General features: G+C 51.1%; 8 protein-coding genes across 12 annotated transcripts in view; 3 read left to right on the top strand and 5 right to left on the bottom strand.

Annotated features, from left to right (window-relative positions):
• Positions 1–2,435: 2,435 nt before the first annotated feature.
• On the top strand, positions 2,436–18,542 carry LOC122386542 (WD repeat-containing protein 48-like). 2 transcript variants are annotated; one of them, XR_006257398.1, is made up of 15 exons: positions 2,474–2,550; positions 8,694–8,881; positions 9,146–9,246; positions 9,662–9,874; positions 10,101–10,241; positions 10,393–10,544; positions 11,345–11,527; positions 11,866–12,051; positions 12,305–12,412; positions 12,744–12,846; positions 13,213–13,372; positions 13,630–13,824; positions 14,143–14,347; positions 14,520–14,682; positions 17,588–17,667. XR_006257398.1 is itself a non-coding variant. In XM_043375827.1 (14 exons), the coding sequence occupies exons 2-14, from the start codon at positions 8,715–8,717 to the stop codon at positions 17,678–17,680; spliced, it is 2,007 nt and encodes a 668-aa protein (XP_043231762.1). In that variant the 5' UTR covers positions 2,436–2,550; positions 8,694–8,714; the 3' UTR covers positions 17,681–18,542. The 2 variants fall into 2 exon arrangements, 1 of the variants encoding a protein (XP_043231762.1); XM_043375827.1 differs by lacking the exon at positions 14,520–14,682 and having other exon boundaries at positions 2,436–2,550; positions 17,588–18,542.
• Positions 18,543–18,790: 248 nt separating this feature from the next.
• LOC122386543 (pre-mRNA 3'-end-processing factor FIP1-like) lies at positions 18,791–25,575 on the bottom strand. Of its 2 annotated transcripts, none has more exons than XM_043375830.1 (10): positions 25,478–25,575; positions 23,407–23,575; positions 23,020–23,191; positions 22,581–22,717; positions 22,202–22,328; positions 21,949–22,058; positions 21,538–21,699; positions 20,538–20,714; positions 19,888–20,174; positions 18,791–19,172 (listed from the first exon to the last, which is right to left on the bottom strand). In XM_043375830.1, the coding sequence occupies exons 2-10, from the start codon at positions 23,551–23,553 to the stop codon at positions 19,034–19,036; spliced, it is 1,458 nt and encodes a 485-aa protein (XP_043231765.1). In that variant the 5' UTR covers positions 23,554–23,575; positions 25,478–25,575; the 3' UTR covers positions 18,791–19,033. The 2 variants fall into 2 exon arrangements, with proteins under 2 accessions (XP_043231765.1, XP_043231764.1); XM_043375829.1 differs by having other exon boundaries at positions 18,792–19,175.
• Positions 25,576–26,476: 901 nt separating this feature from the next.
• Positions 26,477–30,946, bottom strand: LOC122386544 (WD repeat-containing protein 5). The gene is made up of 9 exons (XM_043375831.1): positions 30,915–30,946; positions 30,016–30,141; positions 29,669–29,765; positions 29,305–29,468; positions 28,687–28,776; positions 28,190–28,329; positions 27,613–27,844; positions 27,314–27,401; positions 26,477–27,116 (listed from the first exon to the last, which is right to left on the bottom strand). The coding sequence occupies exons 2-9, from the start codon at positions 30,130–30,132 to the stop codon at positions 27,016–27,018; spliced, it is 1,029 nt and encodes a 342-aa protein (XP_043231766.1). The 5' UTR covers positions 30,133–30,141; positions 30,915–30,946; the 3' UTR covers positions 26,477–27,015.
• Positions 30,947–31,946: 1,000 nt separating this feature from the next.
• LOC122386545 lies at positions 31,947–38,180 on the bottom strand. The gene is made up of 6 exons (XM_043375832.1): positions 37,975–38,180; positions 37,306–37,512; positions 35,919–36,041; positions 35,490–35,639; positions 35,030–35,134; positions 31,947–32,682 (listed from the first exon to the last, which is right to left on the bottom strand). The coding sequence occupies exons 2-6, from the start codon at positions 37,448–37,450 to the stop codon at positions 32,552–32,554; spliced, it is 654 nt and encodes a 217-aa protein (XP_043231767.1). The 5' UTR covers positions 37,451–37,512; positions 37,975–38,180; the 3' UTR covers positions 31,947–32,551.
• Positions 38,181–38,675: 495 nt separating this feature from the next.
• Positions 38,676–89,250, top strand: LOC122386535 (histone-lysine N-methyltransferase EHMT1-like). Of its 2 annotated transcripts, XM_043375817.1 has the most exons (17): positions 38,693–38,716; positions 77,903–77,985; positions 79,581–79,739; positions 80,170–80,975; positions 81,343–81,584; positions 81,803–81,957; positions 82,242–82,350; positions 82,526–82,713; positions 83,109–83,267; positions 83,581–83,714; positions 84,098–84,327; positions 84,516–84,688; positions 85,124–85,640; positions 85,963–86,074; positions 86,331–86,502; positions 87,769–88,023; positions 88,397–89,250. In XM_043375817.1, coding segments are annotated over exons 2-17 (3,570 nt in total). In that variant the 5' UTR covers positions 38,693–38,716; positions 77,903–77,983; the 3' UTR covers positions 88,554–89,250. The 2 variants fall into 2 exon arrangements, with proteins under 2 accessions (XP_043231753.1, XP_043231752.1); XM_043375818.1 differs by lacking the exon at positions 79,581–79,739 and having other exon boundaries at positions 38,676–38,716.
• On the bottom strand, positions 89,238–92,576 carry LOC122386536. The gene is made up of 4 exons (XM_043375819.1): positions 92,215–92,576; positions 91,381–91,533; positions 90,612–90,731; positions 89,238–89,867 (listed from the first exon to the last, which is right to left on the bottom strand). Exons 1-4 carry the CDS (start codon positions 92,279–92,281, stop codon positions 89,719–89,721), a joined length of 489 nt encoding a protein of 162 aa, XP_043231754.1. The 5' UTR covers positions 92,282–92,576; the 3' UTR covers positions 89,238–89,718.
• Positions 92,577–105,005: 12,429 nt separating this feature from the next.
• LOC122386531 (trichohyalin-like) lies at positions 105,006–126,980 on the top strand. Its single transcript, XM_043375810.1, has 6 exons — positions 105,006–105,361; positions 106,579–106,765; positions 107,097–107,279; positions 123,589–123,941; positions 124,149–124,347; positions 126,086–126,980. The coding sequence occupies exons 1-6, from the start codon at positions 105,048–105,050 to the stop codon at positions 126,218–126,220; spliced, it is 1,371 nt and encodes a 456-aa protein (XP_043231745.1). The 5' UTR covers positions 105,006–105,047; the 3' UTR covers positions 126,221–126,980.
• Positions 126,981–127,508: 528 nt separating this feature from the next.
• LOC122386530 (formin-binding protein 1-like) overlaps positions 127,509–140,865 on the bottom strand; it is a 27,030-nt gene continuing 13,673 nt past the window's right edge. The window contains exons 4-13 of one of the 2 annotated variants that reach the window (XM_043375809.1): positions 140,541–140,688; positions 139,988–140,092; positions 139,255–139,407; positions 138,417–138,602; positions 136,753–136,989; positions 133,057–133,154; positions 131,698–131,832; positions 131,164–131,337; positions 130,625–130,821; positions 127,509–129,059 (exon numbers count right to left, since the gene is read on the bottom strand). In XM_043375809.1, coding sequence (XP_043231744.1) covers positions 128,905–129,059; positions 130,625–130,821; positions 131,164–131,337; positions 131,698–131,832; positions 133,057–133,154; positions 136,753–136,989; positions 138,417–138,602; positions 139,255–139,407; positions 139,988–140,092; positions 140,541–140,688 — 1,588 coding nt within the window. In that variant the 3' untranslated portion in view covers positions 127,509–128,904. Of the gene's footprint in view, positions 129,060–130,624; positions 130,822–131,163; positions 131,338–131,697; positions 131,833–133,056; positions 133,194–136,752; positions 136,990–138,416; positions 138,603–139,254; positions 139,408–139,987; positions 140,093–140,540; positions 140,689–140,865 lie in introns of both variants that reach the window. The other variant, XM_043375808.1, reaches the window with a different exon arrangement.

Raw genomic sequence — 140,865 nt, forward strand, 5'->3', positions numbered from 1 at the left:
CAAGCAGGTGCAGTGCATGACGTTGAGCCACGCAGCGTTAACTCCGACTCCAGAGTCGGAGTCGGTAAGATTTTGGCGACTCCGACTCCGACTCCGACTCCAACTACCGACTCCGCAGCCCTGGTCACAACAAACACCGAATTTATCCGGTGGATTGGTTAGCCGGGTCATGTAGAGAGCGACAACTACCCACGTATAATCTGGACGACGGTACTGATCAGAACCATGGAACTGCTCAGCACTCTGAACGCTGAACGACGAGCCCATCCTACACACACACACAGCACAATTTGGTGCGAAAACAGCGTGACTTCCGGGCACCACCCGTTCGGACCGGACTGGATGCCCACTTCTTCGAGTGTCGTTGGAATGTCACTCTTTATCCCGTCTATAGAATCACGGTATATAGAGAACTGTATAGAATGAGTTCAAAGATCGGGTCCGCAGGGGCGCGAGGCCATCGCACGACTGACCGATAGGAGCCTCGCCATTTCCACTCACTTCGACAACAAACCGAACAACACGGATTATCGACACGCAGGCCACGGTCATGCAGCACGAGCCCTATTGGCAGAAAAGTGTATGCATGAGGTCACAAATCGCCGCCAGGGAATAGGGATCGCCGAAACCGAAAGCGTCGGGTCATAGAAAAAAAAAACACAGGAAAATCGCCCTCTGTTACAATGCATGGACATGACAGGAGACTTCAGACTCCAGACACTTCATCAAGCAGGAACAACAAACAGAAATAAATGACAATTGATTCCACAAACACCTGGCAGCAGTCCAGATCCAATTGATATCTCATGATCAGTGACATAGTGTGAGACCATGATTAGATAGTCTGGGACATTATTTCGTTGTGAATACAAATGCATGCACATTGCATGAAAGTATAATGAAATAAATGAGAGAAATGAAAGAATTGAAAGAAATGAGAGAAATGAAAGTATGTAGGTAGATATTTAAGGTGCTCTGATGTTCATATCAGTCTTTTCAAGTGGATAATCACTGCTAATAAAATAAATAGTTTAACTTTAAGCAAATGAGGTGAACTCAAACCATTGTATTGTATTGTATCAATTAATGTAGGTATTGTGTTGTAACCATCATGGACTATCCACATGTGGTGTGGTAATTTCTGCCCAGAACCATGTTGATGTTCAGGCATGTGGGCAGGGACACTTAACATGAGCATATTCATACACCTGTTAACCCATACTTTCCAAAGCAGTGCTGATATCACATGTAGAGCCTGCACAGCATATAAAAGCCCTGATTGTAATCAGTGAGGGTTCTTGAATGGTTTATCTGTCTATTCAACATTCAAAGTGAAAAAATGGTTCAGGCTTTCCTTGGGCCTGTTTTATATGTACCTACCTGCATTGTATGCCCTCTAGGATGGTGTCTGATACCTACCAAATTCCTGATTGATCACATGCACTACTCATGAGAATGGGACCATCAGGCCAAGCGGCCATCAAAATTCCCATATACCAATGCTAGGCATGCCACATAGGCGAGGGCACGGGGGCACTGTGCCCCCCTTTGATTGACATTTTAACCTTACCTAGCCCTATGGGCATTGCATGGAAAGAATGGGACCAAAAGTCGGCAGTCCCCCTTCATTGAAGGTGTTCTGCCGCTACTGGCATGCCATGCTATGCTGGGCAGCAGGCATGCTGCGCCAAGCTTGAGCTGGCAGCCCAGCCAGTGCGCCGACTTGGGACTGCAGCAGACAGCGGAGGTCAAGGTCACCCAAGCTGGGGCAGCTGTTTGCAGATTTGTCCAAACACCCACAGTTCCTTACAATTCTCCATATATATATCACCTTATCTTTTTACCTGTTTGAAAGGAAGGTTGGTTGAAGTCCTTAATTTCCACGTGGACGTGCTCATCTGCAGTTCAATTACAATTCAAATTAGGCTCCTCCCTTGGCAAAAAAGACTTACCTTATGTGATAGAGGATACCATAACATAAGCTAAGCTGACGATATATATCTTCTTAAATGCCCAATCTCAATTTAAAATTAATGAAAAAATGACAATCCAAATAAATCTAAGATTTTCAGAAGCGCGTCGCAGCATCATACAACATTGGTGTGAGACATGATTGACATGTAACTTGAAGAAGAAAATGCAAAAATTGACGTCATGAGTAAAGATCTTTTTCATTCATTTGAGGTGGCATTTTTGTGATTTCTACTGCTTTTCAAGCAAACATTTCGGTCACCAGTTTCATTTTGAATCTTTTTGCTGAAAAAAAATTGGGGAAAACGTTTTTTTAAAGAGGTTGGTGTGAATAACAGCATTTCAAATAAAGTAGTTTTGAAACGTCATAAGATTTAATTTCACTGATTCTATGTCATTCAAACGACATAGCTTGTCTGCTACATATCTGGCTAGCCTGCTACAAAATAGAAAATTGCAATGGCGCTGCTTGTCCGGCGAAATTAGCTTTGAATTTGTTCCTTCTAATTGAGTTTCAGTTACAAAGTAAAAATAAACGAAAAATAAGCAGCTAGCCGAACTTGTGGGACGATCAGAGCAGTAAGTTCCTATTATAGTGTGGGGGCGACGAGCCTTGAGCGAGATAATTCAAGTGACTCCTGAAAATGCGTCCAAAACTGGCTTGTGTAATGTTTGGGCCATCTTTTCAATCCAAAACAATGCGCTTTTATGTTAAACTGATTCATAAATTCAATTCCCTATTGTTGCAACCTTTCTACTGACTGAGCGGTTCCCATAGCTCGATCGTTAGAGCATTGGACGGACATGGTGAGAGCATGTGTCGCGTCGCCAGTCGCGGTTTTTGAAGTCTGGGGTTCAAAGCCTGTCAGCAGGCAGGTGCTTGATGTTAATGGGCCTCCTGATGGGTATTGGCTGTGGTTGGTGGCAGGCCAGCGGAAATCAGTGAGGGAGACCAACCTTATGCTGCTATATATGCCCTCAGGCCTCAGGGGCCAGGCCCGCAGGGCCAAAGCAAAGCAACAAGCTCTCCTTAGTAGGGGCTCTGCCTCTGTCCTTGTGAATCCTTTCATTTGAAAGGTTCAGACTAAATTTATAATAAGCATTGCTGTTATCAGTCCACCTACTGTTGATAGGTATGTGGACAGTGGAAGTGGCCCTTCCACATGCCTAGTATAAAGTCAAACCTCAACTTGAACTGATACGTAGCTGATGATTCTGTGGCCTGCAGGCCATCCTAACTTGAACTGGTCTCGAGCAGTCTATCTCATCTGTGTGCAATTGCTTCACCCATACTTGGGGTGTAGACAGTAGAAGTGTTACCTTGTACATGTGTACAACTATATTTCTATAAATACAATACAATACTATGCAAAGTGAGACCCCAATTGACTTGTGCAGGCCTTCTTTTTAACCCAGACTAGACAGCATGCCAAGTTGGAGTTAAATCAGCATAGCCATTTGTGAGATGACGAAGACTTATAAACCTTGGACGAAACCAGCACCCTGCAGCCTAGTGTGCCCTGTAGTCCACACATTTACCTATCTGACTGCAAGTGCTTTCATGGTTTGACCTTTTAACAGGCATGTATGATGTAACAGGCTGCCAAATTTGAGTGCAGTTAGCAGTAGGTCAATAGGTCTACATTCTTGGGATGTAGAAGAAGCAGAGGGCTTCTGCCTGCAATATTTGACCTGTTTTACAGGTTGAAGAAGTTGTATGTTATGGAACATTGATGTATTTGTGTGTGTTTGTACTTCTTGCTAGCATATTTAGTCCTACCAACTACAAACTTTTATTATTTGGCCATAGGCTGAAGTCATTATAGCCACAGCTGTTCTGATGGACATCCCACAGATGTAGACATACAAGTGGCCCCTGCACCTGTTCACATGAAAAAACATGATGCACCCTAGCCATTGCACATAAAATGCATCAGCTGATGGTTGACCACCTACACACCAAGTTTCAGTGTTCCAATATTACGCCCCTGCACCTGTTCAGTGAATGCCAATATTTTGCAATCAGAATAATTTTGACACTCCTCATCCTGACTTGGCACACAGGCACATAGCAACTAGTTGCTCACCTGTGTGCATCAAAAGCAGTTGGGTTCATGCTTATAGCAATGGGGCTATCTGATACAGAAAATCGTTTGTCCATCAACAATTGGTAGAGCAGTGATTACCATTACCGAGACAAGATTGAAAACACGTCACAGGAGGAGGTCGAGTTGAGCCGCTCACATGGAGCTATTTTTCCGTGAAACTAGAGCTCTGTTCGGTCACTGTTTTTATATCAGCGTGCTGTCGGTTTCCCCATATAAGGAAGTTATTGCTAGCGCTTCTTGGCCTGTCATTGGTCGAATGAATAGACCACATGAATTCGACCAATGGGGAGCCAAGAAACAGCAGCATGCTCGCAGCCTGCTGATAAAAAACTGCGACCGAACAGCGCCCGAGGTTAACTTACTCGCTCGCTCCTTGATAACTTGTGTATGAAATAATGGTTTTATTTTCTTATGTGAGCATCTATAAGCGAAATGAACTGTACAGTTTTTTTTTTTTTTTTTTTTCTAAGCCGCCGCCCATGAATAGACGACCAGGAGTGTCCACCCACTGACCCGCGCGACACATAGAACCTTACGTTAACACCACCCCGAAACATAATACATCAAGTCGCGACACTCCCTGCTAGGAGAATGAAGAAAACAAAATCAAAGCTGGAATAAGCGCGGTAAGGCCCTTGTTAGTATGGTATATGGCTTAAAAGAGAAGCAAAGAAGTCAAGGCTAAATGTAGCTTGACTGACCACTACACCTTCCCATTTAAGAATAAGCCAAAGGATCAGTCATTCCATCGGTTAGTTAGGTTAATCGTGCAGCGCATTCACACATTTTAGCGGGGTGGGGGGGACAGTATCTGGTCTGGGTTCGGCAGAGTCAAATGCCCACTGAAAAGAGCCGCCGAGCTAAGCAAGCTTGTTGCTCAGCGAACTCAAATCAGCGGGCAAACGTCAGGGCGTTATTTGAAGTGTTACGTATTGTTACGTAGTTTATAAGCGGTCGAAATATATCATGTTGTTACAAACATGAATTCGTTTAATGAGAATGCGAACACAACACATACATGAGTGACTCCACGAAAAAGATATAAGGAAAAAACACGGTGGCGTAACTAAAGAAAAAAAAAATGGAAAGCACAAATACATTAAGGAGGTCAAAATTCAATGATGACATAGTGAGATAGATAACGATTCATCGAAGTAGACCACCTCTCGCTCTGTTTTAGGTATATATGCATAATACCTATGCTATTGTAAACACGCAGTGGCATTATGGGTCTCCTTCATTATATCACATTGTATACGAATATACAGACAAAAACAGTGCGGGGGTGAACTGTGACAGCATGAAAACGTATAAAGTTATTGTAATATAAAATGCGTGGTCAATTGTGTCAGTTCAGTAAGAATCAAGGAAAATTTGTTTTAAGAGACCTTTGATATGTCTCTTGGAGGTTGGAACATCTCGTAGGTTTGGGAACTTTGGCCCCATAACTTGGTTCCAAAGCCTGGGTCCAGCCCAACGTACTGTGTGCGTACAGTATAATTTGTGTGTAAATGTTTCCTGGAAGTGATGAAGTGAACGGGTGGTTCGGAGCGGTTCAAAAACAGTAAAAAGTTCGTCAAGAGGCGCGGGCAAAGTACCATTCAACTTTTTATGCATCAATAGCATCATTTGTAGTTTGCCCATGTCTCTCAGACGAAGGATCTTCAGCTTCTTAAAAATGGGTGCAGTGTGGGCAAATCTGTCTTGTCCATCAATCATTCTTACTACACGCTTTTGTAGTTTTTCAAGCTTCTCAATATAAGTTACATGTGTATTGCTAAAAAGCATACAACAGTAGTTAATATATGGTTGGAACAGTGCATTGTACAAAAGTATGAGCTGCTTAGGCAAAAGAAAATGCCTAACTCGACTTATCAAACCTACGTTACGACCTAACGTATGAGTTAGATAAGTAATATGGGATTTCCATCTCATATCATCATCCACATACATACCCAAATATTTCACAGTTTTAACGAACTTGATATTAACACCAGAGAGAGAAACAGATACACTTATATCACTTTTAGAAATATTATACAATTGGCAAACTGTTTTGTCAGTGTTTAGTGAAAGTCTGTTTGATTTAAACCAGTCTGTGATTTTAGGCATGGTGACATTGATGATGCTTTGAAGATGGTTTTCATCTTTGCCTTCTATAAAAATTGCCGTGTCATCTGCGTAAAGATACGCAGCAAAATCGTCAGATATAGTGGGAAAGTCATTAATGTATATAAGAAAAAGGAGAGGTCCTAAAATGGAGCCCTGTGGCACGCCTATGTCTACTGGGAGGAAGCTAGATCGGACATGATCTATTTGTGTGCATTGGGCACGATCCTGCAAATACGAAGTCATCATTTTATGCGCATCTCCACGTATACCATAAGCATATAGTTTTTTTAGTAAAACATTTTGGTCCACCGTGTCAAACGCTTTTCGTAGATCAAGATATAGGCCACAGACAACATTGCCTGCCTCAAAAGCTTGGCTTACCTTCTCCTGAACCAAAATTAGAGGCATATAAGTGCTTCTATTACTCCTAAAACCGAACTGATACTTAGATAACGTATCGTTGAAGTTAAAAAAAGTATCGAGCCGATTAAAGACCAGTTTTTCCAGTATCTTAGAGATAAAAGGCAGTATACTTATAGGTCTATAATTGTTAAAGCTCTGTTTGTCTCCGGATTTATAAATCGGCTTTATAACAGCTCTTTTCAGGGACAGAGGGAATACATTTTGTCGTAAACAAAGATTCATAAGATATACAAGGTGTCTAAGTATTACACGAAAAGTTGCTTTAAATATGCGTGCATTGATACCGTCGATCCCAGCGCCAACATTTTTCGTACCTTTTACGATTTCTTCCAGTTCTAGTTCATTTGTATCTGTGAAAGATGATAGTGTATTTCCTATTTCACTAGGAAAGCTTCCCAATGGGTCGATATGACTAGGGGGAATCAGTTCCTCCAGTTGTTTTCCAACCTGAGAGAAGTACGAGTTGAAAGATTTAGCAATCTTTTCTGGATCTTTGACAATATCATTGTCAATCTTAAAAGCGGTAGATATTTTTCCTTCAGGCGCGTTGCCTTTAGTCATTTCATTAAGTATTCGCCAGGTTTCTTTAGGACCACAGTCATGCAGTGCAGTTTGGTAGTAAATCTTTTTAGCATTCCGTAAAACTTTAGTGAACATGTTCTTGTATTTCTTATAACTGCTTATGTTATAAGTAGTAGGATGTTTGCACTTGATACGAAACAGCTCATTTTTCTTATTAATTGAAGCGAGTAGGCCAGGAGTGATCCATGGCTTAATTGGCGTACTTTTGCGGGAAGGTGTATAGGTACTACTGTACCTAGCAATCCCGGACGTATACGCATCAATTAAAATTTTACACGCATTCTCTGCATTTGTTTCCTGAAAGAAGTCTGTCAGTTCCGTCTGCAAGTAAGATCGTAAATCATGTATCTTGTGATAATTAAATGAGGTAACAGTCTGTTTTGTAAGATTATGTCTGTCATTTTTAAGAGTGAGACCAACAAGGATAGGAAAGTGATCGGATATATCACTTATGATAATACCTGATCTTTCTATTATGTCAAGATTGTTGGAAAAGAAATTATCAAGGAGAGAAGCACTTTCAGCAGCCAGTCTCGTAGTTCTTGAGATACAAGGGAAATAGCCGTGAGAAGTAAACATGTTAAAAAAGCTCTCAACAGAGGATTCTGTTGATGTGTGAAAAAGGTCAAAGTTAAAATCCCCTGCAATTATAACATTTTTTGAGGTATGACCAACTTCTTCTAATACCTCTGTCATTTTTTCTATAAATAGTGTTGAATTAACTCTTGGTGGTCTATACACAACCCCAATTATGAACTTAATGGACTGCAGAGTACATTCAACAAATGTAGCTTCAGCCCCAGCTATGTTGATATGCTGCATGAGAGATGTTGAATTTATGCATTCATTGCATACATATAGTGCTACTCCTCCACCAGTTCTATCTTGGCGACTGTTGAATATAGATGTGTAGCCATCTAGATGTCTATATTGTTCGGTGCTTGAGTCCAGCCAAGTTTCTGATAAGCAAATGATGCTCCAATGTTTACCTGTAGTGTAGAGGAAAGTTTGGAATTCCTCGAACTTATCATTAGTTAAGATAGATCTGGTGTTAACATGTAAGATGAGGAGTTCAGTGCTGTGCTTATGTAAGAATGGTCCAGGACTGGAGGATACAAAATGTTTACAATCATTTCTGAGCTGCTCAAACCTCTGATGTTGAAACGAGAGCCCTGATGGGCCGATATTTTTAAATGGATCAATGACTTTGTCATTAAGGAGAGGTGGAATATGTTCATATGGATCTATTTGCATATGACACTATGCAAACTAGCAGTGATCCACACAAAAGGTGGGAAAAACAAAAGACACACTGATTGGGAATGGATGTCAGTAAGTTTAACACAAGGACTATTACAGTGTACACGTGTAGTATTTTTTGTGGCTATTATCCGACTCACTGTTGTTTTAGCTGATGTTTCCATTTGTTTTCACTGTTACTGATGACTAAAGCCGCTATCTGACCATCTTGTTCTCGACTTCTTACCACCACTGCAGGTGGCGGCCATCTGAGCGGTGATGGGCACCATGCAGCGTCCGGCGGCTCTGGCTGGCCGGAAGCGGTTTCAGGTGACGTTTGTGGTCCGTGACGAGGTGGAGCGGTGCCACCGAGCGGGCGTCAACTCGCTCCAGTATGACGCCCACCTGCAGCGGCTCTTCACCGCCGGACGAGATGGCGTCATAAGGTGAGATGATGACATTGCCAGTGCGCGGGGCTCAATTGGTGCCCAGGTTGAGTGGTGTCCTTCCTCAGAGATCTTCCATCCAGTAATAGATAAAGGTGTCATGGCATTGCAGCCTGCTGAAATTAGGCTAATCCTGCCATGAATGTTAGGCAATGTATGTTGCAGTTTATTGCGGCCATCAGCTGGACGTTTACAGACATTTGTCGGTTTTATAATGTTGTTCATTGGGATGTGTCTGACTGATCCAACACGATGCGATTGCAGGATGTGGAACTGTAAGAACACAAAGGAGCCGTACATCCAGTCTATGGAGCACCACACCGACTGGGTCAATGACATTGTCCTCTGCTGCGGCGGCAGGAACCGTGAGTCACGAAACGTCTAATAGGCACGCTTTGGAGGTGCTATGAGTGTTTGAAGGAAGCGTGTGAAATACGACACCGTCACGTGGATGATTTTGTTTACCGTGCTATAATTGTGCTGAAGCGGTCATTCGATAGCTAGGAAAACTGCAGTACCAGCCAGGGCGAGGAACCGATGGCCAAGGACCCTTGTCACTTATTTAAACATGCTAAAAATTAGCCCAGCGGTACGCCGGTATGGTAGCTGATGTTAATTTTGCCAAGCCGCTGGCGTCGCGAATTTCTGGGATCACTGTTTTCCGGTGCTGCTCCTCCCATTCCCGGCCAGCGTTACATTATCTGAACGTGTCATCTCGAAACGATTTTTGTATTGAATTCGTAAGTGCGTCGACAATAACCCTTTTCCGACGTCCGGCAGTAATTTCGGCCAGCTCGGACACAACCGTGAAGGTTTGGAGCGCCCACAAGGGCCTCTGTATGTCCACACTGCGCACACACAAGGACTATGTCAAGGCACTTGCTTACGCCAAGGAGAAGGAGCACGTGGCGTCAGCGGGTCTGGACAAGTCCATCTTCCTCTGGGACGTCAACACACTGACCGCCCTCACCACCAGCAACAACATAGTCACCAGTGAGTACCTTGACTATGTACTGGTGGTGTGCTATCCATCGGCATTCAGCGCGGTCCTTAGTCATAAGCACTGCACTAGCGTGCTGCTTTTACGTTCAAAAAAGCCTTAGTACGTTAATAGTTGCGGGTTCCAACTTCCATTGTCGTCTGTCCTTGCCTTCTCGGTGTGTTTTAGCCGTTTTAGCATGGTATAATTGAGGGTGTGACCTGTTCCCGCCTCCGGCAGCCTCATCACTGAACGGCAGCAAGTTCAGCATCTACAGCCTGGGCATGAACGAGCTCGGCACGGTGGTAATTGCCGGCAGCACGGAGAAACTGCTGCGCGTCTGGGACCCGCGCACCTGCGACCGGCTCATGAAGCTCAGAGGTACGGCTACGGTAGCTTAGAGGCATGGTGTGGGACAGACCCGCCAATCCCAATTCCGTCCCGTCAGACCAGGACGCGGTCGATTTGGTCACAGTCTGACCAGCACCCGGTCTGACCCCTTCTGACCGTCCCCTCGCCCCGCTTCCCTCAGGTCACGCGGATAACGTGCGCGCCGTGCTGGTCAGCCGCGACGGCACCCAGTGTCTGTCGGGCTCCTCAGACGGCACCGTCAAACTGTGGTCGCTCGGTCAGCAGCGATGCATCACCACGCTGCAGCTGCACGACTCCGTCTGGGCGCTGCAGGTTAGTCGGAGGCCGGATGGGCCGGGGTTAAGGCCGCCCCACACTGGACCTCGCATGCGGGTTGCGGGTTTGCGGGTTTTCAGTTTGCGGGCATAATATTAATTCATAGAGTGATTAGACCGTTCCCTTATGGTAACTTCATGAATGCAGTGAAGCCGGTACACCTTCAGAAACTTACATATAGTCGTAATACCAGCGCAAAGAACCAATATTCGACTCCAACGAAAAACCCGCAAACCTCGCAGAACTCGCAGACCTCGCAGCGAGGGAAATCGAAAGTTGACTCAAAATCAACTTTTGGAATGCGATGCAAGGTCGTTCGCAAGTTAAAACATGCAGACTCGCTTGTTAGATGGTAGTGTGTGTCACTCAGCTTAGATTGTATTATTTGATTTTTGAAGAAACCCGAAAACCCAAAAACTCGCAACCCGCATGCGAGTTCCAGTGTGGGCCGGGTTTAGTTCAGAGACCGGCCCGCTGCGGGTCTGCCTGGGCACCGCTGGTGATTTGGAGATTGTTGCGCGACTGCATGGTCGTCTGGGCTCACTGCCGACTATAGCTGCGGTCGGGAAAAAACATGAGGGGCATGGCGTATTCACGGTTGTTTTTATGGACGTTGACGCCTATGGGCTATGATTGACGTTGTGGCGGTTTTGCGAATTCCTGTGACTATGTGACTTGTAACAGGTCAGGCCACTGGCATTTTGTTAGTGGTGCCTGTTCTCAGTGTCGATTTAAACCCGTCGTATGTGCTTATCAGGCTGTTCTCAGTACTGGTTCACACTGCGTGTTTCCGCCAGGTGAGCCCCGACTTCAGCCGAGTGTACTCGGGCGGCCGGGACCGGCGGCTGCTGGTGACCAACCTGCGTCAGCCCGACTCCAGTCTGCTACTGGCCGAAGAGACGGCGCCCATCCTCCGCATGGCGCTGGTCGGGGACGAGTCCATCTGGGTCTCCACCGCCGAGAGCTCCGTCAAAAACTGGGTACGTGGGAGCTCCGTCAAAACTGGGTACGTTGGAGTTCCGTCAAAAACTGAGTACGGATGAGCTTCGTCAAAAATTTGTACGTGGGGCTCCGTCAAAACTGGATACGTGGTCCTATTTTAGCAGCCGTGGAACCCTCAGCTAGCGCTGGCAGGGACTGTGACTTCGGCAGGATGTGCACAATGTTATGCACTTCACCTCAGTCACTCATCTATTCTTTTTCACTGTCACTGACGGGACTTCGCCATATTGTGTGACATAGTTAATTTGGTCATGTTTCATTCTCAGAAAACATGAGCTAATGTGCGGTGTACCCCACGTTTTCGGTCATGTTTCAGTCTCTGAAGAACGTGGACCGTCTGCTGGATGACGCACAGGCGGACTTCCTGACACCAGTGGCCAGCCAGCCGACTCGGGTTATCGAGGGCGCTCCCAGCATCAAACAGTACAAGGTGCTTAACGACAAGCGGCACGTGCTGACTCGAGACAGTGATGGACAGGTGGCACTCTACGACGTCCTCTATGTGAGTGGAGCACGCGACCGGTGCTAATGGTCTGCCCCTGTTGGTTATAGTATTGCTCAGGTATTTGGTTGGATGTTGAAGACTTTTAGGGCTGTCCAAGTGGGTTCAACGTCAGTTTAAATGTGGACTCTCTTCGCCAAAGGCAGTCTGTATCCGGACTGCGGGAGTTTAGTTCGTACTAAAGTCGGAATCGTTTGGGGTTGCCGGCTACTGATCCACGATTCTGACCCGTCACGTTGTGCTGCTCCAACAGGCTAAGAAGGTGGAGGACCTGGGTCAGATAGACCTGGAAGCCGAAGCCGAGCGCCGCTTTAAGATGGTGTACGTGCCCAACTGGTTCAGCATCGACCTGAAGACCGGGGTGAGTAGTGAGCGACTTGGTTCACCGAACACAGCAGCTGGCGCTGATACTGAAAAATTACGCGGGATGGACTGAAAACGTGATGTGCGTTATTGATCGTGTTGTATGTAGCCTGTGGGGATGGGCTAGCTCCGCATGGACCCGCTCAAAATAATGAATCGTTGTAGGTCCTGTGAACTCCTCTGAACTCTGTTTTGACCTATGTTAGCATAGCGGCGTATGAACCCGTCCGAAACAGCGGACCGCTCTTAGCGCTGTATGGACCTGCCTGAAACTATCTGAAGCGGTGATGGCTCTATTTGACCTGTCTCCCTCCCGCTGCTGATTGCAGTACCTCTCTGTGCACCTGAGCCAGGACGAGGTGGACTGTTTCTCGGCCTGGGTCAGCGCCAAGGAGGCCGGACTGCAGACCTCCGATGGCGTCGATCAAAAAGGTGACCGACACAGCCAACCAGTAGAAACATTGGCTTCTAGGGCAATATTTACTATCAATTCTCAATTACGTGACAACCGAGTCACGCGAGCCATGATGGCTATAATAGGGATGTCTGATGATAGTCAGGTAGTCATGGTGTATAGTCATGCTGACGACACATCGGACTGTGCTCGGATTATCAGTATGATGAGCTGATGTTTTCCACGCAGTCTGGGCGCGTGTCTGTCGCTGGACGCCACTCGTTGGGCCTGCATACCCGACGATGCATGTATGCGGGGACGCCGGAAAGAGAAGCCGATGCACTTGTCCCACCGTATGTGACAGCGTCTGACGGCAGCCGTCACCCCTCATCTCTCTCCGGCAGTGAACTACGGCCGGCTGCTGCTGCAGGCGCTGCTCGAACACTGGCCGCGCACCTTCCAACTGGAGCCCGGAGCCGAGAACGGCTCAGACGCACAGGCGCTGGCCAAGCCCGTCGGCAACGAGTACTTCTCCGTACCGCCGCACACGCCCGTCATTTTCAGGTAACGTGCGCTTTACTGTGTGCCCATTCGCAGCCAGCGATTTGTCCAGAATCTGGCAAGAGCTAGTAAACTTAGAGAACGTTATAAGGTTATGGCGTTGCGCACCACGCTTTGCCCGGTTCCACAGTGCTTTGCTGCCACACCGCCATACGCTATAATTTAGCAAGACGGGCGGCAGGTTCTACCAGATTCTACCGGTGTGTGGTCAACCGCTGGTATCAGTTGCCGTTCTGACCTCGCTGTTGATGTGTTTACAGCGAGGCGGGCGGCAGGTTTTTCTACCGGCTCCTATGTCGGGACGCCGTCGGAGAGTCCGAAGGGACGCTGAACGAAATGGTGCCCGACTGGGTGGTCGACTGCGTCGTCGAAAGAAACACACCCAAATTCATCAAGGTGCCCTTCTACCTACAGCCGCACGCGTCAGCATCAAACAGCATCAAACACCAGAAAAAGTGAGTGGTCCTCGATGCCTTGGCTGAATCTGTCGTTCAAGGAACGCGTTCCAAGAAGTTGGTTCTTTGGTGGAAAGTTGTATGGTGTTGTGCGCGATATATTGCCATTGAAGCGCTTTTTACGTCGACGTCATAAAATCGTAGCTGGCTGTGGACGTCTTTCCCAAGTTGCTTTCGTGTATTAATATCATAGATCGTTTGACGGATTCCACCGTCCGTTCATGAGCCTGTGTTTTAATTATTTTGATTTATTTGTTTATTAAAATTTAACTATGTATCCGAGTATTTAACCGAGATCGTGTTTTTGTCCGTCCCCAGGGACCGGCTGATTGCCAACGACTTCATCCAGGTGCGGAAGGTAGTGGAGCACGTCTACGAGAAGGTGCTGGGCACAAACTCGGAGGCGATGGGCGGCGGACCGGCCCAGCCGCCCCCGCCGGCCGCCGGCGCAGAGGCCGATGATAGGACGGAGGGGTCAGCCACACTGGCGGAGGATAAGGTCGAGCTGCTCTGTAATGAACAGGTGGGTCGATTGGTGGCTTGAAAGGTCTGCACTGTGAAGTGGAAGCGGGTTGTCAGCTCAACGTTCAATCATTGAAACCAAAAATACCGGACCTGCGCAGTGATTTGAGTGATGTGTATGGTTTCGATGTGCTGGCTGTTTGTGAAACATGGCTTTCGCCCAATGTGCCCAGCAGGCTACTCACGATTGGCGGTTATCGGCTGTACAGGAGTGATCGCCAGAGTGACCGCGGACTGGCTCGGGGACACGGTGGGGTGGCGTTGCTGGTCCGCGAGGCGCACAGAGTAGAGGTGCTACCGACGCCCGTGACCGGAGTCGCGAACTCGAATGTAGAGGTGATTTGGGCAAAAGTGTTCGTGGGGAAATGCCGCGGTTTATTGTTCGCGAGTGTTTACCGAGTGCCCAAGAACACGTCAGCCCAGATCACCGCCGATCTCGAGGACCTGGAGTCACAGCTGCAGCATATGCTGGCGAGTCACCTCGGTGCAACGGTGGTACTGGCGGGTGACCTGAACTGCTGTCTGCTGAAGCCCGCCACCGACTCGCCCGGCCAGCGGCTGGTCCGTCTGCTGTCGACCTACGGTCTGCGGATCGTCAACACTGAGCGGCCGACCTACCGACCAACGAACTCGCTGCTGGATATTGTGGCGACCAATCAGCCAGACGTCGTGACACGTGCTGGGGTGACCCGGTGCCATTACGGCACACCACATGATATCACCCGCGTGAGACTGCGGTTTGGCGGCGCGAGGCGACAGGTCGGTCCGACTATTCAGCGCCGGTGCCTGCGACGCATCGATCCCGACCAGTTTAACCGACAACTCTCTGACACGGACTGGAGTCCCGTATTCCGGCGGCAGAGACCTGAGGAGAAGTGGGAGGAATTTCGCACGATTTTCCTCTCGGAGCTGGACACGGTGGCCCCGCTGACCAGGGTGCGGCTGCGGCCGCCCGGGGTGCCGCCGCTGACAGATGACACCCGCCGGCTGCTGTCGGACCGGAGACGGGCGCTCCGCCTTGGCGGACAGCGCGACCACTACAAGGAACTGAACCGGCAGTGTCGTGCAGCTGTACGGAGAGACCAGGCCGCTCACCTGCAGAGAGAGTTGGACAGAGCCGGCCCGGGTGGCGTCTGGCGCGTGCTACGGCCTGTCATTGGCAGCAAGAAGGACGCGGCAGTGCCCAGCGCCACGCCGGACGCGCTTAATGATTATTACGTGAGCGTTGGTCCCGTCACGGCCGCCAGCGTACCGAGACCAGCGACACCGGTACCGGTACGACTGCCACGGGTGACGACCGCCGGCTTCAAGCCGAACTCCATCGATTTTGACACGCTGTGCCTGATTCTGTCGGCGATGAAGCCATCTACCGCCACCGGAATCGATGGGATTAGCGTTGATATGTTTCGTAAATTCTTCTGGGGCATCGGACATGTGCTCCTGGACATTGTCAACGCCAGCCTAACTACATCACAAGTACCCGGTGCCTGGAAGCATGCGCTCGTGACTCCGATCCCCAAGGGCAAGGGACCGTCTGACCCAGCCAACACGCGTCCGATCTCCATCTTACCAGGAATGATGAAGGTCGTCGAGCGTGTGGTCCAGCTCCAGCTTGTTCAACATCTGGAAACCAATGGTCTGCTCTCCAACACACAGCACGGCTACAGGAAGGGACACAGCACCGAGACCGCACTCAGTGTAATTACCGAACATGTTCTAGGTGCGATGGACTCCGGCCAGATATCCATACTGGTACTGTTAGATCTGTCAAAGTGTTTCGATGTGGTGCCGCACCAGATTCTGCTGGATAAGCTGGCGCTGTACGGCGTGGACACGGCGTGGTTCGCCGACTATTTACGTGGCCACACCCAGCAGGTCCAGATCGTCGGTAGCAGCGGTGTGCCTGTGCGCTCCGCGGCGAGGCCGAACTCGATCGGCGTCTTTCAGGGCGGCTCACTCAGCTGCATCCTGTACACGGTGTTTACGAACGAGCTGAGTCTGTTTGTGCCGGACGGAGTCCGAGTGGTGCAGTTTGCGGACGATACACAACTGCTCGTCAGCGGCCAGAAAAGCGACCTGCCGCGCATAACCGCTCTCATGGAACGCGCACTCGAGTGTGTATACACGTGGTTTTGCTCTCACGGCATGAAGCTGAACGCAGCCAAAACGCAGGCACTGGTAATGGGGACCCCTGGAATGCTGAGGGGCTTACCGCCGGTCGCGATGAACTTCTTGGGTACCGTCGTGCCAGATTCCCGGGTGGTACGAAACTTAGGAGTGATCATGGACTGCCATTTAAATTTCCAGCCACATGTCGACCATGTTACAGCGAAGTGTACGGGCATTCTCGTAGGTTTAATGCACGCCAAACACACCATACCAAAAAGTACTCTTGTAACCATCGTGCAAGGCCTTGTCACGTCTGTTGTCAGATATTGCATCTCAGTGTACGGCACGTGTAACGCGATGCAGCTCCATAGAGTGCAAAAGCTGTTGAACTTTGGAGCTCGAGTCGTCAGCGGCAGGCGGAAACATGACCACATATCTGATGTGTTTCGACAACTTAACTGGCTAGACGCGCCAAGCCTTGTCATGTACCACCGGCTGTGCCTGGTTCACACTGCGATAACCACGGGGAGACCTGAGAGCGTAGCTGGTTGCATCGGTGGAGTCGCTGAGCACCAATACCAGACACGAGGCTCCTCGCAGCGCGCCCTAACGAGAATACGGACGGAGCTGGGTCGCCGCCGTCTGTGCTACAGTGGCGTGCAGGAATATAACCGGCTGCCATTTGACGCGAACGCTCGGGGCTTCAGGTCCCGGCTGAGACGCCATCTGTTGCGCGTCCAGCACGGCGGTGTTCGAGCGCCGTGATCTGCGCGTTGTGCAATAGTCATTTGGACGTGACGATATGTGATTGTAGATGCATGCACTGTACTGGTACTGTAGCGCCTACCTACCTGTACATACGTTTTAATAATATGACGTGTGACGACGAAAACCCATGATTTAATGGATTTGTTACGAAATACATTCTGATTCTGATTCTGATTCTGATTCTGATTCAGCTAATGACAGTTTGCTAATATGACAGGGAGTAGGCAGAGTACATTTAGGCCGGGAGCTAGCCCCTTCATTCCTTTGATCTTAACAGTCTTGAGCTGTAGAAGCATTTATTCTTGAACACTCGGCGTACCTGTTCGAAAACCGCTCGTCATCTGACCGTGACTTGTATCCACAGGTGCTGGACCTCAACATGGACCTGCGCACAGTGCGTCACTTCATCTGGAAAAACTCTGCCGACCTTCAGCTGCACTACCGACAGATAAAGTAGCCTGACGAACGCTCAGCGGGCTGTTCCGTGGTGCGACTGTTTCGTCAGGGAGCTGAGGACGGCCGACTGACATAATTCGCGCAGGGACTGCCAGCAATGATGAGGTGTGGACCGGGGGCGCTCGGCTATTACAGACCCTCGGACTCGTCGCCGGCCGTGTGGCGCTGTGCAATGCCCGGAGCCGCAGCTTCCCAGAGGCGCGGCGGAAGGCCCGGAGGGTATGATACCGGAGTCCGGGCCGCCACAGCGGACGGTCGGGCTCGTCACGACAGCGCATTCATCCAACTCGCCAGCGACTGCCAGTGTTGGGGATAGGCGGGTACCAATCAGAGTAGCGCATTGGTAGTCCGCTGCCCATGTCAGGAAGGGTGTGGTGCTCGACTCGTACTGATCTGGTGACGACTCGTACGTGACGCATTTGTTGGCCGCCTGTTCTCGGACGGCCGGGAGAGCCGCTGACGATCACACCTTCGGTCGTGCCGAGAAGACCGGAGCGACTCGCCCTGCGACCGTCGTGGGACTGCTGCCGGCCTATCACCGTTCCACGAACGGTGGGGGCCGTCATGACGCGGTCCTTCCAGAGAACGGCCGATCAATAAGAACACATCCAGATTGAAATAATGGGCGGAACGCCGCTCTCGTTAGCTGAATGTTTCAGCCAGCCAATCGGTCGCAGCAAGATCTCTCCTATTAATGCTGCTGACTGATCTGACCTGCGCATGTTGTGTATTATATTACGTGCGTGTCTCTTGGGAGAGCCACGCTGGATCGTGGCCGTTTCGCTCGTACTGTGCAATGATTGTGCTATTTCCGTTGTTGATTGTATGTAAATGACTTTGCGGGATAGAGGGCGATATTGATTGTCATCAGCTGTGATGGCGGGAGCAGAAAACACTATATGATGATAGGCGATGAGCTGCTGATCGCGCCAAAAGAGAATATTTTATATTAAACTTTGTTTTATCTCCTTATTCAGGTCCCCTCTAAGTCCTCGTCTTACCTTGCCGTCACGGGTTCTTCCGTCCCTTTGGCCATGAACACTTGCACAGCTGAATGGCTAGTGCTTTGGAAATTCCACCAAGTCCTGCACACGAAACTGCGACTGAACACCCTGGGAATGTCGACCAGTGTAATGAGCGTCGGATGCAACACAGTAATGTGAGACCGGTGACAGCGCGGGACGGCGGATCGGCGCGCCCGCTTCCCGCCACCGCGCGCTTTCTGACACACCACCGCCCGTCTCTCTCACGCGCACACGCAAAGTGTCTGTCCCGGCGAGGCGAAAACCGACCGGACGCAAAGGAACGCGTCCACATTACAGCGAGGTGGCGGCGCCGGCACTCGGCGGCGCGGCTACTCCGGGTCGTTCTTGTCCTTTTTCTTGCTCTTCTTGCTGTTGCGCGTGTGTCGGTGAGAGGGGCTGCGCGAGCGGCTCCGGTGCCGACGGGATCGCTCGCGACTGCGACTCCGGGAGCGCCGGCGGTGGTGGCGACTGCTGTCGACAGAAGAAGGAAGACCGTGTCACTGAGGTCACCGTATCGGAGGACACGGGTTAGTTCACAACGGGTCTCTGGTGTCACCTTATCGGGGGACACATCGGGAGTAAAGGGACACGTTCCTGGCTGATTGCTGTTCGTCAGATATCGGGCTGTCCGATATTTATGTTCGTTACCGCAAGATTGCTGACCAGGCTTGCAACCTGTTAGGGAACTGTTTCAACGTGAACGAGCTATTACGATTCCGTGTTCGTGCCTGCTTAACGACCACTAATTATTCCACCCAGGCAGTTTTCAATTAAAAAGTCTTCAACCGTCCTGAGGCCAGACCCAAGATGCGTGTTCGCTTGAGGCATTAGTCATAGGCATTCACTGCAGGGCTTCTGCGTCGGGAAAGTTCCGTCACAGCCGGCGCGAGACCATCAATTGACCAGCGACTATACGCGATCGCGATATAAACATGTGTATTTTAACAACGCGGATAAATGCCATCGTAACAACAAGAGTACGCAGATATATAAGTAGCGTAGGAAAACGGATATAATATTAATATAACAGCCTATTACACATGCAAAAACGTCAACATTTGTTCGGCATAAAGATCATATTAACTTTCACGAAAGACAACAATAATCTAGCGCAGTCGCTGCCATTGAAGGCCTCGGCTGGCTGTGACGCGTCCGCGGCCGGCCGGCCGGCCGGCGGACCTACCTGTCCCGCTCTCGGTCGCGGTCGCGCTCTCTCTCCCTCTCGCGCTCTCGCTCGCGCTCCCGGTCGCGCTCTCGGTCCCGCTCTCTGTCTCGGTCTCTGTCGCGCGGCGGTCCCTGTTCGGGACTCCAGGCCTCGCTGCGACTGCCGCTCGGTGTGTACTGCTCCCGCTCGCGGTCCAGGCTCTCCTGGGACGGTGTCATGGTGCCCGGCGGCAGCAGCGGCTCAGGTACTGGCAGCGGAGCGGGCACCGGCGGCGGCGGCAGGCCCGGCGCGCCCGCCGGCCACGCCTGCGGCGGAGAGACAGCACGGGTCAGATACGGCCACGAAAATCGAGGGACCAGACAGGAGACTGTACCTAAGACGCAGCGCCAGAGCGCTGTACCACAGGGATAGTGATTATAGGACACATACTAGGTCGGGGAACAGCTGCACTTAAGGGACAACCATAATGGTGGTGTTCGAACGCGAACAGAAACATCTTGACAGAATCTTGGTTGCTACAATAATGTCACATTTGCACCTAGTCTAAATAATTTACCATCGAACATGATATATAGCGTGACGCGTGCCATAAAACGCGCCCTCTCCCTGTCTTCCTCTCAAAGGAAAGCCCTCGTCCTTCCCCTCTGTTACTGCGCTCCCATGCTCACCTGAGGATGCGGTGGCGGCGCGCCGCCCCATGCCGGAGCGCTGCGTCCGTAGCCGGGTGGATCATAGAAGGGCGGCGGCGGCGCAGGAGGCTGGCTGAACCCGAAGCCAGGTGGCGGCGCCGCGTACCCGGGTACCGGCGGCGCCATGGGCGGGGGCAGCGAGTAATTGGCCGCCGGCTGTCGGCACGGAACACACCGGGTTAGTGGGGGAGAGCGGGAAGCACCGAAGCAGTTCGATCAGCGTAAACAAAGAATGAGCAGAGAAACTAGCGTCGATGAAAATGAAACGTCAACGAAAAATGACACGACGATATATTGTGAGCTCGGTCATCAAAATTGTCTCAAAGTACGCTCAAAATGCATCGCTGTACAACAGCTGTTGTCGCACTTCGACTAATGACAGCGGCGATACCTAACGCAGTCAGGGCGCCTGTAGATCCCAAACATTACCAAGTCTGGCACGACTCGTGCTGGAAATGAGGCGTCTTTCTGGTCCCTGCGTTTCATTCTCCGAGTAGGTTAACCCCGTATAGCGCTTAGCCTTTCGGGACCCGCAAAAAGCCGCGGTTGTTTTCGCCACTCGGCCCATTCGAGATGCAAAGTTGATAGTCACACGAAGTTTATTTGGGGCCTCTGAATTTGCTACTTCGAAATTAATCGATTCTACAAAACCTTTTCAGTTAATCTATATGCATACACTTAACAGTAACTCCGGACTAGGCTGATTTGGCTGGCCCTAAATAAGCTTCGTGTGATCTCTTTGCATCTCGACTATGGCGAGCTGCGCAAACAACCGCAACCCTGAGTGGGTCTTGAAAGGCTAAACACTGAACAGGGTTAACCCACCCGGAGAATAAAACGCCGGGACCAGAAAAAGGCATTATTTCCAACGCTGCCCGCACGAGTCTCCTTAGAACCTGTCGTGCTCAGCCTAGCCCCTTCCCATTCAGCCACGCACTAAACTAAGGCCCCGGCCGACCGCTGAGGCCACCCCACTGACCGCCGGCGCGGCCGGGTCGCCGCCGGCCGCCCCCTCGAAGCCCCGCCGGCTCGGTGCCGAGGCGCCGATCACATCGATGGTCCCAGAGTTGTTGAACCGACGCGCTGACTGCGGGGCCGCCTTGGAGGTGTGACGCTCCACGTTGACAGATGTCTGGAACGGCTGCGGGTGGACGGGCGACGGACGGTTAGGCAGGGTTGGGGAGCGGAGAAACATGATGGCCTCGCCCACGCGTCCAAATGGGACTGGCAGCGCAGCTGACGGAAACTGACGCTATGAAAACCACGAGAGACAAGCGAGTCACCATTTAGTTGTGCTGTTTGTCCATCAACTTCCACTCAATGCATAAAACTAAGAAAACATTAAAACAGCAAACATTAAAACTCAAATCTCTGGGGGACAGGGACTCACCTTCACGGGAAGGTTAGCGATACCGACGCCCGACTCGTTGAGTCGCATCCGTTTCTGGCGCTCACAATAAGCTCGCCATGTGTCCTCCGTAAACCCGTAGTTGAAATAATCTGAGACAAGACGGGGGCGGCGGATACGAGTCAAGTACAAATGTGAAAAACGTCAATATCGCGATCAAATTCGATAAAATAACAGAAACAACACTCATACTCACACACACACTCACACGCTCAGGCACTTCAGTCACGCCTACCTGTGATGTCAGCTCCTGGCTTTCGCCATGGCTTGTCCTCCAGTGAGTCTAAGTTGAACTCCTGGGCCGGCACGCCGTTTATCGTTCCCACAGACTCAAACTCGTTGATGGCAAAGTTACCCTGGTTCTGCGGATACAGTGGAAGGGCCAATCAGAAGCCCTGGTTGGACACGTAAACATATCAGCACTAGGATGTCATCCAGGCAACGAGGAGCTGCCGCCCAAACCTTCATCCTACATTACAGACGCCAGCTCAGCTGTGGATCAATGGCGTCCGCCGTCCATCTCTTATTTGTATCTGCTGAGTAAAGGTACATGACTAGGACCCTGGCCAGCAGGCACCGCAGGGCGTCCCGACCGCCCAGGCGGGTCCGCTCACCTTGGCCTTATCGGCGCTGGCGGGCGTGCCGAACTGAGACGAGCCCTTGCCGATCTTGAAGCCGGAGTAGGTCGAAGGCGCCGCGATGTCGCGAATCACCACATTGACATCATCGTCGCTGTCGTCGTCAATGTCCTCTGTCGAGCGGGACGGAACAGTCACAGCCACAGACGCAAGAGCACTGCAGCGGCGGCAGAGATGGACCAGAGCGACCTGCCTGTAGCTTATACAGGACATAATATGGAGTATGGATCTTATTTTATAATGCAAGATGTAACAAATGATAGAGCATGAAAGGTTCATGCAGAACAGCACAGACATCGTCATGAAAGCTGCCCCTAACAAATAGCTGGACCGTTCCTGACTATATTAGATGCTGTCCCTTGCACCACGTCCCAACAGCCCCGCCCTTGCGCCCTGCAGCGGCGCGTCTCCGTACCTAGCATGGCGTCAGCCGCGTCGCCGTCCTTGCCGCCGGCGCCGTCCCCGGCCGCCGGCCGCTCTCCGTCGGCTCCGGCCGGCCCGTCGCCGTCCTCGTGGATCTCGAGCTTGCCCTCCTCGCCGTCTGTGTTGATCGAGTCGTCCAGGCCGCTCTGGCCGGCCTCCTTACTCTGGAACAGGGGAGGCACAGTAAACGGTGTCAAACAACCCACAGCACAGCCGGCCGGGAATTACATACAGCTCACTCACATGGCAAACAATGTGCAGCGAAATGGTACAATCCAGCAATAAGCATCAACCACAATCCCATCTATTCCCACAGCACATAATGTCGATCGTCGACCCTGCATCCCCAAACCATTCAAACTTTGAAAGACATAGGTACCTGGCTGATAGACTCAAAGTCACTGAACTTGTCATCAGTGTCATCTGCTGGTGCGTCAGTCATGGTAGCATCTTCCGGCGGAGGTGGGTTGGTGCTGCTGTACAGCCACTGGTCCTCACTGTCCTCGGCCGACATGGTGGCTGCCATGACAGCAGGCTCCGCTCAAAGCCTGGTTGTAAAAATGCATCAGAAAACTACTTCAACACTACCAAAGACAAAACAATAAAATGCATGACTGGCTTTCAGTGATAACATACATAACATACATGTATAACACCAGGGCTGCGGAGTCGATGGATTTACGGCGACTCCGACTCCGACTCCGACTCCGGCTTTCAAAAACCAACTCCGACTCCGACTCCGGGCAGAAAAGTCGACTCCGATCGACTCCAACTCCCGACTCCGACTCCGCACAGCTGGCAGGGCTGCGGAGTCGACAGATTTTCGGTGACTCCGACTCCGACTCCGGTTTCCAATATCGACTCCGACTCCGACTCCGGTCACAACTGTCGACTCCGACCGACTCCGACTCCGACTCCGACTCCGCAGCCCTGTATAACACTGTTCTAAACCCTAAAATATATCATCCAAAAAGTACTAAGTATTATTAGTATTCTTATAATATATGACAATTGCAAGTAAAAGATTCCCCAAACCCGGCCACAGCTTGTATATATAAATAGGTTGGAAGGTTTTGGGTATGTAGGTTCTAGGTTGAACTTGTAGGCTAGTAAGTAGGTAAGGTTAGGTCAGGTGAGATAATACTAAATGTTTTTTACCGGCTTCACCAAACGGACTTTATCTACACATATATCATTGGTTTCTCAGCCTATATTGATATGATAAAAATATCATGGCAATGCATCCTAATATATATCGAAGGCAGTTGCACAGATGACATGAATAACATGATTTGTGTTATCTATGCCAGTTGCAATTAACTCCAACAAGCTTCTGATCTGAATGATTTCATTCTCCGAGACCAGGCTGAAAATGAGAGCTTTAACATTTGTGAAGGAAGAAAATGTCTTAAAAAGGATTAGGAGAATCAGGCAATATGCGTTGTATTTCATGACTTCATTGAAATTCAGCATATTAAGAATAAAAAGTAACAAAAGTGCTCTTAGGGTTAGGTGAAGCAAAAATTCAACATGAAAATCCTTGGAAATGACTTGTACTGGACTTCGACTGCATGTTATTAAAGGGACCCTCCCACCTTAACATTAGATTTGAGTTGAGATAGCCAAAATGGGGTCCCTGGCTCACAATTACCGGTTTCGGCACTCACAACATCGAGAAATGCCTTAAATCGGAAATATTGAATTTCAAAATTGCAGCATTTTGATTCAGAGGGGCTAATGCATAGGAATACCCCTCTGAATGTGTGACGTCAGCGCAGATATCTAACGATTTTTAAATGTTTGACTAAAACGTTTTGTAGCACGCGGTGGTATATGCTGCTTTGCGCGCAACAAGTGCCGCACTTTCAGCTGCCAAACTATTGCTTCCAAATAAAGTCGCTAGGAACAGCGGAGATCCCAAAAAGTAAACAAAAGTAAAAGTCTAATATCTTGAAAACCGGTGAATATTTTTCGGTGAAATTTGGTAGATATTCGTTTTCGCTCTTTCTGAACCGAGCGACATCACTTTCATGCCAATTCATAAACCTTTTTGAAGGTGGGAGGGTCCCTTTAATGTGTTGCATTAATGTGCTATTAATGTGTTATTATTAAAGCGTGTTATTAATGTGTTGTATAGTGTATTGTATTATTATATTGTGACTAACTTGCCTGTAATGGTAATGAAATGAAAAGCATGCATATGCGATCAGTGGCGGATCCAGGGGGGGGGGGGGGGCAAAATGGGCATTAGCCCCTCCCAAACGGCATAATTTTAACATTACGCCTATGGACGAGGCATGGAAAGAATCGATAAATTGTTATGGTTCCCCCCCCCCAAAAAAAAAACTCTGAGCTGGATCCGCCACTGGCTATGGATATTGCCATGATCGGTGGTCAGAACAATTGCTCATTTTTTGAAAACATGATATGGACACTGCTAGTTAATTTACCCAAAATCTAACGCTGGTTTATACTATTTTTCTCGATTAAATTAATTTTTAATGTTGAACCCGGCAACGCCAACGTGAAATGATCACTGCGTTAGAAACGCCGCGTCTTTCAAGGATACGACAATGCATTCAATATTTTCCCTAAACTACAGCCATTGTTGATAGTTACGTATATGCACATATGAAACGAATTATTTATCAAACATTATACCACTGAACTCTATAATGCATTATACATACAATGGCCGAAACACGAGAATGAAAATCCCGTGAATTAAAATCCCATCATGCATAATCTACCAATGGGGCTGCAGCCGCCCGCCGGTCCTTTCGACACTCGGTCCACACATGTCCCTGCTCTTTCCACCCCGTTGGGTCAGCTTGAGCTTGGCATGTGATCGCTCGAGGCAGTGGGTCATCGGAGGAGAGAGGCCGTTGTCAGCTAAAGAGGCGGCGCGGGCACGGAACGCCCGGAACGATACGCACAGGTCACGTGCAGAGGTTTTCTGTTTTACCCAAGCTCTGAACTTTTAGCAATAGCTCCCTAGAACGTGTTTTGGTTTCCCCAATCCCCCCCCCCCCCCGCGTTCGATGTCTCTCGGACGACGAAGATTCTACGTCGTCCGGCCAATCACGTTCAAGGTCAGCGGGGGCTCGGCTGCGGTTATGAAACGTGATTGGCCGGGCGGCGTAGAATCTTCTTCGTCCGAGGCCCGAGGGACATCGAACGCAGGGTTCATATGTGCCAGGGCACTGAAGATGTGTGCAACTGACACCAGCAAGCTACAGTTATGATACGAATTTGGCTGGTTGGCAAAACGTGCCAGCTAGCACAAAACGACTCCTGCCTAATGTAGTTACCTACGTGTATTGGCAGTAATAAAAAACATTGGCTATTTTCATCCGCACCATCCGACGCCAAAAACAAGAAAACTTGTCTCGTCCGTACTACTCTAAAGATAAAGTACTCGCTGATGCATGGTCGTCACAAAACACAGCTTTCAGTTATTACAAGTATTATTTATTTTAATGTGACAGAAGATGAAATGAAATATGACGAGGGCTTTCTGGGAAAAAAAATCACTAACGAGACTGAAACCTCGTTCGCACATTTTACATCTTCAGTTGCACAAACACAATGGTCATATATGGATTGATGAATGCAATCTACGCAGATGAGTGTCACCGTTTTCTGTAGAGCATGGCGCAGCTAAGCTGCAGACGGGGGATCAACAAGCCAGCAGCAGCGTGCGGCGGCAGCTCCGGCCGCACGCAGCCGCGTCCCGTCCTCCCCCAGACTAATCAGTCAATGACGAAACCCATCGGCACCCCACCTCCCACCAGGTCCTATGAGGTACACCCAACAGGCGACGGGCACATTCGATGAGCCGCTATGGTACACTCCAAAGTCCACGAGATCAAAGACCCGTGGATCACCCAGCTCTCCGCGTGTGTCGGAAGGTCACGAATCCCTATGATGCCGCAATAGTTCTGCGTTCCCAGCCCTGACGCCGCGCCAACATGCTCCAGTAGACAGGTCACGTGTCGGAGCGCCATAGTTTGATGGTCTTGTCGTTCTCCAGCGCGGCCGACGCGATGATGTTTTCGGTGGGGTGGCAGGCGGTGCAGAGAACCACGTCTGAAACGAAGCCCGTGATAGTCAGAGCGGACGAGATACTCAGCACAAAGATATCCACGCAACGTCGGGGGAAAAAGGTGACGACATCGACTTGCCCTAAACGCTGTTGACGGGAGATGACTGCCTAAACCTGGCGTCATTTGCGTGTGTTTATTGTGAATCTGTCCTTCCGTAGGAAACTCGTGAGCTGCACGTACCGTTGTGTCCCTGCAGTTTCTGGACGACCTCCTTGGTCTGCAGGTTCCAGAGGTAGACCATGTTGTCCTCGGAGCCCGACACGATCCACTGCCCGGGACGGGAGGAGAGTGGCGAGCGTGAGTCTGCGTCCCGCGACCGTCAGCGCCACAACTTGACGGTTTTGGTATGTTAATCACACATTGTCTTGTCCACATGGACAACGAAATTTAGCATACAAATAAAGAAGCTTAATTAACGTAAAAGTTTTATCGTTTACGATTACACGCTTGTTCTACTTTTAACGCCGCATATCACCTACCTTTCCTCCTGTGACGGAGAAGTTGGCGAAAATGCAGTACTTCTCGTTCTTATGGCCGGTGTAGGTCTTCAGGCACTTGCACTTGGCGTAGTCCCATAGTTTGAGCGTGTTGTCCAGCGTGGCGGCCAGGATGTACTTGCCGTTGGGGGAGAACTTGACGAACGATACCGGCGGGTTGTCGTCGTCGATCAGCGTCTTGAGGCACTGGCCAGAGGCCGTGTCCCAGATACGGCTGAGTTCAGAGGCCCGGTAATCAACAGTCAGTTCGTGTGGTCAGACATGGTCAGACAGTCGGCTGATGCTTCAACACGACCAAAGAAACTACGTTAAATTAAACATGAGCTTGAGTGTTGTTTATATTCCTGTGGAATAAAAAGCAAGTCAGAACCAAAGTCTCATCTCTACACCTTGAACATCCCATTGAAAGGAAACCTTGCTGAATGCTGCAGGGGGTTGTTAGCGTACCACCCTCGCAATAACCATGCAAATTTGTGTCGTTCTATAAGTAAGGCGCGACACACGGGATATTGCTATGACATTTGAATAGAAGACACCGGGACGCCCACTCTCGACTGACCAGAGTCCGTCGTAGCTGCTGGAGACGATGAGCGATCCGTCCCGGTTGAAGTGCACGGCCGACACGGGGTCCGAGTGGGCCGGCAGCGTGCGCAGACACTTGCCCGTCTTCACGTCCCAGATCCGCACCGACTCGTCAAACTGGCCGCCAAACCAACTCGTCAAACGGGCGACACAGACGGCACGGGGCGGGCCAGGCAGGCCGAGCAGGCGGTAAAAGACGAGTCGGGGGCCGGATCAACAGATTCCCGAGCGGGGCAGGACGGCGGTTTACGTCGGCCGTGACATAACAGACACACGGTGTAAAGTGGAGGCCAGGTAAATATCATTAAGTGTATGGATGGTAATCAAGATAGTAGTTAAGGGGAATGATGTTTGTGATCGTAATGAACGATCTATAAGTCAGCCTTCATAATTCCCCATCTATATTTGCCGTCAGCCGATCTTACAGCCAGCCGATGCATACATTCGCGTAGTGTATGCTCACTATATACTTACCGAGCCAGATACGATGAGGTTCGACTGCGGGTTGAAGTTGCAACAGAACACGTAGTTGCTGTGACCCTTGAGAGTCTTGAGACACTTGCCCTGGAAACAATGCTAATTCAGAAACGGATGCTCAAAGGGACACGCGCCATACAATATCATTATTTGAGTATGATTGTTTCAGAAGAAAGCTATGAAAATGATGTTTAAGGTTCATGGTTCAGCAAGGACAAAACAACTACTTTGCCAATGCTTGCCCTCTAAACATTGAGTTATCATGTCCTCACATCCTCCACAATCCAACCTTGTCCCTCTTTCTGACCCTGCGAATCGTTCGATTCGAAATGTCCGGCGGTACGACGCTCAGTCATTCTCCTAACAAGCCTCTATGGACCTTTATTGGGCCTCTATGGGCCTTCAACACTTCCCGCTCCCTCCTGTATTTACTGAGCTGAGCTCTCAGGTTTTGAGCTTCTCTTTGAGCGGGTCACGTCATCCCGTGACCCGTGCAGTCGGCGTCTAGCCAACCTAGAATCCGTTGCTTGTCTTCCCACCCTTTTTCTTAACAAAGCACTCTGGCCATGCAGCTTTTACCAATAGTAAAAGCTGTTGTTTACCCTCCCCGTTTACCGAGCTGAGCTCCCAGATTTTGAGCGTCTTGTCGTCGGAGGCGGAGACGAGCAGGCGGCTGTCGACGGCCCAGGCAACGTCCGAGACGCCCAGCTTGTGGCCGGCGATCGTCTTCTCGAACTTGCCGTCGTACGCGCCCCACACCTTGATCAGCTTGTCCGCCGCTGCGCCGCCCCAAATGTACACAGGTCAACAGGTGAAGACCAAACGTTTCATTATCATTCAGCAAAGAAAGTAAGAGCAGAGCAGGTTGGCATTCAAATGAACAAAGCACATGGCTCGCAAGTGAATACTGGTCAATCAAAACAGCAGAGTTTGTTGCTCCAATTGCACATGCACAACTCTTGCATCCCATTCAACATACAGGAGCTGGCCAGCCAGTTGCCATCTGGACTGAACTTGACGGACGAGACTGCCTTGGTGTGACCGGCTAGGGTGAACTTCAAGACATAGTTAGGTTTCTGAAAAACAGGCACCATGAGTTTCAGAACATGATAAGGTTACAAAAGGAATTGTCAGCCACTAGCTGAAAAGAAACTAATGGAACTGCACAATTACACTTCTGCAAGCTAACATCATTGTCATTGTACTTGCATCAAGACAGGGATATATGATCAAAATGTTTCCAATGCTACACTCCAGATGGGCCTGATCAAATAATACAATGTTTTCTAGCTCAGTAATCTGATTTGTCTACCAGCCATGTCTTACCACAGGTTTGGCAGCTGTGCCAGCTGGTGTTGCCGAGGCATTGCTGCCCTGGGATGACGGACCGGCAGGCGTCTTGTTCTCTCCATCTGGTCGCTTGTCCCCACTAGCTTCTGACATGTCTGCCTCCTGATAAACAGAGACTAGTGACAACTGACATCAATAATCACTGAACCATTAACTTCTCAGTGATCATCGACTGCTCCATAAAAAACAAAAGTTAGTTAGGAGCATAAGCTAAATAAAATATTTAGAAGAACAGCGTAACAGCATAATTGATACTATTGCTGAATTTATAAATTAGTGGTAAAGGTGTTGTTCATTTCATATTTGTGATTTTATCAGTGTGCTAGGAAGCTTGCCAGCATTTCTTGATGACAATGGTGAGTTGGGGTTTTAGGGCGCCCAGACTGTGGTTTCGACACGCCCATCCCACATTTCTTGCCTTCTAGTTTTGACTGATGATATTTGCATGGTATGTGCACTTCAAAAATTAGAGGCCAAGAAGTGACAAGTAGCACCAATATCAGTATAAAAAGACAGCAGGATAGGTACTGATAAAAACTGACACAGAACAAGTCTGTCGAACAGTGCCCGAGTTCTATGCATACACGCACTATAAATGGCGGCTCAGCCTGGAAGAGTGCCTGATCAAGACAGGAATCAAGTGGGCCCTGGGCCGCCTTCAATTTGAAATTTTCATCGGCAACTGATCGGTACGTGTTTGATCTCTAATAAAAGGTTTCAAAATAAATACCTAATGAGCACAAACGGCCACAACTACTGCCATAGTGCTTACGCGGCGAACTCTTCAACTTAGCAAGTTGATAGCTGTCAAAATATCCAATAAATGTTTCAAATACTTTTGCAAAAGGAAATAATTATTATATATTATTAATCACCACCTATCCCGCCATCATACACACCGAACTTCAAAAATGCGGACGCCGGTGAAAACAGGGCGCCGGAGGGCATATTAGTCACGTGACATTTGGAGCTTCTCCTGCTCCATGGGCCTTCTATATCCCAAACGTCACGTGTAAATTTAACGAACCTTGATCAAATCGCCCCAGGCGCCCTGTTTTCACCGTCGTCCAAAAATGCGCTCTCCCCCGCAACAAACACAAAATATAAAAAATAAATAAGAATGAAACGCGCCGTAAATGCCGCTGCGCGGTGTGCTACCATATTGCTACCATATGAAGGGGATAGTCTCGAATGGTCGCGTACGCCAATTTCCTGTTACCTGGCGTTGAAGTTCTCTTAAATTTTCTTGAATTTCCCGCAGCTTGCATCGAGATGCCTGTGAACACCAGGCCAAGGCCATCTATTGCACCAGGCCACCCAGACGCAGGCCTGCATAGTGCATAGCTCACAAATACGTTTGCTCTTTTGGTTATAAAGACGGAAGAAAAAACCAAGATTCCTTTACTACTCGAAAAAACCACCGAAGCATCAAACAAATGTTTTTACTTTTTACTGTATTTCAAAAGATACATCATCGGGAACGATGAGCGAAACGTTAGGCGGTTTCAGTGATATGACGTAATGTGCGTATCTACCGATTAACAGATCCATCAGGAGATCCAAAGATGCAGATTCGAAAGGACACAGATTCGCTGTCAATCTGAGCTTGGAATGTGCGTCTATGCATTGTGCTACCATCTAACGACTTAGTGGAAATCCGCTGCAAACACGTATGAACAACGAATGGCCCACTACTATGCAGCATACCTGACAGCACGCACATCCGATAAAAATACACGAGCTCGTTCGCTCTTGATGTGCTGGACAATGCCATGAAACAGGCGTATAAAAATACGATGCTGATCAAACACTCCCCCATTCAGCCTAAACTCCGGCTGCACACGGACAAAACTGGTTACAAAGCCTTGTGGCACAGTCGACGAATGACGGACGAACGGACGGATGTACGGACGGACGAAAAGCGTTACCGAGCGCACTGGCTCCAGCATCTCCGTGGCTACATGTCCTCTGTTATTATACGCGACGGAAAAAGCGGGTAAAAATGCACCAAGAGACACGTTCAATTATGAACTTAAACTACATACCGTGCAACATCATTCGCCAAAAAGCAATAACGGAAGCAATCGATCAAAAAATAAAACAGCGCGAGTAAAACACACAACAAACCTTCTGCTCGCATGATTGTAAGAGAGTAATATAAACACTGCTGCGATCTTCAATCAAACGGGAATGTCAAAGCAGATGTTTACACTGGTGCAAATGCCTAACACTAATCAGAAAGTAAATGTCTAGACAGATCAAGCAGAGATTTCTCGTCACGAAAATAAAATCCACTCGTTCACTCATGGCCGGCTTGCCGAGCCGGTGCCTCTCAAAGGCAGTGTTTGTTGGAGCTCAGTAAGACGCCGAGTCCACTGCGCCGGGGAGCGGCAGACGCGGCCTCCGACCCTGGTCCGCCAGCAGTGACCGAGACGGGGTACGCCCAGTCCGAGTCCAGTCGGCTCGACCCTGGGCCGAGCCTGAGACAGCACACATCATCCACTCGGGCCGCTTACACCTGCGACGACGACTCGTAGGCCACCGGCGGCGCCGAGAAGCCAAAGTCGGAGTTTTTGGTCTCGCGCCGCGCCTCCACCCAGTAGAGGATGCCGGCAAAATAAAGCAGAACCGAGCCGACCGCGCCTGCCGCAGGACAACACACAGTGTCAGGACACGCACGCCAGAGTCGGAAAACGAGACACAGTGCCACAGTGGGCAAGTCCATCTACCACAGAACAGCCGTAAACACTAATATTTGACGGTGTACTTCTTTACAGCATAATATTTACAAGAACAGATTAATTCTCACATCACATTATACAACCTTGGACAAAAGTCAATTCAATTTTAAGACCGCTATCCTTGAAAGCAGCAAGAAGCATAAAAGAATGGCATGGCCAACGAACAGAAACAAATAAGCGCGGTCACAGAGAGTTCAGTGCGGTGACTGATTGATATCAGACAACAGTCAAAGACGCGAGGTGACTCCTGACGGTCGGCGATATCAGGTGACAGGTGTACCAAGTGACGATATCAGGTGAAGGTCGGCGATATCGACAGGTGACAGTCAGTATCACAAGACAATAGTCAAAGCTGAAAAGTGACGGCGTGAGTGATACCAAGTGGCAGATGACAGGCGACGGTAAATGACAACAGGCACAGTCAGCATAACCAGATGACAGTGATAACAGGCAAAAGTCAATGATGAGATGTGACAGTTATGACAGGTGACAGTGGATGACAGCCCGACAGAGCGGTTAGCGACGGCAGGCAGTACGTCTCTCATGCGGCGAGGTGAGGTGGGCACAGCGGCAGGCGTGTGCCGCTAGATTCACGTGCAGTGGGTGTACCACAAAGTCACAGTGCAGAGTGGTCAGCCGGGACCCGAGTCGGTGGAAAGGGTACGCTGTGCCGACGGTCGGTGTTGAAGGTGCGTTGTCGTCTCCCAACCATCCGCCGTTTACCACCGACGCGGCAGGGACATGAACAGAAGTGTGCGGCACGACCACGGACCAACGGTTCCCTGCGCTGGAGGACACCGCGTCACGTTCATGCAGGTGTGGGGGTCGCGGGCTGTGCTGAGGGTAACGGGCGGGATAACCGCCAGACCGCAAGGGTACCCCGCTCAGATGGTAGAGGTGACGGCCGCCGGCCCTTTGGCCACTGGACGCCTCAGTCGCAGCAGCCGCAGCTGGACGCGAGACTCGACCCAGAGCAGGATGGCGCCCAGCGCGGCCAGCACCGAGCCCACGGCGCCTGCCGAGCCATCCCACAGCGTCCCTCAGACCAGCCGACACAGCTACACACACACAGCGGGCGCTCCGACACCCAGTGGTTGGCAAACACTGCTGAATGGAGCTCAACTACTCTAAAACATAAACCGGGGAGTGAAGCCGGCCAAACCGGCCCTGCATGGACTGAGGAAGTAGTGCGCATGGAAAGGGAGTTGATGGATGGGGAGGGGGGGGGGGGGGTACAAAGCATAGCCAGCAGCGTTAAAGGGACCCTCCCACCTTCAAAAAAGTTAATGAATTGGCATGAAAGTGATGTCGCTCGGTTCAGAAAGAGCGAAAACGAATATCTACCAAATTTCACCGAAAAATACTCACCGGTTTTCAAGATATTAGACTTTTACTTTTGTTTACTTTTTTGGGATCTCCGCTGTTCCTAGCGACTTTATTTGGAAGCAATAATTTGGCAGCTGAAAGTGCGGCACCTGTTGCGCGCAAAGCAGCATATACCACCGCGTGCTACAAAACGTTTTAGTCAAACATTTAAAAATCGTTAGATATCTGCGCTGACGTCACACATCCAGAGGGGTATTCCTATGCATTAGCCCCTCTGAATCAAAATGCTGCAATTTTGAAATTCAATATTTCCGATTTAAGGCATTTCTCGATGTTGTGAGTGCCGAAACCGGTAATTGTGAGCCAGTGACCCCATTTTGGCTATCTCAACTCAAATCTAATGTTAAGGTGGGAGGGTCCCTTTAAGGCCAGCCCGCCACCAGCTATAGCCGCTGATACTGTCAGATACGTCCTGCCACGAAATATGAGCGGGGTCACAGGAAAATAAACCGGTAACCAAAGCACGACGTTGAGATACGATTAACCAACAGGAAAAGACAAACAAAACAGAGATATGGAGGTGCAATTTATCTACAATCGTTACCTTGGAATAGGCGGACTTCTAATAACTAATCAACATTAGCAGGGACTTCATGCAAAATATGCACAGTCGATGACAAAGAGTTAATGGTGACAAAAATACTTGCAAGTAAGATTTACCCTTATCTCGGAGAAATATACAACAAAGGAGTCAAAACTGGGACCTGTCTACAAACTAGGATGCATGCACTACAAACCGCCCATAATTATTGGTCAGTTTCCCCGTGAGCTGCAGTTCTATTCCGCGAACGGCTCGCCTCTACCCGACCCCACCGTCTGTCCCTGGCAATGACAAAGCGAAGGGCCGGCCCTGCGCCACTCACCGAGCCCGAAGCTCCAGGAGAGGTTGTTGTGGTCGTAGTCGGGCATCCAGTCCCTCTCGTCACCGAGCGCGCCGAACGTGATGACCGCTATGGTGCCCGTAACGGCTGTCGGAGAGACCAGAGGGTGTCAGGAACGCAACTTTGGCTCGATAGAACGTAACAGAGGAAGCAGGGGCGACAGGGACGTTTACCGGGCCGGTGGCGAGTGACTGGGGGAGAAGGATGACAGGGACGCGTCGTATACAGGACTGTTGGCAGTTGACAGAGGGACAAAGGGACCAGGACACTACGAGGTCAGTGACTGCTGAGCAGGTAACGACCGTTCTCGTACAGAAATCCCATCACGTACAGACGCCCCATCCTATGTAAACTTAGCACTGGTGAATATTGCACCCCCGTGCACACATCCCCATATCCATCATCCAACTGCAAACGACCACTGACAAACAGCCACACCTACCTGCGAATCCCAGCACGAACGAGGTGGCCTTGAGGAAACTGCCCTCCCGTTCGTGTTCCATGCAGCAGACGGCCGCCATCACCATCACACCGGCCAACAGGCAAGCCAGGAAGCAGAGCGTGAAAAACAGCTGCACCGCCACGAAAAACGCTGAAAACACAAACATACGGACGTGACTACGGGAATTACTGCGATCATATTGTGCAAGCTATAACAGATTTAGACGTTTGTTCTTAGACAGTTATTCTTAGCAGAGATGATGAGCTGAACGTTTTTAGCTAAATAGCTAAATTAATCTTACATTACCCCGTTTGAGACTTAACTAGCTCCGACGGGCTCACAGTGTCATTTGGGAAACCTGTCCTAAGCCCGATCAGTCCGTACGCAGCGTTCACGTTCTGCGAGTGTCGCCAGCCCGGTGTTACGCACGTGGCCGGACCAGGTAGTCGATGATCTGGTACTCCTCGTCCAGAACCCAGCGGCAGCCGGAGAACTCGGTGTCATACAGGCGCAGCCGCTCCTGGAACTTGTCGAAACAAACCGTCCACAGCCCTGCAACACAGCAGAACAGACGTGCGCCAACAATCAATGATACGAGAGTCATATCAAAACAAATATATCCGCTATAATCTAATAGCGCGGGTCAATAAAACGAAAGAACAAAGATTTTCAGTTACATAGCATGGCGGATGATGGAAGACGGACGTCAGACGTGGCACGATTGTAAGAAGCATAGATTAACATGAATCATCTTATCCGTATGCACAAAGATATATTTAGAGGCGGCGGAGCCACATCCTTTATTAGGCTGCAACTACAGTGTTGTTGCAACAATTCTTCCCGAGAAATGTAGCACTCAGAGGACCGAAAAAAGGAAGTCTGACAGAGCCAGTTCATAATGCCAGCTGAATGTCTACATTTCTTTTGTCCAATAACGGCTCGGACCTTGCGGATCGTTTAGTGTAATGATGAAACGTTGACTTAGCTTTGGGTGTAAGGCTTGAGAAAATGGAAACATTCCATTAGAACCTAACAGAAGACTACAAACAAATTTTGGAAGCCAGTTCAGATAGGCAGGCACATAGGTAGGTGCTGAGCATAGGAAGGCACGGTCCGTTTCTCTGTTCCGGAAAGTCGTCAATCATTGTAAGTTTCAAGAACGGCGGAACAGGTTCCTTACATTTCGAGAAGTATAACGAGCAACGTAACCGTTACGTTGCCCGTTGATACCATTACGTTGCGTGTTACGTCGCAACGTGTACTGTGTCTAACATTACAAATGAGTTCGTTCCTCTGCCATTCATTGCCCAATTACATTTGATCATCCAAGACTGTTGGCTTAGCAATTGATCTCCAGCTTTTGTTATGTGGGCAGAAGAATGCTATTTTCTGGGTTTTAACCGAGCAACATGTGACTCACGCAACACAACTGGCCTTCGATCGACGGTCCAGCCAGTCAGTCCCGGGAGATGTCCAGCATCTCAACTACTTGTTTTATTGCCCCATCTCTGCCAGTTGTTTGTCCCAACCAGCTGGTCTCTGATTCCAGCCTGCCTGCCTTGACCCCCAGGTCACTCATCTTGGCCCATGGGTTGTGAGATAAGCCTGCCATCCCAGCCCAACAAGTGCCTGGGCCTTATTGGGTTTCTCCACTAATGCAAGTTGCCTCTGTAGGATCAGTTAGTGGATTGCTTGCATTTCAAAGAAAGGAAGAGGGAGTAACAAAGTTAGAACTTTGAAAAACAGTGCCCACCTATACTGAACAGTGAACCTCTTTTTCTCTAACCAAAGAAGAACGCACCCCAGTATCACTGACCTAATTTGACAAACTTGGGCTCATCCAGTGATCCATCTGTTTCAAGCCAGTGTGGTGTGGCAAAGGCAATGACCACAGCCAGCAGGCTGATGAGCGTCAGCCATGAGGCAGTGATGAGCGTGTTGGAGAGCCGTCCATCAGCCATTGTGGAATCACCCAGCTGTTACTGCACAGGCCAAGCTGTATCACTGCTGCAGATACAGCAGACTGAAAACAACAGGACAACATTCACAAACAGAGACATGCACACAGGTACAAATTCAAAAGAGGTGACGGCATGACTTTGTGTTATAAATATGGGCATTGGTATACAGTAGCGGCGGAACACCTTCAATTAAGGGGGGGGTACTGCAGACTTTTGGTCCCATTCTTTCCATGCAACGCCCATAGGGCTAATGTTACAATGCCGAAATCAAAGGGGGGCACGGTGCCCCGGTGCCCTCCCCGTTCCGCCGCCTATGTTGGTAAAGCAGACGATGCAGGGGCTCATCTGATCTTTTCTGCCACCGCAGCAGAAAGTATCAGCACGAAACCCATGGAAGTGGAAGTGGTCACTTTGAAGCCTTACACACAGCGCAAAGATAAGCCAATGAAAATGAAGAATCACATGAAAATAAAGGTGAAACTTATTTCTCATATAACTGAGGCTGTGGTGTTGCCTATACTTACTAAGGTAGGTGCCTAGTCAATGTGTTAATTGGTGAAGGTGCGTACTGGCAAGCCTACAAACGAGAGACTCAAAAAGGAAATTTTAATTAATCAGCGAAGGCTTGTTTAAGCACTTATTAGGCAGTACTTTGTACGTCAAAAACCCGTTCAGCTGCCAGGAAATAAAATAATCAAAACCACACCCAACCATACCAAATTCAACGCATGACAAGGGACGACGGTGAAAACAGGGCGCCTGGGGCGATTTGATCAAGGTTCGTGAAATTTACACGTGACGTTTGGCATACAGAAGGCCCATGGAGGGGGAGAAGTTCCAAATGTCACGTGACTAATATGCCCTCCGGCGCCCTGTTTTCACCGGCGTCCATGACAAGCGGCGTAGGAGGGGGCGCATTACCACGGCCACTTCAAAGACGATTTCAATTCTACATTGCTACCATATTATCTGTTTGCACAAATGTTGATAAGTTTCGTTGCAAATCAATGATTCTACATGATGTTTAATATCATTGTTTTTTAACTTTTCAAATACATGGTACATTTTGATTTTGATAAAGTTTGCAAAGTGAAAAAAATCGTTTATTTCCAATTTTATTCCCAACATAGCTTCCATATATGCAAAAATTTAAATATCAGCTGACGTAATCCATGTAACGTCGCATCTGCGCCAGAGAGTTATTTTATTTTTGTTTGTGTGTGTTGAGCGCTCGAAGGACGCAGACGCTGGCGGATTTTTGGCGGTGATGATGGAATGTAACGGAAGTTGGCACAGATTCAGCACAGATTCAGCACAGCACAGATTCGGTAGGGGGAAAAAAGGCCCCGGTAGAGGGAAACCTTTATGACCCATTTTTCCCTAGAAATGACGTCACAAACGGGTAAAAAACCACACCAATCGAAAGCTCTCGTTTACCCAGACCCAGTCCTGCAGTAAAATTTCACTTTTTCCCCATAGGGAAGTTTTTACGGGAAAATCAAAATTTTGGGTCAATGGGGGGTCCCCTCCGATTTCGTTCAAAATCGGCACACGGGTGCCCCACCACCAGACGAGAAACTTTCCCCAAAACGGTCCCCGTTGCATTGACGTTTAAGGCCCGTAAAACCCCCTAGACTCGTAAAGTATCCGTAAAATCGCCTTTGTACGGACCAAAAAGTGGTGCTATGGTAAAAATGTGTATCAATCGAAAGCTCTCGTTTACCCAGACACAGTCCTGCAGGAAAATTTCACTTTTTCCCCATAGAAAAGTTTTCACGGGAAAATCAAAATTTTGGGTCAATGGGGGGGTCCCCTCCGATTTCGTTCAAAATCGGCACACGGGTGCCCCACCACCAGACGAGAAACTTTCTAAAAAACGGTCCCCGTTGCATTGACGTTTAAGGCCCGTAAAGCCCCCTAGACTCGTAAAATATCCGTAAAATCGCCTTTGTACGGACGAAAAAGTGGTGCTATGGTTAAAATGGGTATCAATCGAAAGCTCTCGTTTACCCAGACCCAGTCCTGCAGGAAAATTTCACTTTTTCCCCATAGAAAATTTTTCACGGGAAAATCAAAATTTTGGGTCAATGGGGGGTCCCCTCCGATTTCGTTCAAAATCGGCACACGGGTGCCCCACCACCAGACGAGAAACTTTCCCCAAAACGGTCCCCGTTGCATTGACGTTTAGGGCCCGTAAAACCCCCTAGACTCGTAAAATATCCGTAAAATCGCCTTTGTACGGACCAAAAAGTGGTGTCATGGTAAAAATGGGTATCAATCGAAAGCTCTCGTTTACCCAGACACAGTCCTGCAGGAAAATTTCACTTTTTTCCCATAGAAAAGTTTTTACGGGAAAATCAAAATTTTGGGTCAATGGGGGGTCCCCTCCGATTTCGTTCAAAATCGGCACACGGGTGCCCCACCACCAGACGAGAAACTTTCCTCAAAACGGTCCCCGTTGCATTGACGTTTAAGGCCCGTAAAGCCCCCTAGACTCGTAAAATATCCGTAAAATCGCCTTTGTACGGACGAAAAAGTGGTGCTATGGTTAAAATGGGTATCAATCGAAAGCTCTCGTTTACCCAGACCCATTCCTGCAGGAAAATTTCACTTTTTCCCCATAGAAAAGTTTTTACGGGAAAATCAAAATTTTGGGTCAATGGGGGGTCCCCTCCGATTTCGTTCAAAATCGGCACACGGGTGCCCCACCACCAGACGAGAAACTTTCCCCAAAACGGTCCCCGTTGCATTGACGTTTAAGGCCCGTAAAGCCCCCTAGACTGATAAAATATCCGTAAAATCGCCTTTGTACGGACGAAAAAGTGGTGCTATGGTTAAAATGGGTATCAATCGAAAGCTCTGGTTTACCCAGACCCAGTCCTGCAGGAAAATTTCACTTTTTCCCATAGGAAAGTTTTTACGGGAAAATCAAAATTTTGGGTCAATGGGGGGTCCCCTCCGATTTCGTTCAAAATCGGAACACGGGTGCCCCACCACCAGACGAGAAACTTTCCTCAAAACGGTCCCCGTTGCATTGACGTTTAAGGCCCGTAAAGCCCCCTAGACTCGTAAAATATCCGTAAAATCGCCTTTGTACGGACGAAAAAGTGGTGCTATGGTTAAAATGGGTATCAATCGAAAGCTCTCGTTTACCCAGACCCAGTCCTGCAGGAAAATTTCACTTTTTCCCCATAGGAAAGTTTTTACGGGAAAATCAAAATTTTGGGTCAATGGGGGGTCCCCTCCGATTTCGTTCAAAATCGGCACACGGGTGCCCCACCACCAGACGAGAAACTTTCCCTAAAACGGTCCCCGTTGCATTGACGTTTAAGGCCCGTAAAAACCCCTAGACTCGTAAAATATCCGTAAAATCGCCTTTGTACGGACCAAAAAAAGGTGCTATGGTAAAAATGGGTATCAATCGAAAGCTCTCGTTTACCCAGACACAGTCCTGCAGGAAAATTTCACTTTTTCCCATAGGGAAGTTTTTACGGGAAAATCAAAATTTTGGGTCAATGGGGGGTCCCCTCCGATTTCGTTCAAAATCGGCACACGGGTGCCCCACCACCAGACGAGAAACTTTCCCCAAAACGGTCCCCGTTGCATTGACGTTTAAGGCCCGTAAAGCCCCTAGACTCGTAAAGTATCCGTAAAATCGCCTTTGTACGGACCAAAAAGTGGTGCTATGGTAAAAATGGGTATCAATCGAAAGCTCTCGTTTACCCAGACACAGTCCTGCAGGAAAATTTCACTTTTTCCCCATAGAAAAGTTTTCACGGGAAAATCAAAATTTTGGGTCAATGGGGGGTCCCCTCCGATTTCGTTCAAAATCGGCACACGGGTGCCCCACCACCAGACGAGAAACTTTCCCCAAAACGGTCCCCGTTGCATTGACGTTTAAGGCCCGTAAAGCCCCCTAGACTCATAAAATATCCGTAAAATCGCCTTTGTACGGACGAAAAAGTGGTGCTATGGTTAAAATGGGTATCAATCGAAAGCTCTGGTTTACCCAGACCCAGTCCTGCAGGAAAATTTCACTTTTTCCCATAGGAAAGTTTTTACGGGAAAATCAAAATTTTGGGTCAATGGGGGGTCCCCTCCGATTTCGTTCAAAATCGGCACACGGGTGCCTCACCACCAGACGAGAAACTTTCCCCAAAACGGTCCCCGTTGCATTGACGTTTAAGGAACGTAAAACCCCCTAGACTCGTAAAATATCCGTAAAATCGCCTTTGTACGGACCAAAAAGTGGTGCTATGGTAAAAATGGGTATCAATCGAAAGCTCTCGTTTACCCAGACACAGTCCCGCAGGAAAATTTCACTTTTTCCCCATAGGGAAGTTTTTACGGGAAAATCAAAATTTTGGGTCAATGGGGGGTCCCCTCCGATTTCGTTCAAAATCGGCACACGGGTGCCTCACCACCAGACGAGAAACTTTCCTCAAAACGGTCCCCGTTGCATTGACATTTAAGGCCCGTAAAGCCCCCTAGACTCGTAAAATATCCGTAAAATCGCCTTTGTACGGACCAAAAAGTGGTGCTATGGTTAAAATGGGTATCAATCGAAAGCTCTCGTTTACCCAGACCCAGTCCTGCTGGAAAATTTCACTTTTTCCCCATAGGAAAGTTTTTACGGGAAAATCAAAATTTTGGGTCAATGGGGGGTCCCCTCCAATTTCGTTCAAAATCGGCACACGGGTGCCCCACCACCAGACGAGAAACTTTCCCCAAAACGGACCCCGTTGCATTGACGTTTAAGGCCCGTAAAACCCCCTAGACTCGTAAAATATCCGTAAAATCGCCTTTGTACGGACCAAAAAGTGGTGCTATGGTAAAAATGGGTATCAATCGAAAGCTCTCGTTTACCCAGACACAGTCCTGCAGGAAAATTCCACTTTTTCACCATAGGGAAGTTTTTAGGGGAAAATCAAAATTTTGGGTCAATAGGGGGTCCCCTCCGATTTCGTTCAAAATCGGCACACGGGTGCCCCACCACCAGACGAGAAACTTTCCCCAAAACGGTCCCCGTTGCATTGACGTTTAAGGCCCGTAAAACCCCTACACTCGTAAAATATCCGTAAAATCGCCTTTGTACGGACCAAAAAGTGGTGCTATGAGAAAAATGGGTATCAATCGAAAGCTCTCGTTTACCCAGACACAGTCCCGCAGGAAAATTTCACTTTTTCCCCATAGGGAAGTTTTTACGGGAAAATCAAAATTTTGGGTCAATGGGGGGTCCCCTCCGATTTCGTTCAAAATCGGCACACGGGTGCCCCACCACCAGACGAGAAACTTTCCCCAAAAAGGTCCCCGTTGCATTGACGTTTAAGGCCCGTAGAGCCCCCTAGACTCGTAAAATATCCGTAAAATCGCCTTTGTACGGACCAAAAAGTGGTGCTATGGTTAAAATGGGTATCAATCGAAAGCTCTCGTTTACCCAGACCCAGTCCTGCAGGAAAATTTCACTTTTTCCCCATAGGAAAGTTTTTACGGGAAAATCAAAATTTTGGGTCAATGGGGGGTCCCCTCCAATTTCGTTCAAAATCGGCACACGGGTGCCCCACCACCAGACGAGAAACTTTCCCCAAAACGGACCCCGTTGCATTGACGTTTAAGGCCCGTAAAACCCCCTAGACTCGTAAAATATCCGTAAAATCGCCTTTGTACGGACCAAAAAGTGGTGCTATGGTAAAAATGGGTATCAATCGAAAGCTCTCGTTTACCCAGACACAGTCCTGCAGGAAAATTCCACTTTTTCACCATAGGGAAGTTTTTAGGGGAAAATCAAAATTTTGGGTCAATAGGGGGTCCCCTCCGATTTCGTTCAAAATCGGCACACGGGTGCCCCACCACCAGACGAGAAACTTTCCCTAAAACGGTCCCCGTTGCATTGACGTTTAAGGCCCGTAAAACCCCTACACTCGTAAAATATCCGTAAAATCGCCTTTGTACGGACCAAAAAGTGGTGCTATGAGAAAAATGGGTATCAATCGAAAGCTCTCGTTTACCCAGACACAGTCCCGCAGGAAAATTTCACTTTTTCCCCATAGGGAAGTTTTTACGGGAAAATCAAAATTTTGGGTCAATGGGGGGTCCCCTCCGATTTCGTTCAAAATCGGCACACGGGTGCCCCACCACCAGACGAGAAACTTTCCCCAAAAAGGTCCCCGTTGCATTGACGTTTAAGGCCCGTAGAGCCCCCTAGACTCGGAAAGTATCCGTAAAATCGCCTTTGTACGGACCAAAAAGTGGTGCTATGGTAAAAATGGGTATCAATCGAAAGCTCTCGTTTACCCAGACACAGTCCTGCAGGAAAATTTCACTTTTCCCCAATAGAAAAGTTTTTACGGGAAAATCAAAATTTTGGGTCAATGGGGGGTCCCCTCCGAATTCGTTCAAAATCGGCACACGGGTGCCCCACCACCAGACGAGAAACTTTCCCTAAAACGGTCCCCGTTGCATTGACGTTTAAGGAACGTAAAACCCCCTAGACTCGTAAAATATCCGTAAAATCACCTTTGTACGGACGAAAAAGTGGTGCTATGGTTAAAATGGGTATCAATCGAAAGCTCTCGTTTACCCAGACCCAGTCCTGCAGGAAAATTTTACTTTTTTCCCATAGGAAAGTTTTTACGGGAAAATCAAAATTTTGGGTCAATGGGGGGGTCCCCTCCGATTTCGTTCAAAATCGGCACACGGGTGCCCCACCACCAGACGAGAAACTTTCCCCAAAACGGTCCCCGTTGCATTGACGTTTAAGGCCCGTAAAGCCCCCTAGACTCGTAAAATATCCGTAAAATCGCCTTTGTACGGACCAAAAAGTGGTGCTATGGTAAAAATGGGTATCAATCGAAAGCTCTCGTTTACCCAGACCCAGTCCTGCAGGAAAATTTCACTTTTTCCCCATAGAAAAGTTTTTACGGGAAAATCAAAATTTTGGGTCAATTGGGGGTCCCCTCCGATTTTGTTCCCAATCGGCACACGGGTGCCCCACCACCAGACGAGAAACTTTCCCCAAAACGGTCCCCGTTGCATTGACGTTTAGGGCCCGTAAAGCCCCCTAGACTCGTAAAATATCCGTAAAATCGCCTTTGTACGGACCAAAAAGTGGTGTCATGGTAAAAATGGGTATCAATCGAAAGCTCTCGTTTACCCAGACACAGTCCTGCAGGAAAATTTCACTTTTTCCCCATAGAAAAGTTTTTACGGGAAAATCAAAATTTTGGGTCAATTGGGGGTCTCCTCCGATTTCTTTCAAAATCGGCACACGGGTGCCCCACCACCAGACGAGAAACTTTCCCCAAAACGGTCCCCATTTTTACCACAGCACCACTTTTTGTCCGTACAAAGGCGATTTTACGGATATTTTACGAGTCTAGGGGGCTTTACGGGCAATGCAACGGGGACCGTTTTGGGGAAAGTTTCTCGTCTGGTGGTGGGGCAACCGTGTGCCGATTTTGAACGAAATCGGAGGGGACCCCTATTGACCCCAAAATTTTGATTTTCCTGTAAAAACTTTTCTATGGGGAAAAAGTGAAATTTTCCTGCAAGACTGTGTCTGGGTAAACGAGAGCTTTCGATTGATACTCATTTTTACCATAGCACCACTTTTTGGTCCGTACAAAGGCGATTTTACGGATATTTTACGAGTCTAGGGGGCTTTACGGGCCTTAAACGTCAATGCAACGGGACCGTTTTTTAGAAAGTTTCTCGTCTGGTGGTGGGGCACCCGTGTGCCGATTTTGAACGAAATCGGAGGGGACCCCCTATTGACCCAAAATTTTGATTTTCCCGTAAAAACTTTTCTATGGGGAAAAAGTGAAATTTTCCTGCAGGACTGTGTCTGGGTAAACGAGAGCTTTCGATTGGTACCCATTCTTACCATAGCACCACTTTTTGGTCCGTACAAAGGCGATTTTACGGATATTTTACGAGTCCAGGGGGCTTTACGGGCCTTAAACGTCAATGCAACGGGACCATTTTTTAGAAAGTTTCTCGTCTGGTGGTGGGGCACCCGTGTGCTGATTTTGAACGAAATCGGAGGGGAGCCCCATTGACCCAAAATTTTGATTTTCCCGTAAAAACTTTCCTATGGGGAAAAAGTGAAATTTTCCTGCAGGACTGTGTCTGGGTAAACGAGAGCTTTCGATTGATACCCATTTTAACCATAGCACCACTTTTTGGTCCGTACAAAGGCGATTTTACGGATATTTTACGAGTTTAGGGGGCTTTACGGGCCTTAAATGTCAATGCAACGGGGACCGTTTTTGGGAAAGTTTCTCGTCTGGTGGTGGGGCACCCGTGTGCCGATTTTGAACGAAATCGGAGGGGACCCCTCATTGACCCAAAATTTTGATATTCCCGTAAAAACTTTTCTATGGGGAAAAAGTGAAATTTTCCTGCAGGACTGTGTCTGGGTAAACGAGAGCTTTCGATTGAAACCCATTTTTACCATAGCACCACTTTTTGGTCCGTACAAAGACGATTTTACGGATATTTTACGAGTCTAGGGGGCTTTACGGGCCTTAAACGTCAATGCAACGGGGACCGTTTTGGGGAAAGTTTCTCGTCTGGTGGTGGGGCACCCGTGTGCCGATTTTGAACGAAATCGGAGGGGTTCCCCCATTGACCCAAAATTTTGATTTTCCCGTAAAAACTTTCCTATGAAAAAAAGTGAAATTTTCCTGCAGGACTGTGTCTGGGTAAACGAGAGCTTTCGATTGATACCCATTTTAACCATAGCACCACTTTTTGGTCCGTATAAAGGCGATTTTACGGATATTTTACGAGTCTAGGGGGCTTTACGGGCCTTAAACGTCAATGCAACGGGGACCGTTTTGGGGAAAGTTTCTCGTCTGGTGGTGGGGCACCCGTGTGCCGATTTTGAACGAAATCGGAGGGGACCCCCATTGACCCAAAATTTTGATTTTCCCGTAACAACTTTTCTATGGGGAAGAAGTGAAATTTTCCTGCAGGACTGTGTCTGGGTAAACGAGAGCTTTCGATTGATACCCATTTTTACCATAGCACCACTTTTTGGTCCGTACAAAGGCGATTTTACGGATATTTTACGAGTCTAGGGGGTTTTACGGGCCTTAAACGTCAATGCAACGGGGACCATTTTGGGGAAAGTTTCTCGTCTGGTGGTGGGGCACCCGTGTGCCGATTTTGAACGAAATCGGAGGGGACCCCCCATTGACCCAACATTTTGATTTCCCCCTAAAAACTTGTCAATGGGGAAAAAGTGAAATTTTCCTGCAGGACTGTGTCTGGGTAAACGAGAGCTTTCGATTGATACCCATTTTTACCATAGCACCACTTTTTGGTCCGTACAAAGGCGATTTTACGGATATTTTACGAGTCTAGGGGGTTTTACGGGCCTTAAACGTCAATGCAACGGGGACCGTTTTGGGGAAAGTTTCTCGTCTGGTGGTGGGGCACCCGTGTGCCGATTTTGAACGAAATCGGAGGGGACCCCCCATTGACCCAAAATTTTGATTTTCCCGTAAAAACTTTCCTATGGGGAAAAAGTGAAATTTTCCTGCAGGACTGGGTCTGGGTAAACGAGAGATTTCGATTGATACCCATTTTAACCATAGCACCACTTTTTCGTCCGTACAAAGGCGATTTTACGGATATTTTACGAGTCTAGGGGGCTTTACGGGCCTTAAACGTCAATGCAACGGGGACCGTTTTGGGGAAAGTTTCTCGTCTGGTGGTGGGGCACCCGTGTGCCGATTTTGAACGAAATCGGAGGGGACCCCCCATTGACCCAAAATTTTGATTTTCCCGTAAAAACTTTTCTATAGGGAAAAAGTGAAATTTTCCTGCAGGACTGTGTCTGGGTAAACGAGAGCTTTCGATTGATACCCATTTTTACCATAGCACCACTTTTTGGTCCGTACAAAGGCGATTTTACGGATACTTTACGAGTCTAGGGGGCTTTACGGGCCTTAAACGTCAATGCAACGGGGACCGTTTAAGGGAAAGTTTCTCGTCTGGTGGTGGGGCACCCGTGTGCCGATTTTGAACGAAATCGGAGGGGACCCCCCATTGACCCAAAATTTTGATTTTCCCGTAAAAACTTCCCTATGGGGAAAAAGTGAAATTTTCCTGCAGGACTGTGTCTGGGTAAACGAGAGCTTTCGATTGATACCCATTTTTACCATAGCACAACTTTTTGGTCCATACAAACGCGATTTTACGGATATTTTACGAGTCTAGGGGGTTTTACGGGCCTTAAACGTCAATGCAACGGGGACCGTTTTGGGGAAAGTTTCTCGTCTGGTAGTGGGGCACCCGTGTGCCGATTTTGAACGAAATCGGAGGGGACACCCCATTGACCCAAAATTTTGATTTTCCCCTAAAAACTTTTCTATGGGGAAAAAGTGAAATTTTCCTGCAGGACTGTGTCTGGGTAAACGAGAGCTTTCGATTGATACCCATTTTTACCATAGCACCACTTTTTGGTCCGTACAAAGGCGATTTTACAGATATTTTACGAGTCTAGGGGGTTTTACAGGCCTTAAACGTCAATGCAACGGGGACCGTTTTGGGGAAAGTTTTTCGTCTGGTGGTGGGGCACCCGTGTGCCGATTTTGAACGAAATCGGAGGGGACACCCCATTGACCCAAAATTTTGATTTTCCCGTAAAAACTTTCCTATGGGGAAAAAGTGAAATTTTCCTGCAGGACTGGGTCTGGGTAAACGAGAGCTTTCGATTGATTCCCATTTTAACCATAGCACCACTTTTTCGTCCGTACAAAGGCGATTTTACGGATATTTTACGAGTCTAGGGGGCTTTACGGGCCTTAAACGTCAATGCAACGGGGACCGTTTTGAGGAAAGTTTCTCGTCTGGTGGTGGGGCACCCGTGTTCCGATTTTGAACGAAATCGGAGGGGACCCCCCATTGACCCAAAATTTTGATCTTCCCCTAAAAACTTTTCTATGGGGAAAAAGTGAAATTTTCCTGCAGGACTGTGTCTGGGTAAACGAGAGCTTTCGATTGATACCCATTTTTACCATAGCACCACTTTTTGGTCCGTACAAAGGCGATTTTACGGATATTTTACGAGTCTAGGGGGTTTTACGAGCCTTAAACGTCAATGCAACGGGGACCGTTTCGGGGAAAGTTTCTCGTCTGGTGGTGGGGCACCCGTGTGCCGATTTTGAACGAAATCGGAGGGGACCCCCCATTGACCCAAAATTTTTATTTTCCCGTAAAAACTTTCCTATGGGGAAAAAGTGAAATTTTCCTGCAGGACTGGGTCTGGGTAAACGAGAGCTTTCGATTGATACCCATTTTAACCATAGCACCACTTTTTCGTCCGTACAAAGGCGATTTTACGGATATTTTACGAGTCTAGGGGGCTTTACGGGCCTTAAACGTCAATGCAACGGGGACCGTTTTGAGGAAAGTTTCTCGTCTGGTGGTGGGGCACCCGTGTGCCGATTTTGAACGAAATCGGAGGGGACCCCTCATTGACCCAAAATTTTGATTTTCCCGTAAAAACTTTTCTATGGGGAAAAAGTGAAATTTTCCTGCAGGACTGGGTCTGGGTAAACGAGAGCTTTCGATTGATACCCATTTTTACCATAGCACCACTTTTTGGTCCGTACAAAGGCGATTTTACGGATATTTTACGAGTCTAGGGGGCTTTACGGGCCTTAAACGTCAATGCAACGGGGACCGTTTTGGGGAAAGTTTCTCGTCTGGTGGTGGGGCACCCGTGTGCCGATTTTGAACGAAATCGGAGGGGACCCCCCATTGACCCAAAATTTTGATTTTCCCGTAAAAACTTTCCTATGGGAAAAAAGTGAAATTTTCCTGCAGGACTGGGTCTGGGTAAACGAGAGCTTTCGATTGATACCCATTTTAACCATAGCACCACTTTTTCGTCCGTACAAAGGCGAGTTTACGGATATTTTACGAGTCTAGGGGGTTTTACGGGCCTTAAACGTCAATGCAACGGGGACCGTTTTGGGGAAAGTTTCTCGTCTGGTGGTGGGGCACCCGTGTGCCGATTTTGAACGAAATCGGAGGGGACACCCCATTGACCCAAAATTTTGATTTTCCCGTAAAAACTTTTCTATGGGGAAAAAGTGAAATTTTCCTGCAGGACTGTGTCTGGGTAAACGAGAGCTTTCGATTGATACCCATTTTTACCATAGCACCACTTTTTGGTCCGTACAAAGGCGATTTTACGGATACTTTACGAGTCTAGGGGGCTTTACGGGCCTTAAACGTCAATGCAACGGGGACCGTTTTGGGGAAAGTTTCTCGTCTGGTGGTGGGGCACCCGTGTGCCGATTTTGAACGAAATCGGAGGGGACCCCCCATTGACCCAAAATTTTGATTTTCCCGTAAAAACTTCCCTATGAGGAAAAAGTGAAATTTCACTGCAGGACTGGGTCTGGGTAAACGAGAGCTTTCGATTGGTGTGGTTTTTTACCCGTTTGTGACGTCATTTCTAGGGGAAAATGGGTCATAAAGGTTTCCCTCTACCGGGGCCTTTTTTCCCCCTACCGAATCTGTGCTGTGCTGAATCTGTGCTGAATCTGTGCCAACTTCCGTTACATGATGGCATATTTACGTCTGGACAACGAGTTGCGTTGGAGAGGCCGGAAATAGTGGCGATTTCAGGACCGCAAGAATGGACCGTCATTGGAATGATTCTTTTTCAAACCGTGCACTGTTTTCGGCCGGAATTTAATAGTTACTACAAAATATTTTGTAATTACGTTTCCACCAAGAATGAATGCCATCAGGGCTTAATTTTTAATGCTATTGTATTTTGCCAAGAAGCATATAGTGCTGTTATATTGCAGTTTTAGCGCGTTTGTTACAAAATATGAAGCGAATAAGCGTCAGTGTAATTCAAATTTGAATTCATCAACAGTGCCAGAAGTTGAAGTTAATTAATAATTTGAGGGAAGGCTATGCTAATTGCTCTTGTCCATCCACTAAAACTTATTAAATATTTTGCTTTGTGTATTCCAAAAGGAGAGGGAGCTATTTCATTTGTGCCTTCATGTCAGAATTGAAGGTGGATCATTGAATTTTCAACGCAGTTTACAAACAAGCATTTGGTCTTTCTCGTTTATAAGCAGTGGCTAAGAAAAGGTTGATCAATCCTGAAGTTCAGTCATCGTACCTCAACTTGGCAGCAAGATCCCCCAAGGACAGAGGATATATTGTATACATGGCCTGTAAATCAAAACAAACAAACATTTGGTCTTTCTTGTATATAAGCAGTGGCTAAGAAAAGGTTGATCAATCCTGAAGTTCAGTCATCATACCTCAACTTGGCAGCAAGATCCCCTAAGGACAGAGGATATATTGTAAACCTGTCCTGTTAATCAAAACATTTTTGTGCCTTCAAAGGCTTAAGTTATCTGTGGTGTGTTCGGAGTTAGGCTATGGCCGTTTTTGTTGTATGTTTATGTGGAGATTGAATATAACTGTGACCCTGTGCTTGTTTGTATACTTACGGTTGAACAGGGAACAGCACATTCACATAACATACTCACCTAGCACCTAACTCATAGCTGTACCCTGCAGGATCTGGATCTGTACTTGTTCATGTCTCGAGCATTAACAAAGCACTCAAGTAGCTTAGTAAGCAATCATTTCCCACATTTTCTGAGCATCTAACATGACATACAGCAGTGCAGAGCAGCTTCAGAGAAGAAACACTTTAAATCCACAGACTCACACCAGCCACCCAATGAGCCAGTTCCTCAGTTGACTGTTTCCCTGGACACAGCTTGGCAATGTGAGCTAACTTTTGGCAAGTTGAAGGTTAGCAGGTAAGATTGAGTTAGGGTGAGTACCTACCTATAACTGGGTGCTAATGCCATCGCCATGCAGGTCTTGGGTAGGCTGCAAATATGTGTGATGATTGAGGTTAGGTCAGCTGTCAGGTTAGTCAGGTTCAGGTATGCTCATTGCTCAGGTCACATTTTTATGAACATTTGGCAAATTAAAAAACTAACAATCTGATCTAAGCTAACCCGACTAAACATACACAACTACTGAACTGAGCACCTACCTACTTGTGCCTACATCTCATACCATGTCAAAGTAGAGTTCCTTGGTGGAAGATTAGCCTCAGTACTTTTTATCCCAGTCCTGTGAAGAAAACTAATACTTCTAAGCTCTGAGTCACTGCTGGCCATCCACAGGAAGAAATTCTGAGACTGAGAGCTTTGCCATTGTATATTGGACCAATAATGACTATCAAGAATGACTATGAACACATAATATGATCACATCGTTGCATGGATTGTCACATTGACAATTTTACTACAATTCTTTTTTCAAGAAATACAGTGATGATGATTAACATCAAAATCAACATAAAGTGGATTTAGTGATCCAAGCTTTCTCCTCCAGTAGCAATGGAATGATCGCATGTTTCATTTGCCAGACACTGAGTACCTGATGCACATTACAATCTGCATAGCATCTAAGCATAGTAAAACTGCCCAAGTCCATTCATTCTAGATTTTAACTTCATAGTTAGCACTAATTTATCTTGCTGTTGTAAGTTATCATTCAATATTCATACCAATACATCAATATGCGCTCATCGAGTCAACATTTTCTGGCATGATCCTGCTCAGCGTGCTCTTCAGTATTGCTCCAAGGTCTGCAATATTATAGCTTGTTTTTGGACAATAAGCTCTTTTAATTTTACTTTTTCTTGCTGATATATGAGCCCGATCAACCTGCGTTTATCAACCAAAATTTCATAACTTGTTCAACTTGATATTGATATTGCTCAGTAGTCCCTCTGTCAGCCTCCTGGATACTTCAGATTGTTTTCAGTCAACATACTTCTTAAATATGATATAAGTCAATCTTAAGGGATTCAAAACATCCAACAAAACGACGTACAAGAGGAAGAAAACCACCAGATAAACTAAAAAATGGCCTTGGAACAGAGCCAAGTGGTGCTCCATTTGTTTGTTTACAATGATTGTAGTGCTGATGTATTTTCAGGACTCTGAACGTCGGCTTATAAAAAATGAAACGTTTTTACAAAAGTTGTAAGGCAAGTAATATTTATCTGAAAGAACTAAAATATTCAAAAGCCAAACACTATGAAATACATGAATCGGAACGAAAAAGTAACCCCAAAATCCAGCCTAATCACCGGCTCCTAAAACTGCAACACAATCAGCACTTTTCCCCGCAACTCGTTGTCCAGACGTAAATATGCTACATGATGATGGGGGTGAGTATTGAAGCATCCAAGAGCGCAGCATCCAAGGGACGCAACATCCAAAACCTTAGCATCCAGCAATCAAAACGTCCAAATAACATCCAAAACCGACCCCTTAGGGATGATTCAGAGCATCCAAGAGCGAAACATCCAAAAATGCAGCATCCAGGACCACAGCATCCAAAATCGTATCATCCAAATTGGCAGCAACCAAGGACGAGGAATTGCAGCATCCAAGAGTGAAACATCCAAGGGTGCAGCATCCAAAACCGTATCATCCAACAAACATCTCTGGCACCGCAGCATCCAAGACCATATCATCCAAAATAGTGACATCTGTTGTACAAGCTGTAAACTATTAGTTCAATGGCTGTCCGATAGGTGGTGGCACGTACGGTTCCTAAGTGACGGAATTGTATGACATCACTGAGTCTCTATACAGTGGCATCCCTATAATGACCTTACATCCTCAAGACGGAGGTGCGTAGCTGCTGGTAGCGACATCGCTGCGATACCACTACACACCTGACAGATGACATGAAGACGCATTGCAGCGTATCCAAGCGCGGCACGTATGAAGGTAGGCTGAAGTGTCGATAATGGAGACCGATACCGAAAGTGGGTTTATTAATTGCCCTTTCAGTTTTCACACCAGAAGTGCCTAATAAGTCGTGTAGTGTCCACTATCCCCGTAACCAAGCCTCCGCAAGGATCTTCATCTCACCGTCAGATCGCGCTTATCATCGTCAGCTCCTCCCGTTCCTTCACAGTTAACCTTTTTCCTGTCCTATGTGATATATTCCATGTTCCAGAGGGCAAAAAAATATTGTTAAGATTGGTTCAGAAACCTGGCCGTGATAAACAGCCTAAAATGTATCTGCAATTTGCCCGTTTTTACCCCCCTCTACCCCCCCTATTGACATTTTTTAATTTTTATTTTTTAGAAATGTAGATCACGTTGAGCGAAATCGAATGCCGTTTGAATTTTGAAAATCGGCCCGTTAGATCTCGAGATATCAGGGGGGGGGGTCGTAAACAGCCCCCCCCCTGCCACTAATAGGGGTAGCCAGGAGCCTGCCACTAATAGGGTTAAAGGGACAGTATCATCGAAAAAAAATCCATGTATGGAGCTGATTTTTTTTTTTTACTAGCATTTCTTATTTTTCTGAATCAGAAAAAAACATAGTTTGAGGACCGAACTCGGTGAAAAATATTGCAACCACATTTCATTTTCATGATTCATTTTCATGAGCGAACCACCACTATACAAGCATGGCCGCCAGTTTGGAAGCATGCAAAATTACTACAGAACTGGCGCAGATAATACATTATTGACGCTACGCTTACGCGGTCGTTCTTCTGATTGAGTTGTCCTTAGGGAGAGGTAGCCTTAGGTATTGCCTATAAAAATATAACGTGACAATTGGAGGGAGTGACAATTGGACGTGACAATTGACAATGGGAGAAAATATCACGTGACAATCACGTGATAAACGTCATACATTGGAGGGAGATTGTGATTCAAGCTGGAGGAATTCCTTTGTTGAGCCGCTAGAATCCGAAGGAAACAGCGGAAATTGCCTACGACTATTTAATGAATTTAACGGTGATGAATAAGTGCGAAAAACGTTTTGGCTTTATAAAATTTGATGAAATGACCAGGGTAAAAGTTTTATTACTGGCGGTCAATTCAAAACGGCGCAAACATTTAAACAGTGAAGATAGTGAAGCACGATTCAAAGTGTGGTACACCTTTCGTACTTTGAGCGGCGATAGCGGGATAACGGTGTGGAGCTTCGAGGATCGGTCTTCAGTTCCCGGACCAGAAAGGTGGGGCCTATGCAATGTCAAATTTCATCAAAATGGTGATACTGTCCCTTTAAGAGGAAAAAATTATTGAACTAGTTCGGTTTGACAGTACAAGGCCATGTGGTATTCACTATTCAAATTAGCCTTGTTATGCAAATACAGAGGCAACGTGTACCAATCCAATTTCAATCGCCCTTTCTCTTCCACCCGTAGGTATTTAATTAATCGCATAGGGGATGTACTGAGAAGGAGCCGGAGCCGCCGGAGCCGGACCATTTTACTCGGAGCCGGAGCCGGAGCCGGACCGTCTGAAATTTCCACGGCTCCGCATCCCTGGTTTATACGAAAAAAAAAGTTTTAGGTAACAGATTTTGACTGAAGGGAGCCACGACATTACTTTTGCCAGCAACGTGTTCCCCTCGTCGAGTCGCGTCGAATGAAATTCGGACTTTTAAGGTCATTTGGAAAATTTGACCTCGGGTCAGGGCATGGCCTGACCGGAAAGGGTCATGCTGCATATCAGTCGATCCGTATCGCCGAGTTGAACACATCTGACATGTTTTTACCGCTCTAGCACGTCTGTCGTCTCTTATATCAATTCAAAAGAAATAGTTAAAAAACTGCTGGTGACCCTTCATGACCTGAGATAACCTCAGGGTCACACAGAGGGGTAACGGGTGCAATATTCGAGTGTGTCATGTTTTCCAATAAACCGATGTTTGAGAGTGTTTATAGATAGCATGGGCGTCGAAAGCGGGGGGACGGGGGATGCGCCCCCCCCCCCCGCCGGCAGTCGAGGAATCCGGGGGGACGTCCCCTCCAAAAAATCGGCCATAAAGGATTTCAAAAGTGACTATTTGCAACGGTCATTCAATATGGAGTCATGTAAACAGAAATAAACCATTTTTAAAAGAATACTGATGCTGGTCAGTTCGACGGTACAACTGAGAACTCAGACACTTCAGTGGCTCAGGTACAGCCCACCGCTAAATAATGTAGGGTTTTACCAATATCAACGGTTGGCTTTGACTGGCGATTGTTTAATGCGGAGTGAATTCAGAATTCAGATTTATTCAAAAGAAGTCCACTCACCATGGCTTTTCACTCTTTCACGTCAGTTACAAGTACAAAAAGGACGAATTTAGGCCACATTCACGTTCCACACGCATACCACTCATACATCAACTCACTCCGATCATCACTGAGGATCGACAGATCTGACGACCGCTCTGACAGCTCTACGGAACCCGGGCTCACGGGGATCTGCCCCTATACCGTTGAGCAGTGTCACGCCACGGTAACACATTCTCCGCCTACCGGATTCAGTGCGTATGTTGGGGCGGCTGAATAGATCGGCTTGCCTCGTTCTGTAGGTGTGCCTTTGGCTCGATCTCGGTCCAATAGTTCCACATAGGTACTCAGGCTGCTGAGTCACGATAACTAACACTCGCCAGCGCACACACGGTGTGGTAGTCGATCAGCTGCTCTACCTTGAGCCAACGGAGCCGCTGTATCTCACCGCTAATATGGTCGAAACCACGGGTGGAGAATGTTTGAAAAAGTTACCCGGCCGGCGACCGAAAGTCAGAAAGACGATGATGCTCAAAAATTTGTCAACGGTTATCAACAAACCCCTATTCTGTGGCATAGAATAATGGATGTCTGCCGTTTGTACGTTTTTAGGGAAAACTGCTGCACGCAGGCGCGGAAGATTTCGTAAATGTAACAACAATTTTACAACACGCCTTAAAATTTCGGACGCAAGTCACCTAGTGCTAGGTCAGGTCATCTGGTCAAATTTGCTGGATGATCGTGCTAAAAATGTCATCATGCCCTTTAAAAAGCTTATTCCGTCGAAGTTGCAACTTTCCCACACAAAGCAAAATGTCAAATTTGACCGTTTTGACCCTCTTATTGATTTGAGCTCGCACCTGAAATATTATTCGCGACCGAGCCTAAAACGAGTAATCGAATGTTTTGTTTGCAGTGTTTAAGCTCCGTTATGTTCATGAACTGTGAGAAAAGTTGTCGGAGAACGCTAAAATAAGAGAAATTTGGCTTTTGATGATCTATGGTGATTTTATTATTGAGCTTGCCTAAAACATGACCAGATTTCTCTGATCACGTTTGTCGCTCTTTCAAACGTCGTTTCGCTTCTCGCCTCGTAGCCCAGTAGCCGAGTTAGAAGGAGCGTGAAAAGCCCACCTCTCGACTCAACGTGTTACGATAGGGCCACCACCCTGGCGCGGGTTAAGTTGGGGGAGCCTTGAGCCCCAGCAGCTCGTCCTTTTATCTCACTGATATTACCCTCGTCCTGTCTTGTGATGTTATTACAGTGCCATCTTACGATAACGGCCCTTAAATATGATTTACTTCTGTTTGATGAAACATGTCGGGCTCCGCGATGAAAAGACTTAAAAACATAGAAGCTCCAAAATGAAAATAAAGTAAATTTTCAAGAACTTTTCAAGGTAGATAAGAATAATGAGACGCTTTTATAGATGGCAGTTTTTTCGTATGGAGACAGCTTTTAGGATTTACAAAAGTGGAAAAAGTTACCCCGGCCGCGCCGGGGTCGGCTGAAAGTTACCCCGGCCACGGCCGGGGTGGCCGGGGCAGGTTCTCCACCCATGGTCGAAACGGCGCTTCCCTGTCAGTACACGGGCACAGAAGTTGACTATCTTCTGTACACGGTCGCGCTGGGTGACTCCGCATGAGCCGTAGACGGATAGGCAGTATCGAACCACGGACAGGACGAGTGCCTCAACAATCACCTTCAGCGTCTGTTTTGGCATGACATGGGGCGCATGAGATAACCCTATCAATATGCCTGTACACTTCCTTGTGATGTATGTCACATGTGTCTCAAAGCTGAGGTGGCGATCAATGAACACACCGAGGTTTTTAACCTCTCTCGAGTCGGCTATAACATTGCCACAGAAGCGGACAACAACAGGCGGCAGCGTACGGAGCATCGCTGGTGTTCCCAGCACAACCATCTGTGTCTTCTTGGTGTTCAACTTCATCCCGTTGTGACAGAACCAGTTGTACACATAGCTGAGTGCGTGTTCCATGCTGCTGATGATTCGCTGGATGTCACGCTTGCTGCCGGATACTAATAGCTGCGTATCGTCGGCATATTGTACAGAGTGGTCGAAAAGAAGATGTCAATAGCTTAAGTTGCAGCTGCAAGGGTGACGATACATATAAGCTACATTCAAAGTTTCATTGTAGTCTGGCTAATCGTTCCTAAGCTTCATAAGCAGAACATACCCATGACTGAAACCCCACATAACTTCTGCTGTGGACTGTACACCCACCAAAGGCTGAAGTTCGGTCCTCTGGGTGGGGTGACAGCTGCATAAGCCACACATTCGAGTAGGGGAGAGTGGGGCAAAGCGGCCGCCCGGGGCAAAGCGGCCACCCATCGTTTTAGCCCTTCATAGCTGGCGTCAGTTCCAATTTATGGTTTCCAATTATACTTCTCTTCACGGTCGTTCGAATGAGCCAGACCGGGGTTTCAGGCCTATCACCATTGTTCTGTGAAACACGGAAAAGCATTTCTTGCCAGGGTACCAACTATGTTTACAATTTTTAAATGTTATGTTATTCCATAACCGTTTGGAATTTTTATAAGCGTTCTTCTCCATGCATTGCATGGTTATCGTACATGTATTCTACCAATTTTAATGTTTTTTTTTACCCCACTAATATCTAAGCTGAAATATTTTTGTCTCGGACGGTATGCGCGGGGCAAAGTGGCCGGGGCAAAGTGGCCACCCCCCAATTGGCCATAAGTTGCTTCCATCTGGATAAAAAACATTATTTATATTCAAATGTGTCGTCATGCATTCATCTTGGCCACTTTTCAGTTGCATGAGTTACCAAATAATGCAATTAAATGTTTTATTCATGAAAATCCTTTCTTTGTTTACCTACAGGTGGAAGATGATTAAGTAAACATCCGTCCTCGCCTAACCTTGTCACCATCAAATACCCTAGTCGTACACGAGGCAACTATTTTGTTTCTCATATCGGGACTTGAGAAGACGCCGGTGGCCGCTTTGCCCCAGGGTATGGGGCAAAGTGGCCAATATGCATAGGTTTAAAGTTTTGTCAATATCTTTCATATGTGAACGCCTTTGAAAATAAAACGCAGTTGAAATAAAAGGCAACTTAATAGGGATCACATTGGTATAGAAAGAATCTTTCCAAGTTTAAAAATCAAGCGTTGGCATCGTGAGAAGCGTTAGGGTGGCCGCTTTGCCCCACTCTCCCCTATTCACAATCTCAAGCAAGACCCCCACTTCTAAACGGCCATCCTCCCGTGCTAGGCAAAACGACAGCCGAAGGGGCTCACCAGTTCACCATGACCTTAGAGTACCTGATGCTGGTGTGAGAGGTCAGAGGACCTCGCCACGGTCTGGGATTTTTATTGGGTTAGGACTTTTCGGTCTGACGAGACCATTTCAGAGCCGGAAGGAGATGGGAATTAGGGGGAGGGGGAGGGGGGACATTTGGTCTGGGCGAGCACCCTGGTGAGTCGACGAGGCTGAGCCCGTCCAGAGGGCAGGCCGACCAGCACCCCAAGCACACACCAGTCACCGCACCCGGTTACGGGCGTGCTCTTATCGGGGGTTCCCGCATGGGATAAAGTTGCACGTCCAGCCCGGAACAAGGAGTTGAGGCGTGGAGGAGAGGGATTTGACTGTCCTGAGGATAGAAATGACGGAACGGTGTGTGGTATGAGAGGGTCCAGGAGGTTTGAATACTCAGTGTGGGCCTATATTGGTCTGACCTCTTTACTGATACAACCACCGTCCACCAGTCACAACGGTCAACAGAACCTACAGCTCTTATCCCACCTGCCCACGATCGGCTAAAGCGGCTTCATAAATTTCGACTAACCAGTTAAGAGCAATGAGCATGACTTCAAGCCAGAGAATGTCGACTCTGACTTCGGAGTCGAAGTACAAACGACTTCGGTGACTCCAGCTCCGACTCTGGCCAGAGCTGTCAAGTCAAGCTGACGAGCTGTCAAGCTCCGGCTCCGATCCCGCAGTCCTGCACTTGCACTACACAAAATTTCAAACTTCTAGGAAATAAGTTATACGGTTAAAGGACCACATTTTTTTTAGAGGGCTACTTAACTTTGTGACCAGACCTTAGTTAAGTGTTAAGGAGCGGACCTTAGTTAAGGAGCGGGTTGGATGCCACATTTCGAGTCGTGAGACGTCACTACTGCAGACTTCGAAACTCCAAAGTGACTTTATTAAGCGGAGTGCGTGGATTTATTAAGCGGATTAATAAACTATGGATATCTTTGGAGAAAATCCGGGAACAGCTCAAGCCAGTAGCGGCGGAACACCTTCAATTAAGGGGGGGGGGTGGGCACTGCCGACTTTTGGTCCCATTCTTTCCATGCATCGCCCATAGGGCTAATGTTAAAATGCCAAAATCAAAAGGGGGCACGGTGCCCCGGTGCCCTCCCCGTTCCGCCGCCTATGGCTCAAGCGGCCACAATAAGCGACTGGATTTATTATTCAAGGATTTATTAAGCAGATTCCACTGTACAGCATTAAAAATAAGTCCACTGCAGGCCTACGTTGCTAATGGGTATAGGTACATCGAATAGTGACTATTTGCTTAGTTTTGATATGGCCCGAATTTTGATATGGCCGTGAGGAAAACAGTGGGTTCTAATACCGCCCGGTCGGTATTAGAACTGCCCTACCGGCCGATTACCTATTGACCGGCCCGAATTTATACGGGCCGGCCATACGGTCATTATTGATACGGGCCGGGCAGCATTAATACGGGCCGAGTTTTCGAACGGACCGTAACGTTAAACATACCTAAGTGTTTAGTGTTCTATAAAAAGCAAGACTGTAGAGGTTTTGCGTGTAGATGTTTTGCGCTGATGTTGATATTTTATTATACAGAATAATTATATTTTTAAAAACACTTTGGATTATGGGGCTGCGGATTCCGGCGAAGGGGGGGGGAGGCAGGGCATGTGCAATTGCAGACGGTGAAAATCCCAAGGTGTGCAAACTGCAAACACTAATTTTTGCACATCCACATTTCATTGCGGGGCTCATGCGGGCTAATAAGGGCTCTCACAGGCGCTTGCTTGTCTCAGCCCGATGCTCGAGGGCCCCAGCCCGAGCCTGATGGCCCCGCACCGGAACTTTAAGTCCTAAACAGGTACAGTCCACAGCAGAAGTAATGTGTGGCTTCAGTCATGGGTATGTTCTGCTTCTGAAGCCTAGGAACGATTAGCCAGACTGCAACGAGACTTTAAATGTAGCTTACATGTATCTTCACCCTTGCAGCTACAACTTTATCTATTGACGTCTTCTTTTCAATCAGTCCGCATTTAAAAATCGTCGGTCAGAGCCATCCGTTGAGATTGGTAAAACCACACATTACTTTAGCGGTGGGCTGTACGTGCGGGTGTTATCTTGCAGGTTATCTCAGGGCTCCATGGGCCAGTATCGAAAGACTCTCGCCGGCTCTTAAGGGCCCCAGCCCCCTTAGGTCTCTTGGGGCCGAAGTCTGAGGGCCCCGCACCGGTACCTAAAAGCCCAGTTATCCCAGCTGGCCCCACGCCAGTTTCTAAGGGCCCTCACCGGCTCTGGAGTGGTGAGGATGACCCGGATACCATTTACTGAAATGGATAGGTCATCTGAGGTCAAATATGGTAAAAAGTAGTTTTTCCACGATATAATGGTGCTTAAAACTAGTTAATAGTGTGGTACCAAACTGTCATGACATGTCGATCGCTAGGTGCAAAAAGACCTGCTTGGGTCAAGACAAGACCTGACCTTGACCACGGTCGAATAGTGAAAGTGACCTACCGACTACCGAGGTCTATCAAATACATATTTCGAACCATCTCGACGGAAAAAGGATGGTACAAATTTTATGTCTAACGAGTTCAAAACGATTAAGCTAAAACGGTCGGAGCTTGGGCGGGGAAGCTACCCCGCCTGCCCCCCCCCCCCCATTCCCGTGGCGACGATAATGATTGAAGCCCAGAGGCTTTGCCTGTAACCGTACCAAGTTGAATTATCGGGCTGCAAATGTAGGTACAGGTAATCGGTCGGCTGCCATTAACCCGCGCTGGGGGTGGGGAGGGGGGGGGGACTCTACAGAGAACTCCCCTCGCTTTTCTGCAACATCTTCTAAACCACTGGGCGTATCCATCCACACGAAACTTGCAGTACCTTGAACCTTCGGCTCCATCACTTTGACACCTCGTGTTCCAATGAAAATTTCTTCGCTTCTCATAGGTCAACCGGAAATAACGTCAGAGTGACGTCATGTTCGGCCAATTTCGATGCAAAACATTCAGCTACGGTAATCGCTCCCAAGAGCTTAGTTTCTTAACTAAATCATTTTTCTTAGATGAGAGAACTCAGAATACATACGGATCCGTAGGGTAAGGTGCCTAATTAGCGACCCCCTTAATTTGAACCGTCATTGCTCACGCTCTATGGGTGCCACTGTATTACTGGCTTGATCTTCGAAGAGATCGTACATTTTGCTATTAAAATCCATTTATTTTCTGCACCAATATCCACTAATTTATTTGCACTGAGCATTTTGGCAAAACATTGCAAAAACATTAATAGGGAACTCGTCCCGATTAGCGACCACGGTGAGGGTCGCTAATAAGTCTGTGGGTTTTCCCATAATAAAAATGGCAAAAAAAAGTGCGACGCATGAAAATTTGCAATATGGTTCCAAACAGGCAACTTATGTAAGCGTGGGCCGGGGCGGCGACGACGTCGGCGTCGGCTCTCGAGCACGCGGGCCAACACAGCAGTCGGTCATCTTCTAATTTATTAGAACCATAGTCTGGCCAACAAAGCCCGCGTCCTTCAAACCGCGTCCTTCAAACCGCGTCTTTCAAACCGCGTCTTTCAAACCGCGTCCTGTAAAGCGGCCCAAGTAACGTTTAAACATAATTTGAACGTTTTATGACACAGAACACGCTATAATAAATTAGACAAAATTAATTAGACAGTACTAAAGCAAACAAAGGGTATCGGTAAAATCAAACAAATCAACAACTCAGCGCTTACCGTTCGAGATCAGACGCACTCAATCACCATGTGCACTTCACAGCGGTCGGGCACGGAAATAGCCCACCTGCGCGGACACGCCCCGACCCCCGGCCGGCAGGGCCGGACGGCACGCGATTGGTCGGCGCCGGGCGGTCACGTGACAGGTCGCGCAGGACGTCACATCCGCCGGACAAAAGGAAAGCGACAACTAAATAATAATAATGCGTTAAACAGTGCACCACTTACACTCTCCCCCCTAATGAAAAAAAAGACACGCGAGTAAACGTACTTCGGTAGCCGGAACACCAACACTCACAGAGACGCAGCAAAGCACACCGCGTCATCAGTAATGTCACCAATGATTCTTCAGATGACCTCAGAAACGTTATGATTATCAGCCATTTCCGGTACAGAAACTTTCCAAGCACAGGCGAGCGCTACCTTCATTCACCAAAGGCACAACACCGACTAGAATTCGTATACAATTCAGACGCTGTCCGCTACAATGCCCATATCACTTATCAGTAACTGCTGTCCGATAATATCACGCTGAACAATCACGCATTCTACTCACCTAACTAACACAAAAACAGCAAAACTAGTCATAGGTCAGGCGGTCTGGAGGCACGCCCTTTGTGCTCCTAGCTGACCTACGGGGAGCGGGTAGTGGCCTCACGGGACCCACAACAGTCTGCTCATCTCTCGAGCTCGCCTGAGTATCACACATCACTTGGGGAGTGAAAAGCATAGAAGACGGGATCAGGAACGGATGAGGGGCTCGGTCTGGCTGCTCGACAGGATTCACAGGTTCAGCTGGTACACTTGAATGCCCATTCCACTGAAACCCATTTATCTCACTGTCAATGCCACCTCCACCCCTCAGCGCAGAGCCCGAGCGAGTCCCACCTCCCACTGGGGCGGGAGTCGACAGTCCCGGCGCTGGATCTACGTCATCACACACTCGAGGCTTGAGACGATTGTGATGGACCAGCAATGTCGACTTTGCACCTAGCACTCGTACCCTATAATTTAACTCTCCCACCTTGTCTACAACTACTGCCGGCTTCCAGGGTCTCAGAAACTTGTAGTACGCTCCCCTGGGAACCACGCCTTTGTGTAAATAAACCTTGTCTCCTGGCATGAAATTAAAATCATGAATTCTCCGATCATAAATACACTTGTTGTTCCTATGGCTCTCTCGCGACTTCTGAAGAGCCGCACTGTGGAAGCTCCTCAGGTTAGATCTGAGCTCGTCCAAGTACTCAGTGATGGACTTTGTCCGACCTTTGATCGGCTCACCGAGCTCAAGCTGAACGGGCAGACGAGGCTCACGCCCGAACAGGACACAATAGGGAGAAACGCCCAGTGACCGGTGTACTTGGGAGCGCAACCCAAGCAGTAACAGTGGCAGATTCCGGTCCCACTCGGCATGCTGATGGTTCTCGAGAAACTTTGAAAACATGCTCAGCAGCGTACGATTGGTCCTCTCCACGATGGAGTTGGCCTGGGGATGAAAACTAGTCGTCTTTGACTGATCAATCCCCATCATCTCACAAGTCAGTCTCATTACTTCCCCAACAAAGCAGCCTCCGCGATCAGAGTGGACCCGTCTGGGACAACCAAATCGGGACACAAACTCATTCACAAACACCGATGCAACTTCAGTTGCCTCCTGCGTCTTCAGCGGGTAAGCCTCCACCCACCGAGAGAAATGGTCAACAACCAGCAGGATATGCTTGTGACCACTGGCCGTCTCCGGCAGAGACGAGAGAATGTCGAGGCCAACAACCTCGAGTGGCTCACTCGCCGAGAGCTCGCCAAGAGACGCTCTGGGCGCGGGAATAGGAGCATTCCTGGATCCACACTGAGAGCAGTGCTTACAGAAATCGTCAATGGCGGTTCTCATCTTGGGCCACCAGAATCTGAGGCGGACCTGCTCAAACAGCTTATCGGCCGCAAAATGGCCTCCAGCTGGTCCGGCGTGAAGTGATGCCAGCGTACCGGCAATCAGAGATCTGGGCAGAACAAACTGCAACTGATCAGAGTCATGCGGCTGTCGTCTGTAAACTCGGTACAGTACTCCGTCAATCAGCCGCAAGCGTGACCACTGCGAAAGGAATTGACTCGCGTCAGGCGAGTGGAGCTCGCGCTTCTTTGGCTTTCTGCCCGCAGACAGATGCCGTGTCATCTCACAGATGTCTGGATCAGCGTCCTGCTCAGCTCTGATGAAGCTGGTGGACCAGTCGGTCGCAGTCACACGAAGTGTCTGCTCAGAACCAAGCGGCTCAGTCTGACACGCCTTGTCAGTGACGTCATCAGCCGGGAGTCTGCTGAGGGCGTCAGCCAGCACGTGCTCAGCACCCGGGCGGTGCTCAATTGAGAACTGAAATCGCGCGAGGATCTCAAGCCAACGAGCGATAATGCCGGTAGGGTTGCGGAAATTCATTATCCAACGGAGCGATGAATGGTCAGTGCGGATAACGAATTGTCGACCGAGAAGGTACGGGGCAAACTTCTCGACAAAAATCACCACGGCCAGTAGCTCTCTCTTAGTGGTGCTGTAATTGGTCTGAGCTTTTGAAAATCGATGACTGCCGTAGGCAATCACTTTCTCCTGATCACCAAAACGCTGCTTCAGACAAGCACCAGCCGCCTCGAGAGAAGCGTCGGTCTCGAGAATAAACGTGCCAGAGTCAGGCCTGAAGTCGGGAACTGCGAGGATCGGCGCCTCACACAATGCTCGACGCAGCCGGTCGAACGACGTCTGGGCCTCATCGGACCACTGAAATCGAGTGTCCTTGTGCAGAAGTTTCTGCAGAGGCGCGGCGACGAGGGCGAAATCTTTCACATGCTTTCGCATGTAGCTGGCCATTCCCAGAAAAGAGGCTAGCTGCTTGGCCGTGCGCGGAACAGGCCACTTCGCCACTTTGTCGATTTTGTCTGGATCGACAGCGACACCCTCACTGGAAATCACATGGCCCAAAAACTTAACGCTCTTCTGGAAAAATGAGCACTTGCTCAAATTAATAGTCAAACCTGCAGCGTGAAGCCGGCTCAAAACCAGCTCCAACTTCCCCATCACATCGGAGAAATCGTTGCCGCCGATCAAAATGTCATCAAAATAAGGCCAAGCTGTGTCAGGAGGCAGATCACGGAGTACCAGATCCATGAGGCGCGCACAAGTCATCGGCGCACCGCTGATACCTAGCGGCATACGGCGGCAGGGCTGCGGAGTCGGAGTCGGAGTCGGAGTCGGAGTCGGTCGGAGTCGACAGTAGTGAGCGGAGTCGGAGTCGGAGTCGGAGTCGATTTTAGAAACCCGAGCCGGAGTCGGAGTCGGAGTCACCGAAAATCTGTCGACTCCGCAGCCCTGCTAGGTCTGCGGAGTCGGAGTCGGGAGTTGGAGTCGGTCGGAGTCAACAATTCTGCCCGGAGTCGGAGTCGGAGTCGGAGCTGGTTTTTGAAAGCCGGAGTCGGAGTCGGAGTCGGAGTCGCCGAAAATCCATCGACTCCGCAGCCCTGTACGGCGGTGACGATACGAGCCGAACGGAGTGACGATAGTAGTCTTATCGGCGTCTTCAGGGCTCATGCCGATCTGATAAAAGAACTGTTTCAGATCGAGCACACAAAATAAAGAGCAACCTCCGAGGGAATCCAAAATGACATCAATACGCGGAATCCCATACGCCGGAATTCGGGTAAGGGCATTAACGCGACGCAAATCTGCACAAATGCGAATGCTACCATCCTTCTTTGTCACCACACAAATCGGTGAACCCCAACAACTGCCGAAGTTTTCCTCCAAAATTCCAGCTTTCACCATACGATCCAATTCAGCTTTCACCTGATCCTGCTGAAACGGAGGGATCCTGCGAGGAGATGATCTCACAGGCGGGGCGTCGACCATATCGATACGATGCTGGATCAGAGGAGTAAATCCAACATGACCATCTATCATGTCCTCGTAAGTTGAAAATAAAGAAATTACTCGCTCCTTCTCAGACTCACTGAGATCGGCACCGGACAACTGAGAAATTAAATCGGCTCGCCAGTCCGACTTGGATTGGCTCTCAGGATAAAGCGGATGCTCGGCTACACCCACTTAGAGTTGTCCCAGCTCAAAACGCTTCGGAATGGTCACTGGCTCAGTGGAAACATTCCGGACGACACAAGGGACGGCCTGACCGGACACTGTAACCATGGACGGCACAAACTCGAGTCCCTCGATGTCAGCAGACGGCTCTAACATCGCTGGACCACTGAAATCAACATTTGGAACGAATCCCGGAATGATCAGCTCATGACCCGGAGGGACGGACAAATCGTGCTGTAAAATAACTCGGCCTACGGAAATAACTGAAGCTGACACCGATCGCACCACCCGAGATGGTGTCATCACGAGCTGTCCCCTGGAAACATCCACGACACATGGACAGGCTGACAAAAACTCCAGTCCCAGCAAGACGGGAACGTCAATGCTATCGGTCACGAAAAACGAAATTGCAGTTGTCTGTCCTCCCAGCTTAAGTGAAGTCTTTACTTTTCCCAGCAAAGGCAAGGGATCCTGGGTTGCTGTCTTAGCCTGCGTTGAAGTCTTCATGAGCGGTGGCTGGTGGGGTAAAACGTCAAAAACGCTCTTACTAAGCAAATTAATTGAACTTCCTGTATCCAACAAAAGTGAACAATTAACCCCTCCAACTACACCGTCAAAAGTCATGTCGTTCCTCAGAGGTACGACTCTATCGGGAGCTACCGAGGCAGAGACAGACTCGCCGCCGGAGCGCTGCTCGGGAGCGGCGCGCGACTGAGCGCGGTCAGCTGACTGGCCGGTGCGGGCGGCGGAAGCGCCTGAGGCACGCCTGGCGTCCCTCTGACCTGCTGTTGAGCGGGTCCTACCGTCGGGACGGTGGCGGGGACCCACTGGGAGTTTCCCGACTCAATCTGACACACAGAGGACAGATGACCCTTGCCACCACAGCGGTAACACACAGAGTTCCTATGGCGACAATCCCGTCTGACGTGTCCCTTCCTCCCACAACAAAAGCACGTCCTATCCTGTCTCATCGGTCTACTGGGACGCTGCAGGCGAGCTAGCTGTCCCTCGAGCTCCTTTACCCTGTCGCGGAGAGCCTCTGTCTCCGAGGAGACCTGTCTCACTGGTGCAGCCTGGGCACCAGCAAGTCGAGCTGCACAGCACATGTTGCGAATCGACGCGACTGCAGCCTCAAAAGTAGTGACACCGTCTGAGACGAGCTTCGATTGGAAAGTCATCGGGAGTGACTGCAGAAAGTAATTGAACAAAAGTCCCTCCTCGTCACTATCGGGGAATGCGGCTGAGACTAAGCCCCTAAGGCGAATCACAAAGGAGTCTAGGTCAGCATTCTGATCAAACTTCACAGCCCTCAGCTGGACCTGGGCCTCGACGACACCACGAGAGGGGAAAGCCTTACGAAGGCCGATGAAGGCAGCTTTGACAGTTTTACGTGACTCTTCCGGCAAACAATCGTACGCGTCCCTAGCTACCCCGGAAAGACACAACGGCAAAAGTGAAGCTTGTTTGGTTGCATCAAAACCTTGCAAGAGTGAAAACGTTTCAAAATCCTGAATGAATCTCGTAATCGAGCCAGAAGGGCCAGAAAAAGAAGGCAAACCAACTGAAGCTGCGAAAGGCTGAGAGGTAGCCATGATCAAATGTAAGACGGAACAAAAGGAAAGAAGGATGCACAATTAGCGACTCTGCGTATTAATAAACACCTTTTTGAGTACGAATCAGTAAAACATAGTACCTAACTAGGTGGCAAGGCGGACAGCGATCGGAATTTTAACAATATGAAACAGGTTACCCAAGCATTAATTAAACGTAACGGCTACAGTCACACTCACGAATAAAAAAAAATCAGTCTACGTAACACTCACGGTATCGTTGCAGTCCTCATTCAGTCACCTGATGTGTAGCACACACTCAGCTCGGCGTCGTGCGGGGTCCTTGGCAGTCTGCCAGCCGCACGGTGTCACGGCCGGTCACGGCCAGCGGCTCCTGGCACTCCGCCAACTCCGGCCCGCTCGGTCGCGGCGAGTCGGCCCCCGGAGGGTAGGCTGTGCCGCCGGGCGCCGGCAGCGGACGGTCCTCGGCGGGCGGCGAACAGCTGTCAGCAGCAGCTGCGGCTGCGGCTGCGTCCTCGGCTGCGGATGGCGACAGGGTGGCTCAGGGCCACGCTGGTAGCACCACGTCGACGGTATCAGTGGCTCAGCAGGCCACGGAGCGCTGGAACTCGGCGCAGGCCAGCGAAGCTGAGAGCCAGCCCACGGCGACGCAGATGAAGCAGGCCATCGGAAGTCGCCACGGCTCGAGTCTGAGTCGACGGTCCAGTCGCTTCGCCCAGGCGTGTGGCTCGAAGAGACCAGTAGCTGCCATAGTTGCAGGCGCTGTCGGCTGTCCTCAACAAATCCCGTCCGCTGCCACCAAATGTAAGCGTGGGCCGGGGCGGCGACGACGTCGGCGTCGGCTCTCGAGCACGCGGGCCAACACAGCAGTCGGTCATCTTCTAATTTATTAGAACCATAGTCTGGCCAACAAAGCCCGCGTCCTTCAAACCGCGTCCTTCAAACCGCGTCTTTCAAACCGCGTCTTTCAAACCGCGTCTTTCAAACCGCGTCCTGTAAAGCGGCCCAAGTAACGTTTAAACATAATTTGAACGTTTTATGACACAGAACACGCTATAATAAATTAGACAAAATTAATTAGACAGTACTAAAGCAAACAAAGGGTATCGGTAAAATCAAACAAATCAACAACTCAGCGCTTACCGTTCGAGATCAGACGCACTCAATCACCATGTGCACTTCACAGCGGTCGGGCACGGAAATAGCCCACCTGCGCGGACACGCCCCGACCCCCGGCCGGCGCAGGGCCGGACGGCACGCGATTGGTCGGCGCCGGGCGGTCACGTGACAGGTCGCGCAGGACGTCACATCCGCCGGACAAAAGGAAAGCGACAACTAAATAATAATAATGCGTTAAACAGTGCACCACTTACACTTATACGCAAAGCACTCAATCATTGGAACAGGAGCGTTTGTCCAACACCTTTATGAAGGTGAAAACTGATCACGTGATGCACCAAAGGCAAAAATAAGGCGAAAGCCCATATATTGCGGGCTATCTCGCATGATATTCGAGGCCCGCCCTGGATTCGGCATTGGCACCCCTGCAGTCGGTGACGACAGTTGGTATCACCCGCCACACATCGCAAACTTCAGCAACACCTCATTTTAATTTCTGTCTGTTTCCTTTCTTTCCCTTCTTGAGCTATTTGCGACCGTGTTGGGCGCAAATAGGAAATATGGGTTGCGACACATCTTTGACTACCATGCAGTGCACAGTAACGTGATTCACTACGGGAAAACGGCAATCAATTGGAAAAGGATTGTCGATTTAGAATAAAAAAGGTGCATTATCTTAATGTGCATGTCGCTTTTCATCAGATAGGGTCCAAATGCACACGTTTTGGATAAGAAACTGGCCATTTTTATCGCAACTCCCCTAAACCTTAAACTCCCCTAAACCTTACCCTACAGTGGGGGAAGCCGGGGGAAGCCCGGCATAATAAGCTCTTTTTGATTTTTATGACATACCTTGCGTGATGTATAAAATGTTGATACCCTGTTAGCTTGATAAGTTAACTGGCCGTGTTGTCCCAAAAACTTTGTTTTGTGGAAATAGTATAAAGCTGCGAAATTCGAGTTTTAAAACAGTATTAATTTTTCTAGGGTAAGCCCGGCATAGGGGTAAAGCCGGCCACATTTCCAGCGCTTTACAACGAGTTGATGAAACCGTTATGTGTCTTCCAAATATTGACGGAAAGTGAAATATTAATACTGTTTAGCTCTAGACATCTTAGAGTTTATGTCACGACTGGTATTTTAGCTAGCCTCTATCACATATAGAGCACAGGTCGATGAAAATCGTGATGCAAAATTGACAAAAAATGTGTATTTCAAAATTCCTTTGAACCATTTTGTATTTACCTAAATGCATCATATTGCATATCATACGACTCGGCTGATAAAGAAGAACACAACGACACCATTTTTGAAGCTCTAGCTTCATTGTCTGTCGCGTTATCTGCAAAAACGTAGTTTGACCCTAGTTGACCTCAAGTGACATGACTGTTCTTGTAGCATACAAACATAAACTTAGTCACTATTGATATAAACTGATGAAGGGTAACTAAAAACCGTTAAAATGGAGCGGATATCTCCCATATTTTACAGTAAAAAGTTAAAAACCAGGCAAGCAATCGCCCTTCATCCATACCTGATAGATAGGTATACCTAGGCACTGGAATAGAGCGACAGGCCGAAGAGCCTTTGTCTATGATAACATGTTTATTTTCCAAGTTTATCCTTGGGCAACCAAACCCAAACCTACTCAGTACATATCATCTCATGGAAAACAGTGGTTTAGTGGCATTGCTCTCGGTTGGGGGTAAGCTCGCCCACTCGCTCGGGGTTACCCCAATGTGCTAATTTTATTTTAGAACAGCGATGTTTGGAAAAAATGTCATACTTAAGCCAGCTTGACTCGTTACCCCTCACTACAAACACTTAAACGATCCTTTCATAACATTCGTATAAATATTAGGGTCTAAGGGTTGTATGGTATAACATTAACAGTGCAACATATAGTATCCCAGTTTTTAGCTAGAAACCCTTATAATATCATTTTTGCTCTATAACTTTAACAATATACAATTTTTGTTAGCGTTAACTTTTACGCTGGCGTTACCTCAGCTGCTACGCTGAAGGGACAAAGCATTTTATTATGAATAATTTAGCCGGAAACGGGGTGGCCGGGCTTCCCCCTTGCCCGGGGTTACCCCGGCTTCCTCTGTATGTACAGCCCTATGTAAGTACAGCCCTCAGCAGACTGCGTGGTAGGTATTCTTTATTCGACAAAACCGATAATAACTCAAAGGCTATGCTATCAGTCGGTCGGAACTCACTGCAAATAGATGCGCCATGCTCCACTCCTTCGATTAGGTCTATCAATAAACAAGGTAAACGCCTTGTGTGGCAACAAAATGCAAAAGTTTGTTTTGGGGGCAAATGTAAACTTTTGGGTTTTGTTGCCGAACCAGATGGAAAATGAATACGGTGATGATGCCAATTTAAGGTGCGGAGTCTCGCGCGTCTTGCTGTCACGATTTCCGAATGACCAATAGCATAGTATTCGCGTTATTGTCGTTTTTGTCGAAAAAAAGAATACCTACCACGCAGTTTGCAGAGGACTGTACGTACCTATTCTCCTAGCCCAATGTACCCCCCCCCCCCCGTCCCCTCAGGCAGTCACGTTATGAAAAGTCAGGAGTGGGTTCAGTGGCGGTCACAGGGGGGGGGCCATCAGGGCCATGGCCCCCCCCAAAGGCAAATCAGGGGGGGCCATCATATCATTTGGCCCCCCCCAAACAACCGATGGGCCCCCATGGCCGTATGGGGCCCTGGCCCGTATTCGATTGTCACGAGGCTCGAGAAACCCACGCCAGCTATTAACAGCTCCCATACCAGTCTTTGAGGGTCCTACACTGACCTCTGAGGGCCCTTCAGTGGCGGTCAAGCGTCCACATTAACCGCTGAGGACCCGTATTGACCTCTGAGGGCCCTCCACTGGCCTTTGAGGGCCCCTAAACCGGCCTCAGGGGCCCAACCGGCGTCTGAGAGCCTCACACCGGCCTCTGGTGGCCTCATTTCTGTCTCTCGAGTCCCAAGACTAGCCTTTAAGTGTCTCTGAGGGCCCCGCACTGGATTCTGAAGACCCTATGTCGAGCCAGCATCGGCCTCTGGGGGCCCATCTTGGCCTTTGAGGGCCCTCCGCTGGTCTCTGGGGTCCAACGCCGGCCCATGCCGGCCTTTTAGGGCCCCACCCACACTGACCTCTAAGGGCCCATGCTGGCCTGTAAGGACCCACATTAGCCTCTGAGGGCCCCCCGCACTGGATTCTGATGACCCAATGCCGGCCGCTCAGGGCCCGCATCGGCGTCTGAGGGCCCATCTTGGCCTTTGAGGGCCCTCTGCTGGCCTCTGGGGTCCAACGCCGGCCCATGCCGGTCTTTTAGGGCCCCACACTGACCTCTGAGGGCCCATATGCTGGCCTGTAAGGATACACGTTAGCCTCTATGGGCCCCACACTGGATTCTGAAGACCCGATGCCGGCTTCTAAGGGTCCGCATCGGCCTCTGAAGGCCCATCTTGGCCTTTGAGGGCCCTCTGCTGGCCTCTGGGGTCCAACGCCGGCCAATGCCAGTCTTTTAGGGTCCCATTCTGATCTTTGAGGGCCCATGCTGGCCTGTAAGGGCCCATATTAGCCTCCGAGAGCCCCCCGCACTGGATTCTGAAGACCCGATGCCGGCCTCTAAGGGTCAGCATCGGCTTCTGCGGGCCCATCTTGGCCTTTGAGGGCCTTCTGTTGGCCTCTGGAGTCCAACGCCGGCCCATGCCGGTCATTTAGGGCCCCACACTGACCTCTGAGGGCCCGTGCTGGCCTGTAAGGACCCACGCCTCTGAGGGCCCCGCACGGGCTTCTGAAGACCTGATGCCGGCCTCTAAGGGCCCGCATCGGCCTAGTCTGAGGGCCCATCTTGGCCTTTGAGGGCCCTCTTCTGGCCTCTGGGGTCCAACGCCGGCCCATGGCGGTCTTTAGGGACCCACCCTAACCTCTGAGGGCTCCATGCTGGCCTGTAAGGACCCATATTAGCCTCTGAGTGCCCAATTCGGTCTCTGATGGTCTCAAACTGCCCTTTGCAGGCCCTGTACTGGTCTCTCAGGGCTCTAAACTGGCCCCTAAGAGCCCAAACCAGCCTCTAAAGGTCCCACGACCCACACCGGCCTCTGATGGTCCCATTTCTGTCTCTGGGACCGAAACTGCCCTTATGTGCCTCTGAGGGCCCCGTACTGGCTTCTGAAGGATCGATGCCGGCTTCTGAGGACCCATACCGGTCTTTAAGTGCCTCATAGCGACACCTGAGGCCCACACTAGCCTCTGAGGGGCCCGCAAACTGGCCTATGAGGTCTCTACACCGGACACTGATGGCCCTATTATGTTCTCTGGGGGGCTCAAGCCTTACCTTTGGGCGTCACGCACTTGCTTATGAAGGCCCACATCAGCCTCTGGGGCCCTACCTGGGGCCTTTGAGGCCCTTCGCTGACCCTTGGGTCCAACGCCGGCCTCTGGGGGTCTGACACCGTACTCTAAGGGCCCCATTGCAGCCTCTAGGCGATAGGTACCTATCGCCGAAGCGCTATCGATGGGCCCATAAGTGTAGGAACCATGGGTGCAGTGGGCGCAGTTGCACCAACAATAATTCTGCAGTGAGTGCAGACAATGTATTCTGCATCCACAATAATCTGGAACAAAACCCCCTTTCCTCAGCAACACTACTTTCCATGCAGCACGACAAATTTAGGATATTTTGCCCACTATCCGTCTTTCGAAGCATTTCCTACTGTAATGGTCTTCAAAATTTGCATTTGTGCTCAAGTAAAAAAAAAGATTAAACGGAAGTCGGAACACATGTGATTGAACAGTGAACAGATACCGATGACCCACTGTTAAAAGTTTTAGCACGATGATCTTAAAAAATGGCAAAGTTTTTTTTTGCAAAGAAAATGGCAAAGTTAGCCGCCTTTACTTTTGCGGTAGTCCATTCACAGTTGCATGAATTATTGACATACCTAACCAATGCTTCAAAATGCACTTTTCAGTACCTTTTCGACATGGTGCACCCTCAAAGCTCTCAATGAGCCTCCGCTCGGGTGCCGCTCCCTACCCCCCCCCCCCCCTCCGCTTCACCGGCCATGGCCTAGATTCCTGCACCCGTGCACTACGCCCGTGGGCCCCTTTAAGCTAGCACCGGGCCCCCCGGGTCAGCGCAGGGGCCCCTTTGCCAAGTTGGCCCCCCCCCAAACTTCAAGTCTGCGACCGCCCCTGAGTGGGTTTAACATGTGATGCAGCGATTTTGACAAGAAAGCGGAGAGCAGTGTTTATGTTTTTTTAAAGATTTAACCTCTGTCGATCGTCCCCCCCCCCCCAGTCAAAAATCCGTGGGGACGCCCCTGCCTGCAGCCTCAACGAATAACTTCTAGTAAAGTTATCAATCAAACCCAAATACCATCGACCTCCTAACCTTTCGGTAATGCCACCAGGCGCCAACAGCTAACAGCTCTGTCCGCAATTCATTGCTTTGTTAAGTGCATCTGTACCGGCCGAGCAACGAGTTGCCACGCGGCGCGCAGCCGGCGCCAAGTGCAGCTGCACCTAGCAAACGAAGAGCTAGCACGCGGCGCGCCGATTTGGCGCGCTTTTGGTTCCCGCGCTTTCCTGCTATTTGGCGGGAGACAGAGTGGCGGTGGCGGCGGCGGCGGCGGGAGCACAGAGCAGCCACCGGCAGTCGGCTCTGGTTGTTCATAAATATAATGAGGATCCACTGTAGAATACCTAGTGGCGTCATATTACCTAGTGACGTCATATCGTGAAGATGTGCCGCTAAACACGACGCATTCGCCACCTGTCAAGCAAGCCTAAAACTAATAGTTTATAACACATATGCCAGGTGGCGCTACTGAGTCTCTTGAGTGGCTCCATCTTTTCTGTATTGTTTTGGATGATACGATTCTGGATGTTGCATGCTTGGATGTTTCGCTCTTGGATGAACCGTCCTTGGATGATACGATTCTCAGATATTCTCGTGCTGCCATTTTGGATGATACGGTTTTGGATTCTGCATCCTTGGATGTTTCGCTCTTGGATGCTCTGAATGCTCCCAAAAGGGCCGATTTTGGATGTTATTTGGAGGTTTTGATCGCTGGATGCTGAGGTTTTGGTTGTTGCGTATTTTGGATGCTGCGCTCTTGGATGCTTTAATAGTCCCCCGATCAAGGCTCTATAGAAAGGTAGGCTGCTCCGGCCGCGAGAAGTGGCAACATGTATCAGCGCCATCTATGGGCGGGATGCGTAGACCACACTAGCGTCATCTATGGGCAGCGGGAGAACTACTGATTCGTGACGTCACAGATCACTCTGCGCCCGTCGGCTGCAATGCAACTAACGCTAAATGCGTTTACTCCCGGTCATTTAGCTCAGCTAGCAGCTCACATTTTCACCAGACAGATCAGTGAGGAAAAATGAACCGTTAGAATTAACGTAACAATCGGTACTGGTAAACGCTCCGCCTTACCTACCTCTTAGATATAGGTAAGTTCCCACCTATCTACCGGACACAATGGGTCTGTTCCAGTATCACTTCCTAACACCTCTAAACTCCTCCAAGATTGCTTCCCTGTTCAAGTGGCAGCTCTAGCCCCTACAAAGCCAAGGAGGGCCCTGCTCCGACCTCCTCTATCTTGCTCTTGGAGTAGGTAATGCATTTGCCATAGCCCATCCGTGGCTGTTTTTCTTTCGCTATTTCAAAAGTTTATCGCAACTGGACCGTTTCTGATTCTAGATAGCATCGTAATTCAAGCTAATGCGTACCATGAATTGTTAAATGATAAATTTCATATTGTGTAATGTATACCTAATACCTATATAAAGCACTTGTAATATATAGGTAGAGCGCCTGAAACAGCGGTACAGTACAGATGCAGAGCCGTTGCCTGGCCGTGCCAGCCAACATTTTTGTTTTTGTTTTTATGTGCGCAGCACTTGTATCCAAACACCTTAAGAAACAGTGCTACTTAAAATACCTATCGTTAACTAGCCGTATTTCTTAAACCGAACCTCGCCGGACCTATTAGTTTTCTTCATACGCCCCGGCCTAGAGGGAGGAGTTAGTTGATAAGACCTCCACTCGCCGTTTCGCCCCTGGTTGAGCTAGATTTTCGCGGAAAAGACAAACGTATGTGCCGTTACGAGACGCACTACGCAGCGATTAGTAGCCGATTTCAAGGCCTCAGGTTAACCGGTCACATCTGAGGTCCGGTCAAGTGGCCCCCAAGCTAAGTGTCAGTTTTTGGCAAACAACTTCGTCAAAAATGGTCACAGAGCCGCGATTTTGGCAGCATCTTGTTTGCCTGGCTCAGGCGCGTCGAATGGTATACATTTTGTTCGGTCGAGCTCAACCTAAAATGTTGACTTCGGGTGAAGGTCAGGTCAGAGCCCCTCAGGTAACCAAGTAGGTCGAAGGAGGTTATATCGCATATCATTCGATTCGGCAGGTGTTCCCGAGTCCATTGGTGGGTTTCCGTACTCCGCTACGCTAGCTCAATTTGATCAGGAGCTATTGACGAAAAACTTATATGACCTTATCGACGTCATAAATGACGTCACACAAGGTCAGCAATACAAAAGTGAAGCATCGGATCGTGTGCATGAAATCACGATTCTGTGTGCTTTACATAGTTCTGGATCATTGCCGGCGCCATCCGGCGATGATCCATATTTACATATCGTATCCATATTTTCCCATCGACTTATAATGGTGAGGTCACGTCATGGTGAGGACTTGACCTCAGGTGACCCTTAGGAAAAATCCAAGACATACAAGCTGTGAGACCTCCTGTAAATTCATCTCCCTGTGAAAGCTCCTCGGCTCTTGTGCACTGTGAGAGCGCTGCGAAGTCACGACATTGTGGGGCCGTGCAGAGGTTCACTTATGACGTCATAGGTCAGTGACCTGACTTGACCCGAAAATGCAGTTGGTGTCAAAAGATCCGGCTTGAAGGAAAGGTCAGGTAGGCCAAGTTTTGCCTCTCTGTCGCCGGCGTGTTCCGAACTATCGCGATAAACCCATGGGGTGGGGGCGGTACCCGTCTCCCCCTTCGGCCGGTGAGGGTTAGATGGACGACATTGGAAACATAAATTAAGGCAATAACATAAAAAATCCAACACATAGGCAATAAGTTGCTGGTGTCTTCCGGAAACGAACATCAGTTTGATCATTAATGTATGAGGCTTGTTTTCTATTCGTGGTAACTGCGATTCGGTACCTACCTAATTCGTTTGGCACTGGTTAGCTCGACGTTCAAGACGCTCTAAATTGGACAAATGCGTTGACGAATGGAAAGTTGATGTGTAGCAGTCACGAGAAGGACCTCAATTGTACCAAGATAAAGAAGAAGACCTTACGTGACACTGAAAGTAGGAAAAAACGGGCGCACAATATTCCCCTCCATTGACTATAGCACTATCGGCCTTCGGGCAGAGTGATTTGTGACGTCACCATATTAGCTCCGCCCTATTCACAGCCGTCAGCCAATCAGCGCGCCGGCCGCTGTCCAACGGCCTTGAGCCAGCCTATTGCCAGTTTTTGATAGCGGAAAAGCACGGGAGCAGACCCCCCTGCCCCCGATGATGGAGCCGGTTGTGATCGGAAATTTTTGCCGGCTTGTAAAAAGCCTGAATTGGCTTTATTAATCTGAACAGAAAAAATGTAAGGAGCTAACGAGACGAAGGCTGTACCAACAAAGCAGCAAGACTAATTGTACTGTATACCTACCTACACATAAAGTGATGTCGTTGACTCGTTTGAGTCGTGCAATTCAAAGCGGTGTGGTTTTATTTTTGTTTTGTTTTTCTGGGACACTTATGAAAATTTTGCTTTCATGCAAGCTTTACATGAGATTCCTGCTGCGGATAAATTGCAACGAAATAATAATGTTTCATGCCTGTTTTAAAAATATGTACCTAATGACACTGAAAACAGAAGTTATAATAGCTCTTATGACTTCTGTTTTTATCATCATATAATCACTGTCTTATCACTGTCATCATATTATCACCTTACCTGGCTTCCTTACCTGGTTGGGTTCACCAGCGCCTTGCATCGTGTGCCTGTGAAAGACCGCAGGGCACAGAAAACAAGATGCACCAGCTTGCGCAGAACATAGGCTGGAGCCTTGCAGTCGTGGAAATATGACTGGGATTGTGCATCTACACTGTATGCACCATGGTTCTTGGGCCTGTGGATGCAATTGACCTGCTAGGTTTTTGTCAAAAGTACTTAGGTACCTTGATGTTTATTTTTAAAATGTCATTTAATGAAATAGTGAAATAAAATACCAGGTTTTATAAATAGTTTTCATTGAATATATTTTCTTGACCTATGCACTTTATTATGGATTAAAATGAAGCTGAATGATGGATGGTTAGGGTAAAGCTGATGTGATTGGATAGGCTAGGTATACCTACCTTTACATATTGACATTTCATCATCAGTGACCAATATTTTTAAAACAGGCATCAGTGTCTTTCCCTCATGATCCAAAATGATGATTTTGTCATTAGTTAAGCATGTAAAGAAACTAGATAACTTTATTAGAAATAGCTTGTCTTAGACTGCAAAGCAGATTGGCCATAAGAAAACAAAAGGGAATGAATTTTCAGAAACCTAACCTCTTTAAGTAGTAGGTATGCCTCCAGCAGTGTTCCAGATAGTTTTTTTTTCTGGATCTACTAGCACCTGGTGATACTCTTCAGGTCCTGCCTCAAATGACCCAAACCAAAATTTTCATGGAATATTAGTAAGTTAACCTAATGCTCTGTCAAAGGAGACAGTACTACACCTCACTCCTTTTCAGAAGCTTATGAAAAATGGTACATTGTTTGAAAGCCTACTCTGCCACTCAGTGAATAAAAGTTAGGTGTTTTCAGAAGGCTAAATGATAAATGATAAGTGAGAGTACCCTTGCCCCCTTCCTAGAGGATTCCATGATGCTATCAAAAGTTATTCCTATGAAAATCATGCTAAATTTCACTGATACCTACTACATTTCCACTTTCCCTATTTGTTTTATTTTCCCTATTCCCTATCCCTATTTCCTTTCCATTTATCTCATATAAATTGTTTGGAGGATGTGTAACCTTTAGAGTATAAAACGATTGAATGATTCAAGCAATTTGCAGCTCGTATTGAACTCTTAAATCGGCATCACATGATCCCCTTATTTCCAGTGAGAGTAACCCTGTAATGTAACTACATGTACAGCAGTGCCAATCATTAATATTCAGCGTCCCCGCCCTGGCCAGGTCTCAGAGGAGGCTAGAGGAGGCACTCGTTGGCGATTCTGAGGCAGCTGTGTCTGTTGCTGGGCCCTTAGAAGGAGCCCGCGCCCGTCAGCTGCGGAGGAGAGCTAACGACTCCGCCAGCGAGGCGGGCTCTGAGACGGGCGACCCGGAGCGGCGCAGGTACCGGCGGCGGGACGGGCACCGCCTAGTGGTCACTGAGAACTGCCGCACCCAATGTTAAGCCTATGGTGTACGTGAGAGCGCGCTAAGGGCGCGCCGGCAGCCGCTGGAACATACAAAATTTAATATGACATTTTGAATCATCTGGTCGACACATCCTGAAATTTAATCCTCGTACGTTGAAGGACGGCGGACCCCGGCATAAAAAGCGTTACAAAACGTGAATGCGCCACGCTTGTGAGCGGCTGTGGGCATGTTAAGATTTTAGACAACACGCGTGGCTGAAATAACCGGATTCGAATTAAATGGACTATGGCTTCAATATTCATCAAAATCAGCAAATACATACTAACCATGCCCGACTGACCTCTGACTGTTGTGTCTGTGTCGCCTCGTTCTGTCTGACCTGTGACCGGTCCCCGTCTGGCAGGTCGCGCCGCCACCTGCAAGAGTCGGCCGCCGGTGGTGCGGAGCCGGAACCGGAAGGCAAGCGGCGCCGTCTCCTTGATCTGCAGGCCGACCCCGGCACGGGCCCGACCGCGAAGAAGCACAAGTTCAAGAAACTAGCTAACATCACCGCCAAAAATAAGGCGGCTGCGCTGCTTACGAAAACCGGCACGGGCAAAATAAAGAAGAAGCCGTTCAAGGGGCTCAGCTACTCGTTCATCACAAAGAAAAAGAAGAAGGTGAAGAAGACCGCCGGCGAGGAGTGTGGAACTGGTGCCGACTCGCTGGTGAGCTTCCACGTCCGGGAGCTGGGCGCTGCGGAGGCGATGAAGGCCGAGCGCAGGCTGGTCGCCGAGCCCCGGAGCCGTGACCTGGCCCTGGCAGTGGTGCCGGCCGTCGGTGGCGCCGCTGACGAGGTGCCCGAGCGTCTCTCGGACGTAGCGGAGACGGAGGTGGGGCAGCCGGCCGCCCCCGTACCGCTGAGTGCACCCGAGGACTCGGAGATGGTCACTGAGGACGAAGAGAGCGTGCCCCCTCCGCCGGCTCCGGCCTCGGACGTACAGAGCGCAGCCGGCTCTCAGGCCGAGCTGCGGCTGGCTATCAGCTCCGAGGACGACGGCGATAACAGCAGTGAGAGTAGCGAGGCCGCCCGAATCCGGATGCTCAAGGGAAAGGCTCGGAAGAGCATGCCGAAGGTGACGCTGAAGAAGGCGTTTGTGCCGAGCTCGATGCGCATACCCAGTCCGCCCGAGGACAGCTGTGCCGATGAGGACGAGGAGAGTGGGGATGGTGAGTGGCAGTGTTGAGGCCGGCGGTATGTCACAGTGGCACAGCTGCTTTCTATGCTGCTCCCCTGCCGGGCTGGGCTGGCAGAAGGGCGCTGCTGTAGCGTCATTTGAATATCGCCACTCGCCAGTGAATTTCGTTGCTAGCTATGGCTGTTCGTTTTCATCATGAACGTACTGGATTGTGGTGTTTTTGTGCGAGATTAGCGAACAATTTAACTGTCATGGTAGAATGGGGTCTAATAACGCATGTTTCCTTGTCTTTTTTCGTCTGTGCTTTTTTATTCTTCTTCCTGAAAAAGACGCGTTTATCCTACCTGTTTGACCGCCTCGCTCAGAGCCGGGTCTGACGGTTCGTATGTTCTGCACAGGACTCGATTCCAGTGCTCCGCCGTCTGTCGGCGGCGGCCGGCCGGCGCAGGGTGCCGCCTCGGTGGCCTCTGCGGTGAAGCGCCGGCGCGGCAGCGTCACCCAGCCGGCGACGGCGGCGGCTCTGGTGCGGCTCGGCCGGCGCGCCGACTCTCTGACCTGCTCCCCGGCCGGCTCCGTCACCGGCGGCAGCGGGGCCGGCGAGGCGGCGCCGCCCGAGGGCACCGTGCCGCCGCCCAAAATGGTCAGTATCGGCAGACAGTGGTTAAGCCGATGTAGTCAGTAATATCGCCAGTCGTTGGTATGTTTAGACAGACGGCCGCTAACTGGCCGTCCCATTATACATGTAACTGACATTATACATGTATGCCAGCATGAGTGTGGTTGGTATCGAGTGATCAGTAATTGTCCCTCCCTCTCCGTCCCGACTGCGGCGTCACCCGCCTCGTTGTTTGCCGTCAGATGGACCCGATGCTGACCACCATAGCCTGTAAATGTGTGGAGACCAAGACACCCACGGCCGACCTAGATCTGTCTAAGGAAGACTACTACTGTCGCGGCATTGACGCCATCGACGGCCGGCTCATCGGCTGCTGCAACCTCGTCACCAGTACCAGGTAACAGAATCGGTTAATAGCACCAGGTAGCGGGTACTGACACCAGGATAGCCGGGGTAATAACACCAGATAACGGGTAACGGTGGCGGGTAACGACACGAGCACCAATTAACGGTCCACTTAATGGCCCCCTATCTGCATTTGTCCCGCTGATTTCCGAGACGTGCCTACATAAAGATAAAACTTTCCTGGCTTTGTGAAGTTAGCACTAAACCCGTTAGTAGATCGTGTAGATACTAGATAGAATGATTTTTCATAGCTGAAGGTGTAATTGCTATTGGCAGGATGATTCGCCCGAGCTTCAAGGTGCCGTTTCTGCTGATGTGCGGCCTGCACAGGGAGAGGATGCGCCGACACCACTGCTGCCCATCGTGTGGCGTGTTCTGTACTCAGGTGAGCGTCTGCTCCTTGTGGCGACTGGACATATTCAATAGAAGAACTAGGCAGATATTCATGTTGTAGGCGCTAAGGGCCAATGTTCAGCATTTCTCCCCCACCTTCCTCGAATGACTGACCATGACTGACCAGCTACGAGTGGTGTTGTTGACGCCTTTGTCTGCGTCGGCAGGGAATCTTTATGCGGTGCACACACGAGTGTACGCCGCACCTGTTCCACCGCAAGTGTGCCGCCCAGGTGGGCGATCTGATCATGTGTCCCCACTGCGGCAACTCAGACGACCTGAAGACGGTGCAGCTAACCATCCGCACCGGGCGCACACCGACCTTCTACCACCAGCAGGGCGTGCTCAAGAAAAGGTGAGAAATCGACCATCCGTTTTATACCAACAGCAGGGCGTCAAGAAAAGGTAGGTCACTGACCACTAATTGTCAATTGATGGAACCTCCGTATACTGGCATGAACCATGGACGATGTATACGTCCCGGCGGACCTCGTTATACAAAGGTCTATGACCTGTCTTATACTTACCACCACTGCAGAGCATGCTTAAGAAAAAGTGACTGGTGAGCCACCGCCTATCTACATTCAGTCATAAGCGTGCTGCATTGGCCAGGCGGTAAACTGTACGCACGGGTATGATTGCCCTTCGCTGCAGCATTCGACTGTCGTGCCCTCCCATTCCCCGTTGACGTAATACCGCACTGCTCAGTGGTACTTTACTGACCGTGTGTGTTCTACCCTCCGTCGACAGTCGCAGCGCGCGGATGGCCATCACTCGCGGTGTGGAGCGCGCCGGGGCTCTGGGAGCTGACGGGTTCAGCCGACCGTCACCCCACCTGAGTCCGTACCGACTGACACTGCCTGACGGACGAGTACTGGCAGCCAACGGGATGCCCGTCGGGCCGGACAGGTCAGCTGACAGTCCACCAGGGAGAGTGGGAAGGGAGGCAGAGTGCAGGTCGGGGCCTGTCAGGAGTGTGAATATCTTAGGAGTGTCTCTCGGCCATTTTCAAGTTGGCCGTGTGGCTCGGACAGACTGGGGAAGGGTTTTCGGATTAAATGAACGCTACGAGCTCCAAGTCGACTATGTATGCTCGTCCGCCTAACTTCGTCAGCCGTCTGACTCGTCTGTCTGACTAGCTTAGCTAGTCTATTCGTTTGTTCAATATCTGACCGATCTATCCACTCATCTGACCTGTACCGGCCGTCTGCCGGCCTACCAGGGAGCAGCTGGAGCGCAGTCTGCTGGCCGTCACCCAGTCGGCCGCCACGGTCGGAGGCGAGCCCAAAATTCTCATCAAGGACCAGCTCAAGTTCCTGCGCTCGTCAGACCTCGAGAAACTGATCTCCATGATTGGTACGTTACATTTGCGTTACATAGCCGGTAGACAGTGACTGGACCAATGGGTTATAGTCGGTACCTCCTACACTGTTTCTCTGGGTTACTGGGTTTTGTACTGTGTTTCTCTATATCCCGTCGACTTCTGTTTCAAGTAATGGCTGTGTACGCTACTCCATTTCAGGACTACGTGAGCTAGCTATCATTGTTGATTATAGCCTTTTAGTTTTGTTACTCTTTTACATCTTGTCATTGTGATTGGCCACATTTGGAATACTCCCGCTGTTACTTGCTCACGGCGGCGTAGCCATTTACACGAGTGGAACCATCTGATATGCTCCTGCAATCTATATTTACCCTTTCTATCTATCATCGCCCGGCTTACTCGTGATGCGCCACAGCTCAGGGCTGGTCGCCCAACCAGAAGTACCGCGAGTGCGGCCAGCAGACCGCCCTGCACGTGTGCGCCGAGCACGGTCACGTAGCCGCCTCTCACCTGCTGGTGACCGCCGGCGCCGCGCTCGATCCTGTCGACCGCGACCTGCAGACGCCTCTGATGGTGGCTGCCGCGCGCGCCCAGAACAGCGTGCTGAAATACCTGGTGACGGCCGGCGCCGCGCTGGACGCCAAGGTACGTGGGCCGGCGGGTGGCACCGCAGTATGCCGTGTGATTTTCTAAGTTTTATTTACACTTGATAGTCCATCTCTCGAGACTGTATCTCCTGTGCTATCATTTCGCACATACTGACTGTTGTGTACATACTTGTGTATTTTCTTGACCGTGCTATTGACGTGAGTTATGCGCCGTGCTCTGGGCAGGGCGAGGACGGTATGACGCCGCTGCACTTGGCGGCCCAGGCCGGTAACCTGGAGGGCTGCCACTACCTGCTCTCCAGCGGTCGCACAGAGACAGGCTATGTGAACAGACAAGACGACGGTGGCTGGACGCCCGTCGTCTGGGCCTCCGAGCACAAACACCCAGTCGTGGTCAAGTGAGTCCTCATCGCAGATACAGGATGATTGTGAACTGAGTCTCCACAAACTTAATATCTTGATCAATTAGTGTAATGTCGGGCGCTTGACGTTTATGAGCCTCCGCCCTCCTGACAGTGGACTATGGTTACGGTTGGTGGGAGGCCGTAGCCAGGCGAAGTCAGTGAGGGGACCGGCCGTGCGCGGCTATGTGGGCACGTTAAACTTTGGACTCAAAATTTTGCCATAGAACTGGAATTGCGCGATCGGAGGGTAGAGGGCAGGGTCACCGCAACAAGCTTCGCTTAGCGGGGCTCTGTCCTTGTGAATTCTTCAATTCAAAAGGCTCAGGCTAAATTTCTCCCGTGTTTATTTCTTACGTTATTGGCTACCGCCAGATAAGCGTTACAGCCCTGACCGCGGGCCGTTTAGTGACACTCTGGGATGCCCGTCAGGTACCTGCTGGAGCGCGGCGCCAACCCGCAGCTGTGTGACGAGGAGCAGAACACGGGCCTGCACTGGGCCGCCTTCTCCGGCTCCATGGAGATTGCCGAACTGTTCCTGGCCGCCGGCTGCCACGTCAACTCTCCCAACGTGCACGGCGACACACCGCTGCACATCGCCGCCCGCCAGCGCCACTACCACTGCACGCTGCTGATGCTCGCGCACGGCGCTAACCTCTACCTGAGGAACCGCGAGGGGAGCGTCCCACTGGACTGCTGCGGCCCGGACCGCACCGACACTCGCCTGGCGCTGCTGCTCAACATGGAGCTGAGCCGGTTGGCCGAGCGCAGCCGCGCCCGCCGCGGCGAGCGGGTGCTGAGCAACGACGTCAGCCGCGGCAAGGAGAAGCTGCCCATCCAGGCGGTGAATGATTGTGACGACTCGCCACTGCCCTCCGACTATGTGTACGTGGCCGAGAGCTGCGAGACGATGAAGCTGAACATCGACCGCACCATCACCAGTCTTCAGGTGAGAGTCGGGCTGACTGTGGCTCTGTCGCTCAGTTGAGCCTCTGCCGGACGTGTCTTAGTTTTTAGCGTATTTGCTTCATTGGTATGGATCTTGTGTGATGACATATTTTGTCAGTGTCTCAGCGCGTCTGTCATTGACTTGATATGCATGCTTCACGTCAGCGTTATATCTGCAGGCTGTGTCGGTCTACCTTAGTATTCCGCGGGTCATGTGGTATATGTGTGGACGTCGGTCTTGTATTCGACGTGGCCTGATCCGTGTCGTTTATTGCCTGGTCCGTGACCGGACCCTGACCGCCCCTCTGTGTCCGTGTCTCCAGTCGTGCGCCTGCGTGGACAACTGTATCTCCTCGGACTGTATGTGCAGCCAGATCAGCCTGCGCTGCTGGTACGATCCCGACGGACGGCTGCTGCCAGAGTTCAACTACACTGGTGAGTTATTGTGGTTCGGCCCTCAGCCTCTTAGCAGGGTGTGCCCGAACTGTGGGCTGTGTAGCGAGTCGGCTACTAGGCTGTAGGGAATATGGGATCAATATCGATGGCTGTCAAGTGTCAAGGTTTCAACCAGAATCTCGTAAGTTGACACACTGAGTAATATGGTCCATATGCTTAGTGATGATTCCCCTTTTCCTTTTTGGAAGTCCCATTTGATCACTGAATGACTCCTTTCCCCACCTCTGCTGCACAGACCCACCGATGATCTTCGAGTGTAACCGGGCGTGCGGCTGCAACCAGCTGACATGCAACAACCGGGCCGTGCAACACGGCATCACGTGCCGCGTGCAGATGTACCGCACGACGGACCGGGGCTGGGGTGTGCGCGCCCTCAAACACATCCCCAAAGGCACCTACGTCTGCGAGTGAGTCTGACTGGGCGGCCAGGGTGCTGGGATGGGTGGGGTACTCTGTGCTGTCACGAGGTGCTGGTGCGCTAGTCATTTCTAGTTACGAGCGAGCGAGCGCAGCGAGCGAAGCGAGTCTTTTCAATATAACGGAAAAATCTCAGCATGAGCGGCCCGGCCCGGCCCGGCCCGGCCCGGCCTGTAACGCTTTTGAGAGCCTTATATCTCAGCAACCGCTGGACCGATTGGCCTGCGGTCTTTTTTGCTGGGTAGCCCCATCCCTTCTACCCCGTAATAGACTACTTTTGATACATCTCAGTGACCGTCGTGGCACGTGCCACGTGAAAAGTCAAGGGTGTTCAAGCTGTTTTGCAAAAGTAGTGATTTTGACAGACTCATATCTCAGCAGCCGCTTAGGCGATTAACTTGCGGTAATTTTTGTAGGGTAGCAGCATCCCTTCTACCAAAAATAGGGTACTCTCGATGCATGTGGGTCACCCCCAGTGCACGTGCAAAATACAACAATAAGAGGTGTCAAATTTGTTCCCATTTTAATAACTCGGTAATTACTGGGGCAATTTCGCTGAAACTTGGCATACAGGTAGGCACCCACCAGGCAATGCATTCCCATGTGTTGCGGTTAGGGTGCTACTGCACGTGCGCACGTGCAGGGGGCGCTTCCAGATCTCGAGAACGGCTGGGCCGTTTGCGCTCAAATTTGGTACACGGTTGGGGACCAGTTAGTAGGGTGCCGTGCAAAAGTCAGTTTGGACCCCGTTTGCACGTGCGCACGTGCAGAATGCCGCTTCCAGATCTCAGGAACGGCTGGGCCGATTGCGTTCAAATTTGGTATACTGCTAGCGACCGGTTAGAAGGGTGCTTTGCGCAAGCCCGTTGGAATTACCCTCTCGCCCTTCCGCACGTGCAGGGCTCACTATCTCGCTCGCTCGTTCTTCGCCCAAAAGGCGTTTTACTGGTTTATGCTGTTCCGTGTAGGTAAATTAACTTCAAGGGGAACGAATGACCGTTTTGCATTTGCTTTAATGGAACGCCTGCTTCCGATAATAAGGAATTGGCGCTATCCTGTGTTTGTGATTACACTGTTGCGAAGGTCTTGGCCCCAATCATCACCACATCCTGGTGTCACATAGCCTCTAACTAGGCTAGCTGGCGCCCGGAGAGGCCTGCATATGACCTCCGCGGTCTGCGATGCCGTTGACCTGAGCCTCGGCTGTGTGTAAGTCCCGGGTGCACCGTCTGATACCGTGCCACCCATTCATACAGGTACGTCGGCGAAATAATCACCGACTCTGCGGCCGACCAGCGCGAGGACGACTCGTACCTCTTCGACCTGGACAACCGTGACGGCGACACGTTCTGCCTGGACGCGCGCCGCTACGGCAACGTGAGCCGCTTCATCAACCACCGCTGCGAGCCCAACCTGGTGCCCGTCAAGGTGTTCGTCGACCATCAGGACGTGCGCTTCCCGCGGATCGCTCTGTTCGCCTGCCGCGACGTCGAGCCGGCCGAGGAGCTCGGGTGAGTCTTGGAGACGAGGAGCAGGGGGGCTGGGGAGCTAAGGTGATAGGTACCCGGGGAAGGAGTGGGTCGGCTGAAGAGTTGAAGTCGGCGATGGTCAGTCAGGTTCACTAATCGAGGGGACGTGAAACCAGCTCTCGGTCAAGAGGCTGAGATTAGAACTGTTGTGGATCCGCACGTAACTTCTCATGCTAACTTCTCTGTATGATAACGAATTATAATGCAGGCTGAGATTAGAACTGTTGTGGATCCGCACGTAACTTGTCATGATAACTTCTCTGTATGATAACGAATTATAATGCTTGGCTTATCAAAGAGTGTTTTCACGGCAGTGACTTGCAGTTATAAGTGACCTCTGACTTTACGGTTTCAGTTTCGACTATGGTGAAAAGTTCTGGATGGTAAAGTACAAGATGTTCACTTGCAAGTGTGGCTCGCCCAAGTGCAAGTACTCGTCGGAGAGTATCCACGTGACACTGGCCAACTACAACAAGAAGCTGGCCGAAGCCGAGCAGAAGGCGGCCAAATGACACCCGGCGCACGGTGGGCCCTGCTGACGGTAACGTCTGGCGCACAGTGGGCTGTGCTGACGGTGACGCCCGGCTAAAACGGTCAGTTCACGGCGCCCTGCCGCCGCTGGGAATGGCCGACCTCGCCAGTGTGAGTGAAGTGTCCCGATGGGCATCCGCTGCCGCTGTGCAGCCTTTTTGGGGACGTGTGGCGTATTTCTGTTTAGTTCATACTAGTAGCCGGGATCATTCTCATTGTACCTAATATCCACCAGAAGGATGTTTTCTACAGGTCCGTACGTCGAACTATTTGGAATTCTGACATTTTGTACCAGAATGAAGGAAGCATTTAAGCTTCCCGCTTGTGTGGAAGGGCCCGAATGTTTTATACAAAGGTTGACGGTAGGTTTCATTTCTTAAATTGTTTGTTTTAGTGTTAGCTATCAAATGCCGCTGGCTTTCAGGTGACATACGGTACCTCATTTGAGCGCGTGTGATTGATGAACTGCCATCAAATTTTGTCAGGTGTTTGTAGACTGTTGCTGACCAGTAAAATGTCCCTGGGGTCCGGATGATAAACTTTTTTTCCGGATTCCGCCAGATCTAGGATATTGGACTCCATTGCTTTGGCCCTGTGATCTGTCCGTGGCCAAATGTCGAGCAGCGCCATTTCGCTGCCAGGTAGCCAGGGTTTGGACAAATACATTTTGATCAATAATATGTCGGTTGTATTAGTTATTGCCACACATTGATAAATATTTATTTGGATCTTCATTGCTTCCGCGTCGTACGTCTCCACCGAAACATTTAGCGTAGCACCGTTCAGGAACGAGACCTGAGGTCTTCAGATCGGCATGGTTGGTGTATTTCTATTCTGCGGTTACTAATAGGTGTCCTGCTTGTAGTCATTTTCACATGTTCATACATTATGCAAGTATTTCAAAGACTTCCCTAAGTAATACGTCCGTTTAATATTGCAGCATTTCCAACAGCTGGACAATCGGCAAGTTAAGTTTTCCCTTGCGTGCAACGTTGCATGATATCAAATGGAAGTTGATGTAGCAGCAGTTCCTCCTTTACTGCGGTTGGTGCAGCAATTCCATCACTGCATCAGTTTCCTCACTGTACCTGGTCCGGCAGTAGCAACTGTTCCCTCACTTCAGCTGGTGTGGAAACAGCTGTTCCCTCACTGCAGCTGGTGCAGCAGCAGCAGCATCAGTCCGGTGACGGTGGCCGCTGCGCCCGTCGCGGCGGCTCCGTCGTATCCCTCCACCAGGACGTAGGGCAGCCCGCCGCCACCGCCGCCGCCGCCGTTTGGCGCCTTGGTGCCGTCACCTGGCGTTGGGAAGGGGGGAGCGTCATCGGTTAGCACTGGAGTGTCTGTCTATGGCCAAACCGAGCCGATCACGCTAGTAAGACACCATGTGTCTACCGGGTGAGGCCATGGCCTCACTCGAACGGCGAACGGTCGTCGTTTATAATTCACGCGTCGGCAGTGGTTGTTCTTGATCGGCCAGCTTTTTTCCTTTTGTCAGCCAACTTCTTTGTTGGTAGACTGGGCTTGGTACAGAAAGCATGGTCGCTGCTGTCCTTCAGCCTTCATTTAATTCAACCTTTGTTACAGCTCTCTACAAGATCGATGCTAGCTGCGCAGTTGACAACACAAGAACCTTACCTAGTAATTACTCGTAGTAAAGGACTTCGCTGCCCAACTACCAGTTGCGCATCGTGGCTAAAAGTGACCTTCCACAGGAGCTCAACTGTTTATGTGGAGCTCTGGGGAGCCATAGGGACAGTAATGCCTGGCAGTGCCAGACAGTAGGGAATGGTGGGGATTGGTGGAAAGTTGCTGTTACTGCGTACTTTCTTGCTGACTGGTTTCACTATTTGGGTTCTTTCATTGGCTAACATTCCAGGAAATGCCTCAGTATTTATATACATCCATAAATCCTGCTGAAGTATATCAGCAAGTGGTTAAAGACTTCCTTTGTGTGTTTCTAACGACTGTTGAAACCGACCATTTCGCCACTTTCTGGACCTTTCAACAGATTACTACGTGTCGACGCCTGGGATGGTTACCTGTGTTGCAGAGGTCGCTGGTGCAGGTCCAGTAGTACATGGTGAACTCGTCGTTCACCTCCTTGCCGTCTGCGTGAGGCAGCGAGTTCTCGCAGCCCCTGGTGATCTGAACGACAACACCTGTTGGAAATGGGGGCTCGAGTCAGTCGTGGTTGGAAGGCTTGCTTAGAATCGGTGCACAAAACGACACATCAGCTGATCATATACGGGTTCCCGGTGCTTGATATTATTATTTTTGTCATAATCGTTCCAAGCCGAGGCATTCATGTCTATTCCGAAAGCTATGACCAATAACCTTGATTCGATGATATTCGGAATATATTTCAGGAGCACGCAGTCGGGGGATAATTTTGCAGTTCACAGCAAACCGAATTTACCACAGCAGTGAAGCATATTGAATTATCGGGTTATTGATGGTTTGTGATGGCTCATTACCTATCTGAGCTGGCGATAGTTCAATAAAGTACCGGGTTATCGGTTTATTGTCTGGTGGGTGGTGACAGCACACAAACTGAGTTATCGATGTCCGGTAATGACTTGGCACTAGCCCTAAGTGTACCTAGAAGTGTAAGTACAGTACCTTAGTGATCGGTGAATCGTTTGGTAATGGCACAGTACCTGGCTAATCGATGTATGGTCTGGTAATGGCACAGTACTTGGGTTATCGGTGTACTGTCTGGTAATGGCACAATACCTGGGTTATCGTGTATTGGCTGGTAATGGCACAGAACCTTGGTTATCGGTGTATTGTCTGGTAATGGCACAGTACCTGGGTTATCGGTGTACTCCTGGCGGGTGACGGTGCAGTACTTCCGCTTGCAGGGCAGGTACGGAGCGCCGGAAGTCACTTTCTCGGGGGCCTTCTCGCAGGTCTGATCGTCCGCGTTTCCGACGCATGTGTAGCAGTTCTTAACGGATGCCCCTGCGGAGATATAATATGGCGGAATGAGTAAAAGGCTCAAGTAGCGTATAGTCGCTCGAAATAAGCGATGACGTTGACATTTCTTTGTTGGAGACATAGACAATGAAAGTAGACGACACTGAAACTTTTTTTCCGTTGAGCACATTGTACCACAAAGGAACAGATTTCAACTCGTCATTGATGACTAAGGTGATGTTCGAACTGTGCTAGTTTACCGAAACATTTCTGGCTAGCTGGTCACCGATCCGCGCGCATCACCCTCTTTGCCGAATGCAGAGTCACGGTTTCGATTTAGAACGACTCAAGTTACGACTGAGGTTCAATTGGAGTTAAGTGCAGCTTCGATAGGCATACACTCAGTGGCACACATCAATATAGTATGACGGAAATATTTTCAGAGCGAGATGTGAAACTTCTTTTTCCTAGAGTGCAGGCACTTTTACCGGCATATAGGGCCTTGCTTTTACCTAAAGATGCCAAGGCTGTCCTTTGGCATGCCAGCCTCGCGGAGCTGTTGCTGTTACTTGTCACCCGAGGTGATTCGAAGAGTAGAGGGCATCGAGCTCGATGGCTCGATGCTTCGAGCCGAATACACGGATCGGGCGCCACCTCAGCCTCACACCAAAATTAGGAAATACAGCGAATGCCGCGTCAGTCCCCGGTAGCTGGTCACATACTTACCGAGGTTGTCGGCCCGGGCTGGCGATGCAGCCATCAGAGCCACCACTAGCAGCGTCAAACGCTGCATCTTGGGTCAGTGGTGTCCCGTCGATGGGTCAGAGCCTCCTGTCTGCAGGTCGCTCGGCGGGTCGGTCGAATCTGTCGGCCGCTCGGCCGTCCGTCGGTCCTCAATCGGTGCTCCCCGACACCGCTGCCTTTCTCTCGCCTCCACAAACACTTGTGTCCTCAAGAGCGCAGCCCGCTCGCCACTCGCCGTTCTATGAGGCAGTTGGCGAACAGAAGGTGTTCCGATAGCGGCACGAACTGATAGCAGGATGACGGCTCACGGCGCCAGATAGGGCATCCGGAGACGGTGGGCAGACCGCGTCACTCGCGCTGAGCGCCGAGGCGATTGCTGATGTCGGCCGTAATCCAACGATAAGATCTGATAGGTTCTAATGGTGCTGATTAGCGGTATACGTACTTTGCCCGTCCGGGACCACGGCGCTCAGGGCTGCTGATCAGATACATTGTATTTCTTTTGTCCAGCGTAGTGCTTGTTTATGAGGATTGAAACACAACCACCATACCTCCGCTTTGCAATTGAACCTTCGATGTTCTTCGCAGACAGACAGCTAGGCGGCCGCAGGCAGGCTTACGCATGTTTTTTTTATACGTCCAGCGTTGCCAGACCTTTTATTTGCCGTGAATAATGTTACGGCTATCGAGTGGCATTTGCAGGCATAACAATATGTCACACCGATTTCTTTAGGTCCACTGAACCTCCCGTCGGCTCTATGCACAAACAGAATATAGAGTAATAGCTGGCGATTTGACCGCGGCGCATGCACGCTGCGTTCGGTGGATTTTGTTACCCGAGTAACATTGATCTCACCGTGCGTGCGTTGATTAATGTTGTCCGCTCGGGCCCGGTGGCCGGATCTAATAGGCAACCACTTGTGTGGTCGGCCCTATTAGACAGATCGCCTGGGTAGTTGGCCTTTTGGGCCGCCTACCGCGTGGATCAGTTCAAGGTCAGCCCTATTGGTAACCCGTGGTTGTGGCAACTCTCCAGGGTGCATTGGGAATAGGCCCTATAAGCATTGATCCTCCATGCCTATACATAGGCAGCCTGATTAGATGACCGTCCGTAAAGATAGCTCTTCTTGGTTACGGCCACCAACTGAAAAGTCTCTCCACGGCGCGGTGGTGCCTAGAGGGGAAGTCGTCAATTATCAAAAGGCTGATAGTTGTTCGTCAATAGGAAATACGAGTAGATGAATCACCCGTCTTCACACAGTTTTCCTATCGTGAAACGGCTTCTATATTAGTTTATTTACAAATTCCTCGACGAACTATGGTTTCCATGGAAGGACTTGTCTGCAGGGCGAAGTTGCTGTTATTAGCAACGAATAATTCTCGTCCCTTTCGCGCGAAAGAAGTGTTATTGGTTCTCAGAAGGTACTCAACTTTAGCTTCATCGCTGCTTGAAAATAACCGAATGGAAAAGCCATTCGGTTATGCAGCCACTGTCAGCCGAAAGACATGCCATTCAACTGACATGACGGCTATTTCCACTATGAGTGGGTGTCGGAATCGGCTAGGTATATCGTTCGTCAGCAGGTGCTCCGTCTTCTGTCTGTCTGGCGCCGTCTTATTGCCTCTGTGGTGCCGTATTTACCGCTGCACCAGACTGAAAAACCGGGTGTCCACGGCGGACGACCCTCGTCGCCCACCCACAGTGACTCGCCCAATGACGACTAGCATCGGTCCGTCACCCAGACGACGCCAATATACAGTTCAGCAAACAGGTGGTCCGGCAGGCATCAGGATACTCGTGGAAAACCATTTAAGTAATGACCCTCTAGAGTCGTCTATGGAGGTCTGTTGATCGGGCGCATTGCACTTATCCAATTTTGAACGGCATTGGACGTATTAGATGCTCAATATTGGACTCATAAGGAAGGGTTCAGGTGAATGACACTGGTGCTTAAGTATTTTGCATAATGTAAGGTCAGCTGGCGTCTGCAAGACATTTTATGTCACCGCTTACCCCTGCAGGTAATGATTTAATTTTCATTAATGTAATGGACACCGCCTACGAGTGTGCCGTGTGCCGTGTTGTGAGAACCATGACTGCCATCCAGGGTCATTGTGTCACCTATCGTCGACCTCGCCCTAATCTGATCGGCTATAAATTGCACCGTCGGCGCGTCCGACCACCTGCAGCGCTGCGTTGTGCGCACGCTGCCTGTTGACCCGCCGCTGCCATGGCGGCCCGGCGGTAGCTCGGTAACAGTCTGTAACCCATCGCGGACTGTCAGAGGGACCACAGGAGTGGGCATCGATTCTGGTGCTGGCCGCCGATCGGTTCAGGTCGGGCTTCCGCTCCTCCGCGAGCGGCGCACCGTTCAGAGGAGGGCGGCTCGGCGGACTGCACGGGAAGACGAACCAGGAGGGACGTCACCGGTCGGAGGGCATGCCGTTTTGAAGTTAACTCGGTAGAGCTGAGTCTGCATTGGAGGCTGCTGGAAGGTTTTACGCTCCAGAGACTCGCGAAATATTGGGAGAGTGCACTACAGCCGGCTTGCCCACTGGGCGGACTGAGCCCGCAGTGATGGCGGGCGGCGGGTCGGCGGCGCGCTCGGGGACGCCCTCAGCGGCGCCCTCAGCAGCGCCCTCGGTCTCTCCCGCCCAGTCTCTCTCACCGCGGGTGGGCACCAGCCGACGCGCCAGCCTCATCAAACCTCGAACCTTTCTCGGGGACGGCGCCGTGGAGCAGACGCGGCGCACCGACTCCGAGCACGCCGCGCTCGGAGTGCCGCTCTCCGAGTGGCTCAAGGTGCGCCGCCGCGAGCAGAACATCGTCACACGCGTGGAGGCGATTGGGGAGGACGTGGAGCGACGTGACCCCGAGCTGGCCGCCATCGCAGCCCAGCTCAAACAAAAACACGCCGCCGAGGCGCAGAAGAAGAAACTCACGTATGGACAGATGCTGTGGGGCCGGCTGCGAATGAACGATAAGCTGCGCAACCACCTGCGGCAGTTCACCCAGAGGCAGACCAAGGTAGAGCCGCTGGCGACGGCCGGCCTTTCGGCGGTGGTGGAGCGCAGCTCGCGAAGGCGGAGCCTACAGGAGACGCCCGAGGAGGATGGGGAGGGTGAGCCGAGGGAGGGTGGGGCATGCGGCGAGGGCGAGACGGTGGAAGCTGGGGAAGGTGACAAGGGCGACTCAGCAGCGGACACGTCCTGGACCGATGACCCCAACGTGCCGAGGGAGGCCGAGGCGCCCGCTGCCGAGCCGCCGGAGCAGCCGCAGCTGATTCACAGCGAGAACGGTCTGCAGATCACGCGCGTCAGGTCACCGTCGCTGAAATCGCTGAGGTCGCTGGCATCGGCCCGGGAGCGGAAGGCGTCGACACCGGGAAGTGGCAGTCCGGTGGACGTGGAACGGCAAGTACCATCCAGAAAGGGGTCTCAGGAATTAGAAAAGGAACCAGTCAAACAAGTGGGTCGGGATAGAGATATGCAGGGTAAAAAGGATCGTTCTCGTAATGCCAGTCCTAATGACCATCCCAGATATCAAGCAAGCAGAGTAAGTCTAACTCAAAGTAACCACGCACGACACCCGAGCCCAGCTGCAGCCCAAAAGCCGGTGGCAGTGCGGACGGCACCCCAGCGCCTCTCGCCGGCCCCAGTAGGCCGCGGGAGGCGCGTCAGCGATGCATCACTGGCGCCCGGGCGGGCAGCCCGCCCTGCACCGCCCACCTCGGACGACGACGCGGACGTGGTTGTTTCCACTCTCCCACGGAGGCCCTCCGAGGTATCTCCGGGTCCACCGAGACGCCGTGCTGCTGCCGGCCGCCAAACGAGTGTCCCAGTGGATCCGGCTGGTGTCCGCTCGGGCCCGGGAGCTCGCAGGCGCATTGACTCCGACAGACCGGCAAAAGCTGGTAAAGACAACCCAGTGGCAGCCGAGAACAAGAGGAGAAGCCACCCTCCGACCGGCGGAGCTACCGTTAGGGCTCCGCTCGCTACTGTTCCGCCATCAGACAGAAATGATGACCGTCGTAAGAGCATTTCCCCTGCCATTGCAAAGGACAAAAGTGGCCCAGAACGGCTATCCAGCCAGGCCAAAAGCGTTACTGAAACCCACCAGCAGGCCCAAAAGAAGAAGGTTTCTAACCCAGCAACTAATCCCAACGCGAAAATCAATCCACAAAATGCGCCTGCTTATGGAACAAACAGAAGCACAGGTCCCAGTGCTCCCGGTAAGAATAGAAGGCGACGTATCGATTCTGTCAGCCAGGCTAGCGCAGCTAGCTCGGATAACGACGAGAGTGACCTGTCTGACGCCTCTGACTCGGCCGGTGCGCCGCGGGCCCGTCAGCGACCGCCTCAGCCGGGCCGGAAGGGCCGCGTCGGAGTGGTGGTGGCCGGAGCCCGGGCTGGGCAGCGGCGGCGGCGAGCTCGCCAGAGGCGGCGGCGGCAGGCGGCGCGATCGGCGCGAGCTGCCGGCCGTCACCCGACAGAGCCGCTGGAGCCACACTGGTCACCGGCGCCCCCGGCCGTGTACGGGCCGCCCTCCTGGATGCGCCAAAAGGTGTGGAGCTTTGACTGGGTGCCCACCGAGCACAAGCTGGGCGCCCTGCCGTCCTTCTATCGGCAGGCGCCGCGGCTGCGCACCGACGACCTCTACCGGTGCCAGGTGCGCTCTGCGCGCTCAGAGAGGGCCGGCCGGCGCTCCAAGGCCCGCCAGGTGGCGCAGCACGCCACTTAAGTGCACCGCTCGCAGCCACTGGCAGCCGCTCGGCCAGGTCATTGGGCACTGGAGCCGCCAGCTAGCACCATCTGTGTCGTAAACAGTGTCTCACCTTTCAGATATACACATGTGCCATTTGTTGATTATTGTATAAAAAAAACACGATGAAAATGCTAGTTTGAATCCTGTGAAACAAGGCGATAGGTGCTAAAAAAATCGCCCGCCTTTGAAGTATCGTTCCATATAAAGCCCACGATGACGGGACCATGGGCCCGACTACTGGAAACCGAAGATTGGTAGGGTTTCAGCAGTTATCACATGGCTCGTATGTAAAATGGACGTGTTTTGACTGTTGAACTAAATTTTTACCTTTAATTTCCGCCTGAGGGATTACATTTTTTTTTTGTTAATGGCACTATAACAATGGGTAATAGTGAATAATCCGCTTGCTCAATTTTGTTCTGGGCGGCGACATTTCTGGGCGAGCTGAGACCATGCCCCACAGGTGGGGCATGTAATAAAATGAATGCCATGTGGGGTAGGAGCAATTAGAAGAAAATATCTGTGACTCCACTGTAACACTCGGGAGAAGACCTCAACGAGCATTATTGCCCCTATAGCCCTGGTTATGCCTAGGTATTGCCTGTACCCAAGCCTGTACCTGCTTGTCTGACCGCAATTACGTCTCTGGGCCTTGCTTCTAGCTTGAAAATCCGTTTACGGCTCATCTTTAGTGCTTTTGGCAGCCTTCTTTAGTGCGTTTGGCACCCTTCAGCTTGCCCAGTCTGGCTAGCACGTAACGAAATTGATCCGTATTGCACGACAGCTGCAGGCGGTGGCCGTAGGGAGCTGATGTTTACGCCAATCGCCGATAGATGGCACGAGGAGTCAGCGCCTGAAGTTAGACTGTGCCGCAGGGCATGATATTGAATGCTCGAGCCACGTCGATTAAAACCGGAGTAATGCTGCAGTCTGACGAAGGCAAAACTATCGTGTTGTTACGACGAAACGATAAGGAAGCAAACTATCAGCCAAGTGTAAATATGTGAAGAATCATTGAGCTTTTCCTCGAACAAATAAAATCAAAGCCAAAAGTAATATTGAATGCTGTGAGGTTTGATAAAGGCTTGTGGCTGAAAGCTCACCGTATTCAATATAACTTTTGGCTTGGACTTAATTTGTTCGAGGAAAGTTCAATGATTCTTCACGTATTTATGCTCGCTATGTCACTTCACACCATTGATATTATCTATGTGCTTAACCCGCGCCGGGCCGGTGCTCTGAGATTCCGCGCCGGGCCGGGGGGTGTCTGAACACCCCCCCCCCCTCCTAACTCGGCTCCTGGGCCACGTAGCGACACGCGGTAAGCGGCAATCGAAAGAACGTCCAAAATAAGGACGAAAACACTTCGGTCATTTTTTGGGTCAGGTCAAAGGTCAGGTCACCAGAGGTCACCAAAGGTCAAATGTCCACTATTTCAACATTTTGGAAACTGCCAACGGCTATCTCGGGAACCGATAGAGCTACAGCGCCGCGGAAAAGCGCATTCGATAGCCCTTTTACAGACCTTTCTGAGTAATGTTCTCAGATTTGACCTCAGGTCAACGGTTTAGCCTCCAGAGGGCAAAAACTCCAAAAATAGCCGTTTTTACGAAAAACGTTTTTTCGGCAATAACTTTTGACTCAAAAGAGCCACGACATTACTTTTGCCACCATCGTGTTCCTCTCGTCGAGACGCGTCGAATGAACTATAAGTTGACCTTGAAAGGTCAACTCGAAAATTTGACCTCAGGTCAAGGTCATGACCTGACCGGAAAAGGTCATGTTGCATATCAGTCGATCCGCAACGTCGAGCCGAACACATCTAAGGCGTTTTCAGCGCTCTAGCACGCCTCTATCAGAAGTTATTAGCGAAAAACTGTTAGATTCTGTTCGTGACCTGAGATGACCTCGGGGACATAACGAGGGGTCACAGTTGCCATTTTCCGGTTCAGTGTGTCAATTTTACCTACATCTCGATGTTTGAGAGTGTCTAGAATAGCGTTCGTGCAAAACAGACGCTTTTCAATTTTCTCCCATTGACTTATAATGGAGAGGCCGCAAAATTGACCTGACTTTAGGTCACCGATATCAAAATTCCGAGATATACATTTTATAGATAATGTTGCTCTAATCAATCGCTGAAAGTTTCAAGGCAATCGATCAATCGATGTAGCTATGACGAGCATTCTTATTTTTTCTGAGGTGAGGTCACTTGGCGTGACCTGGTGACCTGACCTAAGGTGACCTGGGTCTGAAATTTTCACAACATGTGCGGAAAAGATGCACAAACAGGTGTGCCAAAAACGGCGGCGCTCCGCGCCGCCGTTTTTGAGATATCTGCGAAAAACCGCAGGGGGGTGTTCAAACACCCCCCCGGCCCGGCGCGGGTTAATCAGATTAATATGTCTTATCCATTATGCAAGCACATCGAGATATCTTACTAGTATCCGTGAATTATATTAAGAAAAAAGGAAAACAACGTGAACCTCGTCGTTTCTACCAATTAAATATGCAATCAAACGATGCGTTTGTCGTCTATAACTACAATGAAAAGCTTTTTTCTCATCACCACCAAATATATTTGTAAGTCACATTGCAAGCAGTAGCTTCGTTTACCACTTCTTTTAGTAACATGCTCGGTTTATTGAATAGCCACTAACTATGCGCGATTAATGTCGCTTGAATCTATAAGATATGAAGATACGACTATGATTATCAGCTAACTAGCTGTGCTATCACGCTGGAGGTCCGTGAGGGCTCTGTGCCGGACAGAGCGCGTACCGGAACATCCCGGAACAGAAGCAGCCTCCGATGCAGAGGGCGGGGGGCTGGTGCAGCGCGGCTGGACGACACCCGGCCGCTGCCAGCTCCGGATAGAGCGCACAGGCGTGGCTGGGACACCAGGGCGCCGCGCGGGCGCAGCTGCACGCCGCGCAGTACGGCCGGCCCACACACTGAGCCGGGCTGGACGGCGCAGACACCGCCGCCGAGCTCTGAACCGTTGGGGTGCCAGCCGAACTGGTAGCATTGGAATTCAGAATGCCAAGAAGTGAGGATATGTCGCCTTCGCTCAAGTTCGGAATCGGACTGAGACTTCGCACTTCTTGCTCGTTTCCGGTTCGCGTGTCACTCGGACCGCTAGAACTCGCGCACTTTTCATTCTGAATGTTGGGTGTCGCACATGTGGCATCCTGATTGCTTGGCTGGGCGCTTGTATCATTTTTGTCACATTTCTTCTCACTTACAACAGTGCGGTCACCGGTTTTTACACTTTGCAAATTCATTTCTTCTCCTCCGGATGTTTGAATCTTTTTGTTTTTGGTAGATTGTGCTGGTTTTGGCTTCAACTCGTAGAATGGCCTCCGATCTTTTTTATTCTTCATGGAGCGTGTATACATGCGCGAACCACAACTGGACCATGATCTTAGATTGTATGTTCGCTTTTTAATTGTCGAAGTACTAATTAATGACATGGTTGTTTCCGAAAAACAATGGAAATGTTTGGTTCAACGTTTTCCAACTTCAATGAGTCTGAAGCATCCGTAACTATTGACAAGGAAGACTAGCTACACATTATTTTATGTTAAATCGAAGGACACCAATATGCTACATTTTTAAACAGCATGACGCTCATTTATGACAAAAACGTATTACTTCTAAAACCTTGATCAAAATACTTGTACAATACAAAAGCATGTCTGCTTTGACAATTGTCTTGCAACGATATCGGAAAATATTGTCTGGAAAGCGCGAGAAACAGTCCTCGTGATTAATCGCTCCATGTCCTTCCTTGCTCTTTTCTTTGTCAGTTCCCACAACGAAACCGTAACGTTTATGACTATAAGTGATATAGATGAGATAAGTGAAAGATAATATAGATATATAGATAATTGAAACTTTTTTTAAATATAAAGGTACTGTATTATAGAAAGCCTTTATATTTGAAATATTTAAATAGAAAGCCTTTATATTTAAAAAGTTTCGCTTATCTACTCATAAATGTCACAATGAACGTTCAACGTAACGTTTATACCATTCATATATCTTTTTTTAACGGTACAAAATATGCAGATATAAAAAGGGACAAAGAATACAGTATTATTAACTTTAACCTCAACATACTGTAGGAAGGTGTATTTGATTTTGTTTGACGCTGAATCTCAAATCATCTAGCCCAAAACCGCGGTTGTGACAGTGAAGACACAGCGCAGACAGTGAAGCTATAAGACAGTGAAGCAGAGCTATTGCGAGACAGTGGGGCTTTTTGAAACAGTGGTGATATTTGAGACAGTAGGTGTGCTTAGATCGCGTCGCCATAAAATGAAAACCGTTTAATATTTTTTGGCATTTTTGCTCAGGTTGGTGTGGAATCGGGCGGTGAATTGCCAGAGAAAAAAATGACAAAAACTATTTAAGTGATTCAATCATTCTTAAATCAGTTTTACATACTGTCTCAATTAGCCATACTGTTTCAAATAGCCCCAACTCATGGTGCCTACAAGCTCTTTTAACTAGATTGCATTTATTCATGTTACGCATTATTTTGATAAAATGGGCGTAACGACAGTAGGTATCTGATCTGACGATCCAAGTATCTACTTTATTCCACACAACGGATGATGTCCTGATAAATGATGGTATCGCCATATCGCTTTTTACTTTGTATCACTAAACCGATATAATTAACCCGCGCCCCACTGGTCACATTGCCCCAAAAGACGGTAAATAACTTTTGAAAATACCTATCTCCAATTTTAGTGTTTTCTGGACCAACATTTTGCAAGGAATCCGATGGTGTGGTCCCCGAGATCCGAAAAATTTCCATTTTGGAGATAGCACCTATTTTTTGAAAAATAAATATTCGTCAGGTATAATAGTCAAATAAATTGAAAATATAATGAGTTAATTTTTGTAACAACACTAGAATGTGTCGAACATGAATTAGAGATATATTTCAGCTGAGATGATACTATATCTGCGCATACATGTACATGAACTAGTACATTAACCCTCGTCGGCCGAGAAGGGGTGGGGCGGGTGCCGCCTCATAGGGCTTTTCGCGATAGCTTAAAACTCGCTTAGGGTAGACAGCTGAAACTTGGTATACCTAATCTTTTATTCAAACTGGATCTTTTGACCTCAACTGCGTTTTCAGGTCAGGTCAGGTCACTGACCTATGACGTCATAAATAAACCTCTGCGAAGTCCTCAGAAGTTGCAACTTTGCAACGCCCTCAGTGCCAGAGGAACTTTCACAGGAAGATGAAAGTTACAGGACGTAGTATCCTTCTGAGGTCTCACAACTTGTTTATCTCGGATTTAACCTAAATGTCACATGAGGTCAGGTCGGTCACGTGACCTCACCATTATAAGTCAATGGGGGAAATATTGAAACTGTTATTTTGGCGCCGGAAATGATCTAAAACTATCCAAAGCACATGAAATCGTGGTTTCATAATCGGACCTTACAAAGAGTGCATGAAACCACGATTTCATGTGCTTGGGACAGTTTTTAGACAATTTCCGGCGTCAAAATAACAGTTTTCATATTTCCCTCCATTGACTTATTATGGTGAGGTCACGTGACCGAACTGACCTCATGTGACATTTGGGAAAAATCTGAGATATACAATTTGTGAGACCTCTAAAGGATACTACGTCCTGTAAGTTTCATCTTCCTGTGAAAGTTCCTCTGGCACTGAGGGCGTTGCAAAGTTGCAACTTCTGAGGACCGTGCAGAGGTTCATTTATGACGTCATAGGTCAGTGACCTGACCTGACCTGAAAACGCAGTTGGTGTCAAAAGATCCAGCTTGAATAAAATATTAGGTATGCCAAGTTTCAGCTGTTTTCCCTCAGCGTGTTTTGAGCTATCGCGAAAAATCCCTATGAGGCGGCATCCGCCCCACCCCTTCTCGGCCGACGAGGGTTAATGTACTAATTCATGTACATGTATGAGCAGATATAGTATCATCTCAGCTAAAATATATCACTAATTCATGTTCGATACATTCTAGTGTTAGTATAAATATTCACTCATTATATTTTCAATTTATTTGACTTTTGTGCATGACGAATATTTACTTTTCAAAAAATAGGTGCTATCTCCAAAATGGAAATTTTTCAGATTTCAGGGACCACACCATCGGATTCCTCGCAAAATTTTGGTTCAGAAAACACTAAAATTGGAGATAGGTATTTTCAAAAGTTATTTACCGTCTGTTGGAGCAATGTGTGTGGGGGGGGGGGGCTATTCATAGCCCCCCTCCCGTTTTTCTGCAATAACTTCCAAACCACTTGACGTATCGACGCCAATCTTTCAGTACCTTCTTCTGCATCAATTTGACACCTTGTGTCAAAATATGAACTTGGTAGCTACCATAGGTCGGCCGGAAATGACGTCAGAGTGACGTCATGTTCGGCCGATTTCGACGCAAAACATTGAACCACGGCAATCGCTCCCAAGAGCTCAGTTTTTAAGCTAGATCCAATTTCTTTGCATGAGAGGACTCAGAATAGAATGCGCTATCAAACTGCTATCTCGGATTTTCGAAATTTTGAAAATTTCGAAAATTATAATAAAATTCAAAATTTATATTTTTACATTTTTTTTCAAATTTTTTTTGACTTTTCGAAAATACCGGAATATATGTGATAGAACGCATTATTATGACTAACTCTAGCAAGTTTTAGCTGAATATCTTCAAAAATGGCCAAGTTATACGCATAATTGCAAAAAATTCACAATTATTAATTTTTCAAATCAATTTTTCAGCACGTATTTGATATCGTACGCCAATGTAAATAGCACCATCGTGTTCCTGAGCTCAAACTGCATCCAATAGACACCTTTTTGTTGAAAAATTTTAACTTCAAAATTTGACCTTTTTTGACCTGAAAGTGACCTGACCCAAGCTAAATTCGACTCAAAATGACCTCGAATGACACAGACGACATCAAATTCGAAATCTTTGGCCTAAATGGACCATAATACATGTGTCACGTGACCGGACGCATGATAAAATATTTTCGTGACCTGTGATGACCTGACCTTGACCTGAAAATCAAAGTACAAGTTTGGTACCCTCAGGGTATCTAGAGTAGAGATGTCAATCGGATACCAACTTTTTGGTATACCGATACCAAACCGATACCAACTCGGTATTTGGTATTTCAATCCTAATGTGTTTGGTATTTTGTTGGTATCATGAACCCTTGCTTATGTTTAAGAGGCTAAGAAATCGGTAAAAAGTTGGTATTTTCCTCATGTTCCCAAGTTGGTTTGGTTTCGGTATTTCTCCACGGTTTTGGTTGGTGTTGGGTTTGGTATCGGTATTCCGATTTTCCGTAATTGACATCACTAATCTAGAGCATCTGTTCACGAGTGTGTGAACCAAAAATGAGCCTGATCTGTCTTGTAAGACGGCGGCCAGAGCCCAAAACGTGAACAAGCCAAAATGCTAATATTTTTTGCTTTGACCTGACCTGTGACGTCATCGGTGACCTCGAGGTCAATGAAATTAGGTTTCGCTCGACAGTTTTTCCGGGGCTATCAGACACCGTTTGAATTTTGACGATCGGCCCAGTAGTTTCGGAGTTAGGAGGGGGGCTATGAATAGCCCCCCCCCCCCCCAGTAGGGCGTGTTATACGCAGACCCCAGTGGGGTGCGGGTTAAAGAAGCTTTAAAGAAATATTCACAGATCGTTGTGGATCTTATGTTAGATTTGATTGCGGATGGTAGATTTTAGTCGAATTGGCTGCATTTCCCTATTCCGCTCTGTTGCATGTTCACATGTCATTCCTAAATGATCTTTTCGCCCTGCTTTGTTCTCGTATCGTATTACGGGTGCATTGGAGAGACCAGGCCCTCCGGGAGGGCCGGAGAGGGGTGTGCTGGACCACCCCACCCCACCCTCCCCTCCCCTCCCCACGCCCCGGTCCGCTGTCCATCTGCCGTCTCCGGCCCGTCCCCACGGCCGGCACGCGCGGCCGGCGGCACGGGGCGCGGCGGCGGCGGCAGTTGCGGTCCGGCCGTCGAGCGGAGAGGAGCGATGTCGTCCGCGGCGCTCCGGTGGTTGTGCGTGGCGGTGCTGGTGACGGCGGTCAGCGGCGCCGCGGCCGATCCACAGCTGCGACAGCTGGTCAAGATGCTGGCCACGCGGCTGGACACTCTGGAGCGGGACCGAGCTGAGGACCGTGATAGGGTGGCCCGCCTGGAGGGGCGGCTGACCACTGACCCAGGCCGGGTCACTGAGGGCGTGGCCAGGATGCGCGCGGAGCTGCGCCAGCTCTCTGACCACATCCGAACGCAGGCCACCGTCACTGAGAGTCTGCAGGAGATGAGGTCCGAGATAGACGGCATCAGGTGAGCTGGAACCGTCGGAGGTAAACGGTATGGGGCGGGCGGGTTAAGACATGAATGTCGAACTTTGAGCATTTGTATCTGCTTATCCATGCATGCTTGACAATATGACATGCTATATAAAATAAATATTTCTGCCGATGTCGAAAATCGAAATTAATTGCTATATATGTTGCATAGGGTCTGTCAACGTTGTTTACTAAATTGTCCGTCGATATACTGCGTTCATGCCCACCGTCCACCCAAAACAAATCTTCGGTTCGTATTACACACAGACACATGGCGTGCCTGTTGTGCTTGAGAAGCATGTTCTTCGTGTCTTTGGTTTTCACTTGTCTGTGGGTATTATAACTATTTGAGAAGAATGCCACGGAACTCACGGATATCATTCATTCATATTTCGGATACCGATTATGAATGATTGTAATTCGAATCCTTGTCGACAAAGGAACCCTGCCTTGGCTAGTCCCTTGAAAAGGTTAGCCATATTATCGCTGCATGAGGTAGGTAGGAAGTGGAATGTGGATGCGTTTATCCATCGAATCCTGTGTTATGTACAGCGCTGCTCTGAGCATATGAGGGAGGGATACAGCATTCATAAACGTATCGTTAGACGATGCGGCCGCAAATAGGCCTTGGTAAAAAAAAAACTGATGCTACCGTCTCGATTTCATCCTTTGGGTACAAATCCGTTTTTTCCAGTCAGCTCAGGTAGCTGTCTCAGAAAGATTGCTAGGATAGGTCGTCAACAAAATCACCCGGAGCTGATCAATGGCTATGTTCGTCCATTTTTAATGCGAACCTAAATCACATGAGGTCGCATGTGGTTGTAAATGGATGTATCTACCTGAAGGATATACGATAATGCTGATGCGTATATCGATTTTATCTAAGTAGATGTGTTAGCGGACATGGATAACTCTAAAAATTAGACGGCTACAACCACTCTGACACGCCACAGTCCGGCCAGCCGCACACGGCGATGGCGCAAGCGCAACTGCTCTCCAGTGACACCAAACACAACAAATATTTGTCATTCTCTCCAGATAAGGACTTCGCTCTGCAGTTCTCACTCGCCTGAAGAAGATAATCGCGGTTCTTATCTGAGCGTGTATTTCACATCCCAAGCGAGCACGCCCGCATTATCATCTTGTGTTTACCTCTACAGTCTACGCATATATGTAAGCCTCCCCGATCAGCATGTGTGTGTGGCCCGGCAGTGACGAGATCCGGCGACTGAAGGAGGCCACTGAGAGCTCTGCGGCTCGCGCCGCACACAGCTCGGACGCCGACAGCTCGCAGCAGACGGTCATCAGCTGGCTGAAGGACATGGTGACCATGCTGAAGGGACAGGTGGCCGACCTGGCCGAGGGCTTCAACGTCACCCAGCTGCTGCAGCTTCAGCAGGTCAGTGTAGCTGTATTAGGATCGTGTTGCCTAGTGAATAGGTAGACCTTACAGAGGTCAGCTCCAGACAGGGCATAATTGGCGAGCTGAGTTTTTTGTTTTAGATCGGTTTAACCACTGCATATTTGCACCGTTTTCTGTAAGTTTTACGGTGCTTCGTCACGGGCCTATTGCCGTAATCGACAGTGGTCTTTTATTTAGACTGCCGACTGCATTGATCTTTTGTCAGACCTAGTACATTCTTGAACATAAAACTATTCCCGGTGAAGTCACAGACAGCGAGTCGTCGGAGCCCCGATCTGACCCCGCACGTCTGCCGTCCGTACCACAGAGCGCCGCGTCGCGCGCGACACTACTGGAGACCGAGGTCCGCTCGCTGGAGGATTCCGTACAGACGCTGAGAGCCCACCGTCGCGCCGACGGTACCCAGCTGGGGCAGCTGAAGACGGACCTGACGGAGCTGCTGGCCAAGGCGCAGGACAGGGAGAACACCTACGCCCATCTGATGGACGAGGTAGGTCGCGATGACCGGCTGTCCGCTTGGTGTGGGAAGGGTCTGCTCTGTGGTGTCAGGGCAGGGCCTTTTCTGGGGTGGGGCTGGGAAGGCCCGGGGTCTTCTCTGGGCCGAAAAGCATGGTGTCGGAACGGGCTTATCACGGTATGGAACAGGCTCAGGTCGTGGTCTGTCCTGAACCTGATGGACAGGAGGTACGAGTAACTACTACCAACATAGACCACCTGTGCTGCCTATATGCGATTCAGGATGTAGCAATGTAAATATGGAGTGCCTTCATTACACAATGCACACTGCACGGCAAAGAGGGCACAGCAGCGGAGCACCGGTTCCCTTCTAAAGTAAGAGGTGCTGCGCCATCGTTTAACGGCGGTTTTGATGTACACAAGGGACTTTGGCTTGACCCCGTGACACTCTCACACTTTTCATGGTGTTTATTTGCTTTTCCCTTTTGGTACCTTCTGTATAATTACAGTTCCGTAAATCACTGTAATACTCGCGAACTTCCCACTATTAACTGTTTCGGCAAGTCTATATTCCCTCTCGCCATTAGCGGAAGGGAACATACGAGTGCCGTTCAAGCATGCATATATGAATATTAAGTTGTTGCTCAAGCTTCCCTCTATATTGTATACGTATGCTCTTCGCCCGGTATGTTCATTAACCTAGCATTCACCGCTGGACTCGACTCAGTCCTTACGAGTTACGACACGGACATAAATCAACGCTTGACAACTTCATATAATCACCAAGTTGTCCCCTGACCGTAGCATGACGCCGTGCCTTATTTCATGATTTTACAAACATATTTTCAACTAATACGGACATAAATTCAACCAAAGAATACGGTAATAATTCTCCAGATGTGTACACATACAACCGCCAATCAGCTTAGCGCAGGTACCGGGCCTGGTAAGCCCTAGCTCGTCGCCGCTCGTTCCGTTGCGGAAGCGTTGCAGCTCCCGTCGGCCGTGCAGGGTAATTAGCCTCGCGAGCGCCATTGTGTGTGTCGGCCGGCATGGGACGGCACCGGAAACAGGCAAGGATTTTTACGCCGGAGACGGCGCCGAAAGGCCGCTACCAGCCGGGCGTGCAGCCTCACCACTCGGACGGCCGTCCACGCGCGTCGTCCGGACGGCGGTGGCCGCCCGTCTGGCCGCTCAGCCACGCGCGTCGTCCGCGAGGTCCGGATGTCCGCCCTTCATGTCGTCCGCCGGGAGTCGGGGAGGCAACCTCCGTTTATTGTCCACTGTTCAGCGCCGACCATTGAGCACCGTCCACCAAGCTACCGTTCATCGTATATCGTTCACTATCGGCCGGTTACGACGGTGGACAGCCTACCGTCCACCGTCGACTGACTGTTGACCGCGTCCACTGATCGCCGACCAGCATCCACTGTCCACTGTCCACCATATCAATGTTCCGTCATTTGCATCCACTCGGCGATTACCGTCTACTTTCTACATGCCTTTTTTGTCATAATTCTACCGTTGCTAAACAATACGGATGCGTTTCGCGAGCGTTTTACTCTTGCAAAACATCTAAATGACTGTCACTGCCAGACCGACAGCTGATCCGACCGTGCCGTCATTCCTAATCCCCTACACGCCTTCTGCCGCTGCGCCGTTTGCGGCGAAAATCTCTATCACCTGCTCGGATTTGGGGTCGACACGGCGTCAGCAGATGCGGGCAGAGCACATCACCTGCTTGTAAACGTCACCTATCACCTGCCGGTGCCTGTCAATCTCTGATATCACCTGCCGCCCAGTGGTGTAGGAACGTGCGGCCGGAACCCCTGTCTTGTTCTGCCTTGTTCTCTTTGTCCTGTCGAAGTTTTATGAGGCTCATTACTGTTGTGAGCTGGCCCAGTCGGTGCGGCGGCACAGTATCCTGCCCCTGTCGGGTCGCGGTGCGGGCCGCGGCCGGGCCGTCCGGCCTGCCGCCGCGGGGCAGGCCGATCACGTGATCAGGTGTAAGCGGCACCTGATTGGTTGTTCGCTGTATGTGTGTGTGTGAGGTCGATGTCGTGTGTTACTGGCATGGTGGGGTCAGTGTGCTTTCGGACTCGCTCCAATACAGTCTACAGACCGCAGCTCGCCTCTCAAGAGATCACCAGGGCAGGATCGACGACGACATCACATGGCGCAGCCGGCAGGATTGTGGTCGAACGGTGTTGTGCAGTGAAGTGTCGCCCTTACATGCAACGAGCGGTGGTGCATAATCCTGCACCCATCCCACCCATCCTTACCTGGGAAGTCATCTTTTCATTCCTCCTCTTGGGGTGATTGAGAGTGGCGGCCGAGGGTCTCACCATCGAGACAGTCGGTTCGAACTCGCTTCCCGTGTCTCGCCATCGAGACGCGGGTGCGGGACTCCCTCTCATTCAAGGGGTGCGACCAGTCGGCTCCGGCTAACCTTGCCATCAAGGCGCCGGAGTATCACTGATCTGTCCGCATTCAGTGGCCTCGCCATCGAGGGGCTGAATCGGGCAGTGGCTGGCGCCTTCCTCACCATCCTTATCTATTCCCATTACTCATTTTTGTCGGTCCTCCTGCCCAAACACTTCAGAGGACATCGCGGCGACATTTCTGGTACTTCCAGATACTTCTGCTCTGCATGGCCTACAGCCTACGCTCTAGCTGCAAGATGGATCAGACGGACAGCACTGGAGAAGAAGGCGCACCACCCTGGCTGACCAAGCTCGTAACCGGACTGCAGGAACAGCATCGTCAAGACCTTCAAGCACAAAGGGAACAACACCAGCAAGACTTTAATCTACTGAGGGCTGAGATGCAAGGTTTGCGTCTGCAAGACGAGGCTACGGCATCGGACGCGACCGGGGCGGCTCCTGGAGATGCTTCTTCGCCTTTTGCTGCTCACAACTCTGAAGAGACCCGAGTGCCAGTCGTACCACAGAATTCACAGAGTCCTGCATTATCTGATGTGGCTGTGGTGCCACCTACAGTGAGACCGCCTGCCGTATCAGCGCCTAGCAAGTTGTCAGAGTCCATCAGCCTCAGAGACTTCAGAGCTTGGAGATCATCTTGGAATGACTACAGCAGACTCTGTCAGCTTCAATCCTTCAGCCGTGAGGATCAACTGGCGTACCTAAGGGCGTGCTTTACCGAAGACATGCGTGCAGCCTCCGAGCACGCCATCGGCATCAGAGACAGCGACTCCGTCCAGTCAGCACTAGACAAGATTGAGTACCATCTGCGCCAGCAGCGCAGCATTGCTATCGACCGAGTGAAGTTCGAAGAGCGACGACAAGAACAGGATGAGTCCTTTGATTCATTCTTGGTTTCGGTGAAAGAGCTCGCCGCTGACGCGGAGCTGTGCTCTTCATGCACAGATCAGCGGCTCACCACCAAGATCATGTCAGGGCTGTACAATCAGGAAACACGACGGAAGCTCCTGGCCCTTCGCCCGTTCCCAACGCTAGATCAAGTCACAGACATCTGCCGTTCAGAGGAAGCGGCCCAGGTAAACGACCAAGCCTTACAAGACGTCATGAGCAGAGGCCAAAACGTCTTCAGCATTTCTCGTCGACCTGAGCCAGGCCAGCGAAGTCCTTCACGAGGACGTGCAAGTCAGTCATGCGGACGCTGTGGTCGGGCCAATCACCCACAAGGGAACTGTCCTGCAGCAGGTCAACCCTGTTTCTTCTGTGGAGCCATCGGACACTTCGCTTCGGTTTGCCGCAAGAAGCGAGCGTCTCAGCAAGCGCAGGCTGCCACAGAAAGTTCCACGAGATCACGCAGCAGACATCGCCGTGATACCAGCCGTGCTGATGTGCCACAAGTATTCGTCAGTAGTCTGCACCACAGTCTGCAGGCTCCTAAGATCGCCATCAAGGTGGAGACATCAGACGGTACATTCATTGGTGACATCACTGCAACTCCAGACTCAGGTGCTGAAATCACGGTCATGAGCTCAGCCTCTGCACACAACCTAGGGATCGACGACAAGGAGCTGTCCAAGCCACCAAGTCTCAACATCACAGCTGCCAATGGACAGTCCATGCAATGTATTGGCACCTTCAAGGCCATCCTTCGTTTGAATGAGAGAGCAGTTGAAGACACAGTTCACGTCTTCAAAGAGACGAGAGGGCTTCTGCTCGCATGGTACACAGCCAAGAATCTCGGAATCCTACCGGACCACTACCCACAGCCTATCCCGCTGCCTCGTGAACCCTCTGGGACAAGGACGACCGATGTTTCTCCAGTCGAGTCAAAGAAGTCCAGCGAGAAACAGAAGCGACAGAAGCAGCTCCGAGATGAGCTGCTCAAGGAATTTACAGACGTCTTCACATCCGACAGCAACCCGTCGCCGCTGAAGCCCATGACTGGCCCTCCGATGGTCATACACGTCAGGGAGGACGCCACACCGTTCGCGGTGCGCACGGCCCGACCTGTGCCGTTCGCATGGAGAGACAACGTGAAGAGCCAGCTGGATGACATGGCTGCCCAAGGAATCATCGCACCGGTGGGCGAAGAGCCATCAGAGTGGTGTCATCCACTCGTTTTGGTAGCGAAGTCTGACGGTGGTGTAAGGATATGCGTCGATTACACCAAACTCAATCAGTTTGTGAAGAGACCGCTACATCCACTCCAGACTCCAAAAGAAGCTGTTTCGAGCATCCCCGCGCGATCAAAGATTTTCTCAACGCTGGATGCCAAATCCGGCTACTGGCAGCTCCCCTTGTCCGAGGATAGCCAGCATCTCACAACCTTCATCACTCCCTGGGGGCGCTTCAAATTCCTGAGGGCGCCTATGGGATTGGTATCGACAGGCGATGAGTACTGTAGACGCGGAGATGCTGCCCTTCAAGGACTGGATCACATCGTTAAGGTGGTGGATGACATCCTCGTGTACGACGAGACGTTTGAAGAGCACGCAGACCGTTTACGTGCTGTCCTGGGCCAGTGTCGACGGCACAACATCACTCTCAACGAAAAGAAGTTTTGTTGTGCGATGGAGGAAGTCCAGTACTGTGGCTTCAAACTGTCATCTGCTGGAAGAGAAGTCGATCCTGGAAAAGTCACAGCGATCTCAGACTTTCCCAGCCCCACTAACATCACGGAGCTGAGATCGTTCATGGGTCTGGTGCAGCAGTTCGGCGACTTCTCCAGCGAGATCTCCTCGGCAGCTGATGCACTTCGGGGCCTCCTGAAGCCGAGCAACGCGTTCGTATGGACACCAGATCACCAAGTAGCATTCAACAACGTCAAGAAGGCGCTTTCATCACCGCCCGTTCTGGCTCATTACGACCCGCTACTTCCAACTGTCCTGCAAACTGATGCTGCTCGACTGAAGGGACTTGGGTATGCCCTTCTCCAGCAGCATGGTGACCACTGGCGTCTGATCCAATGCGGTTCCAGGTTCATCTCGGATACAGAGTCTCGATATGCCATGGTGGAACTGGAGCTGCTGGCGGTGGTGTGGGCCCTCAAGAAGTGTCACATCTTCTTGCGGGGGCTGCCACACTTCACTGTCGTCACTGACCATCGGCCACTGATAACGATCATGAACGACTACACCCTGGACGCAGTCGAGAACCCGAGGCTACAACGGCTGAAAGAGAAGACCAGTCTCTACAACTTCACAGCAGTGTGGCAAAAAGGAAAGGAGCACGTCATTCCCGATGCGCTGTCACGTGCTCCTGTTGAAGAACCAACGCCTGAAGATGGACTGCTCATCCACTCTATAGAGCACCACGTCCACTGCATGTCTATCGCTGTCATCAGTGAGGTCTCCGGCCAGCCTCCACATCTCCCAGACCCTCGACTCGACGAGCTGAGAAGGACAGCACAGCAAGATGAAGTCTACCAGCAGCTCCTGGTCGCTGTCTCTCAGGGCTTCCCTTCTTCGAAAGACATGCTTCCCCGCCCTCTCCTTCCTTTTTGGAATGTTCGCCACGAACTTTCCTCGCATGATGGACTGGTCCTGAAAGGTTGTCGCATCCTCATCCCCAACGCCTCTCGGAAGAGTACCCTCGAGGCTCTCCACGATGCTCACCAGGGCATCGAGCGCTCCAAGAGACGAGCTCGCCAAACAGTCTGGTGGCCTGGCATAACCAGCGACATCGTCAACACAGTCGGCAATTGCGCCGCCTGTCAAGAACGCCGGCCCAGTCTTCCTCAAGAGCCGATGGCAACTGAACCTCTCCCATCAAGGATTTTCGAGGATGTCTCGTCCGACCTCTTCTCCCATGCTGGCAGAGACTACTTCGTCTACGTAGACAGGCTTTCTGGCTGGCCGATCATCCATCAACTCCCACGGGGCGACACGACAAGCCATCAAATCATCAAGGCTCTCCGAGAAGCCTTCGTCTCACTGGGGGTTCCCGTCAGGCTGCGAACAGACGGTGGTCCTCAGTACAAGAGCCGAGAAGTAGCCAACTTCCTCAAACGATGGGGTGTGCAGCATGTCATCTCGACTCCGTACTACCCCCAGTCCAACGGTCACGCGGAGTCAGCAGTGAAACTGCTAAAGCACCTGGTCTCCAAGACAACTGAGGGTGGCTCGTTCAATGACATGTTCTATCGAGGACTACTAGAACTGAGGAACACGCCTCGAGCCGATGGACGCTCGCCAGCACAGATGGTCTTCGGTCACCCTATTCGCTCCTGCGTTCCGGCTCATCACAGCACATTTGCTGCTCAGTGGCAGCAGCATGCCGACGAGTGTGACTCCAAAGCGGCCAAAGTCCTCGACCAGGCACAGAGACACTACAACTCTTCGGCACATACGTTGCCATCGATGAAGATTGGGGTGCACGTCAGGATACAAGATCCGATCAGCAGACGCTGGGACAAGCTCGGTACCATCGTCGGTGTCGGGTACCACAGGGACTACTTGGTCAAAACTCCGAGCGGCAGAGTCCTCTGGCGTAACAGGCGTTTCATCCGGTCATCGCTCCAGCCGCCACTGGAGGCGGCTGGGACGCCGTCAGCAGACCACCAGGGTCGCGGAGGACCACGGAGGACGCCATCAGAGGAACAGGCCACTGCACCGCGACGCCGAGTCCGGTTTCAGCTGCAACCGGAGTCGGTTCTGCGCAGAGGCGGTCGTCAGAGCCGGCCGCCAAACCGCCTGGGCTTCGACGACCACTGATGGGACTGCCTCGCCGGCAGTCCTGAAGAGGGGGGAGATGTTGTGAGCTGGCCCAGTCGGTGCGGCGGCACAGTATCCTGCCCCTGTCGGGTCGCGGTGCGGGCCGCGGCCGGGCCGTCCGGCCTGCCGCCGCGGGGCAGGCCGATCACGTGATCAGGTGTAAGCGGCACCTGATTGGTTGTTCGCTGTATGTGTGTGTGTGAGGTCGATGTCGTGTGTTACTGGCATGGTGGGGTCAGTGTGCTTTCGGACTCGCTCCAATACAGTCTACAGACCGCAGCTCGCCTCTCAAGAGATCACCAGGGCAGGATCGACGACGACATCACAATTACCGATCAGCAAGATGACTTCAGACACTTTCATTGGTGACCTACTCATCTCCGGTCGGGTTGACAGAATTTGGGAAGGCTGGCTAGCCCTGTAACCGGCGATCGGCCCCGGGGATAGGAGGGGACAGTCCCGCGGGACTGATAACACCGTCTAAGCCCCCGAGGGCGTCTGTCCGGTGACCGGTGACACTCGCTGTCACCGGCGTGCGGCAGCTGCGGTGCGCCGGCCGGCCCTGCTGACCGACTGCGGAGGAGCGGCCGCCAGAGCGGCGCAGCTGCCTCTCCCGTCCAATCAGCGCGCCCGGTCACGGCCGGAGACCGGTCTGCAGGAAAGGCAGCTGCTTGAGACGGCACGCCGGCACAGACAGACGAGATTCCATGCACTGATTGCACGCTACGGACGGAAGAGCTAACTGGAGCACACCGGTCTCGACTTTTGGATTTGTGTCCAAACTGAGATGCTTGTATGGAACAATTCGTAAAACCGGTAAACGTAGAAGGGTGCTTGCTGGTAGGGTTTGCAAACACACCGTCCTCCATTTAGGCGCAAAACTTTCACTGCCGGCCATAACTCATGGAAGACACCTTCCCCGCCACTGCATGCAGCGTTGGACGTCACCCTCCTTCACAGTGGGGTCATGGATGTCACATTCTCCAGCACTGCGCAGGGAGGGTGGCGGGCTAAGACGTCACGTTTTTTCACGGACGTCGCTCTCGGACAATACAGGGGTTGTCGCGGATGCCAGCCCTTTCCGGCCCGGTGTGTACGGGTCACTCTACATACAAGGTGCTCTCCACCCCTCCTTTGCCGTTTCTTCTGTACGGCCCGGTGGTCAGGTCACTAATGAGGACACTCTGCCGAGGCCAGAGACGAGACTTTTGCAATGGCGAGGACTTGGCGCTCTCCGGTAGGGTGACGATGGGGCGGGTCAGGATTCGTGACCTTGACACCCACCGTGTCACCGAAGTATGAAAGGGGTTTCGCGATCCCGACATGTCACTTGGGGCGTAGAGATTGCCTATACCATGGTCTCTCCCGCATATCGTTGGAATGTGTTGAATCGGGCAACTTAGAGCGCATGGTGACCTCGAGGGGGACTGGGTGCCACCCGACCTGCCCCTCCCTGCCCTCTCCATACCCTGTCACCATGTCCTCCCGACCGAATGACGGGATAGACGACAGCCGACACGGCGCCTCCCGGCTCGACAAAAACCTGGCCTCGCCCCCGGGCCCGGACAGGCGGCCCCTACCCCTCCGAACTCAGCCCCAGCTCGACTGATGGGTCGGTAATTGGCGCTGTCTGAACGGGAAAACATGGGTCACGGTCCGGCGGCCAGTTTCGGCCTCAGCTGGACAACAGGAACGGCTGCTCGGAAGAGGATATTGGGCCGCTCCTACTGTGTGCGTTAATGACCGTCAGAATGGCGCACGCCCTCCCCCCCCTCCCTCACCGGCCACCGGCCACCACCCCCTGCGAGGAAAGGGGATGGATGGACGGTGCGTGGTATCTCAGGGAATGAATATGCCGCCAGTGATCGTATACCCTACTCCAGGTGGTTTGGTCTGTACCGCGGTACATCGGGGAAGAATAGCTCGTAAATACGGGCACACCTCTGAGAGGGGTGTCCCATGCCCCGAACCGCAGTAGCTCTGGATGGACTGCCTACCTCAGGGAAGGGTGGCGCGTGGCGCGCCATCAGCCGGACCGCCGACTCGCCCCCTGTAGTCGCGGTGCCGCAGACTCACCGCAGGTTTCACCGCAGACGGCTGTCGGCCGGGCCATGGCAGATGGGGGCGCCGGAGCCGGAGCCGGGCCGGCGCCGGCGGGCGGCAGGTGGCCGCCGCCGTCAGCGAGCGATCGCCAAACACCGATAACGCCCGGCCGGCAGCCCGGTGGCGAGCGGGCCAGGTGAGTGGCCCGGTCCGGTGTCACCCCGCCCTGCAGGCGCTAATTGACAGGGGTCGGACGGTCCGCCCCATCCCGACTGAAACCGGAGAGGAGAGCCGGCACGTGTCGGACGCGGCAGCACGCACGGCACAGCCCGCCGCACGCGCCCCTATCATGAAACCAGGGCACACGCTCGGTGTGGGTGGGGTTACGTTTGTGTGGATCACCTTTCAGTCGACAGTGTGCAGTGGGTTTCGCTGCGTATTTTTCTTGACGGGAGGTTGAAAGTTGGATAAAAAATATGGGAAATTTTAAGTGCAATGGTAGATAGTAAATTCATCAACTTTTTACGTTTTCAAGGTGTCGTGGCTAATTTATTCGCTGTCGTCCCAAATGTGTTCACTCGTGTTTGGAAATGATCGGTTTCCGGTGGCGCGGTAAAATGTTTATTGCTCTTCTGTCAATAGGTAAACGGAGCGTTATATAAAACATCTGTCTTGTATCGATGATCGGACAGTCGCTTATCTTCCAAGCATGAAACACCGCACTGAGGATGTCCCTAGTTTCACCTTCAGACCGGCTACGCAGGACAGACCGTCTTTATCCATCGTTGCTGTTAGCTTCAGTGAAAGCGGGTTGGCTGCAGTGGACACTGGCACTGCCCACAGACAAAACAAATTTATGGACCTCTAATTGCGACCGTTTATCTTGCTTATCCTGGTGGATTAGATTTGAGTCGGTGGTGATAAATCGCGTGCCTGCATTCATCTCTAACTGGATGGCACGTGGCCTTCGCGAAACACGGGGAGACATTTCGCAGAGCGCTGTCGGCGGCTAAGTGTTATGTGTTTTACGGCTTTCTTTTCCACGAACTGACTGGAGTGGCTTCATTAAGACGTTCATCTTAAACGTGGCTCACAAATTATGCACATGCGTGGATCATAACAATGTCGTTTGCATGATGGGCGCGGGTCGTTGGGTCTCCGGGAGATTGGTCAATCGGTTAGTGGCGGCGGCGACCACCTGCCCGTCGCCGCCGGTCAGCACGCCGCGGCTACATCTGCCGACCGGTCCCGACTGCGGGCAGCCGGTCCGACCTTCCGTCAGTCAGTGGGACAGCTGCGGCGCCCGCGGCGCACCGGCGCTCGGGTTTCTCCGGCGGCAGACCCACCGAAACACTCACCTAATTGGAACTACCACCGCCCACGGCCACCCGCAGAGGCTGCGTATTATAAGACAAAACGCCAGAGAGCGTAATGGTCAGCTCCGGGCCGCAATGGCCACTTGTGCGCGTCCTCTGCAAACAGGCAGAGTGGCCGCCGACAGCTGGCGGCCGACGGAGAGCGGCGGTCTGCCCTCTCTCTCTCTCCGGCCGGCCCTAATGGCTGTCCGGCGGGCGGCACGGACCGACACGGGGTTGGCAGCCCCCGACGGTCCTCATTGTAGGACTGCGACCACCGCCGACCGCGGCGGCCTCATTAGACACGCCTTAATTAGTGGCGAGCGGCGCTGGCGGAAGTGCGCCGACCGTCGCCAGATGTGCGCCCACAAGGAGTCGGTCCTCGGTGCTCTCAGTTCCTCTGGGTCTCCCCTGTGTAGATGTCCTCCGTCTGCCATCCTCATCTCCTGGACACAAGAGGAGTATAGCGCGGAATGTGACCGTCTCCGGACAGACACTACCCTCCATCTTCATCCGACAGTCGCCTCCTGCTTGGCCTCTCAGGCGGATGCTGTGCGCGCTTTGAACGTTTAACTCACATCATTCCATAATTTCCAGTTCGAGTTATTTAGATAAGAGTTCGGCTACTATGCAATTCCAGTGCAACAGCGTTTCGTTCGGCTACAATGCGAATTTGCTCTCCTTATGATGGCATGTTGAGACTGAGCTCCGAGCACGACCTGGGTTCTGAGTCAGCCTGTCAGGCAAACGCACATGCATGGACCCTCTGGGCTCTGAATAAGAACAGAAAAACACCGTTCATTTTTGCGTCACATGGAACTATGAATGTTTCTTACCTGAACAAAACGTTTAAATTTTAACTTAAGATTTATCAATTGCACTTAGCAATCGAGGAGGAATGTTCTCTCAGTTCGGTCTGTTTATAATTGACATAGTTTCATGCGATGTCCTTGCTGCCGCCGCCGATGTTATCGCGTCGTTTAGGAGGCGACGCGACCTCCGTTTCCAGTCGAACGGGTGACGGTAATTGGACGCGATGCGATCGCGCTTCTCGCGCCAGCTAATGGCTCTGATAATTTCATGGCTCTCCAGCACTCGCAAAAACGCCGCTTCGCCACCTGCCATTCAGCTGAGCAAACCCGTTTCCAGCGAGAAAAAACTTCGAACCCGATCAATTTCTGGTCGGCGCTGGGGCGGTGTAAAAACTCGGGCTCGCGTACACCAGATGTCCCCGTGGGCTGGGCGGCTGGTGAATTGGTCCAGTGGCTCGTCGGACATCATCAGGGGGCGCCGGTGACCGGCTGACGGGTCATCCCGGTCTCCCCACCCTCACACGGGACGGACGGACCGACAGGGGACCCCGACCGCCAGCTGCCAGTCGATCAGTCTATGGGCAGCCCGGCCCTATCGGTGTCACGTCACCTCACCGACCTACCAGCCAGTGTGCCGCGTTGTCAGCAGTGCAGGTATACAGCGCGGTGCCACCGCACGCTACCGAGAATAGCCCCGCACGGCGGATATGGCGGCGGCGTCTGGCCTGCGAACGAAGGTGACACTGAACCATTTCCGAGAGCTGCCTCCCACGGGGCGTCAAAGGGCGGACCGGGGAGGGTCGCCGGGGCGCCGCTCAAAAGGCGCTCACCGCAGCCGGCCGCGGCGCCGTGTCGGCGCACAATGGGCGGCTGTTCGGCGACACGGGTCCGCGGAGGGAGCGAGTGGCGCGGCCGGCCCGCTCTGTACGCCGGCCGACACGCCGTTCAGCGCTGTTCAGTCGCCGCCGGCCCACCCTTTGTGAGAGGCGGCACCGATCCGTCCGCCCGAGTGCCGTGGCGGAGTGGCATAAAACTGGCGGTAATCGGGCGCGACATCGAAGGAGGACCGGCCGACCTGCGCTCTGAGGACGGCGCGGAACATAGGCGCGTGGCTGGCCGCCGCGCCGGCCGCGCCAGGAGTGCTCCGAGTTCTTGCGGCGGCCTTCCACCGTGCCCCATTTCGGCGCGGTTAGTCTGCGGTTAAATTGGCCACCGGATGGCCATTCCAGCTCCGTACAAAGCCATCCACGCAGCCTAATCGCGCGACCAGTGAAAACTCGCCCAATTAAACCGCACTCAGCGACATGAGCCACGCAAGTTCCCGCTAATTTTCGGAGGCGGGGCGCTGTCGGTGACAGCGGGCCGGTCTCAGGGTGCAGTGGCGTGACACTGTCGCCTACAGCGGTGCCGGGGGCGTGATGACGCCAGTGGTGCTGTGGGAGTGTGTGAGGAAGCCTGACGGATGCTTGGGCTGCACCCTGGTGCAGTGGGGTCAGCTATATGGGGGTGGCGGTGTGACCGCAAAGGCCAAGGCCGAGAGGTGACCAAGAATAAGGTAGCAACTACATAGTAAGGAAATGAGAATTGTTCATGACCACATAGATTAACGCCCAAACGGCATCTGAACTAATATCCGTCTAAATGGAAATAAAAAGATTTACATCAACGAGACTCAACAGTCAACACAAATTTACTTTACTACATGCGACCATTCCATGATACTCTGACTGTTCGCCGTTAATTGTTCTACCTTGTTTTGCATTCTCTAAAACACGGACCCGCATCCCATGCTGCGGGCCGTCCGGGGGTCCGTGGGGCCGTCCGAGACCGAGCGCTGCGGGACAGGTGTGTGTCTGTCTGTCTGTGAGTGAGTTTGAGGGCCAGTGGACGGCAGCTGCGGCGGACCTGGCCTCAGGGAGAGTAGAGAGAGTGGAGAGAGGAGGTGGCAGGTGGTGACCGGCCGGTGGGCACTGGGCACCCCCCGCCGGCCCCCGGACCATTCATGGCCACGGACGGACGGACCGAGTGCCGTAACTGCTGGACATCGTTATCGCAACCGATCATATACGCAGCCGTCTCGACGCCATACATACTAATACAACGTTGCATAGCCGTTGCTACATATGCACGTTTCAATCACTTTTATCAACTTTTCTCGGGCATCATCATCCCAAAACTACAAAAATACTCGGCGTTGCCAAGGCCCTATATACCGGCGATACCGGCGTTGCAGCGCAGTTGAGGCAGGCTGACGGAGTGCCTGCCTGCACTCTACACTCTGCAGTGTGAGTCCCGGCCGGCGCGGGCGGCCCGGACGCCCCCATCGGCCTTCAGCAGCAGTTCTCCCATGGCTGCGAGCCCCCGGGGCGCTGTGCTGCTGTTGTGAAACTGGGTCCCAGGTCGCAGAGGCTGCAGGTGATTTATCCCACCAGCAGACTGACGGTGGGTACGGGTGGTTACAAGCAGCGCGTCCATCATTGTCGGGGAGGGCGAGCGCTTCAGTAACGCCCGTTGGATATGATGCAGTCTTTATATGCAGGCTGCCGTAACGTCTTGATAAACGGCAGTCGTACCGTCTTTATTATCGGCTGCCGTATCGTTTATAGTATCGACTGTGGTATCGACTCTCGTCTATATTAACGGCTGCCGTACCTCTTGATAGTGGCGGCTGTGGTACAGTCTTTATACCAGCGCCGGTAGTGCCGGTACCGTCTACAATGTCGATTTTAAAAGGTACCGTCCTAATTGGCAGTTGTACCGTCTATACTGCTGGCTGTGGTACAGTCCTGATTATTGGCTGCGGTACCGTCTTTATTGTCGGCAGTTGTACCATTTCTTTATGTCGGATGGTCGCTCTAACACCCCAAAACAGCCCCAGTATTAGCTGTGGTGTCGTCTCTACTTGTATGATATTTCATGATGCCGTGTCTTATTATCGGCCCCGATGCGCTGTCCTGCTGCCGCCGGGAGACGAGCCGTCTGCGCTCGGCGCTGCATAGGTCACCGGACTTCGTCGCAGGACTCTGATCCCCGGTCACCAGCACACGGGGCAGGTGTTCCAGCAGCCGTCTCTGCCAGTCTGAGCCGCTGTTTACGCCAAACCGAGCCAGTCTACAGCGGCTGGTATAGGGACGCAGATAACCCCGCGGTCGCCACCGCCGCCGCGCCGTCGCTTTCAGCCACTCCGCCGGCGCAGAAAGACCGAGTGTCGCATTGTGGGACGGACAAAGCGCCGGGTGGAATTCGGCTGGTCGGGCGGCCACTGCACCCAGGCTGTGGGCGAGGCGGGAACGCAGCTTTGGGAACGCACCGAAAGGGCCGGTGAACCGAAATGGACCAGGGGTAGAGGGAAAAACAAGATGCAGTGCGGCTCTGGTGGCTGGGAGTTATTCGTAAGCAACGAGAGCGTGGTGCGATTCCAAGCGAATATCGCTTCCTCTCTCTCTCCGTCTCCTTGGCCCTCCCTCTCTCTATCTCTCTCTGCTTTCTTTCTTTCTCTCTATCTCTCTCCCTCCCTCTCTCTCTCTCTCACTCACTCACTCTCTCTCTCTCCCTCTCTCTCTCTCTCTCTCTCTCTCTCTCTCTCTCTCTTCTCTTTCTTTCTTCTCTCTCATCATTTGACATTATTGGGTCCAGTTCTGCATATCTGAAATGGCCTGTCCCATGATGTAAACGGCCTCCAATCCAGGGCTGGAGAACTCAGCAGTTCACTGGTCTCTTTGTTCCGGGACAGAGCTCTGCAATAGGGGCGTGGGCCGATCAATATGGCACTCTCACTCCAGACGGGAGCGGCTGGTCGGCGCCGGTTCTGTGACTGTACGCGTAGGGGACGGGGGACGGCTGAGGGGGGGATGCTGTTCCCTGTTCAGTGCTGAGGTGAGGGACTCTAGAGGCTAATGCTATGCTTCAAACGTTTTATCGGTCGGAACGTTAGCGGTTGAATATGTCGTATTTAGCCGGAAGTTCCCCATAGAATACGGCATCTGTCCCGCATATTAACCCGAACGCAGATATACGTCCCCGCTCAGTAAGCTGAACCGCCGGTTTCGTCTGGTTCTGGTCTATAAGCCGCCAGCGCTGATTTCTAAGAAAAGTGGTACCTTTACCCGGAATGTTTTCTCATCTGGTGCTGGCATTCAGAGCGGCTGAAATCTCGCCGATGTCCCTGTATAAAGGCGCCTGGGACCGGAGGTGTACTATCACCGGTGTCACCGCTCGGCAGCTGAGTCCACCGCCGCCTTTGTATCGGAGCGGCGTCCGTATCGTACCGCAAACAGACAGTCGCCCTAACCAAACACGGCCGGCTGGGAAACGAGCAGCGGGACAGCTGCTCAGGGTCCCGGGCCGGCGCTGGGACTCCGGAGCGCCGGGGATGGATGGTTATCGGTCGGGGCGATACTCGGTGGCCGGCTATCCCACGATTTCTGTAACGCTATCGTGAACTGCTGGTTCCAAGTTACACGCCACATTAGCACACTCTCATATTCTCCTCAAAGCTCCTCCAGCCAGGGCTGCGGAGTCGATGGATTTTCGGCGACTCCGACTCCGACTCCGACTCCGGCTTTCAAAAACCAGCTCCGACTCCGACTCCGACTCCGGGCAGAATTGTCGACTCCGACCGACTCCAACTCCCGACTCCGACTCCGCAGACCTAGCAGGGCTGCGGAGTCGACAGATTTTCGGTGACTCCGACTCCGACTCCAGCTCGGGTTTCTAAAATCGACTCCGACTCCGACTCCGACTACGGTCACAACTGTCGACTCCGGCCGACTCCGACTCCGACTCCGACTCCGACTCCGCAGCCCTGCCTCCAGCCTACGGCACAGCTGGTACTGGCTGATGTTGGCCCAATGGCTGCTCAGTGCGCAGGCGGCCATTTCGTGTCGGATATGCTTGCTGACACTTCGGGAGGCAGCTTGCTGCTACATCGCTTCACTTGTGTGCTTCTGTTGCAGCTAACCCGCTGTTGATCTCTCTTTGCAGGTCTCAACTCTCCGTAAGGAGCTGCTGTTCGCCCCGGCCCACAACGCCACGGAGCCGACCGACGAGCCTGCCACCTGGCGGCCGCACCACTCGCGGCGGCGCCACCATCGCCGCCACAGAGGACACTCGGGTCGCGGCCCGTTCCAGCTGCGGGCCGTGGAGCAGATCCTGGACGTGGTGTACCGGCGCCAGCAGGAGCTCGACTCAGAACTGCAGGCGGCGCGCCGGAACGTCACCACCCTGCAGCAGTGGCGGGCGGCGGCCGAGCAGCGTCAGGAGGAGCTGCTGGAGCGGGAGGAGCGAGCCGACCGAGAGAGGCAGCAGCTGCAGTGGCAGCTGAACGTCACATCCTGGTGAGTCGCGGCGAACACGAGCTATCCGCCATCAGCTGCAGGCAGCGACCCAACTCATGCTAATATTGGACAGCATTATATATTTTATGGACAAAAGAAAACTTCCCCATTCATACGCCCCATCTCGAATCTCGATACTGTGCGTGCCCAAGCAAACCATCCACTCACCAACTCACTAACTCAACCTGCCTTTGTGTCTGCCTTCAGTCGGGACAGCGTGCGCGAGGTGCAGCAGTCGACCACTCGGCTGATCCAGGAGGTGGAGCAGCTGGAGACCAAGGTGGATGGACAGATGGTGGAGGTTCGCCGTGACCTGGCCCAGCTCCAGGTCGGCTACGGCACCCTCCAGACGGCCGTGCGAGCCGTCGGTGACGAGCAGAAACAGCTGCCGGCGCTGAGCAGACAGGTAAGGATGGTGCTGTATTTGGCAGGGAGTTGTGGATGGAATGGGATGGCCTAAGCCAGCTGTGACACTTGACAGTTACCCGAGTGGGCACAAGCCAGTGATTTGTTGTGCTCGTCAGATGTATACTTGTATAACGGGTGTCTACTAATTAATGAGAAAAAGTTTAAAGGCTTATATCTCGGGTATTTTGTAACTTAGATAATCGAAAATTCGCATGCTTATGCATCCTTCTATTGGTTATCAAATACCTTCAGCGCAGCGCACTGAGCACACCATGTTTCACGTCACGCCGCACGCGCCACCCGACCCCCGTGGTCGAACGTCGCGGCACCTCCACGTCAAACGAGACCAATAATTCCCGCCTTCCCGTCTTCAGATGTCGGTCCAAAGATACAGTCTTGTCCCCTGGATATATTTCTTTCTTGACAAAGCCTCACAAGTATTCAATCGGCCACAGCTGCGACACGCAGGGTGGATTGTCTTCTCGATCTTTCATGGGTACGCCGACCCCCTCCAACATTGCGATGGTTTTAATTGCAAAATGGACGAAAACTAGGTCAAATCAGAGTGCATAGTTGCCATTTGGGTAGTATTCGTCTTTTTTACCTTGGTGCCCTAAAAGATAAGAAATCAACGCGTTTATTTGCCGTCCCCCGCACTATAGAACATGCTCCCAATGATAACTCATTTTGGACACATGACTGGCAGCACCTCCCCTTCCGGAGAGGCCGTTTAGCCGCATCAGTAAGCTGGAAACCGGTAAGGAGACGTGTCCACAGGTTGCAGTTGTATCCCCCCTCACTGGATCATACAAACTGGCAATATATGACATATCTGTTCCTGGGTAAGTCAAACAGCTCTCGTCACCCATTATCATATCAATGCGTTCTCACCAGTTGACAGCTTGCCCCTGATTAGCCGACGCAAACGCTGTTATTCTCTGCGTTGCTGCGCTTGAGTGACCTCAGGTGCCTGTATGCACCTCCGGTACTCAATTGCACATTTTCTACAGCAAAAATTACGACATAATAGTGGCAAATATAGTGGCGTCACACCAGCAGGCACATTGACACCCCTCACCTTGCCCTTCGCACCCCATCGAAGGGGACCTTGTTTCTGTAGCGAAACTCGCAGAGTTGCAGCCACTTCAAACCTTTTCCAGCATGCTGAACGTTTCCTCTTATCTCAAATATCATAAGCATGCTATTGGCACTTGGCTAAAAACCTTTAACTTGCACTTGGAGAGCCATAAGTGCCATTTCCGTTGTAGAAAGGTAATTTTTCTTAAAATTGGCGAAGATTGCTTAGAACCGTTGTTTGCTTAACGTTCTCATGGCGACTGACCATGGTATTTAAAGTTTTCGTTTTGCGTGATTGACATTCGCAACAGACATGTCTTTCAGCATGTGAGATATGCAGATTATGTATTACCTTTAAAGGTTCGTATTTACTACCTGAACTTTTTCTCATTAATTAGTAGACACCCGTTAGCTGGCCCCTGGGTGCATGGCGTACCTGGATATCTGCTCGCCCATAGCTAACTATCCAGTATCTTCCTCAATTGTAGGGGAGTGTTAGACCTGTATCTGTTTGCAGCTGAGCCGTCTATGACTGTCTGAGTGCCGACCCATGTGTAACTGTCTGGCCTGACCTGCGTGTCTGACCGCTCTATGACTGCCTGAGCTCGGCTGTCCTCTCTTCTACCCCGTCCGTGCTGACGGTCGCCTCCACCCGGCAGATGAAGCAGAAGATGTCCGAGCTCTCTGAGCGTCAGGATTTGGACCGTACCAGCCTACTGGAGCTGCAGACTGACCTTCTAACGCTGGCTCTGGACCGACCAACCAGCGACGGACAGCACAAGGTGGCCAGATGAGGCTGCCGTCGCCTCCGGGACGGGGAAAAGAGCGTGCTCTGCTAGTCAACGCGTCAAATCGTGTGATCCTGTACATAGATGGACTGAGCCGATCGGCTCGACGGCGCGGCGGATAGCTGCGAGTCGCACAGACAAAGCACATGTCTGTTCGACCTTACGTGGGGTTGCGTCGGTTTACTGACCTACGATAGACTGTCCGTCGGGGCTGACCGTGAGTGGCTCGAATGACTCGCGAAATTACGGCAGACCGTTCGCCTGTCCGGTCGTGCGTGGGGCAGGGTCCGCTCATGGATGGCACTAGGGTCTAGGACCCACCGTCTGTCTGTCCGTCAGCCCGTTGGACAGCGTCGGTTCACAACTTGCCACAGTCGGGAAGACCGCGCCTCTGTACTAGTCCTTCTGACCAAGTGTGGAACAGTGTCAACTCACAACTTTCGGCAGCTGTGCGCCGACTGTGTGCCCTTGGCTGTGTGTCCGCTCTAAAGTAGATCTCGGCTAAACGTGCCCATGTAGGGAACGATGTGGTGTAGCTTTTCGCGCACGAGCTTTGTGTAAAAACAGCCTATGCGCTTTGGGGCTGCTACAGCCGTAAACGCGACCGTTCACCTGAGAGGCCACTGTAATGGCGACTGAAGTGTTTGTACAGTGTATCTGAATAAGACATCGCTCTTCCAAACACTTAGCTAGCAACCTTTTCAGAGACTTAATAAGGCTCGTTGAACGCTATTGTGGATACATTTTATCATATATCTTGCAAAAATGTTTTCTCGAGCCAAACCTCGAATCTTCATAGAATCAAGGCGCTTAGCTGAGTGCTGTACTTACTATATAGCTGAGATTGATGTCGAAACATTTGCCAACTGGGGTTGTGAATTAAAAAACAACGATTCGTTTGGGAAATTTTCATGCCATAATGTTGCGTGACTGCGTGTGTGTTTATACATCGAAGAGTGAAAAGTGAAGACAATACATTTTGTAGAATACAGATGCTCCTCTTCTGTGAGTCAGTGAAGGAGGAAGATTGGGCTGTGATAAGTCCATTGCCTCTGCTTTGGCATATCAGATCCTTCACGGTGTTTTCAAACACAACTTAGTCCCAACGTAGTCCCTCGCAGGACACCCCACTCCCAGAAACTATGGCGAGTCCCACCGTGGCCAAGCTCTTGGAAGGTGTAACTAGCGGCCAATGTTCGGAGAATATTGCTTCTTTCCAGCCTCCACAACACTGGCGGAGACACGACACCGGTCCAGCACCCTCCACTCTCCTCTCCCCCAGTCACACGCAGTGTCATAGGTCGCTCTGTATTCCGAGTCACTGCGATAAATAGTCTACTTACAGCGCCGCGGTGCCTCGGGACAGGTCGCCGAGACAATGTGTGCATAGGAGAACGGCCGGGGCGGCGGCGGCGACGAGTATATGTACATACACTGGATCGGACCGGCGCGGCGGGCAGCGAGCAGCGCCGACAGAGCCCGAACCATAGGACGGTGCCGAGCTTCGGAGGACACCGCACAACACTTCGACATCAGTCGGACCAGACAAGTAGACAAATCAATGAGAAAATGAAACTGAATCCGTCAGTTCTATGAAAACTATAACGGAACTGATAATGTAAGGCGGGCCTTTATATCCGAGCTTTCAGTCACTGCCGTTGCCGCCCGGTGGTCCTCAGTGTCGCCAGGAAAACGAACCCGTCGGACCTGCCGCCAGTGCGCGCCGCCGCACGTTCGACACTTGATTGCACTGTACCAGAGCCGGCGCGCCGGCGCTGGCCGCGGCACCACACGCCGCGGAAGCACGCGCAAACATACACGGTACACAGTTACATACGGCCACACAGTACAATATTGACGCAGAAAATAGCTGAGATTTGCTTCGCTTAGCGGCAGGCAGAGACAGGCTGGCGGCGTGGGCACGTGTGCGTTCACGTGGTTCGTTGTTGGCTGCGCCACCACCGGCGCCTCCCGGCAGCAAACTAGTTCATTTGTCAAAATATGCACATTACTGAAGCGTTCTCCCTAGTGTTAGGGAAACCGTGCTCCACACGAGCAACAATACGAAGTAGGCGATACAGTATCGGATCTCAGAATAGTTATAGGGATTACAACCGTCAGGTCCTGATCTCAGATTAGCTCCCTAATAAGTCAGCTGACTGTACCAGTACATAGCGGTACCGGTACACCCAGCTCTGACCTATACCCAACTGAGAGCAGCATAGATCGGTATCAGCTCGGCACAACCAAAGAACACCCCGGCACGGGGCGGGCCGCACCAGCGGAAAATGCACAGACACTGCCGGCACGGGAGCGGCTCCATACAGCGGACGTGCCGCCTGTCCACCAGCCGACCGCGGCACTGGACTTCTCTCCATGGGAGGAACGCATAAGCGACGGACAGACGCCGAGAGCCAGACACCCTCGGCGCACAGCCCGCCATCTGAACGTGACAAAATAAACGAGCGAAATGCGAGCTCACGATGAAACTAAAACTGACCACTGACCGCTCTGTACGACTCACTCACTGGCATTCCACCGGCCGGGGACGGTCACACTCACACTCACACATATGTCGATGACTAAATGAAAGATTGCTTCGCGATGGGCGGGCACAGGAGTCGCCTCACCGCTGAAATGCAGCCGCAGCGGCCGGCGGCGGTCGGTTTTAGCGCAGCACGGCCCCGGTCTCAGCGCTCCGAGTGAACCTGTAGGTAGGCGGTGGGCACGAAGCCCTCCTCGAGGCTATCGTGGCGCCGGACGCGCGTCCAGCCGTCGCCCTGGTCCAGCTCGATCACCAGCAGCCGCTCGCCCTCCTGCATCGGGATCGAGCCCTCCGAGGAAGCTGGGGGAGGCAGAGAGGGAGGTCAGAGAGAGTACACGTGACTTATAGACAGGGAGGGAAGTCAAGGCTGAGAGCGACATGACTTACAGGCGCCTGAGACATTACGAAGGAGATACGCTGATCGAGACACCATACCACTTAAAAAAGTTAAAAGGAACGGACTAATGAAAGACGGACCAATGAATGTGATAGGATGTGAGCTTGCTACACAAAGTCCTTCCTGAGACATGAAGACATTCGATTCCCCCAAAAAGGCATTCAAAGGCATTTTGAGAGCCGATTAAAAATGCCAATGCGTGGTTGTTATCATAGCTGCTGTAACATACGTGGCATGCATAATCAGCTACCTATCAATTTATTTACGATTTTTTATGTGACATGTAGTTGTAGTTCAAAGCACACGCATAGTACAAGTAATTGTGATGTAAGCGCGTCCGAGTAGTCACAAACGGAAGCGGACATCACTCAATTGCATATAAAAAGCAACCATCCCTACGCCACTTGCTGAGGGGAATGATCAAAACCGCTATCAGGACCACACAAAAACCAAGCAATATGCCCAGTCTTGTGTTGGGCACTGGAGGTAAAATGGGAACACTAATGATATCTTCAAGATACATAGGGTGACTGTGCATTGTGCAAGGGATTACAGCATTATTACAATCAACTCCAATCAAATCTGGCTAAGGTTCGGTAAAAACATCAGCTGAAACCGAAAGCCAACTCGGAAAACAGTGAAAATATTCCACCCGTGTACACTACCACTACTTAGCTTATGTCATAATTATTCACAAACGGGATGGACCGTGAAAACGTAAGCACACATGTTACACGGCGGGTGGTGGTGCGCCTCCCGGCAGGCCGGCCGGACCTTTGAAGGCGAAGAGAGCGAAGGCGTCGGCAATGGGCGGCAGCGGCCGGCGGGCCACGTAACCACCCACACTCAGTCCGTCCTCGGGGCCTGCCGACGGCCGGCGACGCACGCTTACTCTAATAATCTGCCTGGCATTGTATCTGTCTCTGAGTGTGTCTGTTTGGGTGGATCTGTGTCTGCACGCATGTCGGAACTCTATGTGTGGTGCATGCACTAAGTGTAGTGTAGGAAAGTGTAGGAGCTCTAAATGTAAAACAAGCAACAACGATACGAACAACCCTCGCAGAATCCTTAGATTCACGGATCTGTGCGGCTACAGAATCAAAGGCGCTACAAGTTGCATCTTGCAGAGACCCGAGGAAACGGCAGACGGGCTCTAGGACATCAGCAATTCAGTAAACTTCAGAGGACGACGGATAGCTGGTAAGAACGGAGACTCCGGAACGGAATGTGTCAATGTGTACGTCTTCCGATTTCTTCAGACAAATCTCTGCATCCAACATCACATTATCCCAGTGCCCCTTCTTTGAGATCAAGAAACAGAGAGGTAGAGCTCAGAATGCAGACAAACATACAAGCGATTCAGTCACGCCATCAGTCTCAACTAAAACCTGGCAGCATCGAGTCTGTACCTTGCCTTGCTTGGTGACCTGCCCCTGTCCCAGACACACAGCCCGGGGGCGACACTCACCGTCGAAGGGATAGAGGGCCGACGCCGACGCTATGACCGGCAGCGGGTCGTCGACGAAGGCCAGTTCCGAGTCGTCGCCACCGTCGGTGACGGGCGGCGCCCCGTTGGCGGCTCGGCTGTCGTCGACGTCAGAGTCTGAGCCCGGCAGAGAGGCGTGCGAGGTGCTGCCCAGACCCGACTCCGGGCTGTTGGACGAGCTGTCGGTCGGGAAGGGAGGGTCAATCGAGGTGGGGGTGATGCCCAGACCAGTCTCGGGGCTGTTGGACAAGTTGCTTGCCAGAGAGGGGAGAGGTGTCACACAAAGAACACAAAGGATACAAACTAAACAATCAACATCTACACCAACACAGTGGGGTTCTATTAGACAGGGCACTGCCATCAATTATTACTGTCATCAATTGTCATTTGACACTGTCATCAATTAACGCTGGTACAGTATCGGCACGGAAATCAAACAAGAAAATCAAACACCACAGCTCCTTCCGCGCCCGCACTCCAATCAGTAGTCCACCCGAACACAAAACCACCTCCATCCTCACATATGGCTGGGTAGAGTAGCCGAGTGGCCCGCGCCGGCGGCGGCGGCGGCAGCGGCCGGCGCGGCCGGAGCCGGAGCGCCGCCCAGCTGGTTCACCGAGGAGTCGCTGGTGGACCGACTGAGGTTGCCCTCCGGTTCACTCAGACTGCAGCGCTGCCCGTTGGTGTCTTGTAGCCTTCCGGTGACAGTCGAGAGGGGCCGTCAGAGGGCGGGGTGTGGGTGGCTACAAGCTGAGGTGGTACACGTAGGGAAGATTGATCGCGATAAATCAGTAATTGTGTCCGCATGTGCGCACTGTGCAATGTGCACGAGTGTGCACGTTTGTGTCAGGCACCGCTTAGGTATGTTATACGGCATGTCGCGTGCGGTACGCGGTATGTCGTGTGTCATATACCAATGGCAGGCATTGTATGCAGCGTTCCATGAATATCATGAACCGTTTCCGGTATGTCTTGAGCCGAAATTTGTCGTATGTCCTGTGCCCTATGACGGCATGTCCTGTGCCACAGTGTGCCATGCACTGCGTATCACGTACCGCTGGTACTTGTGCAGCTCGAGTCGCAGCTTCTCCAGCCGCTGGGTGTTTTCCCGCAGCTGAGACTCTATGGTCATCGGGTCGCCCAGCGCCGGGTTACTCTCGTACACGCCCTTCATCTTCATCAGACCGTCCCTGGAGCACACAGACATTAGGTTACACACATTAGGAACACAAAACACACGATACAACAGCGAGCGGAACACAGCACAGCAGTGATCACAAATTGAGCCAGCAACTATCCGTCCAAAGGACTACAAACGGGGATAGTTTTCTCAAGCCTAGCGGTCACTGAAAGTGTTCAGGCGCAAACCTGTGAGAAAAACACATGCGACCTTGATTCGTGAGTGGTGCGGACATTCGAACTTTCACGAATCTCCAGGGAGGTTAGATCACATCAACATTTTTAGCATGACTACGCTTGGCAAATAGCCTATGTAGCTTCCGGTCCGCTGAGCCGATGTTGCACCGTTCGGTACCGGTGGGAGCATCTCCGCTCAACAAAATGGACAGGTTATGTTTGTTGAGGTTAGGTTGGATTAGGTTAGGTGAGAGGGACGTCAAGACCCACGCGCGAACAGTGATCATCACAGGACACTGCCCCGTCTCCCGTCTCAGTCAGTGCAGCAGTTCAGGTGGTCAGTGGGCGCCGGAGGTGAGAACCCAGCGGGGGCTGGACCGCGGCGGTCGGATATCCTGCGCCGTGTGGCAGATACCAGACATCCAGACCGCTCGGAACCAGCCCTCCCCCACCCCCTTGTGCTGTCCGGTGTCTACGCAGCTAACAGCAGACAGCCTTGACAGTTCACAGCTTATCGGCAGGATAGTTGTTGTTAATTGGGGCTTTAGGGCGTTTAACAACAACTATCCTGCCGATAAGCTGTAATCGGCAGGATAGCTTGTTGACAGCGCGCCCGGTCAGCGAAAGAGACAAGGGGCAAAATATTACGCCGGCCGCACGGTCAAAGTCGGTCCGCACAGGCCCTGCAGCACACGGATCCGACCCTGTAGCAATCGGCCCAATCGGCCTGGGTCGAGGATAGCTGCAGGGACAGCCACGGGGGTCTCACCGGGCAGTGGTCTTCTGGGTCGGGACAGCTGCTGCAGGGAGGGGCAGGGTTCTCGCCGAAGTGGGTGTCTCCCAAGTCGGGGACAGGTTGCAGGGAGGGACAAGGGTCTTATTGGAGCGGCCGTTCCCTAGGTCGGGGACGACTGCTGGGATGGACGGGGACAAGGGTCTCACACCAGGGCTGCTAGTGCTATCTCCCGAGTTGGATACAGCTGCAGGCGGCCAGGGCTCTAATCAAAGGGAACGTTTCCTAGGAAGACGTCAGCTACAGTGAGGAACATGAGTCTCACCGTGTAGCCGTCTCTTGGTTGATCTTGGAGGTGAGATCGTCGAGCTTCTGTCGGATCCGTTTTCGTCGCTGGTTGGGTGGCAGGCTGTCCAGGTCCTCCTTCATGAACGACTCAAACGACGCGTTTGGCGAGGAGTTCTGTCGATCACGCCAGGCCAGGGGTACAGGTCAGGTCAACGGTGGCGATAAGCGTAGCGTTGCGTTGTACAATGTACAGTTTTACTATTGTACCGGCGTGGCAGCAACGGGCGCTAATTTTCCATTTTAAACATTGAAAGTCGACCTTGCTCATCCCTAAAGAAGCAAATGATAATGGCAAACAGCGAAGTAAAACACCATTTGCATATCGAATAATATTTTTGTGACTTGAACTTCAAGAAATATGCATCAAAGAAGAGGAGAATCTACGACAAAAAGTCATCATTCAGTTGCATTACATGCTTTCTGAGGATCCGTGCTATGCTATGCAATTGGGTTCTCAAACATTTTGACAAATAAACACAAAACGAAACCAAAGAAGGCAATAGCCTACAAACGCGGCGGTTCAATACAAATCATGGCACACATGCAGCTGCGAGTGGGGCATGGCACTGCGGTGCTTGAAGTGCAGTCCCTGTTGGAAATGCCCCATAACTGTGACGGTGAGAACGGTGTGAGTGCGGTGAGCAGGGGCTGCTGGAGATGAGTTAAGGACGTGGGGGTGCCAGTGTCGCGGTGTTGGTGCCGGCGGAGAGTGCAGGCTCGAGGTAGAGGGTGCACGGTAAGAGTGTCAGTATCGATGTGCGGGTGCTAACGGATGGTGCCAGTTGCGGGGTAGCGGGTGCTCGTTGAATGGTGCCGTTGGCATATCAGCGGTTGACATGGTGCGCTTACAAGCAGAAGCGGTAACAGCTATGGAAAGGATTGGCGACAACACAACACTGGCCGGGGAGTATGTGTGTGGGAAGAGGGGGGATGGGGTACCATAGCGCCACACAGCATTGGTGGTGGACGTCGCCGGCGTGCCAGAGCGTCCCTGTATCGAGCCGTAATTAGAGTGTAATATGAGACTTCCGGCGGCGGCGGCGGCAGCGGAGACAGTGACACCGCCGGACAGACCATTCCACGCCCATACAAAACACCGATACAGACGGAAAGAGTCGGCGGGCCGGCCGGACCCGTCCCAACAGGTCCACCGCCGGGCACAGAGGCAGGCGACATAACCGACCGGCGCATACTGGAAATTTACCAATCACTGACCAGAAAGGTCAGCCTAGACCATACCAGCGAACACTAACCAGTGGTCAGCTCGAACATAAACCAGCAAATAATGGTCAGTCCGGACAGTCAATGGTCTGGTCACTGCTCAGAAAACAGCGGACACTGGTCACTGAACACTGACCAGTGACCAATCACTGAGGCCAAAGTGGTCAGCCCGGACACACAGCGGGACGACGGCCGCCTCTCGGCGCGGTCAGTACCGACCGGACGTGCCGGGGACACGGCTGACCGCCAAGGCCACCGCCTCGCTCCCAAGTGGGATACAATGGTCCGAGTCAATAACCGTCCGAGCGGCGCCGATTGTCGTTATTTGAAGGAACCGCCTATAAAATGGCCCACCTATTGACCGGCCGTGAGTTCGTTCGTTTCATAAAGTCTGTGGAATAGCTTATGTACACTGTTTGTGCTATTGATGAGTAAACAAATGGCCGTAAGAACGTTAAAAAAGATAGTGAGACTGATAACCAGAAACTGAGATACAGCTGCAGAAATGCCGTCTAGAGGACCGTCGGCGGTTGGCACCCCTCTCAAGCCACCTGTGTACCACACAGGGCATCATCACCACGGTTTGCATCACTTGGCGGGACGCTAGACCAGCCGGACATCTAAGGCCCTCCGATGACGGCGGACCGCTGCACTGGGACAAGACCACTCGTACGTCGTTAGAACTCCCTATTGCAATGAGCTCGCGTAACCTAGCCGTCTGTTCAGCTATTCGGTCTGTTCAGTGTAATTGAGCGTTTACTGACTTGTGAATATATGGAGAAGCTTCTCAGAGCCGGCGGGGCGGATACGTTGGCCACACGCGGCCCACTCAGCCATAGCAGATGATTTTAGATGCCACAACCGCAGCGGAATGACTGTCCGTTCGTTCCTCCAGAGTCTGCTCCTTGCGACCCGAAGCTCGAGTACCTATGACGACATTATGCCAGTCCCCTGGCCATGGGCCGGGCACTGGCTGGATGCCTCAAGGCCGGGCGACTGGATCCATATCCGAGTCCTGATCAAACATACACCGCTCCGTGCCTGAGCTTTCGAAACTACATGCACACGCACACACACGCACCGTGTCCTCGAACTGGCACGCCGAGCCCGGACGTGGTCGATTAGGTCGTCAACCCCCACACGTTACAGACAATTCTACACCAAGCACTGCACAGGCGCACTGCGGCGCGCACGCCCAACAATCGTCTGGACTTGGAGCTGCCCCATCGACCGAGTGACAAGAGATGTCCCATCGTCCCACCGTTTATCCGGGACTGTCTCACCGAGCCAGTGTCAGCTGTCCCACCCAGGCATCGATCGGGGCTGTCCCACCGAGCCAGTGACCAGAGTGGTCCCACGTGTCAGGTGTCAGGATCTGTCTCACCGACCTTGCATCAAGAACTGTCCCACCACGCGGTGCCCGATACTTGAGGCTTGAGCGCCATTGAAAGTAAAGTGCTTATGAGGGAAAGTCAAGCAAGCCGGTACGTAACAACTCCACGGGCGTCTCCCGTTGATACCGAGCACAGTGAATCGTCAAACTCACGGGACAGGACAAGCGGCAAGCCGACGCGGCGGTTAGCGAACTGGAGCAGCACACACATTGGCACAAGGCACAGCAAGCGGCAGGGTACGGCCGGTACTGTTCTATGCCGGCCTTGGGCACGGCACCATTTTCCGCTCCATCAAACTTTCCACCAAAAAAACAAAAAGGACCGTTGGAGCGGGATCTCAAGCGTTGTTCATCCGCAGGCTAGGACTGTCCATTTCCCGAGCCACACACATGCACCGTCCCAGCTTGTGGGCTCAGACCTTCACACCAGCGAGCATGCAGTTGACCGACCCCATAGGACCAGGTCAGGTCAGGTCAACGGAGCATTACTTACGTCGGTGGCCGGGCGAGGTCGACACAACGCAGCGGCGGGCCGCGCGACAGGCGCGCAGACAGCGCAGGAAGACAGACAGACACATAGTCGGGAGGCAGAGAGCGGAAAGAGGAGCGGAGAACTCAGTCAGTGGCGGCGCTATATACACCACACGGCCGAGAGAGAGCGGCGTCCGATCAGAGATCAGACCGGCAGGCCATGCTGACTAGGGAAGGCTGCAGCAGGCGCCGGAGGAACACCCCCAACTAGAGAGCGGCCGTCCGTACAGACGGTACGGACGACCGACGGCCCCACCCGTACGCACTGATACGACCCGTTGGTATGCTACGGCCCGTCCGAACTTCCAACCACCGATAATTACGGAGCGTTAATGAGGACTGAAGGCGGTTAGACGCCTTTCAGAAACGGTCTTTACCAAACGTTAAGTTAGCGCCGATCTAATCCCATCACCAGCTGCTACTGTACTAAATAGCCAATTATATGATAATCTTTTCCAGCGATTTAAGGTTACCGGCGATTTTTATACCAGCTCAATACTGAGCTGAAGTTGTCAGCCGACTGCCTACCTTGCTGCCACTGAAGATACCGAAGATGCCGCCTCGCTTCTTGAACTTGGCTGCTGAGAGTGTGCCCTTGATGGTGAGCCCACGTGGTGAGTCAGCGATGGCTGGTGAGGAGTGCACCATGGTCGCCGAGCCGGCCGGTGGAGCCTCGCCGTTCCTCGCCGAAGACAGGTCCTCGAAGGGGATGCTGTCCGGCGGCTCGAAGCCCGACTTGTAGCGCTCGATCACCAACTGCGAGTCCTGAGGGAGGTGGGGAAAGAGTCATTGGCTGTGGGATGGACGGGGTCAGGCTCAGCAGCCGACCGCCGAGGGTCTCACCACTAACTGATGATGACTGGGGGGGGGGGGGGGGGGGTGACCGGCGGCCGCGCTCTTCTGAGCACCTGGCTCGTCGGCTCTACAACAGGAACATCACGCGCAGAGAACAGGAAGCGTAACATTAACACCTTTCACACAAGGGAGCGTTTGTTGGGGATTCAGAGCTGTACGGTGATCACACATCAACCGTTTTGGTACCGCCCAGACACAGTTTTCGCCATTTTTTTTCCGCCAAACATTTCATTAAGACCAGCCTCAGCAATTCCACTGGTGACAGTACGCCTTGTAAAGATGCCCAGAGTGTAGCGCAGATACAAGTTATTAGAGCGCTTCTGGGGTGGAATGGTCATTTCTCTACTCAACGTTATGGCAACAGCGGAAAATAATAGGATCATATCTGCAGGAAAAGTGTGGTCGTTCAGCACCGGCCGAGCGGTCAGGCTGCCAGACCCACTGGGGGTGCAGTGCACCCCTCCCCTCCGCCCCCGCTCCTGCCAACTGACGCAGCTGGCGATCAGCCCAGCGGCGGCGGCTATCGCTCTCTCCCTCTCCCCTATCCCTCTCTCCCGGCCCACAGGGGGCTGATAATGGCGGCCGGCGGCGGGGAGCGCCACCCACCCCCGTATCCCGTCCCCACCACGCGCTGTTCCTCGCTGGACAGGAGGGGGGGGGGGGGCACCCCCTCGGTGTGGTACTGGACAAGGGCTTCCCTCCCCCTCCCCCAATATATAACCCCACCTAACACCGCTCACACCCAGCCGAGAAAGCACAGGCACGCGCCAGACGAACAACCGCATCATAATAACCGGCAGAAACGCTGCCAATGTTACCCATATCGTTCAACAAGTGTCGAAACAGATGACCTATTCAAACGCATAATTAGCATCAATCGGATTTCACACACGATTACCCAAATTAATTGAACAACTGTCAGACTTGGATATGTCAAAATTAGTGGGGTAGCATCATAAATAATGGATCATTACGCCGAAACAGACGCCGGCACCGGAACTGAACGTGGATGACGGACTATGGTCGAGCAGTGGACTGCCACGCTCGGGCAGAATCGTCTACATAAACACACACACAGGAACACAGGGATAGGCGCCGGAAGCGCCGCACATGGATACAATTAATGAGGCAAGCGGGGATACCTACTAGCAGCCCAGCGGGAGGAATAGGACACTATCACATTATTTGAATTATCTGAATCAATCTAAATCAAGTTTGCGTAAGCATCAGTAGTTATCCAGATAACAACCACTATTTTCCGGGGGAAGAATAGCGGCAGCGGGACTGAAATTTCAGCATCAATACAGGGATGTCTACGGTCGCCCGTGCTACGTTACCTTTTCGGCGTCGATGGTATCCGCTGCGCGCACCATGCCGTCCAGGCAGGTGTGGATGATGGGGAACACGTGGCGCTCGATGTCCACCGCCCGGCGCAGGTGGTCCTGCTGGCAGCGCGCGCGCCGCTCGTCCAGGGCCTGCAGCTCGTCGTAGATGGCCGGCAACAGGCGCGCGTAGTGCTCGTGCTGGGAGGGGCGGGGGGGGGGGGAGGAGAGTCAGGTGGTGACCGACATCAAGAGGGGGAAGAAGGCGTGGACTGCGCGATGGGTCGTGACAGAAACGATATACGATCGGCTCGTCCGACGATCTAAATCAAGGTAGACAATATACGGTAGCCATGAGAAGGACTGTTTACAAAATAAAGGCCAAGTGAGTGGATAAAAAATAAAATTATTAGGTTTAACTATTACGATATCATGGCTTTTATGAAGCACGATATACAAAACTGATACCTACTTAGCCATTCCCCGCGAAATCAATTTCCCATGAGTCGAACCCAAAGAATCTCACTCCCGTCTTCCTAATAATCACTGAAGCGGATTTCCATCTTGCCGAGGGCGCTACCGCCTGCCTCGAGCCGTCGTTCTGCGAGTTTCTCACGATTTCGCTCTCAAAAGACACTCGACCGCTGTCCAATCAGTCCGCGTGAACCACATACGCCACTCCCCCTCCCCCTCCCACCGGCCGCCGGAGTAAAAACCGGCCAGTCTCCGTGTCTAAAACGAGTCAACGGCAGCGTCAATAATTAACCCTGAACCGGACTGACCGGTGCGGCGCGTGGGAGCCATGTGACGTGTGCCCCCCCCCCCCCCCCTAGCGTCCGGAGCCGGTGCGCACCTGGAGGTCGTTGGTTTTCTGCAGCTGATTGGCGTACTCGTTCTTGTTGTCCTCACATTGCTGGTCTCGCAGGCTCGAGTTCATCTTTTGTTTTTCCACCTCGGCTCGACTGAGGTTTAGGTCGGCGTCGGCTTTGTGGTAGTTCTCCAGTGCCTGTGGATAGACACAGCAGATAATCGGTTAGTGGCGTCCGGTACTAGACAATCTGAGGCGCTCAGTAGTCAGTCAGGCACCTGGTCACTGGCCAATAGCTCAGTGGCGCTAAGTAGTCAGGCACTGGTCACTGGTCACTGGTCACTGGTCGTGGTCAGTGGCGTCCAGCCGGTAGTCAGCGCAGCCCACCACTCGACATTCAGCCGCGCCAGTAGCGATAGCGATAGTCGCCAGCCGCCCGTTGGCGAGGAAAGCCGCCCCCACCAACGGCCGACCGGCGGTGCCGGAGCCGCGGCCGGTTTGAGTTTCAAATCAGGCCAATCACCATACTTGACCGCAGTGCGGTCGTCCGTCGCCTGATTCGGCTCCGAGTTAGGAAACGGTGGATGACCCGCACGTGCCAGGTAGCCAGTGTCTGCCACCCAGTCTCGACCCTCATAGGAAATTGGTCGACCCCAACGCGATGAGTTCAGAGTTAGTCTACCTCGGGGACCTTCCCCTTCCGTCCGTCCCTCCGTTTGGCGAGTCCGCCGATCCCCTAGCAGTGCACAGAAATAGACCGTTCCGCGCAAACATTTACCTTTTCTGCCTCGCGCGCCGACTTTTCGTAGTTCTTTTTGGCCTTCTCCAGCTGCTGACGTTGGTTGTTGAGTTGGTTCTGCAGCCGCGTCGCTTCGTGCAGCAGCTGTGCGGGGGGGGGGGGCAGAGGGGGGGGGTGAGTTCCGGAACGGAAACAGAGAGAGGGGGTGGATGGGGGGAGGGGATGCACACTTCACCAGACACAGACTATGAAAATATTTCAAACTCGCACAACTTCACATACGAGTTTAGGGTAAAACCGATCAAACCAAAACAAAACACAGTAAACAAACCGTGTAAACCAACCCCCACCCCCGCACGCCCCAAACGGACGCGCTGGTCCCGAAATAGGCGCGCCATCACCGCGGCCCTGTGATCATACGAGCGGCGATCCGAGCGAACAGGGTCGGGTCGGACGGCTATTTTGGCCACCCTCACCGCGTTCGACACTTGTGGGGCGCGCTTCAGCGGCTGCATTTGGCAGCGGCCGCGCCGGCCGGCTCCGGCAGCGGCCCCGCCGTCCGCACCGGCCGCCGCACGCGCCACCCGCTCACCCGTTTGCGTTCGTCCTTGAGCGTCCTGGCCGTGGCGGTGACGTCGGACACGACGCTGGCCGCCAGCTGTTCGGCCACCACCTCGTGCTGACCGGCCAGGTCGCCGACCTCGGCCAGCATGGCGCGGTACGCCGAGTGGGACGTGAACCTGCGGAGGAGGTGGAGGGTCAGCGGGGGTGGTACAGGTAGCGATAGTGAATAGTGATAGTGTTGGGTGGACACGGAGGCACGAGACGCCGCGCGGAACGCAGCAGCAAGTCGCCAGAAATGCCCAAAGAAGTGTCACGTGTACGACACAATGACAGGTAACCAATGCACACAAACA

This window comes from Amphibalanus amphitrite, unplaced genomic scaffold, assembly GCF_019059575.1.
Source record: "Amphibalanus amphitrite isolate SeventyFive unplaced genomic scaffold, NRLGWU_Aamphi_draft 000255F_arrow, whole genome shotgun sequence".
In the NCBI taxonomy this organism is placed as follows: domain Eukaryota; kingdom Metazoa; phylum Arthropoda; class Thecostraca; order Balanomorpha; family Balanidae; genus Amphibalanus; species Amphibalanus amphitrite.

Excerpts from the sequence above, each read along its gene's own strand:
- LOC122386542 (XM_043375827.1), top strand. The coding sequence starts at position 8,715 with ATGGGCACCATGCAGCGTCCGGCGGCTCTGGCTGGCCGGAAGCGGTTT. Across the intron at positions 9,875-10,100 it reads CAGCAACAACATAGTCACCA|CCTCATCACTGAACGGCAGC; the intron begins GTGAGTACCTTG and ends CGCCTCCGGCAG. Across the intron at positions 12,847-13,212 it reads CGATGGCGTCGATCAAAAAG|TGAACTACGGCCGGCTGCTG; the intron begins GTGACCGACACA and ends TCTCTCCGGCAG.
- LOC122386543 (XM_043375829.1), bottom strand. The coding sequence starts at position 23,553 with ATGGCAGCCACCATGTCGGCCGAGGACAGTGAGGACCAGTGGCTGTAC. Across the intron at positions 22,718-23,019 it reads CGCGGCTGACGCCATGCTAG|AGGACATTGACGACGACAGC; the intron begins GTACGGAGACGC and ends CCCGCTCGACAG. Across the intron at positions 22,329-22,580 it reads CCAGCGCCGATAAGGCCAAG|AACCAGGGTAACTTTGCCAT; the intron begins GTGAGCGGACCC and ends CTGTATCCGCAG.
- LOC122386544 (XM_043375831.1), bottom strand. The coding sequence starts at position 30,132 with ATGTCAGAAGCTAGTGGGGACAAGCGACCAGATGGAGAGAACAAGACG. Across the intron at positions 27,402-27,612 it reads TCTCCGTCACAGGAGGAAAG|TGGATCGTGTCGGGCTCCGA; the intron begins GTAGGTGATATG and ends CGTCCCGGGCAG. Across the intron at positions 27,117-27,313 it reads GAAACTGCAGGGACACAACG|ACGTGGTTCTCTGCACCGCC; the intron begins GTACGTGCAGCT and ends GCTTCGTTTCAG.
- LOC122386545 (XM_043375832.1), bottom strand. The coding sequence starts at position 37,450 with ATGGCTGATGGACGGCTCTCCAACACGCTCATCACTGCCTCATGGCTG. Across the intron at positions 36,042-37,305 it reads GCCCAAGTTTGTCAAATTAG|GGCTGTGGACGGTTTGTTTC; the intron begins GTCAGTGATACT and ends GCTGTGTTGCAG. Across the intron at positions 32,683-35,029 it reads CTCCTGGAGCTTCGGGCTCG|GCGCGGTCGGCTCGGTTCTG; the intron begins GTGAGTGGCGCA and ends GTCCTGCGGCAG.
- LOC122386535 (XM_043375817.1), top strand. Across the intron at positions 81,585-81,802 it reads CCGTGCCGCCGCCCAAAATG|ATGGACCCGATGCTGACCAC; the intron begins GTCAGTATCGGC and ends GTTTGCCGTCAG. Across the intron at positions 84,689-85,123 it reads AAACACCCAGTCGTGGTCAA|GTACCTGCTGGAGCGCGGCG; the intron begins GTGAGTCCTCAT and ends GATGCCCGTCAG.
- LOC122386536 (XM_043375819.1), bottom strand. The coding sequence starts at position 92,281 with ATGCAGCGTTTGACGCTGCTAGTGGTGGCTCTGATGGCTGCATCGCCA. Across the intron at positions 90,732-91,380 it reads GGAGTACACCGATAACCCAG|GTGTTGTCGTTCAGATCACC; the intron begins GTACTGTGCCAT and ends CATTTCCAACAG. Across the intron at positions 89,868-90,611 it reads CAGCGACCTCTGCAACACAG|GTGACGGCACCAAGGCGCCA; the intron begins GTAACCATCCCA and ends TCCCAACGCCAG.
- LOC122386531 (XM_043375810.1), top strand. The coding sequence starts at position 105,048 with ATGTCGTCCGCGGCGCTCCGGTGGTTGTGCGTGGCGGTGCTGGTGACG. Across the intron at positions 123,942-124,148 it reads CAGCTGAACGTCACATCCTG|TCGGGACAGCGTGCGCGAGG; the intron begins GTGAGTCGCGGC and ends GTCTGCCTTCAG. Across the intron at positions 124,348-126,085 it reads TGCCGGCGCTGAGCAGACAG|ATGAAGCAGAAGATGTCCGA; the intron begins GTAAGGATGGTG and ends TCCACCCGGCAG.